Here is a 118,562-nt window from a genome sequence, read left to right as displayed (position 1 = left end):
TGTCGTGATGTCCCTGGATATATTTGAGACTCATAAATGATAACACACATTTGCATTATGCATTTCTGCATCTGTGCGTTAAATGAGCTGCATGACACAGATATCTGATAACATTGTCCCTGAACATCAGATAACTGTGTTTATCCTGCAGATTAAATAATCTCAACCCCATAACACGTCGACATCAGCGGGAAGTCGAGACACTTCTCATCTCCAACACATCCAGAAACGTTCCTGAACCTCGAGGTCACTTTAGCTGATTACAACAACACAACATGTCCCATCGGAGCTGCACACGTACGGCACGTGGGCCTCCGCCGAGGGAGGGGCCGGTGCCGGCGAGCGCGTCCTCGGGCCCCACTGGGTTAGTGTGTGAAAGGTGAGCGTGTTGTCACGCGCCTGCTGTGGAGGATCCAGATACACGCAGCTGCAGGGCGAGGCCGGGATGAGCTGCAGCTGGATCCCAATTTATTTTTAACTTTTGTCTCTGCAACCTCGAGTATTTGTGTGTGGACTTTGTCAGTCACCTGAAAAGATAAAAACCAGTTCCCCCAAAAAACTAATCTAAATGTAACGTAACTGAGATTTGATGATTGATTTTTGAAATGTTGTTTTTCTGATGAGTATCAGTGAATATCTACGACTAAAACTCTCACTTAGAGATTGTATTGTGGTTAAAAGCAGTTGTTGCCTGTGAAGGAGATGACTATGTCCAATGTATTGTTGCTTGTTCAGTTTTATTTCCCTCAACTAAAAGTGAACATAAAAACTGACAGATTTAAAAAAAATACGCCGATAAAAGCTTGAGGTTATTAATGGAGGGTAGTAGTTTCATATTTGTGGAAATGCGTGCATTGGCGTTCCCTTCTTGCCTGAGTGAGATGAGGACATCGACAGCACTCTCATATATGTCAAAACTAGTCAGACAATACTTAACATTTTTGATTTAATTACATTTTTCAACCCAGTTATGTGTATTTCCAGTCAGCGAGAGTGCTTTGAAATTATATCTATGTTCAACAGAAAGACACAAATGAACAGAAACCTGTAAAAAAAACTATTTAAAGTTGATGTTTCATACCAACATTTATACGTTTTGTCAAACAGACTTCAGCCCTGGCTCGTGTCTTTGTGTTTTCAGCATGTGGGAGGCATCTCAGTTCATTTGGCAGGAAAGTAAAGTGTGTGAAAGGTAACGCTCGGGTCCGGCCTCATATGTTGATGTCATGAGGGGTTCATAAAAAAAAAAAGAAAAGCAGCTGTTATTTACAATGCAAAGGTTGATTCACATGCATCACTCTGACCTTTTACCCAGATTCCCCTCTCACAGCATCCTGGTCTTCCCTCTCGCTTTGGGACATTTTTCTTTTTTTTACAATCTGATTCTCCAGCTTGCACTTTAACCCAGAAAGCGGCGTCGCTTCCCCGAGGCATCGACTCCCTGATCAAAGAGTTTAACAGAAAGACGAAAGGCCTGTGAGTCAGAGGTGGAATACCTTTCCTGTTTTCACAAGTGAGGTAATTATGGTTTTTATGGCTGCTGTGAAACACCCAATGTGTAGTTTTATAGGATTTAAATCGGCCCCTGAAGTAGAAAATCAATACTTTAGGCTCAACATCCTGTAGCTTAAAGTTGAATTATCTCCTTAGTTATCATATTTGTTTTCAGCAAACGAATAGTTGTGTTTGTAAAACATGTTTTTTAATGTAATTTGTGTTTTTTTTGGCTGTCATGACACTTTTATGCAGAGTGAACTATTTCAGGGATTTCCTTGAAATCTCATTCAGATATTCACGATTCCCAGAAGATGTGTTTTATTGACTTCCTCTGAATTTTCCTGTAGCGCCACCAGCAGGTCAAAGTTCTTACTTATCCTGTGTAATATCTTTAAATTGAGTAGATGAAGCGGAATAAAGTCTTGTACATTCGTGGTCCCCAGAGGATGAAAATGCAGGTGAACACACAAATGCCTCCTAGAGCGTCAATAAGACACCTTTTTGGAAAGATTAGAACCAAAAGAATCAGAATTTGCAACAATAATCACAATAAAACTAAGACTTGTCCTGTTAGGAAGGAGTTTAAGTCCAAAAACTGTGTCGCTCGGTTAAAAAAATTGAAAATATTACGTATTTTATGCCAAAAGATTGTCTGAATGGGGCATGCTGGGACTTAAAATTGGCGCAGGAGGATTTTCACACAGTTTCCATAAGGTTAATGTGTCTGATTCTTACTAAACACTACGTGTGTGTGTGCTGTTGCTCTGTACTGTTGGTCAACCAGCGAGAAGTGTGTGTACATTTTGTAAAGTTCCTTAAGCAGGGATCACAGTCCTGACGTCAGAACGGTGTGTTGGAGGAAGAGGAAGAAGAGGAGGATGAGGAGGAGGTGCAAGCAGCCGAAGCATCCGGACACGTTTGATCTCGTTCAGACCAAGTTGAGCAGCTTCAAAGTGACTGACGGCTGTTTGAGAAGTTTAGTTTGACATGTGATGTCGTTCTTTAACGTCTACGATGACAGGATGTAGATTTATGTATAAAGAGATCAAGTTCAGCTAAACTCAACCTAAACTTTGTCTTACTCGACTTTTACCTTTGTCCACCACGTGAATTAACCAAATGACTGTTTGCTTTACTAAAATGAATGTCTAACTTTTATGGAGGAAAACAAATATATATACTGTATGTTTTTAAAAGATGCTGGTTCCTCATTTCAACATCATCATCATCACCTGACAATCTATCTAAACTCATTTTTAAACCTTAATTGCATGAAATATAATGAACTTGGCAACCTCTGCTCCATTTCTTAAAATGAAATCCTGTTTTTTTGTTGTTGTTGTTAACCAGTTATTGACCTTTGCTTCAGTCCAGAAAGTGACTCCCACTGGTTCGATGCTCCCTGCATCACATTACTTAACGCTCTGCTCGGCCGTGACCTCTACTGTAAGGGGTCAAACCACTTCTCCTCCACAGTTCACCTTTCACCCAGAAACTGGGAGCAAAGCCTCTGGCGAGTGAATAGAAGCGATTACAAATACTATTTGTGTTACCACGTGCAGATTTATTATTCATTTAGTCAGTTTTCTTTGCTTTATTGTGAATAGTTTTTACAGGGAAAAGTCATTGCATTTTAAAATGTTTAGTTTCAGGACTGGAAAAGTCATTGAAAAAAATAAAATCCCAAAAGTTTTGGGAAAAGTTCTGTAAATTTTCAGGGTTTTTTTGCACAATTCTTCTTGTAAGGCGATGATAAAACACAATGCAGCGTCAGAACACTGGAGTGATGCTGCTGGAAATAGGCCTCTATACACCGATGTAGGTATTTCATTAAAAACCAGACATTTCTACCTGGAATCACCTTTTATAACATTAACAATGTAAAGAGAGTATTTCTGATTCATTTAATGTTATCTTCATTGAAAATCAGTGCTTTTCTTTGAAAAATAAGGACATTTCTAAGTGACCCCAAACTTTTGAACAGTACATTTTATAAAATCGATGATACATTAATCCTAAATTGCAGTCCTAAGTTATGATTTATGGCCTGAACTTGTTTTTCTGAAACCAAACAAGGAGCTTGATTTGCAATACTGATGCAAAAAGCGTTTATCACTTCATCCTGTTTGGCCTCGCCTCGGCGCGCCCTTTCGTAGTCAAGAAAACATGTTTTGTTGCCAACGTCTCTGGACTTTGATTTGCACTCGGAGAACGTCTCTTCCTCCTCCTCCTCCTCTTCCTCTCTCCATCCTGTCGGTGCCATTCGCTGCTCAGAGGAAAAATGACTTTTTGTTCTGATAAGCAGCTGCTGGTGTTTGGCTGCCGGCTCGTTTGCTCCTCTGGTTGCTCAGCGTGTGCAAAAGGTTTCTGCAGAGTTACAAACAGAATCATAGAGGTGAAGGGTCTTGACCCGTTATGTCATGACATTTAAATCACTTTTTGGGACATACTATATTATATTGGCATTTGAAAGAAAATTGCAACATGCTGTATATTTATTTTTTTGACTTATTTTCAAGTCACACAAAGTCATTTTATGACTTATTGATAGCATGCTATACAATCCTATGTTATGTGACATTTGTATGACATGCAATACGATTGTTTCATGTTACATTTTTATGAAACGCTATATTGTGACATTTAATATGACCTTTTATGATTACTATGACATTAACCTGACATTATGTGGGATACGATGCTCTGACTTTTATGTGACATTTAATATCATTACATTTCATGACCTGCTGAGCTCACTGCTTTATGAAATGTGTATGACTTAAAATAATCATTAAAAAATGTTGTCATAAAAAAAGACATACTATATAGTCTTGAAAACGTTTTTTTTTTTTTAAATGTATTTATATTTTTTTTTAAAAACTCAAGTTTGTTCTGTGTCTTTTTCCACACACACTGTTTGCCTGCGTTCAACAAACGCCTGCTGGACCGTAGTTAATCAATACTACACTGATTACAAACTAAAACCGCTAAACCTTGTCCCTTTGCCTCCAGATTGCAGAATCTTTATACAAAAGTTACATTAATAGTATCAGGAAAGAAGAAACTAAACTAATTCAATTAGAACAAAATGACTGCTGATGTATTTATCATTTGTTTTTATTTTTATTTATTTTTTTTATTGTAAATGATTATCTTTATAATAATCTCATTCAGTTTTCTACAGAAAAGCATGCAGTTGTGTGCATGCATTTGCATTAAGCAAAAGTATGTCTTTCTCAAAAAAAGGTGATTTCCAGCAGTAATATGTTTAATCTGTTTTAGGTAAATAAATAATGCTCAGACTTCCAAAAGAAAGACAACATCGCCCTCTTCTGCTTGAACGACGATATTGTATTGTTTCTGATTATTTTTGTTTATTTGTTGTAGTCTCACCAGTTTATTTCAATATATACAAATAATGTGTTTTCTCCAACTGTGACATTAAAACATCTAAAATATTGCGTGAGCGCTGGTTGACTTTAATACGAACAAAGCTAAAGAATGACATCGATATTTAGACTGAAAAACAAGGAAATAGGACTTCTAAAAACAAGCTAACTGGGTTTAAAGTATGCACATTATTTTGTATATTAACAATGGAAACACGCTATGGTATAAATCGGTGGATTAGTTTTGCGAATATGAACAAACGTAACGACGCATTTTGTCACTTCGACCAAACTGAAGAACAGGTCCCGCCCCTCTGTCGTCACCAGCCACGCGCCGCGTTTATCGCTCCTGATTGAAGGATTCAGCTGTCTGTCACTGGGACCTTCGCGCTGTAATCAGCGCCAAACCAACAGCAAGCCCAAAAAAACTGGTCAAAATCAACATTTAGACCGGAAATTACCGGGCCAAACACGATTCTGCCTACAAAATAAAAGCACAGGGCGGCTACATTGAAACATGCTAAAATGTAGCCTGCTGTAGCGTCAACATAAATAATGAAATACGTTACCAACAAGCCTTCATTATAATAATAATAATAATAATAATAATAATAATAATAATAATAATAATAATAATAATACATACATACATAACACATTTATATTTGTATACAAACAATGAAACTTAATAAAATAATAAGCAGCAGCAATGCAGGGCAAAACCAACAGAATTAAAAATGGCAACCGCTGATATACGACTGATAAAACAAAACAAAAAATAATGCAACGTTCCACATTCACGTTTTATCTTTTAATCCCAAACCGGAAACCGTGTGTTACATCTCGTGTAACTTGACACAAAGTGGAAGAAGTTTTTTTTTTTTTTCATCTCATCTTCTCCTCCCAAACTTTTCTTACCTTCTCCGGAAAGTCATGAGAAGTCTCAGTGAGGCTGGACGGAGAGACGGCAGAAGGTAGGACACAGCCCGAGGGATCGATTACCACTCGATACTGACACGTATCGATTATCTGATTATTGCCACGCTCCGTGAACACAACGACTCAACGAGTTACTGCGTGTGTTGCAGTCATTATCTGCCTCAGAGTGTTGCAATATTGTACAAAAGTACTCGTTGTCTGCAGTACATCTATGTTTTAATGCTCCTGTGACATGTACAGGACTTTCAGTGTCTTCGCTCATGTGTTTAAAATCTTTTTTTTAGCGTTTTTAAATTTCAGGAATTTTGCCAAAATCCTTTAATTTTCACTGGAAACCTATACTTTCTGTCTTTTAAAGTCACATATGTATATTATCGCTTTGTTATGAGCTCTAACAAGTGACTGTAAGACTCATTTTTATAATTAAATCAGCTTGCTCTTCGTTTCCTACATCTCTCTCTCTCTCTCTCTCTCTCTCTCTCTCTCTCTCTCTCTCTCTCATTGAGGACTTGTGTTTGCAAAGTGATTCATAAATAAAGCGTTTGCTTGCTAGAAGAGCAGAATAAATAGCTCTCAGATGGTGTTGTGGGTGAGGCTGCTTTGGATGGAAACGCCCCCCCCCACCCCATTGTCAGAGGCGTTGAACCCTTTAGTTTAGTTGGTGGAGACCAAACACATACTTAATATTGTGCTTATAATCATTGGGATGACACAACTCCATCACTTCGGATGTGTAAATAAGCTCAAGTGATTTCAGTGACCAGAACATGTCCATCATTCAACCTTAAACCTACTTTAGTTGCTGCGTGCAGATGTTGAAGAAGAAAATCAACATTAGATTTGACCAAATGATGTCATCGCTACCTTGATGTCATGGGTTTTGCATAATCGGACAATGTTGTTCTTTCTGGTGATGGTGGGCTTTACAGGAAGAGAGGAAGGATTCATTCAATTTTAGGAGACATTTGGTTTTAAAGACAAGTTTGAAAGAGCATCCAGTTGGATGATTGATGATGATGATGATGATGATGATGATGATGATGATGGCTGCTACTGGTTGAGAGAGAGTTTCTGCGTCAACTAACTGAAGCAGAGATGTGAGATTAAGCAGATTCAAATAGCTGGTTTGGGTATTGGTGATTAATATTTAAAGGTTTACACTTCAGTAGATTGCTGTTAAAGTTGCTGATGTACGATTTATTGGTTTTAATTATAACAATTGAGTAAATGCGTCCATTTATTCATTTAAAATCATTAAGTCAAGCCTGCTGGAGCCTTACACATAGGTAAAGAGTTGTATTTGTGCGTCCTTAAGTGTAAGTTTGTTTCTTCTTAACGAGTGTGGCCACATTATTTGATATTTACCAAATCAAAATGGAAACCCTTTTTATATGCATTTTAAACATATTGGATAAAAGGCGAAAGAGGGTTGTCAGGATGCAAACTTTCACTTTAACGTCTTGTAAAATGAAACAGAAATGAGAGCCGGAGGGGTTTTCCATAATGTCGGCAAATTGATCACCACGAGACGAAGATGACACGAGGAAGCAACTTGTCCTTTGACCCAACGTTTGTTGCTCAACAACTTTCTGGCTGAAGGGAAAACGTTCTTTCTGCAACAGGACTCTGGGGTTTGACTTACGCTGTCGCCTCCAAAATAGATCGACTGTAAGTTTAGTTGGGGATGTCAGTGTCAGTGTTACGCTGTAATATTCTGCATATATTCTCCTGTTATTTCTTATGCCTTCTATACACGCTTCCTAAGTCCTTCCTGCCTTGCAGAACAGAGGGAGGAGAGCGTTTTAAATTAAAATTGAGTTAAATTTGGGTGTGTGCTCGTACTCGTGAGCTTGATGAGATGCGTGCCGTGGTATTTTTAGCTCCATTACGAGTGGTTTTATTTTAGTAACTCTGCACTGCAGTGACCTGAGCGGAGGGAAGAGATGGACCCCGACGACAGTCCACTGAAGTCTGAACTTAAATGAGCATTTTGTTTCACAGGTAATAGATAGATGGATACTTCATTCATCCCCAAGGGGAAATTACTTTGTCACAGCGGCTCACATAGAAGACACAAAGAAAGACACACAAAGTATCAGGAATGCAAAATACTCAATATATACAACACAAGTAGAGTGTATTCATTTAGGAAATTAAACAATTAAAGTGCAAAAGTGCAAAGTGTGTGCATTTTCCCCTCACTGGGTTTTCTATTGAATTTTTAAGCAGTTTAATGTGACGTCCATGTGAAGTACCACTAAATGATCCCGCGCCCATTTTAAGTCCCAGAATGCCCCATTCAGACAATCTTTTGGCATTAAATATGTAATTTTTCTAATTTTTTAACCGAACATCACAGTTTTTTTGACTGAAGCTCCTTCCTAACAGGACAAGTCTTTGTTTTATTGTGATTTTTGTTGCAGATTCTGATCCTTGAGGTCCTAATCTTTCCAAAAAGGTGTCTATTTTTCTGTATTTTAATATTTCTTCCACTACCCGGTGGCTGCGTTGGTCTGAAAGCCTCTCAGTCAAAGGTGGCGCCATTTGTTTATTAGTTGAAGGATGAATCTTCAGCTCGTATTGTTGTTTATTTAGTATTAAAGCGGATACCCACTTATTAAATAACAATAATTCCAAGAGAATTCAAACAAACAAATGTTATGCTCTTGTCTCTCTGAATCTACTTGGTTTAGTTTAAGGTATTTTTTTCTTCTTAAGGCAACAATTAGTTTCTTGTGTGCAACCTGATAGCAGAAGGTTTTCCTCATCATCAGCAGCATCCAGGCGTTGAAAATGAAACGACCTCTCTCAGCTTCCTCTGATTAAAGTGGCTCTCCTAATGGTCCGTGAAAGAGGAAGAAGCCTTTCAGAAGTCTGTTTGAGTGAAGTTTCCCTCGTGGCGCTTTAGTTTAAGTGTCATGTTTTTGATTGATCCTGACGTTTTGTTGAGAACATGTTTAAATATTTCTAAAACAATGGCTCCAGAGTCGACTTCCAGCTGTTCAGGAAGTTTACGACTGTACACGGTGGAATGTAATAAACAGAAATGACAAATATTTAACAGTAAAAACAAAGGCTGTTGAGCTGCTTTAGTTCTTTGTCGCTGGTCGACACTTAAACATTCACAGGAGTTTGTTGGTCTCAACACGTGATTCATGAAAAACAAAAACAACGCAGGTTTTGTTTTGGAGTTTTGCAGATTGAGTTTGTATTTAATCATTTTGAGATTATCTTCTTTAAAATTGTCAAGATGAACGATTGATGGTTTTGTAGAAATGTAACTTAATTTAATAATTAAATTGTCTGATTATGTTGGATGATGAAGTCCTTCCTCTTGGCCTTTTAAATAAATACAATTAAGTGTTAAAAAAAAGAGATATTTCAGTTGGGACCATGAAGTTTGATGGGTTTATGTAACTAAAGGACCTTTTAAACAACACATGGGAGAATCTCTGAATCCCATGTGTTATATGTGGAGATAATAAAGGTGGAAGGATTCTCAGTTTCATTTCTTTGGTACGACTTTCAGATGTAGATTAATATGCATAATAAGCGTCAGGTTTTGGCTACACTGACTTTTTAGTGGGATCAATTTGTTGGTTTTGGTCTTTTCACAGGATTCGTTTATCAGATTTATCCTTTAAAATGTTGCAAACGACTGTAAATACAGTGAGGATGTTTTGTAGTGACTGAAACCAGGAGTGAAACCGGTCGATAGCGTGAATTAAAAGGTTAGCGTCTCCCACCGTGGTCCAATGAGACGCTCTGTCCTCCGCTGTCTCCACTGCCGGATGAAACTCTGAATGAAAAACACGGAGCTAAAAATACCCAACGTCCACTCCAGAGCTTTGGGAACGAAGCTCTGGTCCGACTGTGTGCGCTGACATCAGACTGGGAAAACATTTAAACGCACAAATCATGTTGATCATCTGGTGAATCAGTACAGTCTCCCAGACTCTGATCCTGATGGACGGGTTGTGACGCTCGGCCCTAAAAGGCTTTTTGGCGGCTAAAACGACCAAAAAGGTCCGACTGTCGCTCTGCCAGAGCGGCCCACTTCTCTCCCTGGAAGAAACCAAACCACGACTGCTTTTAGAAAACACTTTCTGCACGTCACCAGTGATGCCTGAAACATTGAGAAGCCCGATTTTAAATTGTTTTGGGATCAAACAATGAATGTTTTTGTGCGCCGCTGAAGAGAGACTCCGACTTTCTCTGACGCCGTCGCGAGATTTTGAAATCTGATGTCTGAGAAAATGTCTCCGAGGGCAAAGTGAGAGAAAAGCGTTGGACGCTGGGTTTGCAGCACAGACATCACCTCTGTTCACATGATGAGGAAACGCTGTGGAAAAGCACCTCTGCCCTGTGAGGTCACGCACAGAGGCTGAGCAACACGGACATGTTCAGACCGCCACACACGATGAAAACTGTCTTTTGTATCCTAATTTTATTCCTTTTTTTAAGCTATTACTGGTCCCACTTTCAAAAAGAGTGCTGTTTAAAAGTTGTGACCAACGGCTTCATTCATAGTTTAAAATAAACATCCTTTTTTTTGGGTAGCCATGTTGTAAAACTTTTTCTTTGTAGGTTTTCTTATAAGTATGTTTTATTGATTTTCACAGTTTTTATCCCACCAGGGAAGAGGACTCACATTTCTCATTAATAGTGACGTCATTAATAAAGGCACGAGGTTCTCACTTCCTAATAAGCCAAGAAGTTCAGACGGACTAAAGACAGTCTGACCCAGTGGAACCAAAATATTGAAAAACAAACCAATAAAACGTCAAAATCCAGGCGGTGAAAGAGTTGTGTAACGAACAGACGAGTCAAAGCCACGTTTTATGAAAGGAGTCTTTTTATTATTTATTTTTGTGTAATTCCAGTGAGATCCCGCTGCAGATTGTCTCAGCGTCTGCTGCACGGCATCGATATGTTCAATTAGGTTTCCTAAAGGCCTGGCAGACATCAGATTAACCAACTAACTAAATCAGCGCTTGCATGGAAAACTGCACCAGCGTGTGTTTTCCACGGCAGCAGCTCCGCGGTGATGATGGTGATGAAGGTGTGTGTTCGCGGGAGACTTTTCAAAGGCCGGCGTGAGCCCGGTGCCTTGTCATTAGCACCGGCGCTTTCCATCAAAGAGATGCTGGACTGGTGTAATTTCCATAAGTGAAGGAAACAACTTGATGACATACACATATTCCAGTTGTTTCTGGGCAGAACGCTGCTGACATCTGGTCCTGTTCTGTCGTTATGGGAATCAAACATCTGGAGGCTCCAGTTGCTACTGTTGTGAAAGAGACACATGTTGAATATCTAGGTCAACTCAGAGACTTTCAGAGAAACATTAAAGCTGGTTTTTAGTTTTGTTGTTTGCTTGGATAGAAAAGAAAGAGCTGGAGTGACTGGAGGGAAAAGTAAAGAGACATATTTTTGGTTGGAGAATTCTTTTCTTGCACATTTCAACAAGCAGCTTCTACAAAGGTTTGGTTTGTCATGTTGGGAAAACAGGCCTGGAAAGTTTATGTCTCCCCACGGAGGCAAAACAAGGTGTTTTAGTCCAAAATGCAACGTGACATCAGAACTGGAAACTCTCTTAATTGGAGGGAAAAGTTGATTTGTGAACACTGGTTTGTTTCAGGGCCGAGGCTCCGCCTCCGCTCAGCTGACTGGAGCTGCAGCTCTGCAAACTGATGCTAACATCATTGTTTCTAGAAAGAAACATATCATTTTTGCTATTCTAAGAATACCTTCATGTGCAGTCGTGTCACTTGGTTCACGGGTCATCCCGTTCTTACGGTCATGGAAAAGTCTTGGCGTTTTGAAATGGTGTTCAGCAAAGTCTTGGGGGAGAAAAATGTGTATCTGCAAAAATAAAACACTTTTAAAAAGATATTTTGATAGTAACTATGAGCATCCAGCATGATATGAGCCAGATTCCCCAAAAAAAGCCTCCTGGAGCGTCAATAAGACACCTCTTTGGAAAGATTAGGACCTAAAGAATCAGAATCTGCAACAAAAATCAAGATAAAACAAAGACTTAGCCTGTTAGGAAGGAGTTTCAGTAAAAGAAAAATGGAAAAAATGACGTATTTTATGCCAAAAGATTGTCTAAATGGGGCATGAATTAAAAGGTTAGCGGGAGGATTTTTACACGGTTTCCAAAAGGTTAAAGTCATGGAAAAGTCATGGTCAAAATGTGTATGAACTTCTGACACTGTGTGCCCGACACGCAGGAGGCTCATGCACGGCGGCGGCGCTGTGGGCATGAACACAAACCCGTGCTTTAAGTGAACTGGCTTTTCTCTACTTAATTAACTTTTTTGGGGGGGTTGTAGTCTGTTTTTTTCGAGAAAACAACGAAGCTTCACAAAAACGTCTCGAAAAAACCGGCGTCGCCACCAAACGGGCATAAAGCCTCATTGTGGAGGCTGAATGTGGAGGATTGTGTTTGCTGGAGAATCTGGAAGGAAGAGGGAGGAGGAGGCGGGACGACGAGATGTTTGAAGTCAAACTGACTGTGATTGAACAAAAATAATTTATCTCTATTTAATCTGGACCACAGCAGACGCACGATGTCAGAGATGTGACGTTGGTGCGTGATTTATGTTCAAGAGATAAGAGAGAGGAAGTCACACAACTCTGTGTGTGTATATGTATATATATATATATATATATATATATATATATATATATATATATATATATATATATATATATATATATATATATATATATATATATATATATATATATATGCTGTGTGACACTTAAACACTCAAGTCTTTGGCCAAAAGTGATAGCTCATTATCTAACCTCCATGTGATGCATCATGTGATGTCGGCCTCTCTGCATGCTGTTGGCTGCAGGGTGCCGAGGTGTGTGTGTGTCTGTGTGTGTGTCTGTGCGTGTGTTTATGTCACACTGGCTCTATTTGTTCAGCTCTCAGTTTTTGCTTGCGTTCTCTCCGGTGTTTTCCTGCTGCCTTCAGGAAGCAGCTTTCAGGACGGCCTGATGGGTTTCCTGGCAGCCCCCCCCCCACCCTCCCAGCCTCCCAGTTCCTACTGGGAGACAATGGGAGGTCTCGCACAAGGGCATGAAGGGGCTGTGTGTGTGTGTGTGTGTTAGTGTGTGTGTGTGTGGCGATGAGGATTTATTGGGGGAGTAGTGGGGCTTCCCTTTAGGAAACTGCAGATTTATTCCTGCAACAGCGAGGCGTGTGTGTCTGTGTGTGTGTGTGTGTGTGTGTGTGTCTCTGTGTGTGTTTGAATTCATGTCTGTCAGCACATGAAACTCAGCCGGTTCGAGATGAACTGGGAGAGTTGAAGCTTGATGAACATTTGCATTGGGATGCCACTTGTGTTGCAGTTGAGGATCATTCGTAGTCCATATTTTCATTTTACTGACCACTTCTTCTTCTTCATGTGCGCTCAAAAGTTGAGCTTCAAAGTTTGTTCTTGACCTCGCAAATGTAATGTTTCAGTCCATTTTGTAGTTTGTCTTCTGCTCATGAAGGTCACGTGATATGGAATGAGATTTAATTTGCTGCTGTGCATCATGTGCAACATCTGCAGGCATCTCAGTGTCTTCCATTGTTTTCAATTTCTGACTAATTAACAGTTTATTACCCCAAAAATATTAAATTCATGATGAAAACGATGGAACTTTGCAGCTGGAACTGAATATTTTTACGTAAACGATTGTGTCCGTTATCAAAAAAGTTTCCTTCAATTTCATGAAAGCAGCCGTTCAGATTGGGAACTATTCAAACTGAAGATAAAATAAGTGAATGATCTTTACGAGTGATAACTCTACGTGTGTGTGTGTGTGTGTGTGTGTGTGTGTGTGTGTGTGAGAGTGTGTCTGTGTGTGTGAAGATGTAGAGCAGAAGTTGCTGTCAGCGAGAGAGGATGTCGGTTCTCCCTCCTCGTCTGTCAAAGTGACTTCTCTTCTCGCGAACAGGGTGGCGAGCGCTGCGCACGAGGTCATGGTTTGAAAACATGGCCGCCGAGCCTCCAGCCAGCGGAGCGTTTCCTCTCCGGCCGAACGCGGGACGACGCCATGTTTTCTCCTTCGTTTCTCCTGCGTCGTGCTGCTCCTCCACCCGTCACATGTTCCTGAACACCAGGAGGGAAACTGTCTCAGTAACTCACTGCTCTGTGTTTGACTCAAATTAAAAAATAAAGTGGAAAAGTCCTCGACAGACCAGCCGGTGATCCAGATGAACAAAGACGTGGGATTTTCTCATATGTGTCTTCATCCTAAGATATTTATTCTACCTCGTTTCAAAGAGACTTTCAGTTGCTGGCATACATGGAAGATTATTGTGTGGCTGTATTGTGAGGAAAATGTGTAATATTGACTGTGAGCAGCTGCAGTTTAAAGGTGATTGCAGTGTTGCATTAAAACTGAAGAATGTCACGTAATTTGTAGCCAAAACACAGACGTCTAAAGTCGTTTAGTGAGTCTGAGGAACAATGGGCGTTTATGGGCCTATTTTGTTTTTGGCTTATATAAGTGTTATTATGAGCATTGGCACTCAGTGGTGTGTGTGTGTGTGTGTGTGTGTGTGTGTGTCTGTGTGTGTGTGATTTGACAGAGTGGCTCTCAGCTGGTCAGGACTCGGGGGCAAAGAAAGAAGGAATGCAGCGGCTTCTCCCCGAGGTCTGTAATTTGCTGTCTGTCATCAAATCAGAGAGAACAGAAACACTTGAGGTGTGTGTGTGTTTGTGTAGGTGTGTTTGTGTGTGTGTGTGAGAGAGAGAGAAAGACGAAATTAGTCATGTGGGAGAAGTAAAGACCGAGCGTGAAAAGGAGGTGAGAAAATAAATATGAAGAATAAAATAGATGATATTGAACAGAAGATAGTGGGGAGGAGGCGAGACCTCTGGGATGTTTTTGTTTGTTCAACCTTTGCAACACCTTCTTCAGCTTCATAAATCAATGCTGGACAGAAATGGAGACTTCTCAGCGCTGGCGGGAAGTCGTCTTTCTGCTCGCTGCTGTGGACGACTGATTAAAAAGTGCATTCAAAGTGTCTTCAAACCTTTTTAAGAACAGTTTGACACTATTTCACGACAGTGATGGCGTGCTGTCAGCTTAGTGCTGTTAAACCAGCGATTCATCTTCATAATATATTATAAAATACCTGTAAATGGACGCAGTTAGTCTTCCGGAAGTCTCTAAAATCACAACACAATTGTAATTGTCACTAAAATGTCTGTTTAAAAGCTTGCTAATGCTCAGCCGTTTTCATTATCCCCCCAAACCCAATTGACTGGATATTTTGCACACTTTTTTTTTTATAAACATACATTATTACAGTTATGTCTGGTCTCTGTACAAATATACAATATCTTAGCGCTTTGTGTGCACTAGGATCGCTGCTCCGATACCTGATCCAGCGTTCTAGTTTACACTGGAGATATCAGAACAGATCTAAATAAATGGAGAAGTGGAAAATAGATAAACTGTCAGATTGCCGGCACTTGTGATCATAAGAGTGCACACGAGGAGTTGAAGTTGCATAAACTGCAGCTGGATTCGTCTCAACATCCAACAAAGCAGGATTACAAGCTTCTACATGAAATAAATAAACCACCTTTTGAGTCATGGGACTTGTTTAGACACTCTGGTTGTCTTGTAATTGACCCTAAACCCGCTCAAAACGACAGCAAACCGCCTCGCTCTGACCAACGTAAACCAAAGAGCTGAGGTCACATTCTTGCCAACCTTTTTGTGTAACTTGAGTCTGCATTGTCGTGGCTTGACCTGAGCTCAGAGACCGACACACACTGATGAGAACCAGAGCCGTGTCTGATAAGAGGAGGCTGAGCAGACACGTCGTTATCAGTGAGAGGAGATTACTTTTCTTTCCACCTTTTTTTTAAAATGTAATCTTACTGTCCATGAATTAGTCTGTGGTGTAATATAATCTGTGATAATTAGTCTCTCTGGATGTTGTCGTCTTTACTTTGACAATAAAGAGTCCGCCTGCTGCGTTCTGAGGTGACACATGACGTGTGCATGTGTGTTTGTGTGTTTTATAGGTTATCAGTCGTCAGTCAGCAAGAAGGACAACCGGCGTGTTACAACAGTGTATGTTAGGAATGCGCCCGAGGCCGCTGGAAAACACATCCGTGTGTGTGTTTCAAACAAAACGAATGGCTTCATGTATGTGAGGTTTGTGTGTGTGTGTTTGTGTGGATAAGTTCCTGTATGTGTGTGTGTTTGAGGAACAAAGCAATGGAGCTGTTAGCACACGCTAGCACTCTTCTCTCATTTCTCTTCATCCCATCCCATGAATAAATACTTATTAACACTAATTCATCACAGCCTCCTTCACAGCTTCTTTGCTCCTCTGCAACAGCTTCTACTGGGTTGATATATATAATTATTACCCGACGTATCCAGTCATTTGCTCGTTCGATGGCGGTGCAGTGTTTAGCGTGTCAGCCCCAAAACCTCCAATACGTCGGTTTAGATCGGGTGAACTGTGAAAGACATAACTCGTGATTTCACGGTCAATGTGCTGTAGCATTTCCTATTTGGGCGACGGCACTGTGATATGCTTCTGATGGTGGATGTCTCTCTATCTCTCTCTCTCTCTCTCTTAGGAAAGAGGGAACCAGTCCAACTGCAGCTGTATGAACCGATCACTGAGAGGCTGAGAGGTGAACTTCTCTGCAACACATCTCAATACTTAGCGTCTGTTTGGAAGAAATGCAAGAAAAACATCGTTATTATGACTTTTGTTTATTCTATTGAAACTTTTAACTTGCAGCAGGAACAACCTTCAGTCCGTTAGAAGTTTATGCTTCATTATCTAATCCAAACTACAATATTTCCTTCGGCATTATTCCCAAAGGAAATGCTAGATTTCCCAGTGCAGCAGTATGTATGTCAAGTGTCAGCAGTCGTGTGGTGTCAGGAGTCCTGTGGCGTCTCCGTGGAGTTGGATGGTATGATGCTGTCATGAATGGAGCAGCTGTCTTGTGGTTTTGGGAATAGTGTCCAGCTTTGTGTTGTTGACTTTGCTCTGAGGAGTTTCATCCTGACTCCCAACTTCACCGTGTCCAGTTTCTGTACGTTCACACTGAAACTTCACGTTACACAAGTGTTGCATCTTGCGTTGTCAGAGACTGAAGAAAGTTTAGAGACCTACTGCAGAGATCCACACACACACACACACACACACACACACGATGATGTCAGGCTCAACATACTTCAACATCGCTGAAGTCACACGCGTTAATGAGCCAAAAGAAAACAAACTTCTTGAGGCGTTGTTGCACTTTTGAGTTTACTACGCCTATAAAGAAGCATCTATGTCCGCCACTAAAGGGCAGCGAGCCACTTGTTTGTTTTGTCTCCTTTCAGTAAAAACATGTTGTTTTTTCTACCTTTTTTTGTTTGAGAAAAGCACAAAATATATTGTATGTAGTATTATATTAATATGTCACTTTGTTTTCTCTCACCAGGTGTTTATTTGAAGCTGTTTGTGCTGAAAGGTCCTGAAAAATGACTCAATCAGTGCAAGTTAACCCAAAGCTGCCTGGTAAGAAACTCCATGAGGATGACCACAGGTTTCTTTTGTTGGTATTTCAACCTCATATCCCAATTTCTTTTGTGACTTTGAACATATCTAGACTTCTCTTTGAGATGAGGTTGAACTTGAATTAAATGTATTGACTAAGAGGTTGACTACCTTTTTATTTTCTCCATATTTTAATGTTGTTTGACATTGAAACACAAATACCAATATCTCCAAGCCAGTAGACACGGATGTACTGCAAACAATGCACGATTTAAAATACAAGAAATAGCCATTCCAGTGATGTAGAAGACTGGAAATCACATCGTTAGACCTCAAGGATCCACCCAATGCCTGACAATGTGTGTACTCTACCGGCCATTTTGAAGTACCTGTGGTACTCGCCATGCTGTCTGATCACATGTCCTCTTCTTTCAGATCTGGGCTCTCCGTTCATCTACTCCCGTCCGGAGGAGGCCGACCAGTCGGGCTCCTACTCCGTCCAGACGCCGTATGGATTCCAGCTGGATCTGGACTTCCTCAAATACGTAGAGGAGATAGAAAGTGGGCACAATCTCCGTCGGGCACCCGTTGGTTCCCGCCGCCCTGGCCGAGGGGTGAAACTCTCCCAGAGGGGCGTGGGGGGTCGTACCAGCGGCTGGACGTCCACGGAGTCCCTGGGTTCCCCGGGCAGCGAGGACGGCAGAGCCCCTCCGCTGCCGCCGCCGCGCAACCGCCTGGGCTCGGCGCCCTGCGAGGGGCTCTGTCGCTCGCCCGTGACCCTCCTCGGCGGTCCTCCCCTGTCCGCCGGCGCCAAAGTGCCGCCTCCCCCGCCGCAGCGCAACCCCCGAGTGGAGCGGACCCTCCTCGAAACCAGCCGGCGCTTGCAGCAAGAACAAACGCACCAGCACCAGAACGGCGGGCGCTTCCAGCTCGCCGATCCCCCGAAACCGCTGCCGCCCCCCCTGGCGTCCGCTCAGCCGCTGCCGAGCGGCTGGATCAAGCCCAGTCCCCAGACGTCCGGGCGCAGCACCCCGGCCGTCGGCGCCACGATGACGCCGATCCCGCCCAGCCAGCTGCAGACGGTCCGAGAGCAGATGGCGACGGCCTTGAAACAGCTGAAGGAGATGGAGGAGCGGGTGAAGGGCGTTCCGGCGCTGGAGAAAGAGGTGGCCGAGCTGCGCGCCGAGAAAGACGCGCTCCTGTCGGCCCTGCGGGAGGAGAAGGAAGCCAAGGAGGTGGCCCGGCACAAGCAGCAGTCCACGCAGGAGTCTTTCACCCAAACCACAGAGGTCCTGCTCGCCGACCGCGGCGCCAACGCTCGGTCGACGCCGCCGATCTCACCTGGACACAAAAGCCTCGGGAAATCCGGCGAGCTGAAAAGGCTGACTGAAAAATTCGAAGCGAAGGAAGGGAAAGCTCCAGAGCCTTCGCCCAAAGTGTCAGTTAAAGCTCCCGAAAAAGCGCCCGTGGAGAAGAAATCGGTGGCCGCCGGCGGCGACGCGCCGATGGACTCTGTGGTTTTCTACCACAGCCGGGGCGTGAGAGACGCTTCCGAGGGCACCGAGGTCAACGTTTGCGATAAAGGCTCAGGGACGGAGCCCCCCGTGGTGCAAGAGGAAGGGGTGCAGGTCAGCGTGGACACGAAGGAGGCTGAAGTTTGGGTCGTAGAGTCTCTGCTCGGGCTGAGCAGCGAAGCACAGCGGGAGATCGACACCTTACAGGACACCATCAAATTCCAGCAGGAGTCCATCGGGGCTCTGGAGGACCGATTGGGCGCGGCCGACAAAGACCTGGGGCTCCTCAAAGTCCAGATGGAGGAGAGCGCCTCCAAAGTCACGTTCGAGAAGGGGGTTCTCGCGAAACCAGACACGGCGAACGCCCAGGTAGAGACGCTCACCGCTGCTTTAAAACACGCCGCGGTGTCGTGCCGGCCCGAGGTGAACGACGCGTGCGTGGGTGAGGAGCTGGCAGCGGATCTGATGGAACGATTCACGCAGACCGACGCCGCGGTGCCGACGGCGGCGGTCAGCACCGGCAGCCAATGGGAGGACTCGCTGGAGGAGAAGAGGGAGCCGAAGGCCGCCGTTCTTAAGAAGAGACAGATGACCATCGCCGAATACAAGGTCTCGCCTGAAGAGGAGATGGTCAGTGTGGCCGAGAAGAAAGAGGAGGAGCTCGGAGAGAAGACTGCAGCCGGCGACGCCAAGACAGGTGAGAGCTTACAGGTGTTCATGTGGGCCAGGACACCACATGTGCTTCTGTAATAATAAGATAAGATAATCCTTTATTAGTCCCTCTGCGGGGAAATTACAAGATTACAGCAGCGCTGCTCTCAAGTAATAAGATGAAAGAAACAATATAAATAAACAATAGATTGGTAATAACAGAAGAAAAAAATAGCAGTAACAAAGAAGAATATTGAATTTACAGATGGAATAAAAATGCGTTAAATGTAGAATTACTTGTCTTTTATAACATTGGTGCAGAAATATAAGGCATCATTAAAAAGTGCACATGGTAAAGAGAGAAAAGCGTCATGAGACAGTGATAAAGTTTGTAATTTCTTAATATCAAATCCCTGAAACGTCTATATAAATAAAAATATGGATGTGCTTGATAGAGCTGTCCCATTTTTTTAAAAACAAGTCATTATACAAGTTATTGTTTTAAGTGAACACCTGACCTCTGGCTAAAAGACTTGCTCTTTTTTTATTTCCCTAATATAAAATTACACATGACTTTGTTCTTTCCATGAAATTTAATTATTCAGAAATTGCAGAAAATAAAGTTTGCCCACACTGATATGAAATATATTTACAAAAAAATGAACACACTGTTTTTAAAATTGGCAACACTGGAAAGCAAACGAGGTATTTTAAAGAGATGGTCCTCCAGCGATGGACTGAGAACATCACTCAGTGGACATGTTGTGTGTTTCTCTTCACGGCAACAGGGATGCTGAAGTCCATCATGAAGCGGAAGGACGGGAGCAACGCGGGCGAGAAGAAGAAGAGCCTGCAGTTTGTCGGCATTCTGAACGGAGGGTGAGTAACAAGAAACCTTATTTTAGTTTTTACCAGTCAAGATGAAACACGAGCGGCAGACGGTCTCGCGGTTGTAAATACCGATTTTTTCGGACGACAAGTTTCCAAAAAAATGCGGCTTAAATATGTCACAAACGCGCCATAAGTTGCTCTGTATTCCAGCAAATATGTATGTCTCCCAGGTATGAATCTACATCCAGTGAAGAGGAAGGAGAGGAGGAGGAGGAAGAGGAAGAAGACGATGATGAAGATGGGAGTTCTTCTGGAGAAAGTGGAGAAGGCGAGTGCTTGGACAGCACGGAGGAGGACGAGGCGGCTCTGGAGGACGAGACATCGGAGGAGGAAAGAAACATCAACCTGGACGAGAGCGACACGGATGAAGAAACCCTGAGAGCCACGAGCGACTCGTGTGACGCCGTGAAGGAGAAGTAGGTCGTGACTCAAGGGAAGGAAAGATACTTGAAGTGACGTAAAGTCTCGCCATTGTGACCAAGAGAACGATGAACCAGGCACAGGAAGTAGTGAATGTGTTTTGTGTTTCAACTTCAGACAATTTGTGTTTTGCAGATTTGAGCTGAGCTCAAAGATGCGTGAAGCGTGCCTCGTTCTGAAGAGCCACCTGAACGACGACGTCAAAGCACTGAAGAGTAAGGAAGTGGTGCGTCCCTGCATGCTTCTTCAAACTCTTCATCGCCGAGTTACACGTTTAAGTTCACCGCTTCAGTTTTGGGGAATTACGCAAAATCATAATTAATTAAAGTTGATGAAAGCTGAGTTTTTTTTATTGCTACCTTAAATCTTTGGCACTCACACACATTCATTATAAAACATGTAAGCTTAATTTAAGAATAGAAAAGTGTTGAATGTGCAGGACTTCCCTTTTAATTCCCCCGTGGATTATGAACATTGACTTTGATAAAATACACTGTTTAAAAAAGTGTTTGAATTTCACCAAATGATGAGAAAACGCTCGTGAGAAACAAGCGGTAGTCGTGTTGGAAGAAGTATTTAGATCTTTTACTTCTTTAAAAAAAAAAAAAAAGCAATACCACAGTGTCAAAATACTGTTAGTCCTGTATTCAAAACTTACTTAAGTACTAGCATCAAAATGTACTTTAAGTACCAAAAGTAAAACTACATATAATGGAATATAATTCAGTTGGTAAAGGTGGAGCTAACTACTTCATGTCCTGCTGGGTATCAAATAAATGAGTAAAACAGGATTACATTACAGTACAAGTACTTTGAATGTGTACTTTAGCACAATACTTGACTTGAATAGTTTGGTGCTTTAGTCCAATGCAGCTTCATCCCTCTCAGAACAGCTTGTGTGTCTGTGTGCGACGTATTCTCATAGATAATACATGACTTCCCCCTGTCTCCTCCAGCTCTCCAGCACTCACACCGTCCAGCTTGAGTGGTTTCGGATCTCCAGCGCCAAGACGGCTCAGCCTCCCCGGGTGTCCGACTATCTGATGGCGTTCTCCGAGGCGTCGTCGGCGCTGCTGCGGCACGTCGTCAACATGACGGACGGCAACGGCAACACGGCTCTCCACTACAGCGTCTCCCACTCCAACTTCGGCGTGGTGGGGCTGCTGCTGGACACGGGTCAGCGGCCATCTTGAAGTGTCCACGCTACACAACGACAATGTTTTATCCGGTTAATAACGCAAACCGATTATTAGAAAAGAGGTCCAACGACAGGTGTTGCGGGTCTGTTGGACCCGATGTATTTTGGGTTTTTTAACTCAACACAATCAAGCAAATTTACATTAAAATACTCAACAGATGTTTTCTTCGTCCCAATTAAAATCAATATAAACAGCAAATATGGTAAATAATTCAATTCAGATACACAATTTCCACACTAAGCCAATAAGTCTGAGTTTGAAAAAAATAATGAATCATATTATTTTTGTTTTGATGAAAAATGAAAATCCGAACACCACACAGGGGTTAAACAGTCACATTTCTCTGCAAGACTCATGTGTGTGCATTCATATTCAAGATGTTTTTACCGTCACATGCACAGATGACAGTTATTCTATCCAATGAAAAGCTGTGCACTCGCATGTCTTTATTAAACATCCCGTGCTCGCTGCAGGTGTGTGCAGCGTGGATCAGCAGAACAAGGCCGGCTACACGGCCATCATGCTGGCTGCTCTCTCCACTGTGAAGGAGGAGCAGGACATGGCCGTGGTCAAGAGGCTCTTCAGTCAGGGCAACGTCAACGCCAAGGCCAGCCAGGCAAGTCGTCCTCACAACACACACACACACACACACACACACACACACACACACACAGCAGTTCAGTATTTCTAAAGGCATCACCGGAGCGGTGTGAATGACCGACATGTGAGCAGAAAGGAGAACAGAGACCTCGCTGTGAGTCTGGAGTCGGCTCCAACAGCCTGAAGCGTTTTAGCACTTTGAGTGAATCCGGGCTCAGCTGGGTTCCTTAAAAGTTGCACTGATTCAAACCCTGAATGTGAAAACATTTCATATAAAACTCCACATAGGATTAAGTAAGTGAGGCCAATGAGTCACGCGTTTGCTCTCTTAGCATCACATCGGATAGTCGAGCTTTTACAGAGTCCTTTGAATGTCACACTCTATAAACTAAGTTTAGATTCACAGACAAACACAACAAAATACATTTTCAACGAAGTTCAATGTGACTTAATTTTCTTTTTAGATGAGGCAAGACAGAAACCAGGGTTTGAATGTATTTCCACTTGGTGAAGTTATAAAAGCCATCTTTGTTCCCTGTTTACTTCACCGGGGAAGTGTTAAAAGAGCATCTCCTGTGTTGTGAGGACGTTCTTCATTCAGAGCCAGATGAGTAATTGGTTGCAGGTTAGATCGCATTAGAGCAATGTGTGGCCTCGCGTGACACATTCGAGAGAATCTGTTGCCGTTTAGGTGTTTTTTTTTATCTCTCTGCTTGATGAAATCAGGTTGTGTGGTGTTTCTGTTTGAACGCGGCGCCTCACGAGCTCTCACACCGCCGAGTCACAGGACTCTGGATTTACAGCCGTGCTGTAAATTAAATTACCGGCGCTTGTTGTTGTTTTTGTTGCTGTGGGGAACAAAACACAAGGCATGTAATGCAATTTTAGAAGCTGCGCCCTGTTGCATGAATCCACTTTGGCCAAGTTTGCGCTTAAATTCTCATTTGCATGAAATCAGCATAACGGAAAACCCATTTGATCTCATTGGTTTCCCGTCGCAACTCTTCCCTTGTGTTGCAGGAAGGTCCTCAGGAACAATACCAGTGTCTTAAAAGTGGAATAAATAGTTGAACAAAAGACAATAGATGAGTTCATGGTGATTGATGAGGAGGCAGAAATACTAATTTTTGGGAAAGGCCGCAGTACACTGAGCAAAACACAACTTGTTGAATATAGATTAAACTGTTAGTCTACATTCAATATCTACAAATATCATTTCATGCCATACCATGAATCAATTTGAATGAGGAAACTGTTTAAATTACCTAGAAAGTGTGAATATTCAATCAATCAAACTTTATTTCTGGGTCCAGATAAGACATTAAACATGAAATAGAATACAATAAATACAAAAGCACAAATAAATACAGAGACCTGCCAGTAAAGAGACAGCTGTACCAGTGGCGTTTGTTGAAATACCTTCCAATTTATTACCTGCTTTTATCCGTTTTTATTTGTTTTAATGTGTTTTTTAATCTGTGCAGCACTTTGTGACCTCTTTGTCTGTGAAATGTGCTTCATAAATAAAATTATTAGCGTGAAGAATTAAACTTTATGTTTGATAAAACTAAGATTATTTCATTTTCAGAGTCATTAACCTAGCAAATGAGTGTATGCATAAGATTTCTTAAAACAGTTATGGCGTCAATATAAACCACTGGAAGGCTTTTTTGTGTGTATTTGGACCACAAGTGTGTGTGTGTGGCAATATTTCTCAAGCTTAATCTCTTAATAAATAGGTTATGCAATAAGACAAGCTCTACTTTACCTTTTGGCAGGCGGGCCAGACGGCGCTGATGCTCGCCGTGAGCCACGGCCGGCAGGAGATGGTGCGGGCGCTGCTGGGCTGCGCCGCCGACGTCAACGTGCAGGACGACGAGGGATCCACGGCTCTGATGTGCGCCAGCGAACACGGCCGCGCTGAGATCGTCAAACTGCTCCTGGAACAGCCCGGTTGCGACATATCCATCGTTGATAACGTGAGGCTTTTTACCTTTTTTTCTTTTAGCTGATCCGCTCACTGAAGAGACCGTTCAGTCGTTTAACACACTGAGCTCACGGAGGAGGCCGACTGTCGGGTCCACGACTGCTAAAACCATCGCAGCGCTCGTCTGGGATTCAGCTCAACGTGCGCTCAGGAAATGCCTCCTCATGGGAAAAATGATCTCTGCAAGTTTCCTCGTTGCATCTTTTTCTGCCTCTCTTCTTTTGTGTTTAAGAGAGCCGGAGAGCTAAAGAGACACGATCGGATTCATTTCAGCATCCTTCAGTTTAAAGCGGCGCCGTTTACAGGAAACGTTGTCGCTCACAAGCCTCGAGGGATGAGTTAAAATCCCACAACTCTTCTAGTCACGACCGCAGACATCTTTCACAACACGATTCCTCTGCGTGCTTCATCACATGACCCCTTCAAATTCAACAGCTACTGTTCATATCCTGAAAAACAAATCTTCACAATCCTTTGTAAGATTAATCAGTGTATAAGTAAGTCTGGATTCTTAATTTTGTCAACTAATTGACTGAAACTACTCACCAAATGTATCAAATTGTTGTAGTGACAAACTAATGCGCTACATTTGTTTGTCACTACAACAATTTGATACATTGGTTGAGTAGTTTCAGTCAATTAGTTGACTTAAATTAGTGGAAAATCCCCTTTTCTCAAATAGCAGAACTCTTACCTTGAACCAAAACTCTTGCCGTAGCTGCTTGTGACATTCCTCACTTTGTTTTTTTGTTAATCTGCACAGCGATGTGTTTTTAATTAGATTTCACAGACGATTGGTCTGAGCGCTGGAAGAGAGGCCGGGCAGGCGGATATTTGAGCGTTCACATCTGTGCCGTGACGGATATGCGAGTTGACCGTTGGGTGCAGGCGGCTCCTGGGTTGTGTTTCAGTGCAGCACAGCTGGACCAGGAGGTGGACTGGGGGATGGAAAGCATTCGGGGGAAAGCCCCCGCCTCCGCTGGACTCTGCAAACACAAGAACAACATGACGAACCACGACTGTAAGAAACGGCAGTGTTAGGTGTACAAAGTAGTGCAGAGCCAACACTGAACTTTATTTAGTTACTTTTCCCTTTTGTATATACATTTTTTTTAACTCGAGGTGTAAAGGTATACAAGTTTTGGTTCAGTATTCTATTAATTAAATAATTTCTGTTGAATTGGCTTAATATTGAGGAACATTAATGCCAAAGTGAGAGAAGTCTACCAGAACCGCTTGTGAGCTGGTTGGGTGAGTTAAATTGTGTAATCCAGGAATTAATCTCCCTACTCGTATCCATTTTGGATATAAAACAAAACATTAATGCATAACGTGGACAAACATTTAGATATGCAACCATTAAAAAAAGTACAAATCTGAACTTTTATCGATGGGAGTTTTGAGCCGGACATTTCACAGAGGAGAAAATAAAATGTTATTCTGTGCGTTGCTATTTTCTCCTCTGTGCTGAAAATGTACCAAACCGGAGACGGTTCCATACCAAACTGTGTGAACGTGTTACACTTTTACACTTTCAATACCAACCACAGCAAAAACAAGTTGAGTCCATTTTAAGCTGTAGAATAAGATTCAATTCCTGGTTTTCAAATGTTACATGAAACCGATATTACTCCTTACTGCATTGTTATTGGCTCAAAAATCACAGGATCTCTCGAACCTACCATTTATATTTTTGTAATTGTACGTTCCCTTCTCTTACATCAAGGAGAGGATGCGGGATGGATGGATGTTGGGTTTGTTTACAGGCCAATCCTGACTTTACTTGAGGGGAATGAATGAGCCCCGACATCCATCACCAGAGTGATGCAACACCTCCAGACAGAGCGTCTGGAAAATGAAACAGCCGTGTACTGTGGATCCCAGGCTCCATCTCACACTGTTAGCTTCTCTATTCTCATGTTTTTAAGAGTCAATAATCTCACTTTTACTGCCTCTGTCCCCCCCCCCTCTCTCTTCTATCTGTAGGATGGCAGCAATGCTCTGTCCATCGCGCTGGAGGCGTCTCACAATGACACAGCTGTGCTGCTCTACGCCCATATGAACTATGCTAAGACTGTGGTGAGTCCTCCTTCCCTCCGCCTCTGTAGAGATGGAGTAGTCACACTTTGTAAAGAAGAACAACAAAATCAAACCAACAGGTTTATGGAGCGTTAAAGTATGGCCGTTGTTTTAGCCGAATGCAAAAAGTCCCCTTTAGTTTAAATGGTGAGTCAAAAGTTAATTTATTAATTCTTTGGCTTCACGAGCTGAACGGTTACAAAAAGCAGCCACTTGTGATGCTCTGGGAGAAGGTGAGCGAGCTGCCGCCGCACAACGCAACTGAACAGTGAGCAATGTCTGCTGTGTGTGAAAGTGGGTCAGGTCGGTTCCTCGGCAGCGCTCCAGGCTCCAGGCCGAGCGCGTGCAGCGCTGACTGAAGCGCACTGCTGCCCCCTAGTGGTGAGGCCACGCCCCTGTGGATTATGGGTTATGAACAGTTCATTCAAATTTACAATGTAAATAATGACTTTATTTATTTATTTATTTATGTGATGTGGACATCACAATGTTATTATAATTCCTAGCACATAACTATGCACAAAAAGAAAACCAGATGCTCTGTGTTGAGTGAATAAAGCGAAATGCTCATTTCCAACACACCACAGGAGGCTTTTCATTTTTTTTTAAATACATTTTTTTAAAATAAAAAATAAAAATGTTTTAAATAAAAAATAAAAATATACATTATATATATATATATATATATATATATATATTCATATAAAATTATTTTTTTTATTTTATTAGATAATAAAATGTAATAAAAAGAATACATCCACATATACATACATAGATGCATACACAAAGTATGAAGGTGTTAAATGTGTGAACAATGTTGTTTTTCTTCTCTTTTTTTTTTTTTACAATTTTTTAATTATTTCTTAACTAACAAACCAATAACGGTCACTGGCGAAGGAGCCTTTCCATCAAAATATAATGCTCAGAACCCTTCAGACTATCACACAATCTAATGACTTATTGTGTGTTTTGAATGTGTTTCAGGGGAGTCCAGCAGCGCAGCCCAGGAGCCCCACCAGCTCCCACAAGTCCTGGTCTTCAGACTGATGGAGACAACACAACTGGATCTGAGCTGTGAAAAGCTCCACTGGAATTTACTAAAACACATATGTATTTATATATTGCCAAATGTCCTGCATTTTATAAGTATTGTTAATATGAGAATATTATTTTTCCATAAAAGTCGTGAATGGTTATATAATATACTTGACTAATAAGAGCTCCTCGCGTATTGAAATGAGTCTCCAGCGCTTGTTTATTGTTTGTGTAGCAGCAGGTGAGACCGTTGCATTAATTATTTGCACTCCACTAATATATTTACTGTTCAGAGCGACACACATCGGTATGATATGATGTGGTGGCACATAAAAACACCTGGAAGCATAATTTCCTATAAGCGCACATACTGACACAATATGCATTAAATACACCACAGTGTGTAGTAAATCTTATGGTAAGATGTTGACTACATACTGTCTGCGTGTACTTTTGTGTACTTCATGATCACATGACACAGCCAATGTGTGTGTGTGTGTGTGTGTGTGTTGCCCTCTGCGCTTCCTGTCCTGCCTTCGTTAACTGATCTGTGAACCTCTCCACCTTCATAGTCTGCACTAACTGTCTGTGCGTTTAATGTTCATATCAATACATCTATAAATATATAAAATCATGTCTGAAATAAACATATTTACATAAAAGTTGGTGGAAAGCAGTTGTTTTCGGCAAACGCAACACGCATGTTTCATCCCATCATGAGATGGAGGTATAAAATACACAAGAGGTCAAGTAGAAAGGGTCAAACTACATTAACCCTTCGGTACGTTTGGTTGTGGCTCAGCTTCACGTGCCGCTTCATCTTGATGTATGGCAAGTTGTGAATACAATCGTTCTTCTGAAGCACGAGAGAGTCAGCAGGCGACTCGCAGGGTGAAAGGCTTTAAGTGTGAAGAGAGAGTGAAGCCAGGACTCAACATGGAGCATTGTAGAGATACACCACTATGGAAATACATTAATATCTGTTTATTAGAGCTGATCACCAGACTAATGGGGTCATGCCCTCCAAAGAGGAATTATTATTGTTATAATCATATATATATATATATATATATATATATATATATATATATATATATATTATTGCTTTATATGTTTTAGTATTCAACTATCTTGGAAGATCCTGAAAAACTGTATGAAATATCCCATACAATATTCAGTGTGTGTATGGAAAATGGACATTCTCACACACACACACAGTTGCACTATGATTTAGTCTCATATGAAGACTAAATATATATATATATATATATATATATATATATATATATATATGTATATATATATATATATATATGTATATATATATATATGTATATATATATATATATGTGTATATATATATATATGTATATATATATATATATGTATATATATATATATGTGTATATATATATGTGTGTATATATATATGTGTATATATATATATGTGTGTATATATATATGTGTATATATATATATACACATATATATATATAAATGTGTGTATATAAATATGTGTGTATATATATATATGTGTGTATATATATATGTGTGTATATATATATATATATATGTGTGTATATATATATATATATATGTGTGTATATATATATATATATATATATATATATATATATATATATATATATATATATATATATATATATATATATATATATATATATATATACACATGCTTAATCCATTATAGTCCAGAGCAGTATGTTCGCTCGCTGCTGACTCTCACTCACTAAAAACCACGTCGAGGCTCGTGAGGGAACTCAAGACTTCTGTGACCTCAAATCAAAGGATGTGATTTTTAGGTATCTGAACTCAAATCACCGGTTCAGTCAAATGCTGTTCCAAGACATTTAATGCGTGGGGATATGAAATTGATTTGTGCGGCGATGTTACTTCTTCTCACTGAGGAGAGTTGAAGCCAACACTCAACAGCTCCAATTTGAAATGTTTCGCGTTAACAATGTGTAAGTAATCTTTGTCTGCATGGGTGTCTGGAGGCTGGAGGGCTCGCTCACATCAGGGTATAAAAACACAGACGTTCTTTCTGAGGCCACAGAGCAGAACAGTGGACCACTTGGCACGGCTCATCGTATCCTGCAGTCTCCTTCACTGAAAGCAGAGTCAAGCGCTAGAGAATGGAGTACCAAAACGCTGCAGAGAGCCACGAAGGAGTTCACCCGGACCTGAAGGAACGCAGTCACAACGGTTCCTGCGGAGACGAGAAGGACGCCAAGGACGCTGCAGATGCAACACATCTGTCTCGCACGAGCGAGGCGTACACCACCATCCTGAGCGAGCTCGGAGAGGACGTCGACCGAGAGGGACTCCTGCGGACGCCGCTACGCGCCGCCAAGGCCATGCAGTTCCTCACCAAAGGCTACAAAGAAACAACTCAGGGTGAGGACGGGTTCATGTTCTTTGTTGTGTTGGAAACACAACTTTTTGAGTGGTGCAAACTTGATTCATATCCCGAATACTGGAGCATGTAAAGACTTTCCATCTTGTGTTTTGAAGACAATAGTGAGGCTCTGCAGTGCATATCTTTTTCTTGGTTCTTAGTGATGCATAAAATGGATGAATGGATGAATACTGAACATAAAGCCAACATCTGATCCACAGATATCTTGAATGATGCAATCTTTGATGAAAACCACGAGGAGATCGTGATCGTGAAGGACATCGAGCTGTTCTCTCTCTGTGAACATCACCTGGTGCCCTTCTTTGGCAAGGTCAGTGTCCCCAAAACAACACATATTCATATTAAATTAAGTTTTAATGGCTTGTTGTTCTGATCTTATATACATCATGGAGGGGGCTTTCATATATATTGCATACATTAAACATAAGCAATACTTTCTTTAAATATTCCAGGCTCACATTGCATACCTCCCAAACAAGAAAGTGGTCGGCCTCAGTAAGCTTGCTAGGTAGGTGATTAACACACACAGACACACACACACAGACACACACATGCACACACACAAGCTCATGCAGTGTAACGTACCAACATCTCATCCACGCTCCTTTCTTTTTCCAGAATCGTTGAGATCTACAGCAGACGACTTCAAGGTAAAATGAACTGCTGTAATACTGCAGACACACACACACACACACACACACACACGCACACACACACGTCTCCCGTTGTCATACTCTTCATCTCGTTTGCGTTTGTGTGAGACGTCTGTTGTGCTGCTTCCTCCACAGTTCAGGAGCGCCTCACCAAACAGATCGCTTCAGCCGTCTCTGAGGCGCTGGAGCCTGCAGGAGTCGCTGTGGTGATCGAGGCTGTGTGAGTGTTTCACTTTTGTTTAATCCGTATTAGATTATAATCAGAGCTCCGTCTTTAGATGAACCACGCGCTAGCAAGATGATAGTCTGGACAGCACCTAGATTTAGGACTTCTTAACTCTCCTTTCTGATATCGGCATCAATTGTCAGCTTGATAAAATGTCTTTTAAACATCTGCCTTTGTGTATTTCAGCCACATGTGCATGGTGATGAGAGGCGTGCAGAAGATGAACGCCAGCACCGTCACAAGCGTCATGCTGGGAAGGTTTCAGGACGATTCCACGACCAGGAAGGAGTTCCTGGACCTCACCATCAGGAAGTGAACAGTTCTTCATCTCTGCCCGTTTTACTTTCAGTGAATTACTGTCTCACGCTGCTCCAGGTGACGCTTTTTGACGCGCTGATCGAGGCCGTCACAGTCAGGAATGTTATTTGGCGATTCGTTGTCAAACAAATAAATGCAATTAATGATTGAATTGTCTGTTTGTGTTCATTGTGTGCCTCACAGCAATGCTGTTGTGTAGACTGTGGTCGTTCGGCACGGGAGGCTCAGTTTGGCCTGCGGGGTTGAAATCGATGCACACTTCAGAGTTAAACATGTATTACTACTGGACAATTTGCAGTACTCTGACATCTGTGTTCATGATATCCTGTAAGAGACGGCTGTGGACCGGCCTGGAGGACATCACAGTACCCTGCTGGACCCCCTCTGGTTCTCCTCCTGGGTCAACCGGTCCGTGACAGTCCAAATGGGACCGCATGACCTCCTGTAAACTCTATTTTCCCATGTTTCTTACCGCTGACACTGGAACCTTGAACATATGAACATACACCTAATTCTCTTTCTATTAACATTGTCGTCACATGTTTTGCGCCCTTAAATCCATTTATAATGAGGCTTAGTGTGAAATTACCTCAAAATCATCATAATCGTCAATGCGGCAGGTTATGGTTCAGCACTAGCAGACGGGACAGGAGCACAACCTGCAGAGCAGGAGAATGCCCTGATGTGGAATTTAAAGATTATGATGATCACGACCAGAGAACATGGACTAGCTTTCCAATGCAAATGTACATTTAAAAATATACACACAGCTGATTCTTATTTGCTAATCTTCATTCTTATGTTTTAAAAGGATGATGTTTGTTCTTCTAGATGGATCTTCATGCTCTTCATGCTCTTCATGCAGTGATATAGTGGTAAAAAAAAGTCATGACTTGCATTGAGATCTTGCAAAGGATCACAGTTTGATAACAATTAAGCAATTAATCATTAAACCGTCACAAGAATAATTGAAAAAATATAATATGTATACACAACACAAATCACATGAATCAGTTTTTTTTAGTCAGTGCATTTATTCTCTATTCAAATCGGCAAATTTCTACAAATGGTTTATATTTACATTCATGATTAAACAACAACAAACAGCCTTTCGGTACACACCATGGCATCACATGAAGCAACTGAAAGACACACAAGTTGTGTATTCACGAGCGTGCTGAGAGGAACACAATATATTTAACCCCTTTACATCTATTATCATGCCATTAGATGTGATTCCTGAGTCACCAATGTATTGAGGGCAAATACTCCAGACAAGCACTGCACACAAATCATCTGTAAACAAAATGAGATTACCAAAGACTCAATCTGCTTCTAATATACATGTGAAGTCTAATCTCTTTACTGAGTGAAACTAAACTGAACGGGAAGATCGATTCATACCCTGGACAGCGATGAGCGGATCTAAAGAGCTAAATAAGTATCATAAATATTCTTTCCCATGCTGCAAATGTTGTTTAAATATCCAGATTAGATTAGAAATGAGGATGAAGCTTTGAATATTATCCAAAAATGTCCTTTTTTTTAAATATAGTTTTGATTTTAGAATATTTTACCTTTATCTTTGAACAGCAGAAAACTATATAAAAATAAAAGAGGTAAAATACAGCATGAACCCGTCTAACCTGCATTGCAGATCTATCAACATACAGGATTATGTATTTAGGATTGCAAATTCAGTAATGACATGTGTTGGAAATGTCTAAAAATAAAGACATATACATACATGTTATCAGAAGAATGAGTAATACTGACAGTATGAGAATAACACAGATCATAATGCATGACGGAATATTATTCATAAAATATATAACAAATGCAAGTTAAAGGGTAAAAAACACACAGCAGCAAACAACCAGCATATAGTTCATTTAAAAACAAATGTCTTTTATCTTTGCTCAGTGACAATTTGTTTAATTTTTAATGCAAAGACCTAATTTCTTGCAGCAGAAACTGTCAGTATGAGATCAGACAATAAGCTGAATGTCCAGAAAACAAAAAAACAGCGCAATCACAACACACATGTGTATTTCGTGAATATCAGCGCGTCAACAGAAGATGAATCGTCTCCCTCTCGTTGTCCTGACGGTGCATCATGGAGGGAGTCGGGGTGGAGGGGACGTGTCTGCTGTTTTGTCTCCGGTGCCGTAACATCTTTTTTAACCAGTTACTTCCACACCACTTCTTTCATTATGCTGATCTGTGAAGTGGAACGTAACGCCGGCTGAGTTGAGAGGTCAGGGGCTCCCGCTGCCTAGATACATACAGTCTAATATTAGAACGTTTCCTTGATTTGTTAGCAGCATCTCTGCTGACTCCTGAGCACATGGCAACAGGCCGGCCAATCGGATTTCAGGAGACCACTAAGCCTCTCGCTCTGTATAGCAACAGTGGCATCCTCGCCTTATTTATTTATATAGGAGTTTTTTTTTTTTTTCCCACCGACTCATTTTCATGCTTCTGTCCCCCCACTGTGCATTCACACTGTGCTCTCAAACTGTGAAAAAGAGTTACGGTGCGAAGAGTACAGCTGCTTTTACCTTTGCCTCTCCTTTTCCTGCACAAACTCTACACTCTGCATCCTTTTTGTAGATTTTTTTTTTAATAGTTTTTTTTTTATCCTGCACTCCACAGATCAGAGGACTTTTTTTTTTCTTCTGTGCATTGCATGTAAAAGTAAAATCTAAGTGTGGGAATGTAATGGAAAAAAAAAAAAAAAGCTTGATTTTTTTTTTATGAAGACATGGAGAGTATCGTTGACGAGGAGAGGGAAATACCAAAGAGGAATGGCATAGTGGGAAAATGTGGCACTCAGAGGGGATGGACAACAAGCAAGTGGAGAGGATCTTTAAAAGATGGAGGACACAGGCAGAGAGGCGGCACGGGTTGGGAGGAGAGGGGGGGTAGAGGGACATTGGATGGCGTGAGGACCGAGGCCGGTGGTTGGTTTGATCTGAGCCACGTGTGCGTCCGGCTACGTCGCTTCGCCTCTTCATGGATGTTGGTTGAAACGTCGGCTTCCCCCCCGCCGCCCGGTCCCTTCTGTCTCGGCCCAGGTAGGTGCGTACCGTCCCGTCCTGCTGAGTTTCCTCGTGATGATGATTTCTTTTCTTTTTTTCCTACTCAGGCTGTTCTGATTTTTCATCGACACCCAAAAGTTGCCATTTTGAAAGTTGCGTGCATGTTCAGCCGTCGTATGTCTTCCTCATTCCCGGCTTAGATACGGGACGATGGAAAGCTCGAAGGCGTCGGGGGGCGGGGGGGTGGAACATGGCGGATGTAAGCCGTCCCGTTCTCGTGATGCGCCGATCGATCGCGGAACACGAGCGAATATTTCACCAAAACACGTCCAGAAGAACCGTCATCAGCAAAAATCAATACGTTCTTCCTTTTTCAACGACGGTGAATCGACACTTTGAAGAGCCCGATGCGACGTTTTCCAACGAGCGCTTTAAAATGAAAAACATACGCAAAGAGATTTTTAGGACTCCAACTTTGCTTTTTGGACCCAGTTATGTAATAATAATGCGTGAGCCTAGCAAACAGCATTTTGGTTGTTTTGGTCATCATTAAAACTCATTTGGGACAGCGTGGTTTTCTCACTTACGAACATTAATATAAACGTTGATTTTTAAAAAATGAAATAACCCGGTAGAGTTGGATGATATGGAACATTTGGGGTTTTTTAAGAAAGTATAAAAACATTATAACGTTGGTTAAATGCGATAAAGATCACAGGATTTCGTCTAAATCCAGTTCAATAGCTCTCACGGCCTCGACGGGACGTGGACACGATGTGAACGTCGCTCCGTGAAGACTTAATGGCTGCGCACCAGCGGAAGTATTTTCATGTCGACGCCATTTCGACATTTGCTCTGCAAGATGTCATCGCTCAGTGAAGTCAGACACCACCACGTCCTTCTTTTGGAGAAACAGAACACGTTTACGTCTTCTGGACGTTAACAGCACCGATACAAATGAAGTCCATTTGAGTCGTCACATAATCTGCATTTTTCAAGCTTTTATCAAAAACTAGATGCTGAGAAGCATTCGTTGAACATATTTATTTAAAAATGATGAAACTTATTTAGCACAAGAAGTTAAATGACATTACTGTGGTTTTTTTTTAAAATTGCATTGTAACTATGACCTTTGACTATTGTAATGGGATCAGATCAATATCGGTATGATATATGCGGTATAAATAATCTGATCTTTTGTTAAAATACATTGCGTTTTACTCTGTGGCGCAGATGTCCCCCCATCACACCTCTCGTCACGTTGTAAAGGGTATAGGAGGATAATAAACTGCTGACTAACCCACATGCCGGGAGAGGAAGAGGATTTAGTCCCTTGAATTCTTTACCATGTAATAGATTACATGAGACAACACTGTACATCATCATATTAAAAAAAAATGTAATACCGACTTCCTAAAAAGCAAATCCCATGACATCCCACAAGGCAATATCCAACACTCTCTTGTGCATTATTCCCTGTAAGATATAATCTGCCTAAATCTGTTTCCAGTGCACATTTATTGGCAACATGTCTGATACGGCCAGATGTGTGAATGGATGCAAGATCTCGTATAAACGTGATGGAAAAAAAAAATGTAAACCTCAAAATGATGGTGTTGAATATTTTAATGCATCGACGTGTCAATGATTGAGTTTTTATAAACCTATTTTGCAGGATGCTCCTATAATAATAATAATATTAATGCATGTCTGCAACAGGAAGCTGTAACAAGTGCAGGTTTAATTGGCCAAAATATCAAATGGGGAACAGATTTGTGACACATCGCAGATTATTAAAACATTTTGCCAGATATTTGCATGCAAAAAAAAAGCTTATTTTGAATTCTCAGCACTGATTCTCATATTTGTGCATTTTGTTTTGTTTTAGATTCTTCAACATGAGATGATACTCATGCGGGTCCTTGAGAAGGATATCAGTCTGTTCCTCTCCGGTGGTTCACAGCTCAATAACTAGTGTCAAGGTGCTGGTGACGCAGGCAGTCAGCTGTTCAGGAACAAACTGTGGTCGTTCTGCGTCTCGCTGCACGATATGAATCCCTTCAAGCGAACCTCTGTGAAGCAGAACGGAGACAACTCCCACTGAGGGCTTGGAGTGAAAACACCATGACGCCATGTCATCGCTCCGCTCTGCCATGAAGTTCACCCGGGGATTCAGGCCGAGAAAAATGCTCCACAACACGGGGCAGCCTTGAACTCACCACCGTCCCTTCCCCGTCCCTCGGCCATGAGATGATAGTATGTGATCAACGCGCCGCTTCTCCAACTCAATAAAACCTCGCTGGGGACACGTTCAGTCCGTGTTGTGACAATGGCAGAAGAGGGTTTCCAGCTCGGAGCGCTGAGCTGTGCGGAGGACAATGAGCTCCGGCACGCCGACTTCACGACGTCGTCGCTCGCGTCCCTCCATCTCACGGACGAAGCTGCGGGCCTCGACGAGAGCGCCGAGCGCGCGGGGGACAATCCTGAGCCTCGTCGCGTACCTTCGGTGACGTCGTCGCCGCTCAACCAATCGCAGCAGCGGACAGACGGAGCCGAGGCTACGAGGCCCGAGCCGGCACCAGCAGCTCAAGGTAAGACGAACGCAGATCACTTTGATCCATCGCAGTAAACGGAGGAGAAAATCAAGCAGAAGCAGTCTCATAACAGAGATGTTGGCTTCGCTGAAGTGTCATTAAAACACATTTACTTCTTCTGGCTTCATGCTGAGGCTGGATGGGCTGACGCGTTACAAGAGTGGGTATGAAAATTATAATGAAAACCAATCCCCTCTCATAGCGGGGTAGACTGAGAGATTGTTCTATAAAACTATAAATCATAGCTTGTTTTATGAAGAAAAAAGCCCAAAACTGCTGTATTTGGATGTATTGAACACCATAAGTCACATATAAGTGAAATATATGGTTTGGTACATGAACATATTAAAATGTGCCCCAATGCAAATGTTGGAGTCCTCGCCTGAATGTTCTCTGTACTAAACTCTCTTTAACTTTGTTCTGCTTCATTTTATCAAAGTCAACCTTTACAGATGGTTATGGTTTATGATTCGTGTTTGAGTTACATTACAGCTGCATCATTTCAAACTATTATTCATCCTGAAAGTGCTTTTTTTTTTTAAGGTGGACCTGAAACCTTTTCATTTCTTTCTGTGTCACCTTCATTTACTTTTAACCAGCAACATATAGACTCATATTTACACATCTGCACACAATCTCACATGTGAAGCCTTATTTTATAACACCAACATTACTCAAACAGCCCTAGTGGTTCCAGAGATACACACTTTTTAGTTTGGGGATGACATTTTCGAGGAAAGGGCCTAAAAAAGGTTTTTTTAAAAGGGTTTTTTAAGGTGTTAATGCCGTAAAGGTAGAAGACTGTACATACAAAACAACTAAAGGAGAAAGTCAACGACAAAACCAGTAAGAAAGATTCAATTGATGCCAAATTAAAAGTAGAACTCTGTTAATAAATTCAGCAGTTAGAATCACTTTACTTTGTAAAAATGACTTAGTTTCTGAATTGTCAAACTTTGAATTTCCAAACTTAGTGGAGTAGTTTTAGTATTTGTCAAATGTAATGTCACATTTCAATTAAAGCCTCTTGGATTCATAAATCAAAAACAAGTTTAGCTTTAGTAAACAAGAATTTGGCAAACTCCAAGAGAAACGTCAACAGCTGAGATCACGTCTATCTTCAGAGGTCCAGTGATCCCAATGATTCCCCGAGATTCAACATTTATGAGACGCAGAGCTTTTCTTAGGTTTGCATAGCGGGCAGGTTCTGACAGAGCTTCACTGTTTGTGGGCTCGGGGTTAATGAGTTTACGCACGCTCTAATTTTAGTCCAGCATATGTGATTCCTCCAACATACAGCTCTATTTGCAGCAGCAATTTAATGCATCTTCAAACATACCGAGTGCTGAACGGATGATTTACATCAACCGCTAACGGCACGCCTCACGAGCTAAACACAAATAATTCACACGCAAATGAAACGCCTGACAGACAGATTCCCACCTTCCCCGGCTTTCCTAATACCACATTAACACACTCACAAATGCACACACACGGGGACAATTACCACAATCAGACACATCAACATCAACAGTCCTTCAGGCCCGTGGCATCCCGCCGCAGACAGCTGCTGTTTGTTAGTCGAGGCGAGGCAAAGCGAGGCGAGGTCGAGCCCCAGCAGAGTGTCGAGGAGTGCCCGTCCTGGTATTTTAGGCAGTCAGACAGTGTCACCTGTCAGCAGACCAGTCTGGACAAACTCTCTCCCACATGGTGCAAGACGAAGCAGCGCAACGATATCTCCCTCTGGAGTCAGTGTCGGCGGGCCAGCAGGGCAGACAGGAGTCACAGCGGGCCGCCGTGTGCTTCGTGTTGCAGAGTCCTGCGAGAACGAGATGGGACGAAACGACGGCCAGCCTCACCCTCGCAGCCCGACGGCGATCCCGCAGGACTCTTCCCCCCCGGGCGACCACATTGATGCGTTTGCGGCACTGAGAGCCAACATTGTCGAGGAAGGAGGTAATCTCTTTGTTCTGCCTGTTAGACGTACAGACGTCACGTCTTCTCTAGATTATCTCATCACTTTTGTTCTGAAATGACGGGAAACGTACAACAAACCAAAACTGTTTATTTAATGCCTCTCCGGTTTTGAAATTTAGTCATTTTTATGATTTTGACAAAAGTTACACCTGTTGTTAAGAAATAGATAATATTATAAGTAAAAACTGATAAAAAGGATGCGGATTAAGATAGATTATGTTTTATAGAAATACTTTTTTTATACTTTTATATTAATCCTGGTTTCTCCAACATTCCAGACATCATAATATCACTTTTTTTTTCTTGTAACCTGCTTTTGACGTTTTTTTCTTCCACTATTTTTGTTTTTGCTATTCTGTATTCAAACAAATGTTTTTTTTTTGCCTTTTTTGTGGTCAGAAGCTCAACCCAAGAGCAACAAAACCAAAGCAATGGCGGCATGCAACTGCAGCTCTGACGACCATCTGTCTGACGCCGAGTGGTACTGGGGAAATACCTCCAGGTAATGCCATAATGATGATCCAATACTAATATAGTACAGAACATTAACCTGCTTTGTTTTCAATATATATATATTTACATAGCAAGATTTTATTTAGATGTTTTCTTAAAACTCTACTTGAGCAGTTTGAACCCTGAACCTCTTTTGTGGTTGTCCAGAGAGGAAGTCAATGAGATGATGAGACACACTCCTGACGGCACGTTCCTGGTCCGAGATGCTTCCAGTAAGGTGAAGGGGGAGTACACACTCACGCTAAGGTACGTTTAGCGTCTATGTGGTGTGAGCGCGTGCAAATATAACGTTTAACCCTTTTTTGGGGTCGGTCATGGCGGCCAAAGGTTTTTTCCCCACAGACACCAGTGGGAAATTACATCTGTAAATCAATTTACCAATATACACACACACAACGAGCCCTTATCGGGTCCTAAAAGTGCTCAAATCCAATATTAAACTTTCAAAAACAATGCTTTCTCCCAGACGACGTTCTCTGAGGCTCAGAGGCCTGATCCATGTTGCACGCATTGGAAACTTGTGTGACGCTTATGCTTTGACTTTTGTAGGAAAGATGGCTCCAACAGGCTGATAAAGATCTTCCATCACGAGGGGAAGTACGGCTTTTCCGAGCCGCTGGCCTTCACCTCTGTGGTGAACCTGATCCAGTATTTCCAGAATAAGTCTCTGGCCCAGTACAACTCCAAACTGGACACACAGCTCCTCTACCCCATAACCAGACACCAACAGGTGGGTTTATGACATTATCAATGTGTGCCTTCTTATATTACAACTGCATAATAAATTATTTGAAACCGTGTTAGGAGCATCAGCGCTAGAAACACGGATCAATTTGATTTCAAGGATGCTTTTTAAATGTCTACATTTTGTTTGTAATATGCCCCAAACCTTCAGATCAGATTAAATGAATGACAGGAGCTTTAAAAATGAACCTGGTACTTTGAATATCTCTCAGTATCTTCCTAAATATCTTAATCTTTCTAAACATTCTCGTCCGCAGCAGCAGATTGCGATCGACGTTGACATCGATGCGGTTGGAGAACAGCTGAGGATATTTCAGGATCAATACAAGGAGAAGAGCAAAGAGTATGATCGTCTGTTTGAGAAGTTTAACCAAACCTCTCAGGTCGGTTTTCTTAGTTAAAAGTAAAAATCTTTAAGTGAATATTTATGACTCCGCCTGACTGCCAGGCCTTGGTACGTGAAAGTAAAGACGTTGCGTTTCCTCCTCAGGAGCTGCAGAGCAAGCGGACAGCCATCGAGGCTTTCAGCGAAATCATTCGGATCTTCGAGGAGGAGTGTGAAACACAAGAGCGCTACAGCAAAGAATACATCGACATGTTCCTCACATTGGACAGCAGTACACAGTCAGACAAGTACGCTCCAAAAATACCAACCCTCATGTCCCACTCTGTCACTTTAGTGTATTATGTTTGACTTATTTTATGAAGGAAAAATCTACATGAAAAAAGTGCTCACCACTGGCCACGCCCACAGGAAACCACTCTGGAGTGTTTTAGTAAAGTTGTTCAATCTCCTCTTCCTCCTCCTCCTCCTCTTCCTAGGATTCAAAACAATTCGGACGAGCTGCAGTCGAGGGTGGAGGAGATCCACAACAGCAAGAAGAAGTTGGAGGAGGAGCTGAGGAGGAAGGCGTTGGCTCACATGGAGGTCGACAAGAAAATGGACAGCCTGAAGCCCGACCTGGTGCAGCTGCGGAAGATCAGAGACCAATACCTGCTGTAAATTTAACTCGCACGCACCTCACGGTTCAGATTGTTGTATGTATGTCAGTTGGAGGCAGGTCTGGGCCGGGAAGTCAACAAGGATCAAAATTTAAATATTTTTTTGAATAGTAAAGAAAAACTGAGGCTGTCTACCACACACGCACACACCGCATGGGAGGAGTCACAAAATGCCTATTTCTTAAACAAAAAACACATTTTTTATGTGCAAATTATAAATAATACAGCCGACAGCAGGTGGGACTGATGCCTTTAGCCAGCTGACATCTATTAAGCGTGTTGTAGTGAGATATGTGTCGTCTCTATTATGCATCAACACAACTTACGGTTTTTCTGTGTAAAAGTGCCATTATGTCACACAAGTGTGCCAGGGCAGAGTATAATAATGACAGCTGAATATTACAAAACTATAATGAGCAATGATATTATTTGCATATATTTTCTAACTCAATGGAAAAGCCTTCTGTATCACCACATGGCTGCTTGCTTCACTGTGTTGTCTCCATGTTTCAGCTGGCTCACCCAGCAAGGCACCAAACCAAGTCAGATAAATGACTGGCTGGGCATCAGCAATGAAGAAGAGGAGTGAGTATCTTCATTTTACCTGGTCCATTGAGCCTAATTATATATATATATATATATATATATATATATATATATATATATATATATATATATATATATATATATATATATATATAACAAAATGCATGTCTGAGGAGATTCATTCCTTATAGTGCTGATGTGTGTGTGTGTGTGTGTGCAACATGTAGTGTGAGTGAGTGTAATTTGTGTTATCTTTGCTAAACAATGCCACTGAAATACCATAAATAATCAAGTCATCTGCACCCACAATACACCTGTAACCAATTAGCGCGCTTCAAAATCTGATCTTGAACACTATAAATAGGATTCATATTTCCTCTTTGGCTTATTGCAACATACATATTGCATACATTTTTTATTAAACCAGATTTTTTTTTAAAGATACAATCATATATTTTGCTATTTCTGTGCTTTAAAATGAATACTTCCTCACTCGTCTCACCGGTCCACCTCTCCGTCGCGCTTCAGCCCGTACACTCTGGCAGAAGACAGCGACCGGGAGGAGAGGAGCTGGTACGTTGGTGGTATGAGACGAAAGGAGGCGGAAGAGCTGCTGAGGGGGAGGAGGGACGGGACCTTCCTCATCAGAGACAGCCAGACTCAGAGAAGCTCCTTTGCCTGCTCTGTTGTGTGAGTACCATCAGATTTTCATCCTTCAGGCATGTCGAAATAATATAATTTCGCCTCTCTAACCCTAATGCATGGATATCCTGCATTCATATCATTAGAATGTGTTTTCTCTCATGCAGTGTGGACGGGGATGTGAAGCATTGCGTGATCCACAGAACAGCCACAGGGTTCGGCTTCGCCGAGCCCTTCAACCAGTACCCATCGCTACGAGAGCTGGTGCTCCACTACCGACACACGTCCCTGATCCAGCACAACCAGCAGCTGAATGTAACCCTGGCCTGGCCCGCTCTCAGCCAGCAGTCCAGCTGAGACACACCAGCATGCCACCCCGATGGCACTTTCCCCCAAAGCTTCACCATTTCCACCACAGATGCACCAACATGGACGCCGTCACCGGGACTCTGACAAAGCACCGGTTTGTGTCGTCACCGTACTTTCACCAGAAATGGTTTCAGTGCTCAGATCACACACACATAAAAAAAAAAAAAAAAATCCCACACTGGTAAGATGTCACAGCAAACAAACAAAAACAGAAGTGAACAACAGTCACGTGGAAGAGATTTTGAACAGATTTTCTCTCGTAGTTCTGATGAGTTGATTGTCCGCGTTGTTAAACATATTGACTTCAGCTCTGAGCTAAGCTATCCAATTTGTTTTTTAAAGCTATTGTTCCTAATACTAGAAATCCCATTTGCTTGCCATCTGCATACACAGCTTGTAAAAAAAACACAATTGGGATTAAGTACTTAGCTGAATTTAACATTGAACTAAATCTTTGTGGCAGTACTGAAGTAGTACTGAAATACTGCCTCCAGGTGATGACAGTACTGTCAGACAGTTTCCCCAAACGATGATACTTTAACTTGAGTAAGTTAAAGTATGAAAGTTAAAAACTCATTACGTAATGACAATATTCGTGTACCACAGGGTAATACTCTCCAACTGTCAGAATACTGACACTAAACTTTCTTTAAGTAGAACATTCAAAGAAAGAAAGAAAGAGATAATCGGCTATTTTCAATTATTTTTCAACAATTATGGTATATTTCCCCGGTGGAGAGAAATGCATCTACATTATCCACTAACTCAGACACTAAATATTTCAGTTTTTTTCTGAAAGTAAAGCACAATAAAATCATAAATACTTCAAAATGCAAATGAAGTTTCATAATAAGTTAAGTCATGCCTCCACAATACATATCTTACATCATTATAATCAGTGCAGTTGCAGTGTTTAAGGTGCTTCTTGGAAACTGAGCTCAGGATGGGACTCTGCACCATGTCCATGTGCATTATGGGTCGTGTAATACAGAAACTGAGGTGACACACACAAGCACTTTATCCAAACAAGACAACCAGAACACACATAAGCACAGAAATGAGAGTTGAAGATGTTGTGAGACACTCATTTCACATATTGATGTTGCTGGTTGGAAAACAAAGTTGTTATTTAAGTGGAATATAAAAGTTATTTTCTTATTGTCATCTTCATTATACACTTTTATCCTCTGGACTGAGGGAAAACAAGCTGTGCATGGGGGACCTCTGTGGTGTATTTATACTTTATATCCCCTGTGTGAACAATGTGTTTTGTCATTATAGCGATTCAATTATTAGCAGATGAAGATTTTTGTTCAGATACAAATGAGACAATCAAGCTTAAACTCAAGCTTAAAATATGTTTAACAGTTTGAAGTGTTAGTTATCATATATGAGCGGGTATTAACTGTGAAGCAGCAGACACAGCAGAACAGACACATAATAAGAAGCGTGTCTGTGGTTTGAACACCGACCCAATAAGCACAGACACTGCTTCAGATCAACTTTTCATTCATGACATATTTAAAGTTCTATATTTTTGGACTGAGGCTTTAGCAGAATGGTGATCCAGGAGCTTTGATGAGTCTCTGGATGTGGAGTGTTGAAACACGGGTCTTTTAGATATCGGGTTGAAAAGTGCCCTTACGTGTTCCTGTTGCAGCCGTCATGATTTCTTTGTGTTACTCTCAGGAGATGTCTTGTCCCCTATGAGTACGACGTTGGGTGCAAACAGCGATGTTCTGACGAACCAACACTGAGGTTGTGTCTAACTGGAGCACAAACACCCTCAAGGGGAGTATTATTATTGAAGGTAGTTATTACCCGTATCATATTTCAATCATCATATTGAATGGGGCTGGGTATTGGTACTCATTACCTTTATAAAAAGGTGTCGATGACACCTGTTATTGATCCTTTTTTCGGTCACGCTTCCTCAACAATGTCGCCTCGACACTTTGGGTTGAGGGGCGGCGTCATCAGCGCTAAACGCTGGTGGGACATGTAGTGAGGTAGTAATTGTGGTACTCTGTTGGTATCGGTATCACTTTGAGAGTACTAGTATTTGGTAATGGCCTCGTCACAATACCCAGCCCTAATATTCAACCATTTCTTTTTCAAGTGATTATCAAATGAACCATATTCCCACAGCAATATAGCTAAAAGAAAATATGATTTAAGCTGTGGATTAAATAAAGTATATTACGATAAAATGTGACAAAATGATGATATTGCAAATTCACTGGTTTGATTAATGTTGGACGACAGCTGCAGAATATACCTGGATACCTAAAGGTACTTTAATACCTCGGGGTCAGGTCACTGCTCTGATAGTGCACTGTGTGTGGCGCTACACTGAGTTACAGCGAATCATTTGAACTATTTTTATAAGCAAAAATACAGTAGTTTTGGATGCCCATTAATGTATATTTGTTCCTGTTTATTGGTTACGTTGAATGCACTTCTCTGTGAGTGCTTATATGTCAAACGCTTGATGCAAGTTGCACTCTCAGAAGTTCTCTATTTTGTCCGACTGTTTATTTCAGGGAGTTGAAAAAAAAAGTTTCTCCATTTGTGGCACTTAAAAAAAGTGTAAATGTTTGATTTTGCATGCCATAATGTGTGACGGATTACGTTGCATTTACAACTTATATTATGGACATAATGGCTGGGTACTGTTTTGATACCGGTTCAGGTACTACACACTCAACACCAGCTATAGAATATATGTCTGTTAGCTTTCTTTGACGGGTTAGCCATATTCTTATTTTTATTTGTTTTCCATTATTGGTACTAAGCACTCATTACTGTAGTTCTCCTTAAATGTCACACAGGATGAGTGACTACTGTCAACGCAAATGGAAAAGCGTTCATGTCTGTTGTGAATCTGCGATGAAGTGTTGCACAGTGGTAAAACTTTAGGTGCCACATTGCACAGGTTGTGGACGAGGAGCAGGATTTCTAACCTGTGTTGTTACTCCGTCCAGAAAAGAAGCACATTTTGAAATGTCGGTCAGCTGTTTTATGCTGCTTTGTAATGCTCGGTGCTGATGGGCATGCAGTCGTGTACTCCTGTGTAGAAATAGAGGCCGGGGTCAAATAGTCAGAGACTTAGGAATAGTCGTGTGTTACTGTTGATGTTACCGATGTGCGTCTGCTGTGGTGAAACTACAATGTTCCCAAAATGGGACTTAAAGCACATCTTTTATACTTTGCCCTGTCCCTTCGTACATGCAAGCAAGAGAGAGAGAATGATAAAGTGTGTACGGTCCAGACTCGGCTGTGAATGATGCTTGCTCCTCCTCAAGATGTCGTATTTTGTGTAGCCAGCTGCTGATGGAAGTGAAGTGTGTTAGCTATGAAGTTAGCGACAGCGTCGGCCCGCTTTTGTCCCTCATTTTAGGGAAAAATTGCTTCTTGACAAGCTGGTGAAAAAAACCACGTGATTTACCCGAGTTAGAAATTCAAAGTCAAATTAAAAGCCTAAATTTCCTGCCTCACAGGATCTTAACGTCCATCTCATAGAGACTTGTTATAGAGTAAACATGGGTCGATGCACCTAAATGACTGTTGGTCAGGCATGAGAAATATGTCCCATGTCATTTAGGATATGCCCGTTATTTTATTGCAAACTCACTAGATTGATCGAGTGTTTGATTTAAGTCCATACCTTAAAATATAAATGTATTTAATATTGTGAATTAGTGGAAAAGAAACGTTATTTTGTGTAGCAGGAAAAAGAGAAGGTGTATCGCTTATATGTGCAAGAACAAACATCACAGACTACACCAGTTATCTGAGGGGTTTAGATATAAAGCAGAGTATTTGCACACAAGTACCTCATATGAGGTGGAGATACTATGACTGTCTTCATGTGCATCCGCCATGTTGCTGAGGCAGCTGGTGGTGCTAAATGTGGACAAGTTGCTGATGAGATTGATTTGTTGTAGCACTGATGAAGCACCGGTGTGAGTGAGTAGTGGTATTTGTTTTGTAGACTAACTGTATATACAAAAAAATGGTATTTTTCTCTTCTCACTGTCTCACTTTGTGATTTAACTGTTTTAACGTCGTGCAAAAAAACACATGGAATACAGAGATAATAAAAAACACATTTCACAAAGATTTACGCTTTCTAGGAGAACAATTGGTGTCTCACATCATGCAACGTGTCATGATGTGCTTTCAACTCCAATAGTGAAGTCTTGTCCAACAAGGTGCTGCACACCTCGAGAAGGTTTACTGAAATGTTGCGTTAGATGTGTGTGTGACGTGGAAGATTAGATGAGCCTGATTTGTTTGTCAAGTTCTGTGGTGTAAGGAAATTGAGATTTTATTTTTTAGTGGTGATAATAATGCTTGCTTTAATTCTTTGAAAAGGGAATCTATTTATTTTTCCTCCTTCGAAGGATTGAAGTCCAGCTTGGATGTGTGATTTTAATCGATGCTTTTGTTCAGCAACAAGGCAGGAAGTAGAGGGTGTGAACGCTGGGAAAGTGGATGGACTCGTAAGATGTTTTTTGATACTGGAGAATAGAGTTTGCTGCTCGTCTCAGACCGAAAACTAAAATTATCTTTGTTTTTGTTGTACATTTAACCATGACGCCGATCTTTCCTCCAACCTTAATGAGGTAGTTTTACTGACATAAGTTTAATCATTCTATTTTGCCTGCGACAGATCTTGTAGGAACAATGTATTAAATTGTCTGCACTAAATATCACATATAGCGAGTTTGAGACTTTTTGCAGAATGGGCCAGCGTAAATGTTGTGTGTGAAGAACAGGTTGTTACAGAAATGTCTGCGTTTAGGGTTTTAGAGTTGAGTAAAGGAGCCGGTTATGTGCTGAATAAGAGGGTGTATAGTATATATATACACACAGTATAAGAGCTATAGGTGGGTTTGGTGCGTGTTTAATCAATGCGATGGAGACAGATTAAGTTCATAAGTAAAGTCGATGGTTATATTCATTCAGGGTGTGGTTGTGGGTCGGGTTGAGAGGAAGGAGCTTGTTTAGTAACATATATTTGCATTCACACAGTGCGCCGCTCCATCAACTTCCTTGCATGCCATAAACATGGTAGCTTATGCAACATTTGTTACGCAAACCACAACATTTTAGGAGATAGGATTGTTTTCAGCCCGAGATAGATGGAGGATTATTTCTTTATCGAGGTTTTAAATGATTAAAATCTTGGCATTTGATGTGTAGAAAGGTTTCTTTCACTTTGAATTGATCAAATACCTCTACTTGTCTCTGCATCACATTCAGCATAATACTTGATGTTTCTGTAACTCTGACTTTTTTTTTCCATTGTGGCTGTATGGACTTGTCTTTCTGCTTTAATTTAAAGCATTTAGCTGACCTTTGTTAATATTGCTGTGAGAAATACTGTTACTGTAACTGCTTCTTTAATGTATTGATTATGAAATTACATTTCAGCTTTTTTGAAAATAGCTTGTGTTTCATTCAGGAGTCATATCTGAAATAAAATGATGGTTCAAACATTTGTGTTGGTGTAAACCTGACTTTACCCACTTCAGAACATCATTGTTCATGTATGCACTTTTGGATCCCCAAATAAATTTGAGTTGATGGATTAATGAATTGTTGCGAGTATTATTTGATAACCTGAAGATTTTAAGGACTTAAGTTGTTAGAGGTGAATCCAAAGTACAAGCCTAGATAAACAAAGTATGAAGTACACATCACAAATAACATTTAACACATTTTGAGCAAAACCCTACAAAGACTTCAGACATCATGAGCTGCACCACAGTAACACATACTGTGGATTTACAAGCCTCCAGCTGATTTACTACACATTAAATTAAATGTACTATGGAGTAGTGATAATATTCATGAGATTGCACGGGATTGGGCCCAATCTATTACTTACCAGTGGAAGTGTTGAAGCCTGAGACAAAAACAAAACAAGAGGAAGGCAAATCAGTGTTCATCCTAGCATAATTTAGACAGAAACATTAGAGGTTAAAGACAGTACAGAACACATGAAAGAGGAATGCAAGCAGCCTTCATTACATTTATCACATTTCATTTTTGAATTGAAGCTGTTTTGACATAAGTTAGGTAAATAGATAATTCGACAATTACCTCTCACTTTCCTCTGATATGTTGCAGCAAAGCGCTGTCCCGTTTGTAAATGTTCGCCTTGCAGAGTCTCACGTTCAACTATTTAACAGGTGACCTCAGTTAAATCCTTCAGGGTTTACGTCAAAAAAACGAGTTAAATGTTCCCTATATATGTCACTAAATACTGAGACGTCCTTCTCCACTATTAAACTTCTATATTTAACAGCCAGATATTATTTTGCTGTCGTTTTCCCTTACGGAGCCAGAAGCGGGAGTTTCCCGGGGGTCCCTGAAGGCAGCAGCAATCAGTCTCACCTGGAGCTAATCACGAGGCTGATTGGGCGGCTTTGAGGAGGAGCCGCTCTTCTCTTCTCTTCCTCTTGTCTCCTCCGTCACTGTGAGGACTTCTGATGTCAACCATGAAGCTGTCAGGACCGTCTGCTGTGTTTCTGCTCTTCTTCTGCTCCGTTTGGAGAAGATCCGGCGCGTCTCACCCCAAACCGGCCTGCCGGTACCCGCCGTCTCAGTGGTGTCGATCCCTGGAGATCGCCATCGCCTGCAACGTGAGTAGAAAGCAAAATATATTCATATATTCATAGCAGTGTATTTGTTCAACCTCGTGCAGGGTCACTGCAGAACATGCATAGATATGCACATTATTATAGTGCATTATTATATTACAAAAGATCTAGCAGCATTCTTAATATAACTTTTATTTCAGTGTGAGGTACTTCATTATTTTATTTAAAAAAACACTTTTATAGAATATAAAGTGTTTTTATAAAGCTTTAATCTAAAAAAAAACCCCAGCTTGACTGAATTTTTCTCCACATTTCTCATCTTTTGGCATTATTGATATTATCTTGTGTCGTTGTTGCAAACATGGGAAACCCCCTTTGTCTGTGTTATAATGGGAGTCATGCTTCAGAAATTGAACACCACAGGTTCTCCATGTGACCGGCAGAGCAGCTCTGGGTCAAACCAACCAACTAATCAGTTTAAAGCTGAGTGCAGAAAACAGTTTGTTTTACTTTGAAGGTGAAGCTGCAAGCTGTGTATAAAATAGTGTCTTAAGACTTGGTTTGTCTCCATGCACATGAAATGAGAAGCAAGTACAAGCTGTATTTGTGTTTTCTAAAATGTATTATCTTTGTTTTTAATCTAAAAAAATGTACATTTCCCTTGGACAAATCTGCAATGTCACTTTCATAACTTACTTAAACTAGTGTTGTGTTCAATTTGTTGCATTTCGTTTCGCTTTTGTGAGAATGTTAGTGTCCTGAAAGTACATGTCATGAGGTTTTCACCAAATGTGTAATGACGGTTAATAGATCTTTCTCTTTTATAAAAGTATACTTTTAACACATCAAAGTGTTTTTTTCTGGTGTAGGTTCAGAAACAGTGTATGGAGGTGAACGCTACCAGACTGAACCAGGATGTCGCTCCAGTGTCTGTCGTTCTCTTCTATGAGAGCTTGTGTCCGGCCTGCAGAGCCTTCCTGACCCAGCAGCTCTTCCCCACCTGGACGATGCTGCAGGACATCATGACCGTCACGTTGGTCCCCTACGGGAACGCAAAGGTACACCGATCCGCGTCCTCTGTTGATGGATTAATTAACATGCAAGTCTACTAAAAGTTGACACGTTTCTTGTAGGAAATCCCATCACCGAACTCTCCCTTCACCTGTCAGCACGGAGAGCCTGAATGCAGAGGGAACATGATTGAGGTTCGAACCGTTCTTCATCTCGTTGACTCTTGTCATCGTACAACATGATGACAATAGATTGCTTGATCTGTTCCTCAGGCCTGCATCATCCATTTAACGGGAGACTCAGCATTTCAGATCATCAACTGCATGGAGTCGGCTGTAGATGTTCTCAACGCTGCCCAGCCTGTGAGGACCTGCAGAAGAACTTCTGCAAAACCGACCCACTGTTTAGTAATCGGGAGATCAGCTCTACAAAATCTAAATTAGCAATAAATCTACAATTCTAGTAATGAAGATGTCCTGAATACAAATTTGTCTTAAAGACGCTGAATCCACTAAAAGTGTTGCAACATAATTTTTCCATTTAGCTCGTTTGCTTCACTCCATTTCACGCACTACAGAAGTCACTGTATTTTTTTAAATATGACATTCCTCAGAATCACCTGGTCAGATTGTAATTACTTGGAAATCTGAGTAAAATGTACAAAACAGACCAAAGACATGATAATCATCACTATGGTTCATGTCGGTGCTCCAGTATAGTTGACGTGTGTAGGGATTTAAAAGACCGGCGCTTTAGACTGTTGTTGTTGTTGTTGTTGTTGTTGCTCGTCTCAGTGCCTGCAGCTGTTCGCGCCCTCCGTCTCCTGGTCGAGCGTGGACTCGTGTCTGAAGGGACATCTGGGATTCCAGCTGATGCACAGCAACGCTGTCATGACCAGAGCGCTGCACCCCGCACACACCCACGTCCCCTGGGTCACCTTCAATGGGGTAAAACACTCTGGACTTACGATCGATTGATCCATCTGCTGAAGTGTCACAAAGACCGAAAGTAATGTTTTCTCTCCTACAAATTTATAATCAAAACATTGTAGTTGTGACCTGAATATGAAGCTGCAGGATCTGATGTTTCTCTCTGACATTGGTTTGCATGTTGCTCAATATTGTTCCATATCACTAATAAAATATAGCTCGATGTATATCTTATCAAGTTTGCACTGCAAACCAGAGATTGAAGTTTTGATTGTAGGAATATTCAACCGAATAATCTATCTTTAGTGAGTTGGAGATGAGCGTGCAAGTTGAATAAGGAAGTGGTCTATGTGTAAAACTTAATGTCCTTGTTCTCATATTCATGGACTCTTAGTTTAAACTACACTGTTTGTGTGTAGTCAAGAGCTGCTGAAGCTTTTAACAACTCCCCACTAAAGAGGACTAAACGTTTCTGAAGGATCATAAACTGTTTCTGTGTTTCAGGAATACACACAGGAGACCGAAGACTCGGCCATGTCGTCTCTTTTCCACTTTGTTTGCCAACTCTACAAGGTGAGGACTGTTTTTACTCGTTACTGTGACTCTTAATTTGAGATTTTGGTTCTGGTAGAAATGCATGTAAAAAGATTGTGTACTGTAACGGGCCTGAATCTGTGTTTTCAGGGGGTGAAGCCTCCAGTCTGTAGCGGAGCTACGGTCCGACTGAATAGAAGCTTCTGCTGAAAACAACAATTTAACGTGCATAATGTACCGATGTAAACATGTGTAGTGTGTTTGTAGTTTAACAATGTGAGATCAGGTTTATAAGCTTCCTTAAAATCAGATTTTGAAAGTGGAATAAATCTGTCTCGTCTTAAATATACTGTGTTTCTTGAGTGACGTTATTTCCGCTTGACTCTGAAAAAACAACAACCAGTCTGAATGAATTTCCATATTATTTATTGGCATTTTCTACTTGAAACACCCTGAACTCCCCAGAGTCTTTTGGCTTTGAATGAGAAATGTCCTAATTTACAGTACTTTGTCTCGACAGACACGTTTTTGAAGAATAAATATCTTTTTATAGAAGTTTGCACGACACAGACTGCATGAACATTGATGGTGGCGTCTCGGTGCGACACACTAACGGAGAGAAGGGGCTCTCCTGCCCGTCGATACACTTAACACTGACGGCTTCCTGTGAAGAGCCACACTGCTGCGCTTTAACATGCCGAGGCGACGCCTTTGATCACTGAGCCACAAACTACATCCAGCGCACTGAAATCAAGTTAATGTTTCAAATCTACACCATGAAAATGCCATAATGGTTCGTCCCAGAAGTGTGAAGCGTTTTCTTGCTACAACATGAAAACCTTTTATAATAAAGGAATGGCCTTTACGAGAAATAACTTTATTAACTAAGCTTATATTGCACACTTAAATATTTCGACTTTTGTAAATGAGATCTAATGCTTGGAAAGAGTTCACTGGATGAGTTTCATGCCGGTGTCTATCCAATGAGGACTAAAAATACTTTCCTGAAACACACCAATAGTTTAAATCCAAGCTATGATGCAATCTTCATGACTACACAATATGCCGACATGAATTTTGTTTGTCGAGGTGATGCTAGAGAAAAGTCAACTTTCAAGTCTGCCCACTAGATTTTCACATTTGTTGTGCAAGTATACACTTTGGCCTATTGATGGCGCTGTAGTCAAAGTCTGAATAACCACATTTGATCCACAGTTTCTGATGAGTTTTATGGCATTTTTATCGTGTTTTTGAGGGACTTTGACACTAGATGCTAAATAAAGTGAGTAATCAGGAAAACACAAACTTGACATTTCCTACATTTAGCTTAATTTCTCATTTGTTTTTCGAGGCAAACACACTAATAATGTGTATAAGGGACAGACGCAGGATATTGCTTCCATCATGAGAAATATATATAGTCTATATGTACTTTCAATCGTTTTTTAAGGCTGAGAAATGAGCAGTTTTCTTGCTTTAATTTCATACGATGCCGTGCGGCTCGACATGTTAAAAACAGCATAACGGTCTCTTACACTCGGCTCCAACCACTTTCATCACGTATGAAATGAAATGCTGATACTTTTTTTTAAAAATTTCTTCTAAGACTGCCTGACCAGGAAGTGCATGGTATCTTTGTGTAGTGCTTGTTTACTTCCTGGTCTTTCTACCTCAGTGACGGCGACAAACACTGCTCAAGACTAAACGTGGACTTCTGAAGCGACACACATTCTCAAGTATCAGACATCTGATTTAGGAAAGAGCGGAACAGACGGATCATGAGCTGCACAAAAACTAACAATCTGTCTGCTTTTAAATACTGGAGACGCATATCATTCGTAAAAACTATCACTATAAAGTCATTGACTTTGATACAATCATCAGGTTAAAATCTCTAGTGTAAAAATGTTCAGCATCGTAGGCTGGCAGGTGTTTCAACACTTATGGCACACAGTAATCCCAGTCGAGCACAATCTTTCAGATTATAAGACGGATAACCTGATGGAACACAATCTGTTGAGTTTGATCCGATTCAGCTGTTTTCTGACCTCGACAGCAGATCCTATCGGCAGGGCAGGAAAGAAACACCTTGGTGATTTATGAGGGCATTTAAAATAAACGGGTCTTTACATGTCTTTGCTTAACATGTTCATTGAAACTGTTCTAGTAATTGTAGAAACAATCGGGCTCAAATTCATTATAGTGAAGAGTTTTTCCAGTCAATATAATGATTTTCCCCAATTAGAGGATAAATGTGATATTCCATATTTTGCTTATTGTCAACAAAGCCCATGAAAAGACATGAAAACCCACGATGACCTGATGCAACTAGCAAGTATTTCTGTGAAGCAGCTACTTCCTGAGCCACAGACATTCATTGTACAATAGCTCATAAAAACATGCCAGTGAGCCACACGGTTGCACTGAGACGTATTCCTTCATTATGGACACCAATCCAATCCCTAAAACATTCATCTACAGTTGAAGTAGTTGATAAGAGGTAAAGAGGCACGTTTGATAAAACCTACAACTCCTTTTTTTTTAAGAAGGAACATAAATATTGGATCTATTTGTTCTAAAAGTTGGAAACTAATGGTCTTGGGGCTGAGAGCCAGAAGAGGGACTTTAGAAAATATTGAGCGATGCACTAAAAGCTTTTCAGGGAATTTGTTTTCAACAAGAACAATATATAATACTACCAGAAGTATTCTTACAAGTTGTACCCAGTACAACACAATAAAAATCACCTTTCAGAGAACATTGCAATTTAAAAAAAAAATCACCAGTGAGTTTCCTGCTCTGCCTTCTAGTACCTCGAGTCAGACGTCCTGCTGTGTGTGTGTGTGTGTGTGTGTGTGTGTGTGTGTGTGTGTGTGTGTGTGTGTGTGTGTGTGTGTGTGTGTGTGTGTGTGTGTGTGTGTGTGTGTGTGAGAGAGATCAGGAGGCCGCCAGTGGACGAAGCCCTTTGTCTGACTGAATAAAAGAGCTGAAGGGCGGAGACGGTAAAGTGCTTCTGCGGACCGGAGGCACCCCGATTAAAAAAAAATGCTTTTCAAGCACATAAACACAAACGAGACCAGCACACGTACAACGTGGAAAGAACTGTTCAACACCCAACAGTGACACCCTTTGAAATCATCTCAGGTAAAACAATGAAAGAAGCCCAAACTTATTATACAGGTTGGTGTCTCTTGTACTTGAAACATGTGAGACTGGGCCACAGTCTGCTTCATGTTTAATCGCTGTGGTGCTACAAGCTGGTTTAGGTACACACTCTTTGATTGCTTCAGTTGCCAAATGTTCTATTAAAGGGCTTGATTAAATGTAAAGACACGCAGGTTAAACAAAAAGTCTCTGGTGTGGAGGTAAATCAAACATGAAAGACAGTTTGGGGTCGAAGGTCAGGTGAGGGTCACCCATTACATCCGTGCTACATTAGATTCATGTTTCTCTTCATACCCTGAGGTTTAGGTGTATCAATTTTCTCTCCACTACATCCTGTATTTGGTAAAATGATTCATCTCTCACACCATTCTCAAACAAATAAATCATACTCACTTATTCCAACCGGACTCGGCAATTTCATAAATCAAAAACTATGGTGCAAAAATAATAAGACCCTGTCAAACCACAGCGATCCTCATTCTCATGTCTGAATGTCATAAACAGTTGTTTTTGGAGGAAGACATTTCCTTTACCTTTTTTTTTGTTCTCGTTAAGAGTATCTCGCCTCGACTCCACTCTCCTTCCCCGTTAAATTGCAGCAGTGTTCGTCCGGGACGCTCTAAAACTCAAAGCTACAACAAAGCGGGACGGGACGCGGAGGTCGATCCCAAAAAGAGAGGCTGAAAGGATTCCTCTTGTTTAAAATAGAAAATAAAACAGAGGGGAAACGTCCCTCTGTTCTCCAGAGCGGGTGTCTCCAGTGTAAAGGGACTGTAGTGATTTTTACAGACTTTATTAGTAAAGGCCTGCCCTGCCGCCGTCGCTGTCGCCTCCGCATCCAGCGCTCGTGTCCGTCGGGCGGGGCAGGTTGTGCTGGTTGTTACGTGCCCATGCGTAGGCACGCCACGCCGTCGCCCTCCAGGCTCAGTTCTCTGTCCCTGTCGGCGCCTTCCCGACCCGGGGAGGCCGGCCTCCTGCGGGGGCTCCGCACCGACAACGCCGCCAGATTCAGGGTCCGGGACGGGTGAGGCGAAGAGGGGCGGTACCTGCTGGTGCCGCGGGGGTCCGGGGACAACGACGGGGAGGAGGAGGAGGGCAGTTGCTGCTCCGTCCCCGACTGGGACTCCCCCTCCAAGGGGCTCTCCAGGTCAGACTCCACCTCTTCTTCATCCTCCTCCTCTTCCTCCAGAGTGAGTTCAAACTGGAACTTGTCCCCCCCTGACGGGACGGGCCCCCCCGCTCCCGCAGCACCCGGCATCACCTCCACGCGGTGCTCCTCGGGGCTGGAGGGCGACGGGCTGCGGGGGATCATGCTCTGATACCACTCCCTGTTGTCCTCCAGCGTGTCCAGGATGTCCTGGGCGTCAGGGTGCACCAAGTCGGCCCAGGTCTCCCACAGAGGGTGGACGACGTAGTCGATGAAGCCCACCTAGTCATAGAAATAATAGGAATGAGTCCCACAATAAATTCACACATATGAACAACTGTCTTTTGGAGACGAAGGCTGCTAAGATGTTGTTTGGGGTTTCCTGAGGACATTATGGTCTTCAGGTAATGAGGAAAGTTAAGTTTGTCCTTTCTGGGCTACTGTAGGAACCACGAGAAGGACCCGCTCTGTATTGACATTTCAGGTGATTATACAATCCTTTTAATAAATATATGAAGGATATTCATTAAAACTAAGATAGACACAGACATTTTTACTTTTTTCTTTCACTTAGATTAGTACAACTGTTGCCTTTTCTGCCTCCATGTTGTCTGTTGTTACTCTTTGAGGTTGTAAAACCGTCTAAACTCCTCAAGGTTTATAACTTTCACACTATTGTCCTGCATCCCTGCGTGTCGGTGGGCGTTACCTGGTTCTTCTCTATGGAGGCGTTGTCTTTGTCACACATGGGACTGATCTCCATGCCTCTGTCCCGCTCTCGGTCTCCCTGGGTGTAGAACTCCACCATGATGCGGTCCGTCCACTGCCGGTAAAGCTCCAGCGGCTTGGTCGGGTTGCTCAGATCGGCACAGTGGACCATGTTCTGCAGAACCTGGAGAACAGACGCGCGCGATCGACCCCGTTTTCAAAAACCTCACCAACAATTGTTCGGGAAAAAGCTGCAGCGACAACTCGAGAAATGTAACTAGCATTCCATTTATTTCATAAATATATATTTGAACCGTACCCGTATAGATTGGTTAAGCTCCATACAGAAGCAATGACCACAATGTGTCCAGCAGGCGGCAGCCTTTTCACACTAACTGTGTGTGTATGTGTGTGTAAAATTGTGCAGCTGCTAATGTCTGAGTTTTTTTTGCTTTTTATTTATTGCTCGTTTCGAGTATTTAAACTGTAGCCACAGATGAATGATCCATTTCTAAATCCCGACACGATTCCCTGGTGCTGGTACCGTTCGTTCTCTCACCTGGATGCGGTCAGAGTAGTTGTCCAGCAGCAGGACTCCGAGACTCGTCACCTTCTTGGTCTCCACCATTGTCTTCATGTCCGCCAATAAGTTCATGTGTTTGGACATATCCGTGGCGAGCACCTGATGCAGAGGTTTAGCACATCGTCAGTCACTCATGTTTCACGTGGCCGTCTGGTTTCACGTGTTGGACACTATATACGTAAGCTACAATAGCAAACATTAACGAATAGAAGACTTCAAGGAATTCAAATTGTTTTTGTGTTTCCCAATTTGTTTGTTCCAGACAGCTGAAGTTGAAAACTGACCATCATCTCTCAATGTCTGCTTTCTCATACATCTACTAAGGAGATCATCGAGTCAAGTAAAAAGAAATGCAGGAGTCTCACCATGTCAATCACCATCTTTCGGAGCGAGTCTCTCTGTTTCTTGTTGAGGTTTTGGAAGATGTCACAGTTTTCATCTTGCAGCAGTTTGAAGCCCACAGCGAGGTGGTGATTCTCCAGCACAGAGGCGTCGTTGTACATCAGCGCCAGCTCTGAACCTAAAGGGGGAAAGAGGGAGTAAAATGCGGGTTGAACTTGTTAAAACCGTGTGACAAGACACGTTGAACATGATTACAGTTCATTTGAATCATTGCTAATGGCGGCGCCGTCTAAATAAGATCTTGTGCCATGCTGGCAGTGTGATCCGGGCCAAGTTTCAGGTGCAGGTGAAGGGAAAAGACTCAAAGATATCACCTGATGGCACATGGGAAACCAGACAAAGAGGAACCTACTGGTGTTTATCAGGAACTGGTTGGTGACTCCTGGGTGGTCAACATCATGGATGGCACTAGCGAACAAAACAGCCATGACCTCCAGGTCTGTGAACACTGCCTGGGGATGAAAAAAGAGAAAAACACACATTCATTTAAAACACCAGAGGGATATTATGTCGTGACCATGAACGACGGGAGCAAACGGCTTCCTTAGCTCACCTCTAAAGCGGGAGTGGACAGGAGGACGTGGATGGACTGCACCACATCCGCGGCGTGAATGTTGTTGTGATAAGCCACGTCTGCACGGTAGTGGTCCTCCAAGGTCATCATGAGGGTGATGAAGGTGTCGTTTGGGATCTTAAAGGTTTTCAGAAGGTCGCGGTCCTGGAAGGATGGGGAGGGAGAGAAGAGACATCTGTGTCACGCCGTCTACAAATCAGTGTTTCTCGTCTGTGTTTTCGATGCAAGCGGCTGGGGGTGTTGCCGAAAGTTTGCCTGCAACCAGCACATTCGTAACTTAACACAACTTAGTGGGTAACAGCGCAAAATATACCATAGAAGCAGACAAACTTCAAAGTGGATCCTCCCATACCTGGAAGATGGAGTACATGATCACCGTCAGAGGGCGGTTTCCAGAAAATTCGGCGATCTTGAATATGTCCAGACCCCAACGATCAATTTCTTCGACCTCCTGGAGAAGAAAGACGGGACATCTATCAGACACATTGTGTTTGTGTGTCATGTGTTTGTGTGTGTGTGTAAATGAGTGAGTGCCCACGTTGGCCAGCAGGCTCTCGTGTGGTGTGCTGACTCCAAAGCGGGGGATGCGGGCGGGTGGCAAGCCGGGACTCTGTGTGACCTTTTTCACACCACTGATCTGTGACATTGGCCTCTTCTTCTTCTCCTTCTCCTTAGGAGGTGGAGACAGGATCTCCACGTCATGTTGTTTCTCTGCAATGTGTACAAACACACGGCACACTGTTGAATACGTGCGTCCGTCCGGGATAGTATCAGACTATCTATCATTGCAAATATTATAACTAGTGACTGCACCAGCTAAAGCAAATGCTACTACGAATACTGCACCTGCTGTCACTATATCTGATGAGCAGGGTGCAGCTTGCATTACTGTACATCTGCAACACAAAGTGTGTGATAACATGAACCCCGTCTTCTAAAAATCACTGACGCAAATAAGACGGCCGGTGTGAATCCGGTCACAAGCAACGAGACAATTATATGAGAAACTGGTGTATTTGTACATCCTTTCAGCTGCGGTAAGACGGTCAAACCTGAAGGAGATTTGTTCAAAAGGGAGGACGGCGTCACGTACAGATCTTCTCTTAAATATACACGTGTAGATGAATGAGTCACTTTCATTACATCAACACAACAAGGTGTAATCGCGATTCTTTTCAGCACAACAGTCCGAATCTTAATGAATCATAATGAGTAGACTTTGCATCGCTCACGATCAATAAATGCCACTCAAAAATAGTCAAATAAATAGATTTAAATTCAAGCAAAATGGGATGTGAGTACAGTATATATATATACTATGATTGTGCAGCTATAATGAAGTACACCTGCTGAACAAAAGCAATATTATCGGAGCACAACAAGGTGTGTACGAACACAACACCAGTAGTAGAAAGCAAAGGATGATGGGTAAAACCTGTCAGCTTCTCAGGGGCTCAGCATCGCCTTGAGCTTGATGACAAAGCGCTTCTCATGTTAGTTTTTTTTCTTCCAAATGTGGGTTTTGAAAAGCCTTCATCGCTCATACAGGTTGTGTTTTCTAACCCGCGGTGCAGCGCGTAATCCTTCACGCAAAAGCAACAAAAAAAAGCGATAAAAAACAAGATTCCCCTCCAAAAGTATCAATAACCTCCACGTGACTTGTTGACACAAAAGCTGCTGTCCCAGCAGACACGATACTGTTGAAAATGACTCATCCGTTTGTGTACAAACCGAGGAAACAATGATCCCACTGTGACATCACAGACAGCCGGCTTTACCTCTCACGTCCACATATTTCACGTCCACGTATTCATCTATTTCTTTTTTTTAAAATCAGCACGGCAGGGAACGATATATCCAGATCTGAGCCCAGATACAAGCGCACGCCACCCATCAGGATGCAGAGGGACCCTGAGTGGCGGCGGCGTCGCGCGCGAGGCGCCGTCTGGCCTCGCTCACCTCTCTCGCCGCGCCTCCTCTTCCTCGCGTTCGAAACCAGCGGGTTCATTTCTGAACGCGGCGGTCGGGCTCCACGCCGAGGCGCTCATGTCAAAACGGCGAGCGGCCGGCGGCTCCGTCCTCGTTCGGCTGGACCTCCATCGCGCCGGCAGGGCTGCAGAAGACTGAGCCTCCTGTCGATGCAGCACGCCGTCTAATAATATTGCACCCTGTTGCTACGACAACGCCACACAATGTGTCCGGGAATGCTGTCTGTCGCCGCGTTGCCGTCGCTCTTTCTTTTTTCTTTTTTTTTTGGGAAAGAAAGAAATCCTCGCCTTCTCTATTCCTCCTTATTAATAAACATCTCATCCTTCTTCTCTTCGTATTTTAAGTTTTAAAAAAAAAAGCTGTGAAAATGCTGAAATTCTCATCTCCCTGTTTCTTTATGAATCCTCCTGTTTCACTTCCTTTCCCTCAAAAGCAATCGCTCCTCTTTCCCTTTAAAAAAAAAACATATTGTATTTCATATCTATAATGTCATTTTCTTCAATAACCACTTCTTTTTTTTCATTACTTCCTTTTTAAATTCCTCTTCTAATCTAATCTTCTCTCCTCGTTGTGTTTTCACTTGAACGTGTGTTCTCTCCTTCTTGGTTTACATTTAAAAGCTGTTCTTCTTTGCTCAAATGAGACTATTCCAAATCCCCCCCCCGCACCTCAAATACACAATGCAATGCTAATATTCACATTTGTTGAACGGCAGTTTGTTGTAGCGCTCGCACAATACAGCTGACAGCAGTCAATAAAACCAGGCGAGGCATTATGAAAATGCCCTTAATCCTTTCCTCATAGACGTGTTTGGGATAGTAGATTTTAAGTTATTTTGATGGGCACAACATACATACAACATGAGCATTGCCTAATTGTGCCAAACCAATATATTTCCACAGCACCACAAAGCCTCCAAAATTAGCACTTTTAAAAAATCCTAACGTTTGTGAATGTAGACTTCTCTGCAGTTGTATTTGCCTGCATTAGGTTCCACGAAGCGGGTGTCCATTCATTTATTTACATCTGGCATTACAAACTCACCGAGGAAGGTGTTGGCGATGAACTCCGAGACCTGATTCCCTGAGCGGCTTGTCTCCGATAGCTGCGTCAGCTCGCGGTTCAGCATCCTCTTAAACTGTAAAGTCATAACGCAAAAGGTGGTTTGTGCAGGTGAGACTGCAGATGAACATGTTACATATGCTCACAAAGAGGAGCTGCGTGTGCAGCATGTTTAAACATCAACACGGGAACACAATTGTTAAAGATTTATAGAACTAAACACAAGAGATCACGGTGGGGAGGTATTGTCATTGAAGAAACTTACATTATAATTGTACCGCCTCTCTTCGTCTACGAGGAGGGTCATTATGTAGCATCAGCTTTAAAAACTACATTTTTTCCGACAATGCATGAATAGTGCATTTTATGATTCTTATGCCGTCATCACTTTACTTTGACTGAATATTTCCTCTGTTGCTTTGAGCCGCGACAGCGAAGCTTGTGTTGTTTTCACCTCGTGAGTCTGCGTGAGTCATCGTGGCGAACGGGGTCCTTTATACGGGGAAACCACCGCAGAGCCGGTCTGTCTGTCTGTGGATAGATTATTTCACCGCGATAGCCTCCCCCCACTTTACACCGAGCCCGATGTGGCGTCACTGCCGGTATGATCCCAAGATGGGCTCTAACTTGTTTGTTTTTAATTCACATGGATATTCTTTTAAGAAATGATGTGGAAAGTACTCCAATAATGTAAAAGAAAGATGCAGAGTTAGATGCGTTATCACATTTCAAAACAAATCTAAATATGTTTGAGCAAGTTTGGACATCAGCTCTGCATATACATTTATATAAATGACGAGGCAGCAAGTAACCTTACTGAGAAATGAGCACATGTATGTATATGTCTATAAAGCATAGAGTGCACATTTACCCTTTGTATTCATTCATAAAAGAGACAAACTGTACTACCTTTAATATCACTATATTGACATCTGCACTGTTGTTGTAAAAAAAATCATTGGTGAAAGTTTATCAAACACAAAAGTGTTCGGTGTCCCCCTCTGAGTTTGATCACAGCGGTAGCTTCCACTCCGATTATGCAACAGCTTCGGCACGTGTTGACTGATGGAGGAGGGAGGAGGAGAGAGAGTGCTGCAGTGGCTACTATGTGACTCAAACAAAAACATACACATTCACATGAATCATAATCCCGAAGCTTTAACTAAAATGTGCCACAGTTCCTCATCGTGGTTTACTTCTGCTGGAGCTGTTCAACACACCTGCTCCCTCCATCATAAACCTCAGGGTTCCTCCAACATAAACCTCAGGTTTTCTCCATCATAAACATAAGGGTCCTCCATCATAAACCTCAGGGTTCCTCCAACATAAACCTCAGGTTTTCTCCATCATAAACATAAGGTTTTCTCCATCATAAACATAAGGTTTCCTCCATCATATACCTCAGGGTTTCCTCATCATAAACATAAGGTTCCCTCGATCATAAACATAAGGTTTTCTCCATCATAAACATAAGGTTTCCTCCATTATAAACATAAGGGTCCTCCATCATAAACATAAGGTTTTCTCCATCATAAACATAAGGTTTCCTCCATCATAAACATAAGGTTCCCTCCATCATAAACATAAGGGTTCCTCCATCATAAACATAAGGTTTCCAGCGCAGCATGTCTCAGATATGCAATATGTTTACAAATACCATGCAGCATATTCCTGCTGCTGTCAACCAAACAGCGCTCTAAATTGTTTCACATTAGTAAATCACGTCAGCTGCTCCTTCTATCGAAGGTGTTTTGTGATTTTTCTCCCCCACTATTTCTGTTTCTCGTGCACACACTCACACCCCTACGTGCATAGACACACCATCCCCACATTCAGCCCGTTTGCAGATCCCGGTGCTGAGTCCAGATGTGATGTCGCCCCCCCCCCCCCCCCCCCCTCCCTCCTCCCTCCTGCAAAGCCTGCACTGCCGATAGATCACAGTGTAAACAAGCCGGCAGCGCTCCCGTCCTCACCTGTCTGAGTCTCCAGCACAGACAAACGCAGAGAGCCGACGCGGGCATGTCAACCCACGCATGTTGACGTTAGAGGTGCCCGGAAAATCCAAAGCCACGAGCGCGCAAGTTTGCTCGCTTGGTGACGCGCCGCTCGCTAAATCCCGGTCCACACTCGGCAGGAACAGTTTGAACAGGAAGAGAAGTCCGTCTGGGAATAAAAGTTCCCGCGGCCACATGTCCTGTCCCGGAGGTGTGGGGGTGTCGGGAGGGAAGGGTGGGGTGGGGGACGTCGGGGATGTGGTGGAGCATCGGGGAGAAAGGGTGTGGACAGCAGTTTCTCATCCAACTCCTGTCACACACTGCCACTTAGATTCATAACGCGGTCGAGGCTGTGAGGATCCCCTCTTCCCCTCCTCCCCGCCCTGCATGCTGCTCCCTATTCTCTTTCCAATCACATCCCTCTGGCTTCAGGGGCTGGGTGGAGGGGAGGGATCTGATTGGCTGACTGGGAGAGGGGGAGGAGGACTGAGCGGAGCAGCCAGCCAGACGGTGGAGGGAAACATGATGGAGGGAAATGATGAACTCTTTACATGGAGGGAGAAGCGATTCATGAACCTCCAGTGTTTCTGCAGATGCATGTGTCATAACAACTGACCTTCACTTCTCTATGTCAAAGCTACAAGGACAGCACTTTGTCTGCACGCATGACCAGGAGTTAAAAGATCAGATCCGGAACATGTGACCCAGCTTGTGAATGACTTGAAACCTTCAAATTAAAATCAGTCACTGCTGAATTGTTCTAAATTGTCCGCTCACCTTATTGGATGCCATCTCGCCGACTGAGTGTCTCGTCTGCAGCGTCTCCAATTGGTCCAGACACCAGTCCAGCTCCTCTTGCGTCTCCACCGCCAGCTTCTGATAGGTCTCCTCTGAGCATGAAACCATGAAGATCACACTCTTTAACATGTATTCTATGTTAAGTAATTAATATAGAAAAGTATCTCCATAAAAACAGAAAGTCATGAAAGGATAAATCTCACAGGGATAGTGACTCTGACCTGTAAGACATGGCTTGCACACGGATGGCTGGTTGCTGCTTGTCCCGCGCCTGAAACCAGTAAACAGTCGAGGCGTCAGCAGAACAAGAAGACAACAAGCAGCCGCACATCCAGTCAGATTTTATAGCTCTTACTTGTTTGTGACACGATCTTGCAGATGTGTCAGAACAGCAAAGTTACTTCTCACTGTTCGTAGACTGGCAAGAACCTAAAAAGACAAGTGAGTGAGTTTTGGAGCTGTGTGAAATGGTGTGGAGGAAGACACCCGAGACATGGCCCCCTTAATATCAAGAATAGAGTCCCAACAGTTTGTAATAGCCTAACATCCAACACAAACATGCTACTAACCTGTGCAAATGGAGTCACTATCATGTCTTCTCCGTGTCTGTGAAAACCACAGACAAACACAAACAGATATCCAGTGAAACAGCAGTGTGTGAAGCTGTGTCGTACAAAATGAACTGAATACAAACAATGACAACAAATGCATCTGTTTGTTGTCATCATTTGAATGTGAGAAATGTAGAGGAAGGGTGAAGCGTGCAGTGGGTTACGACCCCGAAGCTGGTCTCATAACCCACTGGACATCAGGAGGGGAGATTGTTTTAGTTATACAAATACTTCTTCGAGGCAAATACGCAGCTTAGAGTTAACCCTCAGAGCCAAAGAACCACTGCTTTAAATAAGTTAATTAATAATTAATTAATAAGAGACAAAGACACAACACGTTGGTTACCGGCAGGGGAATGTTTACCAATGCTGTATTTACCCAAAGAGGTTTAATTCAATCAGCCTCAATAAACCTGAATAAGGTGATATTTTTAGGATAAAATCAAATGACAGAAAGGACAGATCGTCTCATTGTTTTGGTTCTCTGGCCCTGTGGTTCCCATCAAGCTCGCCATGTAAGACTGGCAGTTGAGTGTCTACCTGTCCAACAAAAAGTGGAAAGAAAAAGACTGATTGGTAAAATTCTACTGCAGCATTTATGAAATTTGTTTCAAGAGTTGGTGGAGCGAAAAGTCGGAAAAAAATGCTAATGAGTTAGCATTGACAACTTTATAACCTAAATTTCAATAATGCTCAAAATCACTCAAAGCAGATTGGTTTCGGTTTTGCCTCCAAGATAAATATATATATATATATATATATATATATATATATATATATATATATATATATATATATATATATATATATATATATATGCTGTATTTGTACTACTAGGACGAGTTGTTCGTGCATGGGATGCTCCAAAAGCTAACTTTTGGAGAGGTAGACATTTCTGGAAGCTTTAAGGTCTCATCATGGACCTTGTAAGCATTCAGACTTCTGGGTGAATCCATGCTGCCAGTGAAATGTACAGTGTCAGCAAACATTTGGACATTGAATAACTATGACAGCTATGACAACTGTGCATATTTATTATTTACTGTTTTGTAAAATTAAATGAAGTATTATCAAATTACCAAATGCTTTTCCTTGTGATACCAGATCACCGTCTGTCCAATGCTTGCTGGGACTGTTTGAATGCTCTGCATGGATGTTCACTTTGGAGTTGAGCATCCACAACGTGTCCTTCAGGTCAAATTAAGGAGAAAGGTCACATGTAAGGTGGTGGAGGAGCGGGAGGGGGTGGAAGGTTGGAGGCGTAAGTGGTAGTAGGTTTGACTCATGACAACATGGCAAAGCCCAAAGAGATGGACGGACAAATCACAGCAGTCTTTACTCTTTGTCTCACCGAGGTAGCCAATTGACTTCCAAATGCTTCAATCCCTGATCCCTTCAAAACAAAGGAGCGACAGCTATTGGTGGTCGAGGCCCCATTTACACTCTGGCTTCAAATTTAGCCACATAAACAGGCAGAAACTGGGTGAAAAACTACTTCTGAGCTGAGATTACGGTTGTGGCTTTAGCTTTATGTACCAAATCAACACGACTTTTGTTTATGCCGACAAACATGAGCTCTGCTACCAAAAGCCAGGAGCCAAAAAAAGCACTTATTAGAGAGTAAAGAGGACATCAATAAATATTAATAATACACACAACAGTGTTTCCCTGTTAATTTATAACAGGGAGCTTAATGTTTCTGTTTATATTTATTTGTTTGTATATGTTCCTAATATTCTATTGTTGACCTAAAATTAGGACCGAAAAAAAAGAAAAACAAATTAGGACCAAAAAATAAATAAAAAATTAGGCCAAAAAAAAAAAGAAAAATTGATAATTTTTTTTTTTTTAATATAATTATTGTCCTAATTTTTTCTTCATTTTTTTGTTTTGGTCCGGATTTTTTTTTTTTTGGGTCCCAATTCTTTTTTTGTTGTGGGGGAAATGGGCTTCCTTAGATTTCCCTTCAAATCAGCAAAAACAATTCATCTTGAAGTCGAGGATGAAGGCTGGTTGATTTATTGGTGTTAACATGAAAGTATTCATAAATACTCACAGGTCACTGGCAGTAGACGAGTTGCGGGACATTGTTTTGGGTGAAAGGTCGAAGTCGGAGTCAGAGCGGTAGAGGAAGGACTCGCGCCGCTGACTGTGAGGAAAGTTGGCCTGGAGGACCAGTCCAGAACCCGGACTGGTCTGAGAGTCCAGTGGACTGCGGCCCACCGACAGGCCATTCTCCACATCAAAACTACAGAGAGGCAAAGAAGAAACACATCAACACTACCGTCACCATTTCTGTAGCTTTCACCTGCTAAGTAACCCAGACTGCTCTTCTGTTTCTACTACCAGTGGTAGTAGTAGTACTTCTGCTACATTTGCATACCTCGGTATCAAAAGAGAAGTAGAACGAAAGCAGCTATCAAGTTCATAAAGAAAAACAAGAAAAGAAAACCCAGACACTAATGAATAAAAGAGTAAAAACATGCAATGCAACATTGATGGGGTTATCTCTCAGCACTGCATCTACACCACAGATACCTAAATATAAAACTGCTCCTTTAGCTGCTGACGACACATGGAGATAGAAAGGAGAGACCTAAGATAAGACAAGGCTGAGATAAGATACGTATAATAAAGCGACTGGATGCAGATGTCCACATATCTTCTATTTTTTAAAATACAGCAGCAAATGTTCTTACAATAAATGAACCCAGACATTCACAAAGACAGTTGAAATTCTGAAATAACATAAGAACAGGATGTGTGTAAATATGCATGTGGCAGTATGATAAGTCGTCAACAACAACAAGCACAACACACCTTGGTTTGAAAAAGGATAAAAAGGTTATATTCAAATTGACTGCCCTGACTATGAGAGTCTTTACAAACAGGTGACCTTGTGATTCTACGTTTTTCGCAATCAAACGCACACCCACACACATCTTTCCCTCCGCTATCTCTGCATGACGTCAACGCTGACTTCATGCATGGTGCGTCACCCCCGTCGCATCCACCACATTGAAAGGCACCCCTATGACTGAACAGAGCACTTCTCCAGGTATCATTTTAAGATTGTATTTCACTGGTATGATCAAAATGAAATAGTATTTTCAAAAATCTCCCTCTTTTCTTTTGCCAGCTGGATTCAGTTCCAACCTGCTGTAACCAAAAGGTCTCGCGGCTCGATTCTGCCCGAATTTTAATCCCTTTTGAATCCTTCTAATCAAGAAGAAGTCACTACGCAGAGCCTGAAGTGGGTTTGGTATAACGGTCGCTGGATGAATTCCCTTTCACCTAAAATGTTTCTAAAATTAAAAACAAAAAAGGGGGCAGCGAGGAAAGTGCTTTGAGTTTTTATCGACACACACGAGGGACTGTAGTGGAGGGTGAGAGCTTATTAACATGGAAAGTTCTTTGTTTTTTTCAGCCTCGCCCTGGTCTACATTACCTCAGTGCCTGGCTCAAGGACACACAGACTCGTCTGCACTCTGAGTGAAGCAACCACTTGGTCTCGTATCTCTTCTCTGACACGAATTCAACAGAAACAACCGTCTTCAACCAAAATCAGATTATAAAACTGGATTAGATACTAAAGCGCCTGAATGTGGCGACGTGAGGGATCATTTTAAGGTATTTTGGATCTGTTAGATCAGTTGGTATCTGTTTCATCGCCGCTCTCCTTCCTTGGTCATAACAATAGAAAACAGAGCACCGACAGAGGCACTGGAGGCTTGGTTTCTATTTTTAGCTCAGCCTGCCTCCAGCGCTCCAGCAATGGCAGCGCCTGATAAATGAAAGATGGCTATTATGCAATCGATGCTGAATGAAAGACATAATTCTCAGAAGCAGAGAAACACAAACACAGAGGAGGAGGACGAGGACGAGGACGAGTGGGGGTGAAGAAGGCCGTATCAAGCACAGTGATGTGGCTCAGCATCTCACACCTGATTGGTGTGACATGGCAGAGAGGAGGGGGGAGGGCTGCAGCAGGGCTTACCTCAATGATACCCCACCCACCACCACTCTACTCCACCTCACCCAACCCTATTTACACCCTCACCCTCCTCCTGGCTCGGTGTAGTCGGCCGTGACGAGGCTCCATCAGAGGAGACCAGTGACGTCAGAGGCTATAAATAGATCTGCCTGCCAGGAAAGAGGGGAATGGGAGACTGGTGACGGAGCTTACGTAGATACCCCCCCCCCCACCACCCACCCCCACCGGCAGGGTGCGGATGATTTCTCCCCTCCTCATGAATACATTCATGAAGGATTTTCTTTTTCATTTCTATTGGTTGAGTGCTTCTAAATGACTCCAAGTAGAATTACAAGACCATATCTATTTTATTATATACTGCCTCGCCAGTAAAAAGGTGTGGAAAATGGACTATTTAGACCATAATGGAACGCATAAGTATGACTACTAATAACCACACATTTTTAACATGAAGGCCTCATACCAGCTCTGTTCACTGAGATCAACAAATACACAAATGTATGATCAAACAATGAAGGGAGTTGCAGCTGTCAGAGGTCGACGACACCGACTGGGGAATTAATCCCATTTATTGGATTTGCCCCGATCTTCAAAGCCTCGGTTATACTCCCAAACTGACGCACACACAAACAGCTGCGTACACACTGACGTGTCGTGTTCTGATTATACCGATGATTACTTCATGCTTTGGGTTTCAACAGACTTACTGGCTTTTTTTTTAAACGTTTTTTGGTGGTAGTTCAATTCCACTCATGATCATCAGTGAGCTCAGCAGCAGCTGCAGTTCTTCTGAGCTCACTGTTGGTCGATGGCATTCGTTCCCATTCAAAAGAAGCAGAAGCCAAAAGGCTTCTGAAAGGGAGACAGCCCCCACTACTGAATACAACACGCTACTGCAACGTCTCTGCAACAAGGCTCTGCTCAAATCTTGTGTTGAGTATTCTACTCCATCTTAATTGTGTTTATGCGAGCTTTTAAAAAAAATAAAAAATCATTCCTGGTGGTATTTCCTTGGTAATCTGCATGCAGGACCTTTTGGGCTGATGCAATACATTTGATGACATTTTTTTGTCAATTCATTTCTTCCCATTACAAATAAAGTTGAGTATCGAACACATAATGGATGACAACCTTGTGGGTCCTTGAGAGCAGATCATAGAAGATGAAGGAAAGATAATGTGAGTTGCTAAATAAATGGAAAGGATATCAAGCCAGCAGCTAGATAGGACAAAAGTTGGGCAAGAAAAGTATAAAGTTTAAATTTAAAAAGTGTTCTGGAGACTATGAAACACAGTGGAGCCCTTCGAGTACAACCTCTACAAACCGTACTTCTTATACTGCCGCTTCTGCAAAGCCAAGATGTTCCCCGTTAGACACGCAGAAAGGCCGATAAACGGACAGACAGGCAGCCTGGCGTCTTGTGCAGTTGCAGCAACAAGTTGACCTTGCTCCGTCTCCTGCCTCCAGCATTGTTTCCCAGTTCTCTGACGTAAATGAAGGCTCCCTTTTCTCTCTTTAACTCCGTTTTACTAAACTTTTCTCACACACACACACACATGCATGCATGCACTCGCACACACTCACAGTCACACACACTCCTCTACACCCACATCCGAACTTCTGCTTTTGTTCCCAGGATGTTTAGTTTGCGCCTCGTCGACATGAGAGGAGGGAACTTTTTGAAAGAAAACAAAAAAGATTGCACGAGTTAAAAATGGGAATGCACAAAGTTTAAATTGCATCATCAGGCGGGAAAGTGTTTGCTCATTTGTCTTAGCTGAAATCCAATTATTCAATCAATATGTCGATCCACAGAAAATGTATTTACTATTTTGATTTTTGACTTTTTTGGGATGTTGGTTGGACAAAACAAGTTATTTAATCTTAGGACTTTCTTTATTTCTGACATTTCATGGACTAAAATATTAGCTGATGAATAGAGGAAATAATTAGTTGCAACCTGAGTATTTTACAGTTAGTGCTGAGATGATTGTTTATATTTCGGAGCAAATCTACACTTTGATATGAAATGTATTGAAGGGATTATTAGTCATACAGCAGTGAACTGTTACAAGTAGACATATTGATCTAAAAATATGAATAAAGCTGCTGAACAAAGAACTGCATGGATGTCACACAAAGGCCACTTTTTGAATCCGATCCTTCGTCTCTGAGACAAAACATTTCAACTTTAGCGTTATCCATGCTCCCTGCATGTGTGTGATGTGCTCATGAGAACCATGCGGGGCCGAGGGACTTAAGGAACTTTCTGTTATGTTTGCGAGTGATCCAGAAAACAAGCATCAAGGCCAGATGTTATCGGATGAGGGGACGACACAGATCCAGGGTTAAAGGTCAACCACCACACATGCTCCCTCCTGTTTTCTTTCCTTGTAGCGTGGGAATTGGCAGAGAGGGCAAAAGCCTCACACCAGGAAGGAGGCAAGAGGTGAGGAAGAAAACAAACCAGGGAACGCTTTATGTGATTTGCATGCATGCCTGAGTGTGCATGTGTTGTGTGTGTGTGTGTGTGTGTGTGTGTGTGTGTGTGTGTGTGTGGGTGTGTGTGAGTAAGAGAGTTCAGGGAGTAAAGGGGGTTTGTTTGCTTTACACCTCAAACCTATTGTATATTGGATCTGAAAGCTGAAGAAAAACACCCTGCTTCCCTCTCATCCAGCCAGCCCTCTGCCAAACACAAACACTGTGTGTGTGTGTGTGTGTGTGTGTGTGTGTGTGTGGGAGTGTTATGTTTATCACCGAATGTCTTCAGTTCGAGTGGATCTTAGTTGGATTTCTCCCTTCCTAACTTCTATTCATAATAAAGGCTTAAAAATGCTCAGAAATGTTTAAAAAAATGAAAGCAGTCCCACTTGTACATCAAGTAGATAGTTTGTATGTTGATAACATTGCCATGATGAACATAAATCCACGTTTTAGTCACTATTTCACTTCTTACAGTAGTGACATTACTGGAAGCTCTTCAAATCGTCACATAGCTCAACATCAACAGCAAAAGTGCTCTTGAGCAAGGTAACCAGCTGCTTCACGGTGCTCCACGAGTGGCTAAATACGTGGAAATGTGCCGTATGAGTTCATCACTGCGTGAGCAATGACTCGACGGGCTTTAGTTCAGCCTGAATATCGCTCAAAACAATAATACAGGAAATAACATTCAGAGAGACTGAAGACACATCAAGAAAAATATCACTGCGACCACAGGGGCCTCAAGATGCTGACACACACAGACAGACACACACACATTGTATCACAGACAATACATGAAGCTTACGAGGATCAAGTCACCGCACTTCTCACCTCATGGAAACAAAATACTCTTAAAATACACTAAAGTGTGCAGGGCCTATCCTATGACTGATGAAAAGATCGGCACTTGTATTTTTGCAAAGAAAATAAAAAATGGGTGTAAAATGTCTCGTGAGCTGGATGTTTTTGTGTCAATGATGAATTCAGCCTCCGCTGTTGTAACAGCTGGTTACTGTCGATGAGACGAGGAGTTTGATTCATTTCTTATATTACATGTTGTTTTAGTTGAATTACTGCAGTCGTACTGTCAGTCTACTGCAAAATGAGGAATGGTGAACATTTTAAAAACACGCAAAGATCATAAATTGTTACCCGTCTTTTTTAGAAAACTACTTCCTCTGTCGTAGACGGTCGCATTGGATTGAAACAGAGTGCCACGCCTCCATGAAGAGCCAGTTGCTCTTTCCATCCACCTGACCAGCCACCGTGGATCGTTCAGTGTCCAACATCAACATCTGATCTCAGAGCCACTCATGTCTCTCTAAATATAGCCAAGGGGAGGAGAAGGTTGCACCGAGTCAAGCCAGCTGCTGTGTTATTATTTTTCTGTGTGACCTTTGACCTATAGGCAGTGAAGGACTCTTAAAAAGTGCTGGGAGGCTGTACACTACAAGCCTTGATCCATATCCTTGGGAGTTGGGAGGTTAGAGGTCGACCGGAGCCGGCAGCCATTCCTTCTTTGGTCAAAAGTACTTTTGTACAATGATTCATTTGAGCAGACTGATCCTTTAAATATGAATGTGACTGAGGTTGTGCTCAAGTGCTTAAGTTTTTTTTTGGGAGTGCTGGGCGCCTCAAAGGTTGATTCACTCCCGCGGACGAGGTATTGATCGTGGAGTCCATGTGCAGTGATTAGCTCTGTCCGTCCAGCCGGGGAGAGATCCATACAGTGGCTGATCAGCATTAACATGATTAGAAACTGGTTAGTAGGGTGACACACTGGGCCAGAACTGCACGCACACACACACACACACACACACACACACACACACACACACACACACACGTGATTACAGCCCCAGCAGTCAGGATCTACATTTGGCTTCGAAATCGACCTGAAAATCAAACAACCTTACATCACATCGGTGCGCGACTGGACAGGCTGGTTCAGGGCACGAACATGAACACACATACACACACATACACACACACACACACACACAAACCGCCTGTCTTTGCCCAGCAACAGGCCGTTCCGAGTGTTCCTCTCATCATGTTCGTACTGCACTAATTGGCGTCTTTCAGTATCCAGCGGTCGAGCCCGGCGGTGAGGCAGGAGTGTGCCGCTTCCTCCGCTAATTAGCTGAGGGGCAAACGAGGAGCAGCCAATCGCATCGCTGGTCAGCGGGGGCACGACACGATTGAGACAACGTGTTTTCTCCGAGTCTTTCTGTGGCTTTTTTTGTCTTAATTGTTTGTAGTTGCAGAGATTAGATTAGATTATATATTCCTTTGTTTGTCCTGCAGCGAGGACATTTACAGGATTTATTAAAAGTAGTAATCCCTGCTTCATGTTACTTTAAAATTACACATCAGCACTAGTATAGATCAGTACTTGGTATCAGCAGAGTTGAAATATCAGAAGTGATACTGGAGGAGAAAAGTTAAATTGATGCAACATATTTAATTTTCTAAGCATGAATACATGAGTTTTATAAATACACACAACACTAGCTACCATCAGATGAGGCATTCAGGGCAATAATTTATAAATGAATGTACTAAAATCTCATCTACTTAGAGACATATGGCAAGAACCAGAGCCTCACCATGACCTGAGTCAATGTTCATGTGTCATGGAGCATACGCTGATGACAGCATCTTTGAAGCATTCACACACAGACATGCCATCTGGTTTCACTGCAGTCTTGCTGTAATCTCTATAAAAACAAAAAAGTGGGTTCTCCTCCAACACCGAAGGCTTTTCCCTTCCCGATGCTGCCGTGTAGGCAAAGCCCGGGAGTCTTTGTAAGGTGACCAAGTTCAGACTGCGTGCAGGATTACGTAAAAGTCCATCAACCACACTATTGTCTAATCCTGCAACAAATTAACGGAACAGAGCCGCCCCTGTCTCTGAGTTGATCATCATTTCTGGAGTCACAGAGACGTCAGGACAACACTCAGTCCGCTATTCCACCGCTGATATTCCACACAAGAACACACACAGTCGCACAAACGCAGTCACACGTGTCTGCTGACGTCAGTTGTGGTTTCATGACGGTCACTGACGATGTCGATGGACCAGCTCTCGGGCCTCAAATTATTCCTGACCCAAAACTCGCACTTCTGTTTTTTTTTTTTTTACACCAAAGAAGAAACTTGAACAAAAGCAAAGCAAAAAAATAAATAAAAGACATGCGACGCAAACCAGCTGGCGGAGCTTGTGGACGCAGCGGGATCTCTGCGAAGGCGTGTTTGTTGTAGGAAAGCCGAGGAGTGACTCAAAGGAGCCGAGCAGTCCTGAGGTTAAGCGGGTTGAGGCGTCAGCGGGGAATTGCGTGAACAATTTGGGATCAAGTCCAGTGAACAGCCACTGGCACGCCAATATTTCCTTTCAGCCCTCACCCAGGGTCAAAAATCCCTTTTACAGACGTTCAGGACGAGTGACTGTATGTGTCTCTTAAGTGTTCAAAATACAGGGTGATGAATCTTTCTAGAAATATGTATATTTATATATATACATGTACCCAAGATCTGTGGATCTCTTGCTGTTAAACCCGAAAGAAAGAAAAAAAATCCCTGGAATGGAAACTGGAGGGATGAATGACATCATCATGACATCACTTGTGACAGCTGTGGGAGAAACACTTCAGCACATCTGTGAGCCTGGACCAGCGACTGAGTGAACATAAACAGACAATAGCAGCCGTCTGTGAACATCAGACCGAAACCAGTCGCTGCATCGACCGGGAGGTCATAAAGGTCACCGACGAGGACGGTCAGTAAATGGGGAAGTTGTTCACGTCTGACTTCAGACGCCATCTTTAAACAGAGACAAGTTACAGTCTCAACGCAAGCCCCTTTAAACAGCAAACTCCATCCTCTGAGGAGCATCGTGAGATTTAAAACTGCATTAAAAGTGGACCTGTAGTTTTAGATTTGTTCCTCAAACTATCTAATAATTATTTTTGACGGGTTAATAACTTTCCAGGTTAGTTTACTTGGAATTCCTGGAGTTTTGACGTCTTTAGACTGCAGAAACTTTTCTGCATGAACCTTAAAGTGGGTAGGTGAAGCCTCTTCTTGACAATCATCTCCAAGTGCTTTGGAGAACCCCTTAAAATGTAGGAGATCATAACCCATTGCATTGCGTACACGCTTTGGAAGCATATGTAAGTGTTCTTGTGATCGGCCACCCTCCAGAATCAGCGAAGGTGTGCATCATTCAATGCGGGGAAACACAACCGCCTTTATCAAACTCATCAGATCCATATCACCGAGATATAGGATACAAAAGGCAAGAGATGCCTGTGACAAGTATGTTTTTAAAAATAAAGATGGCGCTGGAGGAATCCATCAACGTTGTCAGAAGAGGTAAGATAAGTTTGTCCAGCTGCAGGGGCAAAATGAGACCACTGATACAGTAGCTGGTACTCACAACGGCCTCAGACACGCACAGCTAACGTGACTCTTCATTTACATTACGTTGCAACACGCCGGCAACTTGCTGTGACATTTGACCTCATGGAGAGCGAGTTGTGCGTCACGGCGCAGTGTGCTGACATGAGCTGAGGCCTTGAGGGCGGGGCAACCTGCTGTGACACCGCCAAAGGTCACATCTCATTTCAGAACTGTTGGGAGGGGCAGGCTGCACGCAGGGGCTTATAAACTAATGTTTGTTGTCCTTCAATTAAATATCAGATATCAGCCATAAACCATAAGACCATAAATTAACTTAATTGCCCATAGAAGTATGTTAAATTCGTTCCTCATGTGCCCCATGATTTATTTTGCCAATACTTGTAGGGAGTCAAGTGTTATCCTGCTTTTTGAAAGCTGCTAGCTCTTAAAACTAATCTCATCAGTATGATTTAGAGTTTTTGTGGTTTCAGGCTGTGAGTTATCTAAGTCCGTGCATATCTAAGTCTATAAGAATGAGAAAAATGCAGTACACAGAAACAAAAGCACAACGTAACTGACCGCAGTTGTGTCATAAAAACCGTGTTTATAGTACACGGCTCTTTCCTACTGGTCACTTCCTGCAGCTGCAGCACAGTAACAGCCTGTTGAGACACATTATTGGTCTTTTATTGTGAAGCAGCTGCAGAATAAACTTTTGTTTGGATGAGTTAAGCCTTTGACTTAGGTTTTAAATCAACAGATGTATATTTTTTTTAATCAGGGTTAGCAAAGCTGATCCCCGAGCGTTCCTTTTCCCCCAAGTGAAGCTTCACGACAAGAAAAAACTGTGTATTAGACACTCAGATAAGTTTCCATCCTGACTAAAACACAATTAACTTTTTGAGGAAGGAGGGAATTTGAAGATGAGTTCAAATCCTTGTTGGTGAGACAGTTTAAGAATGGGAGCAAAGACAATCTGAGGAACTCAATACAACAATATAAATATCAGCACAAAATACCTGCTTGACTCTAAAGAATTATCACAAAAAGACCTTAAAGTGCTGAGCAACTTTGGTGACGAGCAGAATTAAAGTTCTCACTATTACGACGAGATCGGTGAGCTCCTCTTCTCCCCGTATGAGTCACGCTGAGCCTTACTGGGAAGTCGATCATGTGGAAGTTAAAAGCTGATGAATTTCTTCCTCATCTGCATCTTCGTCTAGTCTATAGCCGAAAAGAGCAATAATAACAGCGAGTACTACGAGCCAAAACTCAACATAAGCAGGATATATTTGTGTTATCCGGCTTCACTAACCCTGAAACCACAATCACACTAAGTGGTCACATGACAGAGGTTTTTCAACTTTACCAACCAAGGGCAGTTTAGCATCTTCTCTCAAATTCAGTCACGCATATGCTTCACATAGATATGGAGGTTGTGTATTCTAATTGTACAATCAGCCCTCTTATGTTTAGATTGGGCCTCACTTACGGAAATAAAAAGCCCACCCACGGATTCATGTCTGCCGCCGGCACCGACTCAAAGATTCCCAATCTGGCTGTGAGCGTGTTCACGTACAAGAGGCGACGCTCGCAGCATACGACATGTCGACTGTCAGGTTAAAAGCAACACACCAACACACAACTGTGTGGATGCAAAGATTACCAGGCTTATAAAATGACTGCACCCTCTGGAGTACGAGTTATGAGATACAGTTAAACACTGAGGAGTCCAACATGGGGAGGCAATTGAGGTAAATGTTGAATCACCTCCATCCTATTGTGTGTTGCGGTAAATTGCCGTGCTGCTTAGATGTATGCTTTTGGTTATTAGACATGGACACACAACTCAGTTAGCTGAGACAACACAATCAACAACCTCACTGATGCCACTCCATACACAGCAAACTCTGACGTCGACGTAACACTCAAAGCTGAAGCTAAATACCTTCACGGACGGATGAATGTTCCTCAAAACTAACTGTAAGACCTTTGACTTCACGTGGAAAAGCAACGACGGTGAAAGCACCGTGTTTCTGTATCGAATGAATGGAAACCACACAGGGTCCGGGGGGTTAAAGGGATTTGGAGCGCGCTCTACTTTTCGACGTGCTTTTTGACTGTGTTATTACACACATGTGGTTAATCCATCAGGCTTATAAATACGTCAGACTGCGAGCTCATTAGCGATCTCCCTTTGAAGGTTTTTTATTAGTGGGTTGACGTTTTAAAGACACTTTGATCCCTCCTCCCCGCCCAACGAGGCTGGTGTCGTCACAGCTTTCTGAAAGGCCGGCTGCACAATGAGTCACATTTCGTTCAGTAAACTATTTTATTTCTTGAATGTCATCATATTAAAATATAAGCGCTATAATTATTTGAAGTAAAACCGATTTTTTTTTTATAGTTTATGAAGCAGCATTAAAAATGAAAAACATCTCATAAAACATTATTTAGCTCGATAAAGTGAAAAAGTACACTTTTTGTTCAATCTGTCACTTGCAGATTGCAGACTGACCCTCGACCATCTTACACCATGTGTGCAATTTTGACAATAAATCAAAAGAGGCTTAATCTTCTCTCTGATCTCATGACATGAATCAATCTGCAAAATCAATTAACTTTACGTGAAGGAATTATTTGATGGATTATTTGAGTTTTACTGTGATTTGATGGACGTTTTACAAGGTAAAAACATCGAATAGATTCCCGTAAACTTGAGCGGCACAGACAAAGGATGGAGATTAAATGAAAATATCATCAAGCACTCTGAGGTCCCTTGTGAGTCGAGTATGAATGAATGATAGGAATATCATGAAAGGAAGGACACAAGTGGAAGGCTACTATAAATGTTACATGCTGAGTATCAATGAAACATTATGGATGTTATTACAAATATATTGCTTCAGAGGCAGATATTCCAGAAATTATACAAGGGTCTCTGCAAGAATACTAAAGTGCGATCACACTGTAAGTGAGACATTTCTTTTGAATGACTAAAACAACGTGAGAGGGATTTTAGCACAGCTTATTCAAGTGGTTGTCAACAGAAAATGTGATGAAACTGTTTTAAAAAAAAGAATAGACAGCTGTGTGTTTAGAGTTGCGCAACCACAACATCTGGATTAAAACCATATCTTGGCCTACCGCCTGCGTTTCTGCACAATGTCGATGGGCCGGTTGACAGCGCGCGGCGACCCGCAGATATTCCCGTTCCTCACTTTGAGATAGCGGTCCTGGAACGAGGGGCCCAGGTGGCCGCAGTTAGTCGGTAAACTCATGTTTGTGTCTGTTTCTGTGTCTCTTCTGCTTCGCTAATTCTCCTCGTCTTCCTCCTCCTCCGGGCGCTCCTCTGCTCCTCGGTTCTTGTGCGCTCTCTCCGCTCCCTCCACGCCGCGCCAGGTTTCCATTGAGTCGCCGACAGACGGAGGAAAGCCCTCCTCCGTGTGTTTCGGCGGCATGCCTTCAGCCCAGAAACAAGTCGAGGGTAAAAAAGGAGGAAGAAGGGATCAAAGCCGAGCGGGTTTTAAAGTCATTTCCTCAGCGCGGCTTGGTTGGTGCGGTTTGGAGGGCTGAACACGGGAGAGAGCTTCAGCTGGCGGTTTCAAATCCACATTGAGGAGTTCGGCGTTGAACTCTCTCTCCTCTGGAGACATACACTCCTCCCTCCTTCCCTCTCTCTCTCTCTCTCTCTCTCTCTCTTTCTCTCTATGGCTCTCTCTGGCTGCACATGGCTTTAAAAAAGACATGAACTATGAGTGAGTGTATGCGCAGGATGTGTGAGAGTCAGAGAGGAGGGGGGGGGGGGTCTGTGGTCGTAGTAGTTGCCTCATGTCACGTGTATGGGGTTGTGTGATTTGTATAGTGTGTATGTGTGTGCGTGTGAGAGAGAGAGAGAGGAAGAGAGAGAGGGTGTATGTGCACATGTGGTAAATGTGTGGTAAATGTCTGCACTTAGAAACAGGGCAGTGTGGCAACCTCCTGCAGATTATTTAACTATTAACAGGCTCAGCAACACACACACACACACACACACACACAACTGATGATCACCAACGAACCACTTTTGCTGCTGTCGACACCGTCGACAAATATTTGTCTTTTAAGAAACAGGGAAAGCGGTCGAGGCGGACGTGCTGGCAGGCCCGTGAATGAGGAGGTGGTGCGCACACGGATGGGGGGAGGGAGGGGGGGCTTTAAATGTCAAGCATCCGTTTCCTACTGGACTTAAATGTGCAACATTAAGATGCACAAACTCACCTTGATTATTCTAAAGATAGACCGGCGACTCCTGAATTGACCTAGAAACGAGTGACTCTGAGCGACTTCTGTTGCGCTCTTGCAGTTCTTCTAACGAACACAGAGACGTTGCAAGTAAGCTCTCAGGACATCGACTCAGACCCCGAGCAGCATCTCGTATCATAGGTCGAGAACGCCTTTTAAACTTTTACCCATCCTTTTACTGCTTTGAATCCAAATCCGACATCGCAAATATGACCTGATTTTTTGTTTGAATCTCGAAGCCCTCACTTTATAGCCTGTAACTATCGAAGCTTTGTTAAAGTGTCAGACATTTAAAACATTTACCTGACTTGTCTATGACATCGAGGATGTGGAAGCAGATGTGTCACCGTTCAGCTGTTCTCTCAAATAGCAAAATGTTATCAAGTTCATCAATGTGCCTGAACTCGTTCTGCACTTCAACTCTCTCTATATAAAGGGGTTTATTTTAATTTACATGCTATATATGACTCTTGTCTACGAACTCTCTGACCCAGCAAAATATTACTTTTTATTTAACTCCAACACAAAGTTTAGGCCTTTAACATTTACCAGATTTGAAACGCTATTGCAACTGTCATCTGGATTTTATAGCAGCAGGGTTTCTATATCAGATGGCACAGGCTGTGGGCTCCGGTTATTTAACTTCCACACTGAGCGGGATTGAGTACCAGATCTGGGACTTCGCTGACGGCTCAGCTGTTCAAAACTAACTCTCTGTGAAATGGCATTAAGCTAGAACGCTTCTTCAGAAGTCCTTGTTGAGCGGTCGAGAAGCTTCAGAAAGCATCCCTCCAAACACACACCTCTCTGACTGGTTTGCAGACAGAGAGGTGTGTGCGGCGCACTGGCCACACGAGGTGTAAACGCAGCACTGGTGGACTCATAATAAAACAATTGTGTTTTAAAAAAACATGTCCGGGGGTGAAAGCTCCTATAGGGACAGGAAATGAGGATAGGAAACGTCACGTCACTGTGAATGCACCAATCTGTTCCTATGCCAATCCAAGTTCCTCAGACTCTGTGAACTCCCCCCTCCTCCCCTTTTCCCCCAACCTAAAAAAGGGAACTTCAGTATCTGACTGGCCTCCCGGTGCTGACCCTCATCTGAACCACGTCCCAGAGAAGCGTTAGCTGTCCCTGGACGTGCCTGCAATCGCAGTTCAACGCCTGTTTGGCAATGCACTGCCACTTACTCATGTGCACAGAGGGAGGACCGCCCATTGTGTGTGTCTGGCCCTCGTTTGCCTCCTCGCTGTAAACTGACTCTTTGCCACAGAAGCTGTGAGAGAAGCCTGTTGAGACCATTTTGCCTCCGGGAGACCCTTAACAGGAGGTTCTGCCTTGACAACATATGCCAGCCCTTGCACTGCGATATGGTGATATATATGTCTCACTTTCAAAATGACTTCTTACAAGGACTTACAAGCATTAAGCCAACTTTTTTTTTATACCAATAATTCGTACCCAAAGTCGTGGAAGGAACACCAATTTGTGACTTCCAACGTCTCATTAAGCTGTTGACCTTTTTTTGATTTTTGTCTTAGTTACACTAAACTGAAACCCGAGCTGCATCCCTCCCAACATGGTCTTCTCCCTCCTTGTGCAATGTGCATGTGAAACATGTTGGACCCTCAAAACAGATGCCGGGCTGGAGGTTTGCTCCGAACGAGAGTGTGGGAGGCCCCTGTGTAACAAAATCCACCTGCCATATGACTTCCACGGTCCAGCTGGCAGCTGGCTCTAAAGACAACATACTGTCTGCTAATGAGAATAAGCTACCAGTGGAGAGAGAGTGTGTGAGTGTGTGTGTGTGAAAGTGCACAGCTAACTGTTTGTGTGCGTCTGTATACAGTTTATAGTGACACACAGTGTCAAACTTGCAAAAAAAATCCAATATCAGGCTTATCTGCTATTGATATGATGGAGATTCCCGGCGACAGAGAAACTGCCAGGAAAATGTTCAATTCATGTAAAAGACACATTCACTATTTTATAGTCCAGAGCTTATTTACATGCTTACATAAACATCCCAATGAGGGAAGAGAGCTTCAGACACTGGGCCTCAAAAGCCATCACAGATGAAGAGGAAGCTCACACTCGGATATGTTTATAAATTCTTCTACAAATCGTGTGCTTTCCGTCAGACTCTCTTACTTTATTTCGCCATGATAATACAAAGGAACATCCTCAGTTTATCCACACTAATCGGCGAAATCTCCACATGTATGTGTTGTATTTACTGCACAACATGTGTGACGTCAGAGCCGAGACAGACTTGCACCACCTAGTGGAAACATCCTTCAACTGGCGCATGTGTTAAGTTAAAGTGACTTGCAGCCATGCTGTGTGCAGGTTTTTCATTCAGCTGCTTGTTCCTGCAGCTGATTTCAAAGGTTAGCTTCACATCCCTCTCTCCAAACAGGAGGAGAATCACCAGAGAGCTGTTTATTCTTCATGCCACAGAGTGTAACGCAACATGATCACTGTGGCTGTGAGGTCACCAGCTAGAAGAACACCGTCAAGAGAAATACTCAGACTTAATCGGACTTTTCAAGTTGGATTGCTTCTTGGATAGCTCCCACAAAACACACAACCTGCAGTTATGTGTTATTTAAGAGTTTAGTGTCTTTGCATTTGGTTGTTATTTGTGTTTAATCTCTATTCGTCTGAGAGTAGTTGACCAAGCGAGCGTCGGTATTTCCAACAACATCCACATTCGCTGAGTTCAAGTTAAACTGTTTTATTGAGGACATTAGAGAACGTTGATATTCAGCCACAGTGCGTAAAGTCAGTCTGCTGAAGGACTGACTATCCAGCAGGGGTCCCACTTTGTCTAGAAACTGTCTTTAAACAAAGGAGTGAAACACATACAGACAGAAACACTAAGCACAACCACAACGAAGGACAGAATACTGTCGGTGCAATATGACGACAGCATGAGGTGAAAAAGTGTGAAAGATGACATCTTTCAACGCTCTCTCCAACAGACCACACCCTCTCCAGCATTAAAAACCCAAAACACATCTTACACATCTCAACTTCGAGAGCAAAGCTGACTCAAAACGTCTCAACGATTTATTCCACTGTCGCTAAAACGCAACACCGGATTTGACTGAAAATACAAAGAGCAATTCTCTGGTGGAACAATCAATATGGATTTTGGGACGGGTGGCGCTGGGTGTGTGTGTGCGTGTGTGTGTGTGTGTGTGTGTGTGTGTGTGTGTAAAAGAGAAATGAGAAACACATGTCACATTCACGTGTTATGTGCTGCCAGGCTGGCGGGGCTGAGGAACTATTCCAGGCTTGGGGGTTTTATTTTGGGGGTCTGTTATTGCCCCCCCCCCCCCCTCCCACCAACACATACACACACTCTGCAAATCTCCTACTGGGAATGCACTATATGATAAGCTGGGACCAGCATGGGACTGAGCAGGCTGCCTTAGTTCGGGTGATCTGAGACTCTTTAATCCAAGAGTGCAGAAGCAAATGCAGGTCGGATTATTTTATCTTTTTTACAAAACCATCTTCACTCTTTCCTGAAAATGAGCATTTAAAAAAATCGATGCAGGATTTTATATGTTTTACAAGACAAAAGCCCAGGAAATGAGAGGGGAAAGCGGTTTGGGCAAGGTTTTAAAAAGTGCTCTTTTGTTTTACATCATAGCAGCCAGCTCACGGCTCTGCACTGCCCTCTCACGGCGGCTGAAGCCGATAAAACTGTCCTGACAGATGGCGTCAGTGCAGAAGTGTAGCTTCTTCCCTGATGTAGGAGAGCAAACATATAACACTCAGTATAACACAGCGGCCCAGACCTCATTGATAAAAATGAAGAGGCCTAAAGATAAGAAACACTTCTCCTCTACAGTTTAACGGGGGCTTCAAAAAAAACGTAAAGTTTGTACAAAAACACTTTATTGAAGGGTGCTGTATCAACTGCATGTGTTTTACATTAGTGTACATCATACATTTGTAATATTATATCATCAAGTATTTTGATATTCTTTCCTGTCAATGGGTAATACCACTTTTTAACCACAAGGTGGCAGCTTTGCTCTACTCGACACAGAAAGAAATTATATAGGATTTGTGTGTGTGTGTATATAATGGACAAAAATGGGCCTCGATGTAAATTACTAGCTTTTTTCCACCATTATCCATTGTCAATGCTTATAGCAAGGTGTTGTTAACTCTTAGGTTACATACTGCACAATGAGCCTCGTTGTCTTAACTGTATAAATATAATACAACATGAATAGTTTATATTCATATAGAGCTGAACTCCACTCTCTAACCTGCCTCTTTAAACTGCAGCTTTAATGTGTAAAATATCTGGATATTTCACATTTACGTTTCTGCCGTGTGTTAGCACGAGTCATCTAACAAAGGAAGTCTCTCATGCCGAGTCATGACATTGACACATTTCTAAATTCCCACAAATTTCTTACTCTCAAGTCGATCATTCTTTTGCAACATTATCAGACAACATTGTTTAAGTTTTACAATCCAAAGTTGTTTACTTCAAGAAAAACAACAACATTTGGGCTTTGCTCTGCTTGTGGCTGTGAAACTAAATTATTCCTCTTTATATCGACATTTCTTAATCATTTGAGGGGTTTGATTGTTGCTTGGTAATCGAGAAACCTCCAGCATTGATAAATGTTTGACATTAAAACTAAATACTCTTTAGCATCCTCTTAGCTGGTAGTTTTGAGTTTAAATAGAAAAAGCCAATATTCCTGGAAACGACGAATATAAATAACAACAACGCAATAAAGAACCAGTGAAATCAACTGAAAAATGCTTCAAAATGTGACTCTTAAAATCGTACACACTGTGTAGAGCGTTTGTCAGGCAGAATACATATTGTATATCTACATTTTTTGTATATTTTAATTTACAAAAACTACAGCGACATCTGCTAAGAGCACCACAGAGCCAGTATGCAGCAGCACAGTCTCATTCTGTGTGTCATTCTCAGTTTGCAGCTTCTTTTACTGTGCGCTCGGTGCTGTGTGTGTCGGCATGGAGGGCGTGTGTGGTCATGCTGGAACGTGGAATCGGTTCAGTCAACCGCTGACCCGGCATCAGTCTGGAGAGCTGGGCGGTGCCCACCAATCCCAGCCCAGCGTGATGCTTTGCAGGACTCAACAGGCACGAACACACGAGCAAGAATAGACAAAACACACGCATGCAATGGGAGAACATGTATGTGCGTATAACCTGTCGGACTCACACGTACAGAAGGTAGTGTGTGTTTCTCAGTAGTGTAACGTGAGTCAGTGTCATTGTGCATTAGCAACAGGCTTGGCTTTCTATTTACCTTCTGTCTGCTCACAGACAATGTCTCAGGTACAACATGCACACACATGAGAAAATGCATTATTCACACATTGAGGCCCTTGCACTTATAAAAAAAATGTGTTTTGTGTTCACTCACCAGAGCATTTGTCTCAGGGTCATCATGCTGAAAAATGTCTCTGGGAGACTTTCAGCAAAAACAGGAAGTCTGTTGAATGAAACTTGCCACAAACAAAACGTGCTTCCTCTCTGAAGCTGTTGGGTAAAATGCCAACAAAAACATCGCAAGTCACACACTGTCCTCAAAAGTCAGGGTGCTCGGTGACACACATCTGACTATGTGAGCCCAGTAGCCCAAGAGCCCATCGTGATACTCCACTTTTTGATTTATTTCTGCCACTGAGTGTGTAATTGGTTTACATGCCTCCAATTAATGATATTTGCCGTTGATGTTGTTTTTTTTTTAACGCACCAAACTATTTTTTTAAACATCACATTATTAGGTCATTAATCTGTTAACCTTTTGGAAACTGTGCGCGAAAATCCTTCCGTGCCAATTTTAAGCCCCAGCAGGCCCCATTCAGACAATCTTTGGCATCAAATACGTAATCTTTCCATTTTTGAACCGAACGACACAGTTTTTTGACTGAAACTCCTTCCTAACAGGCCAAGGCTTTGTTTTATTGTAATTTTTGTTACAGATTCTGATTCTTTAGGTCCTAATCTTTCCAAAAAGGTGTCTTATTGATTTATTTGAATTACTACAAAGATAAATATCATTCTTCCAAATTTTCTGAACTCACTGTTGCATATGATGTTAAGTACAGTTGAAGCTTGTGTCTTCTCTTGACTAGATTACACCATAACAGAAACCACTTATAAAACCCTGTGTCTATTATCAACCAGTAAAAACACTGAACGTATTGTTTTCTGTTTAAAAATGACCTTGTTTCCTGCTATCGCCCGGACAGTGAAGCTATCGTTGCAGGTCTGTGAGCGCTGCTGCAACACGCATGAGCACTCCCTCTCCATAATATGAAGCCTCAAAAGATGCAGGATGTATAGTTTAGGAACATACCCCAAGCACGAGTGCCTCCGGCTGTATCCGAAACCAGTCGGCGCCCCTTTCCTGGCCAATCGGTGTTCTTTGTTCATTGTCCTTTCAGCTCCCGACTCATACGTGACACTTAATAAGTAACTTACTCACTTAAAGGAGACACTAAGCTAAACATCTGGACATCTGTCTCCTTTGGATTCTTCACAAATCAGTCAGTTATTCTTCTGCCGTGATCCACCTGGTAGTTCTGGTCGGACTCCATGAGGTTGGTGTTGCGATAAACCACAACGCAGGAAGTTTCCAGGAGAGATACGAAAACAAAACTGACACATTCGGGTGGAGGACAGATCCGATTAATCCTCAGCGCTCCAGAATAAATGAAGAATCGTTCAGGAACGTCGCAGAGTTCTCCCACTGAAGTCCCCGGCAAGCCTCAACAAGGCAGAGTATGATATTCAATTAGTCTCTCCAGGAGGAAGAAGCGAAAAGGGAGCTGTTGCAACAACTTTCCACAGTTGTCTGTCCTCTCTCACTGGTTTGTTGTTGTTGTTGTAAACACTCAAAGTAATCCAAGTCGCGACATTGACTACATTTCTAAAAGGGACTTCAGAAGCACAGCTCCACATTGTGCGCGAGCTCTGGAGAGACAGTTTAAATACTTTCAAAGTGGCTTTGTTACTCGACTCCTGTCAGTCAGTCGCTCTGTTTGCAGGAAAAGGGGAGGGGACGGTTGAGTTGTCGCATGAGAGCAATGATACGGCACAGCGTCCACGAGGATTGACCTCTTCCTCTAGTAGTGTGAGAGCATGCAAAGTCCCCGGAGGACAGCCCACCAGGTCCTCTGGAGCGGTTGAGGGGTCCTTTTTTCCACAGGATATCCAACGCCAAGACAAATACCATAAAAGTTTTGAATCAAGTTAAAGGTCTGATCTTCTTTTTCAGCAAACTTTCCAGATACCGTAGGCAAAAACTCAACATTGAGCGTGAAGCCTTTCGGAGCTAGCGAGACACTTTTGGTGAGTCCCAACTGGCTAAAGGGAGGTCTGACTCTGCTGCGTGGCTGCTGGGTGTTTTTGTGTCTGGGAGAGCTGGCTTGGCTCAGCCTTCATTGACACGTGAGATCAACGGGCCGCCTGACCCGACACCCTCCTCCTGCTGCCCCGCAGCGAGGTAATTACAGGGGGTTATTGTTAGAGTTGGTGCTGGGTCGGGTGGCAACATAACACAAGCTCACATTTACAAAAACTACACAGAGAAGAGTTTTATTGAGAACTTTAGTGTCACATACTGCTATAAAATAGAGCAGCAACTAACAATGATTTTCATTATGGATTGTTCATGTTCTATGTATGTTGAGTAATCAATTAATGGTTCAGTGTATAAATAGGCAAAAACTAAGGAAAATGCCAATTTCCACATGATGATCTTGGTCCTTGAATGTTTTCTTCTGTGTGATTAACACTCCAAAACCCAAATGAATTCAGTTTACAAGCAACAAATCCTCCCACTTCAGGCACTAGAAGCAGAGGATGTTTACACTAGTGTTGCATGAATAATAACTGAAATGATAAATCAGTTGTCATTACCATATAAAATACATTCCTCGCCAGTGTCGGTCAGTTTCATTAGCATAATTGACTAATCTCCAGTCTAGATGCTAAAAATAACATGGAGGAAAAACTGAAAAGACTAAATATTGGCACAACAAACCATCCTAATCTAATATAAACTAGTTTGCACACACCCAAGACAGTTTGTGAAGATCCAATAGGGGATTCACTATGTTTGCCTGAGTGAACAAGGCAGTCGGAAAAAAAAAAGACAGAGCGAGAAGATAAATTTCCCAACACTCATTAACTTTTCACACATTATGTGATAGCACTGTAAGCCGGAAGCTAAGACATAGGAAGCTGCTTCAGCCAGTAAACGATGGACTCAAAAGTGAGATAACACCTTCAAACACATTCAAACACACACCCCACCTGATGCCATTTTTACCTGAAGAACACAGCAGGGAGACACAATACAGAAGCGCTCGGAATAAAGAATGTAAAATATTTGTCATCGTAAATGATGACGTCCCCCAGAGGAAATATTGATGTTTTCATTCCAGACTTTTCTCATTGTTTTCCCAGGCGTATTTAAGAAAGAATAATATTATGAATCCCTGTAGTGTCTTTTAAATCGTGGAGGGGCAGCATGGCAGACACCAGAAGATAAGCCGTAATATAGATTTGTTCCAGTTCTAGATCAAGCCAACCAAGTAAGTGTTACAATCTATTTTATTTTCACATCGCTTACACCAGAGAGGAGCGGTCGGTTTACTTTGAGGGCTTGTGTTTTTCACTTTTTGGGTTCAGAGAGAGCGACTAAAACCACCACAACCACCTCCCTGAGGACACTGCATGTATAGAAATACACGATTATGTGAAGTACGGTTTGATAAGAACAATTATTTATAAGTATACATGGAGAAATACACAGACTTATGAGCCTGTAATATTGTTATATGAACACATTGGGATCCTTTAAGCAGTGCCTTGATCTACCAAAGCCTTGTGAGGAATGTAGCTTTTATTTTTATATTACTCGTGAATTTGTATTGTTTTTATAAACTACTTTGACTGTTTCAACATTTCACTGTGTGAATTTAAAAAAAAAAGTTTTATAAAGCTTTTGCAATACCTGTGGTAAATATAAAAAGGTTTAAACCAAAGTGTTTAAAGGTGCAGGTTGTAATGGTTCGCTGAGTAGAGTATGTTGCACTATGTATAATATATGTAATATTTGACAGAAATAGAAAATAAAAATGAGGGACTAGATCGAGACTTTAGAGCCATGGATGTCAGGAAATCATGCAAACTTAATTAATGCAGTAATATTACATTTGCTTGCTTTTACTCTTTGTCAAACTTGATGAAAATTGGTTAACTTTAATTGCTTTTTTTCTGACAACGACTGTGCCTTAAATTGGCTCGGTAGCTTTTCTCATCAGAATTTAATAAGAAATGTGTTGGTTGAACAGACGAGCGCAATAAATATTAAGAAAGAGAGAAAGCAATGGTGTGTCTGGTGTCTGTGGTACGCTCTATTAAAAAAAACACTCCATCATATATTATTATCAATATTCTTCTAGGTCTATCAAGACCTAGATTATAGATTAACATTGTGGAGATAGCTGTGGGAAACACTCTCTCAGTAATAAAGTTATGAAGATGAACAATATCTCTATTTACTCGTATGATGGATCATCATGCACTTTGCATACTTTCCTACAAATAAACAAGTGTAGAAACATTACTCTTTACTGTGTTCTTACAGGCTGATGAATGAGGGCTTTCGAAAGCACCCTAAATTTCCTTTCTAGGAGTTTCCTTCAATGGCCTACAGGTCACGGTTGTGTACACGGAAAATCAATTTCATACATCACTGCCCGACAGCACTGACTTTTCTCACAGTAACATGGTTATTATCTATTTAAAAAAATAAAAAAAGATGACTTCAGAAAGTCACGCTGATATCTATACTTAACATTCTGTTCTGAAATTATTATTAATCTCCTCCCACCACATAAATATCTGCCTATGTCTTTTAAAACATTCAAGACATTTAGGCGTCGTTGCGACAAAATTAAATTAACTTGACTTCTGCCGACGTAAAAGCTGTCTATTTTCAGTCATGAGGAACAAATGGTGCGGTGTTAAGCGTCGGCCTTGTTTACTGTGAAGTATTCATAATCCCTATGAATTTGCTGTCTCTGCTGAACAAAGGTCAGAGACAAGCAGTCCAGCTCCTCTTATAGCATCTTTCCTGATCACTGTTTTTAAGCTACCTTAGGCCTGCTGAGCGCAGCACCGAGCACCTCAGGCGCAAAACAAGACGCTCTCTTTCATTGCGAGAACCACAAGGTCCATTCACATGACACCGGTCCCGACGTCAACAAAACCATGATTTGCCACAGTTACCTTCTCATCAGACAATGGGCCTTTTTTGCCACAGAAAACCCGTGACACACATCTTGATGAGGTGAACATGCAGCTGTTGTTCCTCTGAGATGCCCCTTTACCTTCAACAGCCCCTGAGACCACTTCCAAGTTAAGAAAGGTGCCAAAAAAGACTGAAAATGGCCTCCGATGGCCTCCAAAATGTATATATTTGATCCGTGCACAACTACAACTTCTCGAGGGACAGTCCCGTGAACTCCGCTCAAGTCAAATCCATGGACAAGGCAATGTAATCATTAATACTACCTGGGTGTGTGTGCCAGGGTGAAGCGCCTCTGCAGAGCGATGCTGCGGTTCATGAGGAGCTTGCGGAACAGCAAAGGCGAATGCCGGGGGGAGTTTCGGGGAGAGCTGCAGGGTGACATCCTCGGGGATCCGCAGGGTGACGCAGACGTCGACTGTGGTTTCAGCTTGATGGGCTGAGCGCTGCCGAGCGGGAAGGAACCGGCCTCCCCAGAGCTTTCCAAGAGGGCCTCACTCATCATGATGCCGTATTAGTGTTTATCGAAACTCGACCTCTCACGCTGACCTCCCGTGCAGCCCTCGCGGTCCCGTCTGGCCGTCCAGGTTGTCCATCTCAGAGCAGCGGTACGTTCTTCAAGGGAAGTCACAGAATAACTTCTCCACAGAGCTTCGTAAAAGCTGATGGACGTGGACACGAGTGCAGGGGTGAGCAGCCCTCCCCTCGGCAGCAAGCTCTGTTTACATAACACTGAGTCCTGCCTAAATATGGCCAGGCCTGAGTTATAGCGTTGTTAGCTCGGTACCACGGGTGAACTAGCAGTGTCCACTACTCCCTTTCATGTAGGAGAAAACTGGAACCCGCCAAGTGCATCAGTTTACATTTGTTTCCTTCCTCATCAGAGCACAAGCATTAAGCAGCAACACATCTCTGCCTGTGTAAACACAGGCAGAGATGTGTTGCACTGAGAGGCCGTAGCTCGGAGAGTTGTTCATTAAATTGAGCAACGGCACTTCTCTCTGGCTAAAAACAGAGCCCTCTTGAGATAAAATATGACACAATGTCACTTAAACTTTCAGTCGTATCTTAAAATACTACTTTCCCAACTGGGCTGAGGGGAGATAGGAAAACAGATCAAACATATTTTCACCTTTGACCCACAACCCAAACCTCCACCAGCCAAAACAAAACTTTGTGAATTCAGCCAAGATACACAAAGTAAAGTCCAAGATCTGCTTGTACCTCAACGTTTCCCATGTATAAGCCGTAAATTCAAGTTCTGCTTTACACACTTAACAGTTCATTGATGCAGTGGGATACATCTCCCGTCTATTCGTATCATTCATCCATTAGAGAACTTCCCACTATGTCAAATTGTTGGGATTCAAAGATCAGAACGGTTGTCAGTGGTCGACCGTGTCGGCATTCATCTGAATATGGGTGACAGGAGTATTTGTCTTGATGCTTATCACTCATGCGCTAAAGATAACAGCAGGCAAAAGCAAATATGACCCTTATACTGGTGTATTTTGTACTCTAATTATGATCTGAGAACAGAGGTGGTTGAATCAATACATTTCTGTCTTCATTTCATAACTCCCACATCAGAAATACAATGGAACTGCGAAACATTTACTGGATTTTAATTCTCTATCACGGCTTCATTCGTTATTCAAAGTGTTTAAACCACTTTTTTGGTTTAAAACTTCTTTTTAGTCTTCTTTGTTATTCAAATGTGCCATCTCACAACTGCAATTATCAGAGACAATCTGTCAATCAAACTCGTGTGTCTTATGTTTAATAAGTTTGGGTTTCTGTGGGTAGTTTCCTTTCATTGTGTCTGTTAACTTCATAAAGGTTTAATCAGTGTTATTGTTAGTGAGCTAGAGTAATGTGATTAACACTCAAAGGAATATCTTTATAAGTATATAAATATAAGTTAGTTTTTAAAGAAAGGCTCCAGGCGAATGGTGAATGAAAAAACTAATTAATTCCTGGATGAATAGAAGTAAATGGGCTCCAGGTTTAACCCGTTAAAAACTGTGGAACCAATTTTGTCCCCAGATCTCCTTTTTTCCTGTGTTTGAGTTGTCGTAGGAACCCCAAATTAATTCCAATACTTGTGTTTATTATATGCATTTGTTCAGCAAAGTCTTTGGAAAAAAATCCACATCTGCAAAAAAATCACTTTTAAAAGATTTTTTGGAGCGTAACTCTGAACATCTAGCATTATATGAGCCAAAATCCCCAAAAATGCCTCCTTGAGCGGTCAATAAGACACCTTTTTGGAAAGATTAAGACTAAATAATCAGAATCTGCAACAAAAATCACAATAAAACAAAGCTTTGGCCTGTTAGGAAGGAGTTTCAGTCAGAAAAATATGTATTTTATGTCAAAAGATTGTCTGAATGGGGCATGCTGGGACTTAAAATGGCCGCGGGAGGATTTTCGCGCACGGTTTCCAATATGCTAACAACAGCGTAACTATACAAAATCTCAAACAACTCGTTCAGTACAATCCAAAGCTCATTCAACCAGTCAAATGCTGGGTGAAGTATTCATTGAACACCTACAATTACTGCCTTTTAGTTGTGTCTGTAAAGTATCTCAAATACATCTTCTTGGCAAAACATGTAGCATTCATCTTGTGGTGTGGAAACTAATTGCTTTAACAATGCAATCGCCAAACGTCTCTTTGTTATCTGTCGCGTTGTCATTCTGCATCCATTTTAATAAGGGATTAAAACGAGTGAAATATAAGGGCTCTTGAGCCAAATGGGGCGACGGCCAAAGTACAGATTTAATTCGGGCGGGGTCGGGAGGGGTCACCGCAATGAGCTCACTAACTGTAACACAGCTGTTGTATGAAGTTGTTGCCAAATGCGACCAGCAGATGGTGCCCACGCGCAAACATAGAGCAAATACATTGATGAAGAATTACATTAATATGAGGTAAACATGACGTAAACTCATGATTTTAGAACGTCAAATCATCCTACGGGGGTTTGACCTGGAGAAAATGAACTTCAGAGCGGTCGCGAAATATCTTTCCAAGTCCCCTTACAGCGTTGTAACGAGGCCCCAGAGCTGGTTTAACCTTTAACTCTGGAAACGGTCCACTTCATCTGCCGACACGGTCCACCAGTGTGACTGTGACTGAATGAGAGGTTCGGATGAGTCGGATCACATCCTTTTAAATACAAAGAAGTGGAGACCGCGTGGGCAAAGTCAATTAAACTGTTGCTATTATGAGTCAATGGGGAGAAAAAGGACGAGGAGCTGAATCCTGGATCTTTTCTTAATGTGACTAATACCAGGATATGTTGAACTATTTATTCAACTGAGTCATATACCCTTCCTCCTCCCACTACCAACACAAGATCAAACACACACCAGCAGTGCTGTTTTAGCTAACACACTCACGCAGACACAAAGAGCAACATGCGTTGGTTTCCTGAAAGGCTTACCGTTTTATCCATTAAACCCCAGTATCTGTACTCAACCAAAGAAGTAATAAAAAAAGGGATGGACGCAACCAAACTACAGAATATAATTCAAAGCGCCTTCACCCAAGGCTGTGTCATACATTAATAAAGAGATTTCCGCCTGAAGTGTGTATGTGTGTGTTTTTTATAGCAGTTAATCTTCCATGAAGAGTGACCCTTCAGCGGCTTTGTGGTGATGCAGTGAAGGCGGTGACTGTGACACCCGCTTTCACAGGAGGAGAAGCACAATGTGTGGGTTATTTGGATTAATAACAATGACATAAGTGTTCCAGCAAATGCTATCTGATGCAGACATGACACAAAACGATGGAAGATTACGTCTGCAGAACGCACTTTGCACCTCTTTCCGTGTTGATTTCCTGCGATTCTTGAGACGTCTGACAGGTCTCAGGAGCAGAAGGCGTGTAGCGTTCAAATAATATATGATAATGCATCACCACCGAGTGGAGCACTTTGCATTGACTCTGTGGTGCAGCGCAGATATAAACAGTACTGTGTGAAGACAGCCTTATGACTAATTATAGTTTATTAAGGTCAGCAGCACTTAAATGGCACTTACTTATAGCACTTTGTAGTTTAGCTTTCTTGAAGAAATCATACTTTCTTGACTCTTGTTCAGACTTTGTACTCATGGTTGAACATTGTACGTTGCTTTGGATGAAAGCGTCAGCTAAATTAAGTGTATGAAGGCAAATTAATGTCATAAATAGAGAGTGCAAATGAGCGAAACTGTTTTTTTATTTGCGCTCCCTATTTTTGACATTAATTTAGCTTCATAGGTGGCACTTCTTTCATAAAGCTGGTGTTTCGTGATTAATCTGCTGATAAACTGCAAGTAAATGGCATAAGCATGCATGTTAAATGCCCAAAATCGGAAAAGGGAAAAGGGAAAAAACTGCTTGCATCAGGTTCCAGTGTGAAACAGGTTGTACAGAACGACGATAAACTCGTCCAGATGGAATAACTGAGCCCCAGCCAGCTCCAGGGGAGAAGAGCCAGGAACAGGAAGAGGATTCCTCTGGAAAAGGTCGAGAGCTGGGATCAAAGCCAGCATCCTGTACAGACTCTCAGCAGCTTTCAGCACATGCATGTTAATCAGATGACTGCCGATCGCATCGCCCCGTTGATATCTGTCTGTGTCTATGTTCAAATGTGTCATCTTTTGCATTAATGGCTGGTTGCGGAGCACCAACTAAGCCTCGCTTTGATTTGTCATCTTTTGCTTTCCTTGTTCAGTGTTGACAGGCAATTATGACGCCAAAGATCAAAAAAATACAAATACAACGCTCCAGGTACAAACGCCTTCTCAGTCACTTCAAGCAGCCGTGTGTAACTCATTAGCCTGAAGTACACACACCTTTGTGTGAACACAAATGTTCATGTGACATGGATCCATAACATATGACGGCTGTCCATATCATATATCTTATGGCATAAGACCCTTGTTGGCAGCTTCAAACATTGAATCTTGTTGCGTAAGATTAAGCCGTTATCATCGTATATATCCAAATACATGGTCTAACTAAACATTAAATATACTGAGAAAAAATGTCAACTAAGATACAATTGACTGGTCGTATATGTTAATAAATGATATGGGACCATACTAAACTATACAACATGTTTTGCTGACAAACTAGGATATAGTTGAACTATACTATACTATTTTCATACACTACAAATACTTTGCATTTATATTATTTTAATTTCGTATATATTTGTCATTTCTGTTCTTGTATTTTATTTTATGTGTTTAGTTTATTCCATTTGGTGTCCGTAAAGAAAGTTGCACAGGATAAATTATGAAGGAACCACTAGAGATACAACATGTTGTCTGGTCAATGAAAGGCAACATGGAAAATGGGCTTGACGTTAGATATCGGCCTTCTTGTCTTCCGACCACTTGTAAGACTGTACCCATTTACTCTCACACACACACACACACACACACACACACACACACTAACAAGGAGTGTCTTGCCCAAGGACAGGAGTTCAGGGATCAACCTGCAGCCTCCGTATATATTGTGTTGCTGTCAATACGACTGTGAGCGGTGTCAGTCTGCCTTGTTAAAAAATATGCTGTAAAAGCTGCAATACTAAAGAGAAATTCTAAATATTATTGCAAGATGTTAACACCAGCCATCCTAATGATCCAGTCACCCTGTCATGATGTATTTTCTGCAAAACTATACGACTTGTAAATGTGATGTTCTGTTGCATCAGGGAGAAAATTGGCTGATGCCTACTTGTCTATATCTCTTCATCTATCTCTTGTTAAATCACACATTCACTTTGCGGCTCCTCCGTCTTTTTCCTAAAGATCAATCTAGATCGCCATCTTTGAATCACTGAGAGGAGATTAACTTCCCACCACTACCTTTGTAGCTCTCCGCAACTGAGCAGCAGCACGGCGCCACAAAAACACATCACCTGGTGAGCGCAGAATGGCAGCGCTAAAAAAAACATCAAGGAAGGCCTGCGCTCACAAAACCTCTTCATCGATAATGTTCACAGGGATTCAGCGGCACAGCGGGCAGTTTTTAATATTTCTGTGGGCATTTCTGAGACGTCGTGTGTTTTTCTACAGGGCTTTAAAAAACACATATATTAGAGTAGAACTGATCCTGCTGTCATGTAATACCTCAAGTTGTGAGAAACAAGAGGAAATATTCAAACAATTGCTGTTGCTCTGGACAATCAGCAGATTTTTGGATCGCATAATATTGAGTTTAATATTCTTTTGAATTACGGGTACAAAAATCCTTGTGAACAGGTCGCCGTCAACCCCAATAGTGAAACGATGTGATTTACGATTCACATATATTCTTTGCAGAAAGACTAAATAAAGAATAAGAATTGTTCTACATCAATATTACTCAACTGCGGGTGCAGAGTGGCTCGTAAACCATTTCCTAATTCACAATAAAAATAAATTGACACAAAAATGTTTCGTAAATTAATTATATATAATGTAAAGTGCGTAAAAAAGTATCAAAATAGACGAATAAAGTAGTTGTTTGTCATTTTGACGTGACCCCTGTGCAAAATAATTTAGGCATCCCTTCTAAAAGGTCAAATGTTAACCATGAACTGGTTTTTGTTCAGATAAAGTCCCTTTTAATCATTATTTGTTCCACCTTCAGCTCAAAAGAGTGGACATGTTTGATTCGCTGTTGTTTCATCATCCTTGTGACCACTTTGAAGAAGTTGTTTTATTTAGAAACTGCATATGTTCCTCACTGCTGGGAGGTGGAATGTTTCAACACCGGATAGTGAGGAAAGTAGCACCACAGAGTGTTACTAAAGCTGAGGAGCGTACACATGTCCAATCTGCTTCGGTTCCCATCCCATCGCGCTGAAACTTCCCCAGCAGCAGCGAGAAGCGCCTGACAGGTGGTCAACTTTCTTCAAGTTATCGGGGAATATTTTCAAAGGGATTGCGTCTCGCTACATGTCGAAAAAACTAACATTTAGAGTCAACGGGATAGAATATCAAAAGAAAATGTATGTTTCGGAAATGTAGATTTTCAATCCTGATGAAGAAGTTGTGAAGAATAGGAAGGGTTGGTCTAAATCTAAGGTAAAGTCCAAGTGAACACAACAAGATATGAAACATAAATGTGGCATTGGAGCCGCCAATATCAAAGGAAATCAAATTAATGCTGAATAATTGACAAAGGTTCCATCTTTTGAGCTGGTATCTTGTTCATCTAACTCATTGTCTTAGTCATATGTCATGTTTTTGATCGATCAAATTTCCCCTTCTGTTATATTTTCAGTGTCAACACAATATAATGTGTTTTTGTGTGTATTTGCAGCTTATGAACGGCAGTAAAGCTGATCATCCAGTCACAAGACGCCACAGAGGAACAGAGGGGAACTAACGGATGAGGACAACTTTCGTCAGTGGTGGTTGATAATGTTTTGAAAAGAAGAAAAAACTTTTTTTTCCCGTTCTGTATGAAGACCCTGAACATTATGGGACAACAATTTGTATTCCATTGGCAATTTATCTCCCAAGAAATACCACAAAATGTGGTGGCTATTTGTCTTCACTTGACATCTGTAACATTAACAGGAAAAGGTTTCGATATCAATCTTGTTTGTTAATTGGTATAAAATGAGTTCGTGAGCATCGTCAAACCATTACAGAGGCACTGGGAAAGACTTCATGTCATCTCACTTGGCTGTAATTTTCCAGTTGACTATCCTTCATATTTAAATAAAAACACTTTACAACATTTGTAATTAGCATAAAGGTAAAGTTGTTTTAATTTCCAAAATATCATGGCGCTGAAGTCAAATTGTCCAGTTCATAAAAAAATAAATCGAAATCACATAATCTCTGTCCAAAAAAACAACTGGTACGAGTGTGTTAATTTGAAACATAAAACATAAATGAGTATCGACCCAGCTGCTTTAAAGCAGATCTGATCCCACAGCGTTGCTATTTGCATTTTAACAAGAAGCACATTAATGTCATTTTCATTCTTTACTTGCGATAAAATTGAACGTTTCACGTGGAAAAATCCAGCCAATTGTTCATCGTTGGCATAAACTGATGATCAAATTGATATAGTGAACATTTACAATGTTAAAACAGTCTCATAAGTATTGAGTTAACTCACAAATCCATGTTACTGCAGCGAGAGCTTTCCCTGATATTTAACATTTCAAGCACTCCCTACAAATCATTGTTTACAAGGAGCATAACCACAGCTCGTGCCACACCACCTGCTTCTGTTTGCTCATCATGTCAGAGTTATTCAGCCATGGATTCAACATACCAGCTGTTCTCTCTCTAGTTAACCATTTTCCACGCCTTTGCCACATGCTGCATGCTGACATGGTTAACTGTAACGCAGCCAGTGTGCCAGATTAGTACCGCGTGTGGTTCAGTGTTGAAATTGGTGTTTGTCAGGTTGATGTTCCCCGTAGCCGCCGAATGTCTGAGAGTGTTTGGTCTGGCGGGCAGAGTTAAGCTAGTCTGAAATCAAATATACAGTCCTTGATGTGTAAAATCCTCCTCCTGAACCTAACCTTCATATCTGGAGAGAAAAGGTAAGGTCCTAATTGTGTTAGGAATAAATGAAAACACAAATTCTGAATCAATTATTAGTCTCTTGAGGCAAAGGGTGTCAGTTTGATGGTTGTGAGTGCAAAGCAAACATCGCAGGCCTTCTGTGAAGTGACTGTGAACACAACACAGACATGTTTTGTACCACCTAACACATGACGTAACAGGGACCGCAGCTGTGCTACATTAAGCATTAGAGTTATTAGTATAACTAGAGCAGTGCATGTTCAAGGCAGAACGATTGCTTTGCTAGCTGACGTTAGCCAGCAATATCTCTGTTACGAAGACCGACATTCATTTGGAGATAAAACATTTAACACTGATGAGAAATAAGACTGCAGACAAAGCTGCAGTGTTGGTGATTGGTAACAAATGCCTCTTTAACTTAATCTGTGCTGTGAATTATGTGGATTCTGGCTAATATTGGCCTAATGACTGATGTAATTCCTTGAGAGGTATTGTACATATGATATTGTTCAGCAAAGTCTTGTGAAAAAAATGTAAATGTGCAAAAAAAAACAACACTTTTTAAAAGATATTTTGATCGTAACTATGAACATCCAGCATGATATCAGCCAGATTCCCCAAAAAATGCCTCCTCGAGCGGTCAATAAGACACCTTTTTGGAAAGATTAGGACTTGAAGGATCAGAATCTGCTACAAAAATCACAATAAAACAAAGGCTTGCCCTGTTAGGAAGGAGTTTCAGTCAAAAAACTGGTTCGTTCGGTTCAAAAATTGAAAAATTACGTATTTTAAGCCAAAAGATAGTTTGAATGGGACTTAAAAAGGGAGCGGGAGGATTTCCCTGCACGGTTTCCAAAAGGTTAAACCTGACCCGCGGCAATATAATGGAAGTTGAAATTGTTTCCCTGCAAGATGGCCAGGCCTTCCTGCATGAAAAGAAAAATGAATCCCATTCTCTACTTGTTTCAGAGCGGTCTGCACTCTGGAGAGCGATGCCCCTCGACTCATCACACCAACAGATCTGCATGGACGTGATGAATCAGAGCCGTTATGTCTTCCGCCTCCTGTTTGCTCTTGGAATGGATCTGTTGTCCTGGCTTCTCATATTAAGAGCCAAACTAAACCAATTACAGATATTACAGTGTATTGTATTGAGAGATGAGAGGAAAATGTGAAGATGACTAAGATGTTGACAATAAGCAATCAGCTGGTGAAGTGGAGATTATCTCCAAAAAAAAAAAAAGGGCCATTTGAAGAATTGACGATGTGGCTCACAGGAACAGATGTTTGTGTCAGTCCACATAATATTGTTAGTCTTGCTTTTCTTTTTGTGCTATTGTATAGTTGACTGTTTGTCAGCTCCCAACAAAGGTTTTATCATTCATTCAAGGCGTTTGGGTAATCTTTAAACTTTATCACCAACATAACTATGAGTCAAATGTTCAACGTCTTCTCAGCACTCGAGAGGCAAAGTGCAATCTGCTGTTAGAGAAGATGCGTCTCTGAAAGTATACAATGTACATTTGCCTTCATTGTTACTCACTGGGCATATAGTTTATGGTCATCATAATGAAGCTGGCGTGCCAGAAAATGACATCATCACGGCCGGTGCATGAAGTGCACCTCTGAACTTGGCAGGCGGGATTGTCACAGGTCTCGGGGACCAATTATTTTTTTTAAATGCTTCATAAATTGGGCAGTATATTTAGAAACCGATGGTTTTGACAACAAAAAAAAATCTACATTTAAGTACATACTTGGCAGCCAAATCAAATAATTCCCAGGGTTCATTAAACCTTCAATTCTTTATAATGTATTCAATACGTGACTTATTTCTTTAAAGGGCTTGTATAAAGGAAATAAAGTCGACCATGAATATGAGATATGGGTTCACAGGTATTGCCGTTTTGCCAGTTACTCTCGTCTTTATGTTTGTTATTATTATTATTATTATTATTATTATTTGTTCGCCCTCTGGCGTGTTGGAGGATAATGCAACAAACAGCGCTTTGAGCATCAACACCCTTGTGCTCGCTCAGTGCACTCAGCCATCTGCGGATGCTCGCGCTACGCTGCCTAGCTTAAGCACAAACAAAGCTTAAAGAATATCCAGCATGCGGCTACAAAACAAACAAACACCCGAGCTATAATTCGGAGGTGATTGTTGCATTATAATAAAATTATCGGTTATTTGGGTGGCTGTGACTGTGGGGAAGTGCTGGGTTTTTGGCACAGGTGTGTGTGCTGTCTGAGAGCTCTGGCAGGATAACAACATGCACAAGGGCTGTTTCCCTTGTTGCTGTATTTCCTTTCTATTTTACCTCTTAAAAAAGCAGAAAAACAAACAAGCCAAGAGTCAGGTTGGTGCAGGGGCTGCTGGGATACCAATTCATCATCTTCACTGAGCACGGTTTGATAATTTCTTGAGGTTCATTGAGATCAACAGAGTTAATTTTCTCTAAACTGTGGTACCTAGACTGTCAGTTGGTATTGAATATTCATAGACAAGGCGTGCTTTACTCATCTGGTGTCGTGCTCCATCACCAAGCTATTGCCAGATGGATCAGAAACCCCATTTGCTGTTGTGATTGTTTGCTACTCAGAAATACATGGCACGCCACCCCACAGCCCACAATACTGCAGATAAAGGAGGAATAGAAAAAGCCTTTAGATTTTTCCAAATGATACCAATAAGCTCAGTTAAGATTAGAGGCTTTCCCCTTCCCCCCAAATCATCATATGTCCATTACACCAGTGATTTTCAACCACTGTGCCGCAGCACATCATCGTGCTGTGGGAGATGGTCAGGTGTGCCGTGGGAAAATGTCCAATTTCACTTAATCGGTCCCAATTTTAGCTGCAAATAATGTTCCATTGTTGAGCGTCTGAGCCTGCGATATAGAGGCTGACCCAGTAATGAAATACTCCTCCTTGCCAGTAGGTAGCGCAATAATTCACATATATGCTGTGTTATGCTACAATGTGACATTTTGTAGCTTTTTTGCTTTTTTGTCGGAAATGTTTGTTTTTTTCATTTCTACAAACTCACACATTTCCAAACTACAGGCTAGGTTTAATTAGTCAAATTATACTTCTTAATCCAGTATAATCCCTTTGATTCAGAAGCAGTGAATGCCACAGTACAAGCACTAAGGGACCAAGTCCGACGCGAAGGAAAAAACAGGAATATTTCTTAAACCCGACTTCTGTGTCTTTTGGTATGAAATGTAAAGGGAGAGCAAGCGTTCATCCACAGTGACGCAGATTGAAACACCTTCTTCTGCCATTTGGGTACAATTCACTTCCTCTCTTGTTAGTGAAATGCCACTGGAGACATCATAAAAGACATTCTTGACATTACAGATAGTGTCTCATTATTTCTTTTCATTTTGTGTTTTTTTTTCTTTTCATAATTAACTGTCACAGGCTTCATGGGAAATTCCCAGCGGGCCTGCAAGCACGACTCCGACTGTATATGGTTTAGACATTTCTGAATGCTGTCTGCCAATATGAAACCCTCGAAGGAATACAATTATCAAATGTGGAATGATATTGTGTCGTCTGCAAACTGTAATACGGGGATCAGTTTGAGATGGGGTCCGTTTTAATTGTGTGTTTTCGGTAACAAAAAAAGAAGGATATTAAGTGGACCTTAGAGTCGTGATTCAGGTCACGAAGGAATCTCCGTGCTTAAGTCACAGGGCGAGCAATTGGAAAGAAATATCGTTTTCAGGGAACAATTTATTTTGTACTCGGCATACAGTACAGCGTGGAACATCCAGAACCAAATCAGTCTCAAACTCTGCAAACTCTGTCTGATCCCTGTCCTTTAGTATGTATTTAAACTTCCCATATCAAATGAAATACAGTTTCCTCTCTTTGCTTCAAAAGTAATCAGTGAAAGTCTACACGCAGCATGCTTCAATACTGTCCGGCTTCCAAAGACATGCAGCTCAGGGTAATGGATGTCTCTAAATTGCCCGCAGGTGGGAATGTGGGTGTGGATGGTTGTGTCTATGTGCCCTGAGATATGTGCCCCGTTTCTACTGACATTTACAATGTATAGCTCAAAGGTAATTTCATTTTCATTGTGACCATTTATTCTATTAATGTGTAACAGCATCAGAGCTCATTTAACATCTCTTGCTGAGTAAAATCAACAAACAAGTTTATCAAGCAGGCAACAACAGCAGCTTCCAAGAAATGCCTGAACTGCTTCTGCCACGGGGCATCTGGTCCGCCTGGGAATCCAGTAAACACTGTCAACTCTGCACAAGTCTTACGACCGGCTGGAGGCAAGCGCACAGAGCAAGAAAGCAGGCATTTATTAAATTCATGACAGCGATGCGTTTAGTTTCAAACACATTTAATATATATGTGAGGCTGAAAGTTCTGCTAATGAATAAATCAGTATTTGTAAAAAAAAAAAAACTATAGAGAAGGAAATGGCTGAACATTCATCATCTGTCACATTACTTGAACTATGAACTCATGTTGAGAGCGTTTAAACATCCAAACAAAATGTCGGATCAAACTAAAACGTTCAAACACTGAAAGCAGTGATCTCATTGAAATGTGACTGGAAGAAACTTACGAGGAATTTTTAAATGCAAGTTAAATGAGAGGATCGATACCATTTTTCTCGATGTTTATGCGTCTGTTCATCTTGTACTTCTGTGTAGTCCGTGATCGGTTCTTTATGCAAACTACTGATTGAAAATGGGCCGTTGGATAAATAGTTAAGTCTCCACCTCTGCAACAGCCGAGCAAAAACAAACTGAATACATGTTTTTGGGATGTCTATGCCTCAAAGGCCATTACTATATGAGGAATAAACTGCAGCAGAACGCTGAAAGATTTAAGGTGCAGTGTCTACGTTAAGGATTTCATCTCATCTGTATCTTTCTCATCATAATCTTAGATGTGAGCAAACCAACACGTCTCCGCTCTGGAGAAGAGGGAATACGTTCATTAGGCATTACGAGTCTGTTCAAAGGAACAAAATGGCCGACTACATTTAATTTGGGCTCCAACTAATGACTTTGAAAATTAGTCGTCTTGGTTATTGTTTAATCAATTATTAATAAGAAGCTTTATATTGTTTAAATGTAAACTCTCATTTTTTTTTTTTTTCTGACAAAGATACTCGTGAATACAATATGAGCCTTTTCCAAAAACAAGTCATTGGTGAAGAGTTTTTTCATTTCTTTAAAAGCCGTCTCCACAGTGTCTCCATAGACCAATGATTACAAATCAATTTCCAGACCACTGGAAACCTCTTAAAGTCCCAAAGCCTCTTTTTTTTGCATGTCCATTTTGTTAAACAGTGTTTCTGCAAAGTTGCAGATATAATTAGACCACACAAATAATATTATTAGTGTGGCCTAATAATCATTTTTAGAATTCTAATAATTCTCTTTGTATTCATATTCACTCTCAGTGGTTCATTGCGACTGGAGAATTACTTTGATAATACAGCGCCGTCAGCATTTCAGAGCAGATATTACTGATTATTTAATCATCATTATTGCTGTTTTTTTTTAATAATTTGGCTGCCTTGTTAAAAATATTGCTTTTTCTCTGGCGTGATCAAGTGGATTTTAAATTGTAATTCAAGTGGAAATAGTTTTTTACTTCATACTAGACTACAATAATAAAAAAAATTAAAAAAATATTCCAATGATCTACTTTATTTTTGATCAAACCATTGTCATTCCACAAAAATAAATTAAAAAAGACTGAACCGCTGCACAAAGGCAGTGCCCTGAGGGTTATACAGACATGGGAGCTAAATTGGCAGAATCCATCAGCAGCCTTTAATTTCACTGGACAACATCCCAGTGGTCCCAGTGGCCCCAGTGTCCTTAACTGGTCTCTATTAAGTATTGCAACTGGATGAAAGCAACTGAAACGTACGGGGCAACCCCTGCAGCTGAAAGCTGAAGACCACATCACCTTTCACTAAGCCTCTCTCTCAGCAAACTGCCAATACCACATGCTTTTGTGTGTTTTGTTAATAACATACAAAATCATGTCATTGTTGTGTCCCCCCCCCTCCCCCCCACACACACAAACACACACTTTGATAACCTAGTGGGGAACCCTTTATGCAATTATCAGATGGGCTCCATAGCAACTGGTGTATTTTTTCCTCCATCCCGGTCTTTTAAAGAAGGCCGTTCCTGTTTCAAGTTGACCATTGGTCCAGCTCACACTTTACTTTCTCGCAGCCACTTGGATTACATGACCACTGCAGACAAAACAACATGAGACCAGCAGTCCATTACCGACATTACGAGAACTTGATGTTGAAGTGTACTTGAGCAGGAAATGGAACTGCTATTTGATAATTCTTTGTAATTCAGCCTATGCCAAAGCCCGAGAGGTCCTTCACTTTGTCATTTCAGTTTTTCCGGCTCATTCTGCGTAATCCCAGCTGTACATAAAGCGTACAGAAATGGATGCGGATTAAGTGAAACTCAAGAAAATCTGAAGATATACAAAGACAGGTTGTTTAACCCCGCAGTGACACTGCAATTCTTTCTTAACATAATGTAAAAACAACTAGATGCCGCTCAACAGCTGGACTCCCTCAACCTATTGTAGTAAAATATATTGGGTAAATGAAAATAGATCAAACATAGAACTTCCCTTTTCCCTTCGCTTGAATTTCAAACTAGCGTCAGCAAAAATGGCATCCCAAATTGCCAAGGATATTATGGACAGGATACATTTTATAGTGGTTGGATTGACATATTTATTCTGTCAAGAGGACAAAGAATGTAATGTAATGTAATAGAGAGCAGCCGAGGCTGTGGCCGGAGGGAACCCGGGGAATCAGAAGATTGCTAGCAATGCATCTTGGTACATTATCATATTAATATGAGCAATCAGAATAACGGACAAATTTCTGTCTAGAAAATAAAGAAATAATGGTATAAATAAAGCGTAATAGTGTATTTGGTAATCATTGGTTCCACACATTACACTGGAAACAAAGGGCCAGCGGCACGTCAAACCTCTCACACTCCCCGTGTTTTCAGCTGTGAAAAATAAAGCAGCAACAACAACAAAAACACTGCGTAAACTGCCAAAGCAGTGAACTGAGGAAGAAGGTAAACAGACATAGGACATCAAAATACATTTGTAGAAACCATAGTAATGGAAATAAACAACCAGAGTGTTTACTGTCTATTAATAAGTATGTATAAATTACAAGAGGAAGTGAAGGAGAAATGTTCCTGTGTTCGCAGAAGACGAGCGCCGTCGAGTCTACACATCCACATCCAGGTTCATCTTAATAAGAACCAAACTAAATGCTGTAATTGATCATGGACCGTGTATAAGAAGTGGACGTAGTCATCGTGACGTCACTTTGTGGACTAAAATGTTGTCTGTCACCATCTTGGATTTTTGCAAGCTCCATCAATCTCCTCCTTTGCAGCGCTTAAGTGAAGCAGAGGCCCAACTCATGAAGTTTACAGAGCAGGTTTTATATAAGCGTTACCATCGCGATCATCCCTTAAAGTGCATGGCTTAATATAAAACCCACCCTTGAAATACAGGGAGGATCCCTCTGCAGAGGAGACCCACTCAATCACAGTGTGTTATTTTATATAAACACCATGCCAGAGCCGTGACTTAACAGCCTTAGTACAGCCGTCTTCATTTTTTTTTTTACATGTTGAGATGGAGATTCTGAAAATCAAGAGATCTAATTCTTTTTTTATTGCATGCTTTCTGAACTTTGCAATTACAGGTGCTTTTAAATTTTCCTCCCCAAGGACGCAGGTTATTGCGGACAATTTATTCCTCAACAATTTCCTCAACAGCCGCCACCATCTGAGTGCTTTGCAACTATAAATCTATAGATTTCTGGTACTTTCAGCTAAAAAAAATAATATTGTCGCTGATTTCATTCAGACATTCGATACAACATGTGATCTGGTAAAGTGGAGACAGATGTAGAATATATACGATGGTGTCAACAGGTTGCTCCCTGACTTGGAAGCAGCAACATTTAAGGTGAATATTAACATAACATGAAGGTAATGATAAGAAATTTGACCATCAAATATGTATATGTAGGTATAGTATTCTATTTACTGACAGTGAGACATCTGATGATCAAATATGACATGTTTCTAGAGAATTAACTCTGGAAACATGTATTTATTTATTTAATATCTTAAATAAATTACTTTTGTGAAGCATAATTTCATGACTGTGTCAATTAGCCTTGCGAATAATTATTAGATATTTTACCAGCCAGTACTTCACCAACCTCCTGACATTCATAGCTTGTTAACGTCAGCAGGTTGAAGAGGTTTTGGTGGAAAGCTGCACAGATGAGGCATTAAAGAAGGAAGACACAGTCATCTTCTAACTATGAATATCAATGACATCTATACGTTAATCACAGCACTGTGGCATCATCTCAACTGGGTTGAGAATAAGCAGATTGGAAATGTTTGGTGGTATTTTTTACGGTTGCAAATGTTAATTTAATTTAACCATACATTTAAAGAACATCTCACTTATTGGGCTATTAAGCAGACTTATGAAATATCTATATCTGTGTCATTGTAATGAGACTTTGCCATGACCTGTTGGGTCTAACGTCATCTTATCGATACATTCTCAATGTGTCGCGATGGACTTCAAAGGGGCGCCGACATGAGCTCCGTTACTTAATTACTGCTTCGTCGGTCCGTCAGAAGTTTGTGACTTTTCCCTCCATTTGCTAAAGCGAACTTAATCAACAACTAAGCCGATTTGAAAACAAAAAAAAAAGGTGACGAGAGAATCTCTCCATCGGTTACCGTCTCTGCGGGGAGGGCCAGGACATGCGGGGCTTCTTCAGCCCGGGCCGCAGCTTCTCCAGGGTCCGGTTGCGACACAGGTAGCGCTCGTTGTCCGAGTTGAAGCGCTGTTTGATCCGTATGTGAGTCCTGGGTTGCCGCCACAGATGTTTGGGCGGCTTGGCGAGCCCCGCTCCCTCTCGGCTCAGCGTGGTGACGTTAGACTCCATCTTCTACTTTCTTGTTGATTGTTTGTGTAGTTTTCTCGCCTTCAGAAGGAGTTTTTGAAAAGAGGAGGAAGGAGCAGGGCGTCGAAGAAACGGGCTGTCTGCGAGTTTGGGGGGGAAACCCCGCGCTTCAAGCCGCGTTAACGGACACAGAGCTGCGCGCGCTGCATGCCGGTGCGCTGCTGTCCACAAACCGGAGTGCTGAAACGACTCCGAGCCTCTCAGGCAAGAGCAACTCTCTCTCCTCCCTCTTCTCTCTCTCTCTCTCTCTCCTCCTTCACTCTCCTCTCGTCTGATCCATTGCTCGTGATCTTTATCTTTCTGTCTGCTTATATGTGTTTTTTTTTTTATCCTGCTCTTTCTGTCAGTTGCTCTTAACGGATTAAACTGTCAATCGTCAGTTATTCAGCAAAAACTGTCAACTGATATCAAATGAAAAGACAACAAGTGCCGGCCTTTTAAGTCAGTTGTAAGCGGAATTAATAGAGGTATAGTTTTCTGTATTGTCTGCTTCTCTCTGGTTTAACAGTATTATAAATCTGAGGTTTGGGCTATCTTCATCACAGTGAATCCATTTAGGAGCAAAACTTCACAGGGAATCCAGAGTCAACAAACTTTTGGAACTTTCGGTAATTTGGAAATCTAAAAAATGTACAGCGAAGCAATTCAAACAAAGCACAATGACGAGTTTGAATATCACCACACTACTGTAACATCAATGACATTTTGACCATAACAGCTATGATATTTTTTATTTCTTATTGGTAACAAACTATAAGCGGCAAATTATTTATTAATTTACACCATTTTTATTTAAGATTCAGCTTCATTGGCATGGCAGGAAAGGAGTCACCAAGCCAATGGGGAAAATATGGGATGTATAGCAAATAAGCTGAACAGTTTTTTTCATATTATAAAATAATAATCTAATATTATATAATATTTATATTATGTTCACCTCAAATCATTAATATCTGGACAGCACACACATACATGATGTTTATAAATGTTTAAGCATGAAGATTGTAACATTTTAAATAAAAGACAAAAGATGACAGAGAAAGGGAAAGACACACTCACACACACACACACACAAACGCATGCAAACACACCACACACATACCCTTTTTCTGACAAACCTTTTTCTGTTGCTGCAATTACCAGTTAGGCACTTTCATTATGCACCCGAAACCACTCTCTCTGTGTGTGTGTGTGTGTGTGTGTGTGTGTGTGTGTTCAGTTGTGCAAACTGAAACCCTGCTTTTTCCACCTGGACTGAAACCAAACACTGAGGTACTAGAAAGAGAAACAGCGCTAATGAGCAGAGGTAACTCTGCCCGCTGACCTTAGAGAGAGGAAGGGAGCTCGAAAGAGATGAAGGACAATGAAAGAAAGTAAGAAAGAGAGAGGGCCTCTATAGTCAGGGGGGAAAAAAATGTAATTACTGTTTTTTAAGGCTCTTGGCCTTTTTTTGCTTATTTTCCATCAAGCAAATGTCCTGTCCTGGTCATTGTTGAGCTGGAAGACAATCATTTGCCATGGTGACGCAGGCCAACTGATGCTCCAAATCCAAATGAAACACACCAGAACAACAACGCCGAAGATGAATAACCAAAGCACCAATTGTCATTAAATATACTGCATGTACGCCAACAAGCAGTATTTATAAAAAAAATGAACACAAGAACCAACAGCAAGAGCACTCCCATATGCGCCGTACGTAAAGCCTTCCAACCTGAACTAACAAAGAAAACAACAACAAGGCAAAGCCCAATGCTGTTAGATAGAAAGAAATAAAAGTATATCTGTGTGTGTGTGTCACTGACTTGTGCTCGTCATGGCTGTCCAGCGCTCGTCTGTAAAGCACCTCCAGTCGGTCCAGAGGCAGGCCGACAGTCGCAGAGAGCCGCCGGTTGTCGTACGGCCGCTCCTGGCAGGAGTGTCTCCTCCACAGAGGCGGCAGCAGCAACGGCCCAGAGAAACGCCGCCGCACCGCCTGGTGGACTGCAGGCAGAGACTCCTGACGACCCTGCACCCGAGAGGAAGAAGAAGCAAGAACACGAGTGGAGTAAACATCAGTGACGGCGAGACATTTTGCAATGTCATCATTTAAACTAATTTGACAGTTTCCTAACTAAAACCAATATTTTAACACAAAAATGCAAGCATGAGGCAGACGTTCATGGTTCTCGGACGAATGTGATGCATTAGTTTTTGGACAAATACCTGCAAAAGTAATGTATTTCCATCAGTCTTTGGGTTTTGTGCTAATGTTAGTTTGCTGTCATAGAGTAGAGTAAGAGGGGGGTTGCCTCACAAGTCATTTTGATCCGTACAAACTTCATAGAGTAACTTTATAGTGCTGCAGAGATGATGTGTTTTTGTACGGCTTACCTGGAGGCAACAACCGACCAATGAGATTTCTCCACTGGGTTTTGAATTATTGCAGAAAAAGATCACATGTTGATGAAACTTACAAGATAATCTTCACAAATGAACACCACCTTTAATAGAGTGTGAATATACAATCACATAAAAATAAAAAACTAACGTTGGGATTCAAACAAACGCTGTCACATGACCTCACGTGACCAACACCAATGTTGTAATCGGTCGTATTCTGACCTACAAAAAGCGGAACGTCACTTCAGCAATTTGTATTTTATGTTGTGTTGTGAAATTTGCTGTAACAACCTTGTAGCCATTTCCATTTCAATTCAGTTAGTTTTGGATTATTAAACTCTTTGTGAGAGAGCTTTAGTCTACAAGACTGCCTACACATTTTGCAGGAACGTTTTTAGAGCCTGTGTATCTCTAGAAAAGTGTTGTGCAGTGCAAATGACTTGACTTTTATGAAGACAGTGACGGCGTACATCAAGCTCTAATGAACCCTGAAGAAGCATCAACTGGATATTTGACACATTCCCAGTGAATGCAGCAGATAATGCCAATGTCAGCTTTGGGAAAGCACCACCGTGTCCACCAGTTATTGAGCAGTGCCAACAATCTCATTTTGTAAGCTAATTGCACAGCTCATGTCGGTAACAACACCTGCAATCACGCCTGCGACCAGCTGTCCCTGCATGTTGAGTCACATGTAAAGATCTACATCACATCGTGTAAGTAAAAAGCTGCTTGACTCAGTCAAGAGCAGCGACACAAATATTTATGGAAAATCAGCAGTGGTGAGTCACGATGCCCCGCTGGTCCTCTTTTGCATTTTGTAGTTTCAGTTGTTTTGCTGTAAAAGTCCAAATTGACTTTTCTGTGATCATTTATTTTTAGGTTTATTCACATAGACTTAAATACTATTTAGCGACAAACTAAATGGATGTACAAATCTTTTGCATTTACAATGTAATAATATAAATATACTCTGCAAATACATTATACCCCTCAGGTATATTTCACAACATACTGTGCAGTAAGTATATCATTATAGATGTGTTTTTTATACAATAGACACACAGTGTACCCAACAAGTATGCTGTAAATAAACAAATGACTCAGAACTCATTAATACAACATTAGTTCAGACTTTAATGTCCCACAGAAATTAAGAAATATTATCTCTTGAGTTATAATTACCATATGTTTGCAAAGCATCGCTGTTGATGAACAAATGTATTATGTATGACTTGTAGTTCAAATGAGAATCATAAGAGTCCTGCCATAACAAACTAAATGCTGGAATAGTTTTAATTTTAAACAGTTTAACAAATGACTAAATAATGAACTTACATGTATAAACTTATTAGATGCATTAGCATCGGCCCTGTGGGTATTGCAGGCGTAACACAAACACTTTTCACATCTGACACTAAGCAAGTAGTTTGTTTTTCTCCTTCCCTGGTCATTATAGTGGCTGTTTTTGCATGTTCGCCTGCAAAACGATTTAATGTTCTTCGATGCACTCTAACTGCAGGTTGCAGTGGCGAAAGACAAAGAGACAGCAACTGTGTCCGGTTGACAAACATCACAATGACTTCTTTCTTTAAAAAGAGTCAAATGAGATTGAGGTGGCTCCAAAAAAATCAATGTTCATTTTGGCCCACAGCTCAAAGCATTTGTTTCTATATAATTTGTGCTACCGCAGAGTGAAAAGCTGGGAATTGACGGAGGGCAAGACACGATATCGTTTAGATATCGGGCACCACATTTGTAAACTGTCTCTTCTGGAAGACGTCCGTTGTGTTGCACTCAGTTGTTTAAAAGTGGTAGAAATAGTCGTTTAAAACTATAGAAAGAGAAGTACAAACGCTGATACTTTTTCACTCCCACACATCTAGCCCATTATGACGTGAAGTGGATGGAAATGTCACATTTCTGACATAGAAAAATTAATTGTGTGACATTTGGGACAAATGTCACACAATTTATCTCCGGGCGGATTCTCCGGTGGTCCTTGAGTGAGATTGTTTTGTCAGGAGTTGTTTTACAAGTGAAGCTCGTCTTCATGTCGTCTGGCCAACAAAGCGCTCGCAATAATGGAAAGTTTACACGTCTACAATTTCATGTGCTTCGATGGCACATAAATAAATAAAAATAGTTGAGTTGTGGCCAAGAATGAACTGTAAAGTTCATTATCAAGCAAGTTGAACAGAGACTGAAGAATCCTTCTCAGTAACATCAGGTGACTGATGTTTGTTGCTTACTTTACTATCTTTCTGCTACTATAAGAATATACAACATAACTTATAATTTAATATACATTTTATCCGGCAAATGTTCTTAAAAAAATCCAAAGAATTGACTCACACACTAATTCACTTCCTACAAGCACTCAAGTGAGTGTAAACCACTGTAAACATGCGACACTTCTCTCTACCACAACCTTATTTTGGGATTATAACTTCCTTTTTTTGTGTGCTGGTGTCAGAGAGACGGACAGTTTTCTGTATGTCTCTAACAGTCAAATGTTCTGCAGTGGAAATTCACTTATTTGTCGAGTGTTTATCTACTTGGTGTTAGTTTCAGTTTTAGTCAGACTTCAGTAGGAGTTTAAATGCATGTCCACCATCTTCTTTTTCATTAAGGCAACTACTATGTTTATTTTACACCATTACAAGCATAATATCAGGTCCCTTAATGTACAACAAAATATCAAAACAGGCCATGCATGAGTTCTGATACTTGGATGCTATTTTAATGTGCTCTACCGACACTGTTTGAATCACAAGCATGTGTTTTATTATGACCGTGTCCTTAATGAACCGGCTCTCACGAGTTAAAAGCAGCAAACACTGCCCCCTTTTCCCCTCGAATCATACAGAAACCAGGTCTCTAGTTTGCCATTTATGAAAATCAGCTTTCTGAAGTATCTGACCTGATTGCAGGCACTTTTTCTTCTTTTTTTAACACCACCACTCTCTTCATACTAAACTTATTTCTGTGGAAATAAGTTGTTTTTTATTTTCCGACTTCCTGACAAAAACAAGGTCAGTAATAGCATCACTACTAGATTAACATTATTGTTCTCTGTATTGCAGTACACTGCTGTTTTACAAGCACGTTGACCTTTTGCAGGTTTGACATTTTCACCTGACGGCAACACAATACGACTTAAAGCAGCGCTTTTCTATTCGCTTCGACATATTCTTTTTGGTTGTTTTCCTGAATTCCTCCAGCCAATCAACAGCATAGAGGAGACAGCTGGTTGTCTTATCACCTGGCGGATCTCCTGCCATGCCTCACACAGGAAGTGAGAATGAGATGGAAGCCATCACGCTGGTGTGTGATCAGAAGGGACAGCAGGTGCTCTGCCACTAAAGACACTTGTCCTCGCCACACTTCTCCCTTTATCAAGAGTGTGTCCACGCTTAGGACTCACACTCTCTCCCAATGTGCTTGTCCTATTTCCAACATACAGTAGGAATCAAACCCAAAACCTCAACTGCATCAGTGCGGCAGATCAAATGTTTCACGTGACAATAACGTCAATACAATTACTAAAACAATAAAACTAACTAGCGGACATGCTAAACTCAGATGGGGACGTGTTAGCATTGTCGTTGTGAGCAGGATAGCATGCCGACATTAGCAAGTAGCTTCACGGTGCTGCTAGCATGGCTTTTGTTCATAGAATATATGACTTTCTGTTTTCATAATGCAAATAATGGAGCTGCATATATTGTTTACTCAACATTTCAACCAGGTGCCTCACAACTTAGTCACCAAGCTAGCAACTAGCTAGCAGCTAGCAGCTACAGCTGGGACATTTTTCGTGCTTTGTAATCGGCAGATCTGTTTTAAATATCTATGGGCCTTTTCATGAAGGTAGATTTGTGTCTCTTCAACCTGAGTACATTTTTTGAGGGGAGCAGTTTTTTTAGAGCAATTTTTTTAATTAAGAGCAAAGATTTGGAGATAATTTACTTACCAACTAGATATTTACTTGGGTAAAAAAGACACATATCTTCCTTCATACTTTTCCATTGCAAGGAAAGAATAGAAAAGAAAAATAAAGCAACAAACTGATTACACAAAGAGTTGCAAATAACAAGTTCTTATCGCAGCGATATGTGAACCTCGATGGTCAGAACTATACTTTAATGCACCTGAAACTAAACCGGAGACTTCCTGCTAGCATAGCAAGAGCCTCCGCTTGTAAGTAACATTTTCTGCTGCAGAAAATAATGTTTTACTTCAGTGGCAATTTCTCTAGCAAGTCTCGTTCGTAAATGTCTCTCCATTATCTCTCAGGCTCTTGATTTAATTTTCGCACATATGTTGATTAGCCTGTTATGTAAATGTGTCAATCGCACTCAACTGCAATTAATTAAAGATCCTTGTGATTTGACTGAAGACACCTTCCATCAATCCTCATCATTTTTCTTGCATATTTTCTCGTCCTGATTCAAATTGTTGTGCTCAGAATAAACAAGTTTGATGAGTGTTTCACCTCACGAGCAGAGCAGACGGCTTAATATTTAGCATCTGCACGTTCTCTGTTTTGGGGCCAGTATAGGTGCTACCTACACTGTAGGTTTTCTGCTGGAATCAGACATCTTTATGAACATAGAAGAGGAAATATATCACTCCAGAGGATTGTGATTATATATATATATTCCCATGCATAAAAAACAGGTATACATATGCTTACAGATAAAGACATTGCACACTGCAGGTTCTGACTGTTAACAGCGTGATGATATAATCAGAGAGCTTTGCGCGGACATCATAAAATCAACGTCGCTGCTGTTTTCTTAATTGGAAAAATGAACATTAATTCATCCTAATGGTGAGCGGAGCGACGCTGGATAAGCCTTCGCAACGAGCGGGTGATGCGTGACGTGTGAGCCAATAACAGCGGACCACCAGAAGACGTCTGTTCTTCTAACGCAGAGCCGAAAACATTCACCTGTATGTATAATGACATCCGGGGGTGCAAAGGGTATGATTAGCGTCGCTCCATAAATAGAGCCAGTCTCCAATCAACCCTCTGCCTCTCTCTCTCTCTGTGGGTGTGCATGTGCATGATTGACTCCGCGGGCAGACAGAAGCAGAATATTTCATGAAAGAAGGAAGTTTTGCACTCAAGAACGTCTCTTTTATCGCAGCCGAGAGTAAAGCTGTGGGGGTAAAAGGTTAAATGTGTCAGTTCAGCTTCCTAACATGTGTGTGACCATAAAAATAAAAGGCTGAGACACGCTGCTGGAAATAAAAAGATTAGGTATTTTGTTGATTTTTTGTCGAACATTAATGAATAAGTCACAGATTTAAAAGATGTCGTACAGTCGTTCTCTAATGAAGGAAAACTTCTTGTCGACATTACGGCACTGACACTGAGCCCATGTCCACAGAGAGGGGATCATTTCAGCTCTCTCTTTTCCACAGGAAATGTTGTCAGCTGTTTTTTCACTGTGAAAGCAACTTTCTTAAAATATGCTCCTTTGTTTTGTGGACGCAGATGACATGGATGTGACTTCAGGTCGTTGGCTTGAAAAGTTAAAGTAGATGTATTTCTTTTGGAAACACTTTTGTGAGGATGGATGTCTTAACATCCCTTTTAGACCTTAAGAGGATACAACATTTCTTAATCTCTGAACCTCAAGCAACTTTGGGGGTTTTGCTCCTTTTACATTTTACTGGCTGCAATTTTTAGGACGTCCTGCACCTCTATGGCAACAAGCATGTCGAGATAGTAGAAATATATTACTTTATAATCTGGTACTTCTATGATTACATGCATAATGACCAATATGTCCTTGAAAATTGATTTACCAAACAATCTTTTCAGTGAAAGAAAATAATTAAAACAACTGACGAGACTCTGAATATGAAGCGTTCAGACACTCGTGTGTGTGTGTGTGTGTGTGTGTGTCTTCAAGGCAAAAAAAAAAGCAGCGTGAAGTAAAGATAAAACTTTTATGGCCGTGAGATAATCATAGTCCAAAGCCGAGACGCGGCGTGATGCACAGCTGCAGAATGAGGTTCAGATGTTACGTTATTACAAGGCAGGTAGAGGTGAGTGTGTGTGTGTGTGTGTGTGTGTGTGTGTGTGTGTGTGTGTGTGTGTGTGTAAGTCGCCATATTTACCTCAACCCAAGACATGGATGCTTGTTGTTTGTAGCCACAGCAGCTGAAACACAGAAAAACAAACACAATGACATTCATCACTCTTTGTAATCGAGTTTTCTCGGCGGACATCACTACAAGGGGGAAACTACGAAGTATTCTCATGAAACATGTTCGTCTCATGTGACAAGATGAACAGAAACTTTGTTATTGCTCAATGACAATTTAATTCAGAGATTTATGGCATTCACAAGTAAGTTTCCTGCCCTTTGAACCTTTACACTTTGGTTGGAATCATAAATCAAATTAATCAGAAGACACATAGCAAATAAGTAGCATAACACGTCAGAACGCACCTATGAAGAAGAAAAAAGGCCTCTGGAGAATAAAGAGTGATGAGATTATCATCTATAAAGTATTCATGTGACTCATTAACACCACCTGCCATCACCGTGCGCTCAGTGACGGCGGCTGGATCTATGAGCACGCCGCAGGCGTCACGCAGGCTGATAAGCTTTTCCCTCCAGCCAGGGAGAAATATCCTGATCCAGCACTTTTATTGCTTTGATGAGCCGATCTGTTTATCTTCAAGTCGCGCACAAAGCTCGGCCCGCACGACGCGGAGGCAAAACAAAATTTAACACAATAAACAGAGATCATTACAATAACTCGATAGCGGGGACAACAGATGTTGTCTCGGCGTTCAACGGCAAAATTAGAAAAAGATGACATTCTGAAGCGCTTGATATGAGGGACAATAAATCATGAAAGGGTAAATTGACAGCACTGATTAAGTGTCTTTGGCCTGAGATCAGTGCAGAGTGGTTAAGTATCACTTATAGATTCAGACCTGTGTTGATTAAGGACAGCTTATTTATTTAATTTGAATAAATGTAGTTAATGTGTGTGCTTGTATACATATTTACAGACAACATAATAATGTGAAAAAATGAATGACATGCAACATGTTTATGAGGGAAAGTGGGACTGTTCAAACACACACACACACACACACACACACACACACACACACACACACACACACACACACACACACACACACACACACACACACACACACACACACACACACACACACACACACACACACACACACACACACACACACACACACACACACACTCATGAAAAGGGTTTGAGTGTTTTGCTCAAAGGGATCGAGCGACACACCCGGAGGTGAAAGAGGCCCTCCAGCCTTCGAATCATCTGGGGAGTCAGAAAAGACCCATTTTATACAAATTGTCAAAATAAAAGCAGCAGCCTTCATCCTACATTTCCCACAACACGAGTCATCTTCATCCAAACAGCCAAAGTCACAGAAGACACGACCCAACAGTGTTCACCGTCGTCCAGGATTCACCGGGTGTCTGCTGGGTTACAGCTCTCATTACATTATTCTACTCTGGAGTCCAAATTTGACTTTATTTCCGCTCGTTACATCCTGCTGCAGCTCCAGGGGAACACGGTGTGAGGAGCCGAAACACCGATTTCTTCTTTTTATGAGTTTTATTCCCGGCCGTTAAGTCAATGAAGATTGGTAATCATTAAACTTCCCTTTGGGTTGATATTCAATGTTATTTTTGTACAAAGACTCAACAAGGAAAACCTTCCACTACTGTCAACTATATCAAGTTATCAGACATTCATTGTAAAAGAGAAGCGTCTCCAAATGTACTCTGATGCTCGGTGTTCTTTCCACTGTCCATTAATGTGTTTACCAATAAATATACATTTGCATAATATCTCAGCATTACGGCTGCATTGTGTTGGATGAATCCCACCTTCATTCAGATAAATCTGATCAGTTTTAGACAACAAAAAAAAGGATTTCAACTTCGTGGTGTTTTTGGAGACTGTAGTTTTCGTTGTTGTTATGCTGAAAGGTGTGTCTAATGTTTCGTCTACACCCATTTCAAACAAGGAGGACTGTTTTCATTACATTGAACTCTCTTGATACGAGGTTGTAGACTTAAATAATCCTAATCAATAGTTGTGAACTGTGAGAATAGAACACAGGCTTGTGCACATTGCATTTGATT

At 41.7% G+C, this 118,562-nt stretch overlaps 5 protein-coding genes and 1 long non-coding RNA gene across 10 annotated transcripts; 5 read left to right on the top strand and 1 right to left on the bottom strand.

The window, feature by feature from the left end:
* Positions 1 to 5,780: 5,780 nt before the first annotated feature.
* kank3 (KN motif and ankyrin repeat domains 3) lies at positions 5,781 to 28,374 on the top strand. 2 transcript variants are annotated; one of them, XM_068589813.1, is made up of 13 exons: positions 5,794 to 5,860; positions 14,425 to 14,489; positions 16,442 to 16,498; positions 17,306 to 17,382; positions 17,797 to 19,572; positions 20,315 to 20,405; positions 20,588 to 20,833; positions 20,973 to 21,063; positions 21,794 to 22,013; positions 22,510 to 22,652; positions 24,415 to 24,615; positions 26,610 to 26,702; positions 27,687 to 28,374. In XM_068589813.1, the coding sequence occupies exons 4-13, from the start codon at positions 17,346 to 17,348 to the stop codon at positions 27,747 to 27,749; spliced, it is 2,961 nt and encodes a 986-aa protein (XP_068445914.1). In that variant the 5' UTR covers positions 5,794 to 5,860; positions 14,425 to 14,489; positions 16,442 to 16,498; positions 17,306 to 17,345; the 3' UTR covers positions 27,750 to 28,374. The 2 variants fall into 2 exon arrangements, with proteins under 2 accessions (XP_068445913.1, XP_068445914.1); XM_068589812.1 differs by lacking the exon at positions 14,425 to 14,489 and having other exon boundaries at positions 5,781 to 5,860.
* A 1,519-nt stretch (positions 28,375 to 29,893) lies between these two features.
* LOC137793565 (GTP cyclohydrolase 1 2-like) lies at positions 29,894 to 31,458 on the top strand. The gene is made up of 6 exons (XM_068589815.1): positions 29,894 to 30,155; positions 30,378 to 30,487; positions 30,630 to 30,685; positions 30,796 to 30,827; positions 30,966 to 31,050; positions 31,243 to 31,458. Exons 1-6 carry the CDS (start codon positions 29,894 to 29,896, stop codon positions 31,370 to 31,372), a joined length of 675 nt encoding a protein of 224 aa, XP_068445916.1. The 3' UTR covers positions 31,373 to 31,458.
* Positions 31,459 to 34,266: 2,808 nt separating this feature from the next.
* Positions 34,267 to 44,772, top strand: LOC137793496 (phosphatidylinositol 3-kinase regulatory subunit gamma-like). 4 transcript variants are annotated; one of them, XM_068589682.1, is made up of 12 exons: positions 34,267 to 34,451; positions 36,304 to 37,006; positions 38,825 to 38,965; positions 39,389 to 39,488; positions 39,647 to 39,745; positions 40,049 to 40,229; positions 40,501 to 40,626; positions 40,734 to 40,876; positions 41,066 to 41,242; positions 41,759 to 41,830; positions 42,320 to 42,481; positions 42,601 to 44,772. In XM_068589682.1, the coding sequence occupies exons 2-12, from the start codon at positions 36,745 to 36,747 to the stop codon at positions 42,788 to 42,790; spliced, it is 1,653 nt and encodes a 550-aa protein (XP_068445783.1). In that variant the 5' UTR covers positions 34,267 to 34,451; positions 36,304 to 36,744; the 3' UTR covers positions 42,791 to 44,772. The 4 variants fall into 4 exon arrangements, with proteins under 4 accessions (XP_068445783.1, XP_068445784.1, XP_068445781.1 ...); XM_068589683.1 differs by having other exon boundaries at positions 39,386 to 39,488; positions 40,504 to 40,626; XM_068589680.1 differs by having other exon boundaries at positions 39,386 to 39,488.
* Positions 44,773 to 49,166: 4,394 nt separating this feature from the next.
* ifi30b (IFI30 lysosomal thiol reductase b) lies at positions 49,167 to 52,173 on the top strand. The gene is made up of 7 exons (XM_068589836.1): positions 49,167 to 49,455; positions 50,283 to 50,471; positions 50,547 to 50,618; positions 50,697 to 50,786; positions 51,219 to 51,371; positions 51,858 to 51,926; positions 52,038 to 52,173. The coding sequence occupies exons 1-7, from the start codon at positions 49,303 to 49,305 to the stop codon at positions 52,095 to 52,097; spliced, it is 786 nt and encodes a 261-aa protein (XP_068445937.1). The 5' UTR covers positions 49,167 to 49,302; the 3' UTR covers positions 52,098 to 52,173.
* Positions 52,174 to 55,829: 3,656 nt separating this feature from the next.
* On the bottom strand, positions 55,830 to 108,239 carry pde4cb (phosphodiesterase 4C, cAMP-specific b). The gene is made up of 15 exons (XM_068590055.1): positions 107,780 to 108,239; positions 66,977 to 67,168; positions 64,879 to 64,915; positions 64,665 to 64,738; positions 64,531 to 64,580; positions 64,289 to 64,401; positions 61,500 to 61,593; positions 59,005 to 59,177; positions 58,819 to 58,917; positions 58,446 to 58,610; positions 58,245 to 58,344; positions 57,856 to 58,010; positions 57,467 to 57,589; positions 56,909 to 57,091; positions 55,830 to 56,481 (listed from the first exon to the last, which is right to left on the bottom strand). The coding sequence occupies exons 1-15, from the start codon at positions 107,986 to 107,988 to the stop codon at positions 55,933 to 55,935; spliced, it is 2,316 nt and encodes a 771-aa protein (XP_068446156.1). The 5' UTR covers positions 107,989 to 108,239; the 3' UTR covers positions 55,830 to 55,932.
* On the top strand, positions 107,937 to 110,073 carry LOC137793730 (uncharacterized). Its single transcript, XR_011078238.1, has 4 exons — positions 107,937 to 108,210; positions 109,226 to 109,379; positions 109,476 to 109,701; positions 109,835 to 110,073. It is a non-coding gene; the product is annotated as an uncharacterized lncRNA (long non-coding RNA).
* The last annotated feature ends 8,489 nt before the right edge of the window (positions 110,074 to 118,562 follow it).

Source organism: Clinocottus analis, unplaced genomic scaffold (genome assembly GCF_023055335.1).
Source record: "Clinocottus analis isolate CAN_PGR_092001 unplaced genomic scaffold, fCliAna1.0.p SCAF_23, whole genome shotgun sequence".
In the NCBI taxonomy this organism is placed as follows: Eukaryota; Metazoa; Chordata; class Actinopteri; order Perciformes; family Cottidae; genus Clinocottus; species Clinocottus analis.
This window is presented reverse-complemented; position numbering and strand designations above follow the sequence as displayed.

Excerpts from the sequence above, each read along its gene's own strand:
- kank3 (XM_068589812.1), top strand. The coding sequence starts at position 17,346 with ATGACTCAATCAGTGCAAGTTAACCCAAAGCTGCCTG. Across the intron at positions 17,383-17,796 it reads AGTTAACCCAAAGCTGCCTG|ATCTGGGCTCTCCGTTCATC; the intron begins GTAAGAAACTCC and ends CTCTTCTTTCAG. Across the intron at positions 26,703-27,686 it reads TGAACTATGCTAAGACTGTG|GGGAGTCCAGCAGCGCAGCC; the intron begins GTGAGTCCTCCT and ends AATGTGTTTCAG.
- LOC137793565 (XM_068589815.1), top strand. The coding sequence starts at position 29,894 with ATGGAGTACCAAAACGCTGCAGAGAGCCACGAAGGAGTTCACCCGGAC. Across the intron at positions 30,156-30,377 it reads CTACAAAGAAACAACTCAGG|ATATCTTGAATGATGCAATC; the intron begins GTGAGGACGGGT and ends TCTGATCCACAG. Across the intron at positions 30,488-30,629 it reads TGGTGCCCTTCTTTGGCAAG|GCTCACATTGCATACCTCCC; the intron begins GTCAGTGTCCCC and ends TAAATATTCCAG.
- LOC137793496 (XM_068589680.1), top strand. The coding sequence starts at position 36,745 with ATGGCAGAAGAGGGTTTCCAGCTCGGAGCGCTGAGCTGTGCGGAGGAC. Across the intron at positions 40,230-40,500 it reads CCATAACCAGACACCAACAG|CAGCAGATTGCGATCGACGT; the intron begins GTGGGTTTATGA and ends TCTCGTCCGCAG. Across the intron at positions 40,877-41,065 it reads AGCAGTACACAGTCAGACAA|GATTCAAAACAATTCGGACG; the intron begins GTACGCTCCAAA and ends TCCTCTTCCTAG.
- ifi30b (XM_068589836.1), top strand. The coding sequence starts at position 49,303 with ATGTCAACCATGAAGCTGTCAGGACCGTCTGCTGTGTTTCTGCTCTTC. Across the intron at positions 50,472-50,546 it reads TCCCCTACGGGAACGCAAAG|GAAATCCCATCACCGAACTC; the intron begins GTACACCGATCC and ends CGTTTCTTGTAG. Across the intron at positions 51,372-51,857 it reads CCTGGGTCACCTTCAATGGG|GAATACACACAGGAGACCGA; the intron begins GTAAAACACTCT and ends TCTGTGTTTCAG.
- pde4cb (XM_068590055.1), bottom strand. The coding sequence starts at position 107,988 with ATGGAGTCTAACGTCACCACGCTGAGCCGAGAGGGAGCGGGGCTCGCC. Across the intron at positions 64,581-64,664 it reads CAAGATCGTGTCACAAACAA|GCGCGGGACAAGCAGCAACC; the intron begins GTAAGAGCTATA and ends TACTGGTTTCAG. Across the intron at positions 61,594-64,288 it reads GCGAGATGGCATCCAATAAG|TTTAAGAGGATGCTGAACCG; the intron begins GTGAGCGGACAA and ends ATGACTTTACAG.